The sequence below is a fragment of the Ovis aries genome, chromosome 24 (assembly GCF_016772045.2).
Source record: "Ovis aries strain OAR_USU_Benz2616 breed Rambouillet chromosome 24, ARS-UI_Ramb_v3.0, whole genome shotgun sequence".
NCBI classification, from domain to species: domain Eukaryota; kingdom Metazoa; phylum Chordata; class Mammalia; order Artiodactyla; family Bovidae; genus Ovis; species Ovis aries.
In genome coordinates this window covers 3,229,253-3,371,548 of record NC_056077.1, presented here as the reverse complement: position 1 = coordinate 3,371,548, position 142,296 = coordinate 3,229,253, and the positions used below count along the sequence as shown (strand labels likewise).

Sequence of the window (142,296 nt, the reverse complement as noted above, 5' to 3'; positions counted from 1 at the left end):
AATCAACCCTGAATATTTATTGGAAGGGCGGATGATAAAGCTGAAGCTCCAATATTTGGCCACAGGACTTGAAGAACCAACTCATTGGAAAAGACTCTGATGCCAGGAAAGACTGAGGGCAGGAGAAGACAGGGGTGGCCGAGGATGAGATGGTTGTATTGCATCTCCAAATCAATGGACAAGTTTGAGCAAACTTCACCAGATAGTGAAGGACAGGGAAGCCTGGCGTTCTGCAGTCCGTGGGGCCACAAAGAATGGGAACCGACTTAGCAACTGAACAATAACAACACAGTAACTTATCCTGACATCGATCCTATAAAGCCAATTCTGTTACCATCCTCTAGATGAGAAAATTGCAACACTGTTTAAGTGACTGTGTAATCACAGAAGTAGGACTAGAACTTGCTTCTAACCAAATGCTTTTCCCCTACGTTTTAATTCTTCATATACCAAGAGTACTGCAGAACATTCTCACTTAAAAAATGAATTCTCTCATCTCTTATCTCCAAAATTACACTCTCTTTCAAGAGGAAATAACTGTTCAGTGTGTATCTTGCTGGACCAAAATCTGCAATTTTGCCTGCTTAGTATATCTTCAAGCTTTTCTGTTTCAATATATCAATTTCATTTTTTTTAACTCCTGTTTTTGGCATTCCCCATTATGAATTCACTCTTAAATAATTTTCCTTTTGATGAACATTCAGATACTTTCCTAATTTTCACGTGTGTGTGTGATTCTGGATTGGGATATTCTGGATATATTGTGAAGAGGGAGCTGATGGGTTGGGATGACAGTGTGAGGAAAAGAATAGCGGCAGCTTCTCCCTGCCTTTATTCTGACCCCACTTCATCCATCTATCAGTTACAAACAACCTGGTTGCACTGTGAGAGTAGCTCTCCATCAGCATATAAATGGAGAGAACTGGGATGTGAAACAGACTGATAAACCTCCTCAGGGTGAATATTCCATCTTTTGATTAAGTATAACTCATCTTTGATAGAGCATGTCTATCTTTTTTGATCCTTACATTGTTCCTGCCATCTACTATATTCATTTTTCAGATGATGAAAAAGAGTGCCAGAGAGGGTTAATAAAACATAAACCTGGGACATCTTGATGTGGAAGCAAGCAAGGAAATGCTCAAGGCATATGGGGACAAGTCAAAATAACAAAAGTCAGCTTGAATGGACTCCCAGTGATTAAACAAGGAAGAACAATATAATGATATTAACAAGTTATAAACCATAGAATAAAACAGAAAACATTGATTCTGTAAGATATACATAAATAACAGAATAAACTGAGTTTAATTAGTATCAGGATATTTAAGTAGTTTCAAAGTGCGTGTGCGCATGTTAAGTTTCTTCAATCATTTCCAATTTTTTGTGCCCCCATGGACAGTAGTTCTCCAGGCTCCTCTGTTCATGGGATTCTCCAGGCAAGAATATTGGAGTGGGTTTTCAGCCTTCCTCCAGGGTATCTTCCCAACCCAGGGATTGAATCCACATCTCTTATGTTTCCTGCATTGATAAGTGGGTTCTTTACCACTAGTGACACCTGGGAAGCCTCGGTTTCAAAGTACCTCCCCATAAAGTACTTAATTACGAAGTAGGAAATAATGGACCAGTCTAACAGATACCACCCTCACTTAGTGATCCAAGTAACATCATTAGTAATGAGAGACACTGAAATTTACACCACTTAGCTTGCTTAGGCTGCCACAACTGACTACCATAGACTGAGTGACTTGAACAACAGGAATTAATTTTCTCACATTTATGAACCCTGGAAACCCAAGGTTAAGGTTCTGGAAGAATTGTTTCTGGTGAGGGCTTGTTCCTGGCTTACAGAAGCTTGCTTTGTCCACACTTGGCCTTTCCTTTGAGTGTGTGGAGAAGACCTTCCTCTCCTTGTAAGGTCACCAATCCCATCAGACCAGGGGGCGGGCACACCCTTATGATATCACTTAACCCTACTTACCTCCTAAAGGTCTTATGACCAAATGCTATTAATTGTATTGGGGTTTAGGGCTTCAATGTATGAGCTTTGGGTACGGTAGATAATTCAGTCCATAGTATCACCTGATAGCATGCAATGAGAAGAAGGCAACATCACGTCTGAGGAGTTCCTGACAAAGATAACCTGAATCTAACTATAAGGAGCCATAAACTCAAATAGAGATATGTCCCACTAAATAACTGGATGATCTTTTAAAGTGTCAGGGTCCCAAAAGTGAAGAAAAGATGGAGGAACCATTTCAGACTGACAGAGACTAAGGAGACATGACAGTTACATGCAATATATGATTTGGAACAGAATCCTTTTGCTATGAAAGACACAACAGGGACAACTGATAAAAGCGGAATGGAGTCTCAGGATTAAATAGTATAATGTATTGATGCTCAGTTAATAATTTTGATGTCTACATGGAGGTCCTATAGGAGAATGTCCTTGTTTTTTATAGATATACCATAAAATATTTGAGGGAAGACAGAGTATCATATTGTCAACTTACTCTCAAATGATCTGGGGAGGGGAAAGCCCTTCATATCATGCTTCCAACTTTTCTGTAGGTTTATGATTATTTCAAAAAGAAAAAAAAAATTGGAAGAGGCACAAGTTTTAGAGTCAAATGCATTTGGGTCTGAGTCCCAGACCTACTACTGTGTGCTGTGAGCATGTTTCACCTTGGGCTACAATGTGCTCATCTTAAAATGGGGATGGTATAGGTTATCATGAGGATTAGAGGAGTTGATTCATGCAAAGAGTTTAGATTGTTACCTAGCCCAGGGTAAGTACCCAGTAAAATCAATGTGTTCAAATCATCTATAGTCAAATAAACGACATTTTCACTCAATCATTAGCCTATAATTTCACACTCACATAATAGAGCATAAATTTACCAAGCCAAGTCACTTTTCAGTTCTATTTCTCATCATCTCCTTTATTCCAACATCTAACCACAGCTATGGGATTGAGCTTGAAGGCTGTGAAGACAGGGGAAGGACTGACTATTTTCAATGGAAGGTTCAAAACTTAGTCACCGAACTCATTTTGCTAGTTTACAGTGCAGGTTAGGATCTGAACAGATTCTGAAGGGCTCTATGAGATGGGATATTAAACTTACTTAAATTCACTGGCCAGACCAGCATCTTCAAATGCTGTACATTTCTGTTTTACTAAAGTTGATGAACCTTTTATACTTCTTGGTATTTCATTTTTTTTCTTTTTTTGAATTTCCAACGGAATAAGACACCAAACATATTTTTTTCATCTGAAACCTAGAAATGGAACATAAAAGTCCTCAAAACAAGGAGCTTCCCTCACATTTAATTGTTTTTCCCAATTTTTTAAAAATTAATGTTTAATTGGAGGATAATTGCTTTGCAATGTTGTGTTGGCTTCTGCTTTTCTTGTTTTTGACTTTGTTTCATGCCCACCACTGAGAATGGAGGAAGAACACATGTGCACTCTGATGATGGTGTACGTTGTCCCCAGGATGCATACACGTCTCAAGCTTTTTCTCCTCCCTCTAATGCTGTCTTACCATGCCCCTACCTGCAAGTTAGATCTAAACTGTCCCATACTTTCCATAGGGAGACTCTGCAGAACTCTCAAGTGTTTGAACAGAATGCCTATTTATTTTCTTTATATTTTCCCCCAAGTAAGTTTGCAGTGGCTGAGCGGGTAAAGAATCTGCCCTCCAGTGCAGGAGGCTCCGCAGACACCAGTTTGATCCCTGGGTCAGGAAGATCCCCTGGAGGAGGAAATGGCAACCCACTCCACTCCAGTATTCTTGCCTGAAAAATCTCATGGACAGTGGAGGCTGGCGGACTACAGTCCAAAGGGTCGCAATGAGTCAGACAAAACTGAACATACACATACCTCCTTGGAAAGTACTGTTCTCATAAATTAACCATCTGGCATTCTGGTTTATATATCCGCTTTAGGAGCTTGGTTGTTGTGATTCTGCCTCCTGAGAAGGGCATCTTATCTGAGTGTGCTGATGAATAGAAATTTTGAGTCTGCAAGACTCTGGACTTTAATGAATTGACCAAGGTAATGCTGCTAAGTGGTGAGCCCTGGAGACATACTTCAGTATTACTGTGTAAGAAACTGAGAAAATAGGTCCTGGCTCTGATCTGAAACTGGAAAAACAGATTCAGGTTGGGACAATATAATTAGATGTCTTTGGGAGGCATTATGGAAATGTGGAAAGAGGGGAAATTTGTCATTGTTCGTTCAGCATTGTCCAATTGACCGGATCACCCCAAAGTGGCAAATGTGAAAATGGTTCACGTGATGTATTTAGCTCCTATTGTGAAAAAGGAAGACTCATGAGCCTTGTTAATTAACTCACAAAAGTATTTAGAGCATCTACTATGTATAGAGCGTGTGTTTAGGTGCTGTGGGAGAAACAAGACTCTAGAAAATAGCCCTAAAACCAATTGATCTCCTTTTCTCTGGTAATGTTTTGTCAAGCAACTTTCTCACATCCACCCAGCTTTCCTCCCTGGGGAAAGAACACGTGGACTGTGGTGGCAGGAGTGGATTTCCTCGGCAATTCTAGGGATGTGAAGAATCACAAACTGGCATTCTAATTCCACTACCTGAGCTCTTTGCTGAGTTACGGTGTGCAGGACTGATTACTGAATTCCAGAAATTTAAGGGGTGAAGGACTAGATCATGAGACAGAGGAGATGCTTTACAGATGGACAATCTTTCCTGGGCTCTTAAAGTTGCTTAAGGAATCTCAGAGCATTCCATAACCACTGACCACACTAGCATATCCAAATGCTGGTAGCAAACTTGATGGCTAGGACTTTGGTGAAGAAATTATTTATTTTTATTTATTCATTTTTGGCCACAGAGGATGTAGGATCTTAGTTCTATGACCAGGGACTGAACCCCTGTCCCCTACAGTGGAAGTACATAGTCTTAACCACTGGACCCAGGGAAGGCCCAGTGAGAAAATTATTTAGATGAAACTATTTAATTGAAAGAAAAATGGTCTTGGGAATTCCCTGGTGGTCCAGTGGTTAGGACTCCATGCTTCCCCTGCAGGGGGCACGGGTTCCATCCCTGGTAGGGGAATTAAGTTTCCGCAAGTCTCAGGGCCCAGCCAAAAAAAGAAAAATGGTCTTCTTTCAGGATTGGATGAGGTAAAAGGGAAAGTGGGATGTAGACATAAAGGAGAGGGTAAACAATGACAGAGGCATATGGGTGGGGAGTGAGGGCAGACAGGCTGAAATACTAAGAAGAGACAAAGAGATGGAAAAAGATGATGGATGGATCAGGTGCAAAGATGAAGTTCTTGGGTTCTGGCCTGATTTCATGGAACTATATAAGATACTGCAAGTGGAGAATTAGGAAAAGTACAGAGTTTAGAAATGTACAAAATTCTCTAAAATACAATACTACACATGTAATATTTATTACACATAATGAATATGTAAAAATAACGTGGACAGAAGTAACCGTGAGCTGAGTCAACAACCTCTGAGCCTCGATGGCAGCCTCTGCTCTGTTATCTGTGGTCCACAGGAGGATATTTGGTAAATAAGTGTAGAACCTAAGAAATAACACTAGCCATGGGCCAACAGCTTAGTGCTGTGGAGAATAAGCTTGTGCTGGGGTTAGTACTCCTCGTGTTCCCCTGGCCAGAGAGAGAATGAGAAAAAGCATGTAGAGATGAAAAGGTGGTAAATGATGAAGGCATTTTCCCTTCTTTCAGCTGACTTCTCTTCCCTTCCCCAGCAGCCTCCTCAGCGCCCCCTTCACCTCCTTGTTCCTCAGAGTGTAAATGAGAGGGTTCACCATGGGTGTGACCACAGAGTAGAAGAGGGAGATGAATTTGCCCTGGTCCTGCTTGCTGGTCTTGGCTGGAAGCAGATACCCATAGATAGCTGAGCCGTAGAAGAGGAGCACCACCACCAAATGGGAGAGGCACGTGTTAAAGGCCTTCCTGCGACCCTCAGCGGAGCGGATCTTCAGCACTGCCTGAGCTATGTAGCAGTAGGAGATCAGGATGACGCTCAGCGGGACAGCAGTGAAGAACGTGCAGACGCTGTTGAGCACAGCCTCATTGAGACGCGTGTCAACACATGCCAGTTTGATCATAGCAGGCACCTCACACAGGAAGCTGTCCACCCTCCGGTGCCCACACAAAGGAAGCTGCAGAGTGAATGTTGACTGGACCACAGAGTTGCCCAAGCCACCCAACCAGGCAATGGCAGCCAGCAGCCAGCAGAGCCGAGGATTCATAATGCTGGTGTAGTGCAGGGGTCGGCACACCGAAACAAAGCGGTCAAATGCCATCACCACCAACAGGATGCACTCGGTGGCCCCTAGCCAGAGGAAAACATAGAGCTGGGTCACACAGCCACCATAGCTGATGGTCTTGTCTGCTCCCCACAAGTTGGTCAGCATTTGGGGGACTGAGCTAGTAGTAAAGGCAAGGTCCAGGGAGGAGAGGTTGCTGAGGAAGAAGTACATGGGTGTGTGGAGCCGGGCATCCAGGATGGAAAGCAGGATGATGGCTGAGTTCCCAAATAAGGTCAGCAAGTAGGAGAAGAGGATGCCTACAAAAAAGATCATCTCCAGCTGGGGATGGTCAGACACACCCACCAGAATGAAGCCCTCCAAGGAGCTGCTGTTGGCCCTTTCCATCTTTGGTTGCCTTCAGTCACTTGTGGAATCTGTCCAGGGAAAACCAGGAGTAAAGCGAGTGAAGAGGAAGCTGCTGGATTAGGTGGATCTGCATTAGTGTGATTCTGATGTCATTGAGCTTCGTAGCTAAGTACCAGTTTAAACTTTATGATTGCAAGCGTTCATGCAGTCCTCAAATACTGCCAGTCCTACAATGAATGGAAACTTTATTCCATGTGAATATCAAACCTTATTACAGGAATGAAGGAAGTGCCTTATAAAGAACAAAAAGATTGGATCTTCAGTTCAACACAGTAATGACAACAGGATAGAAGGAGTTGACCATTGGAGCTAAATGTGGAAATTCTCAAAATACAGATTTACCCAGTCAAAGTTTTGGTGTACTCATGGAAAGGTCGCGCAGACTTGCTGTATTTGGAAAAGCTCCCCAGAAGGTTCTAATAATTTTTTTCCCTGTCTTTTCTATATCCTTAACCAGCCCTGAAAACTCCTGGTCTAGAAAGATGAAGCTTGAGGGAGAAGGTGATAAGTTTACAAAATCATGCAAAGAATGGGCAGCATGGGCAGACTTACTCACCAAATATAGGAGATACAAATATGTGAGTTTAAAAGAGGTAAATGTACAATGGAACAAAATAGAAAGCCCAGAGATAAATCCACACACATATGGACACCTTATCTTTGACAAAGGAGGCAAGAATATACAATGGAGTAAAGACAATCTCTTTAACAAGTGGTGCTGGGAAAACTGGTTAACCACTTGTAAAAGAATGAAACTAGATCACTTTCTAACACCGCACACAAAAATAAAATCAAAATGGATTAAAGATCTAAATGTAAGACCAGAAACTATAAAACTCCTAGAGGAGAACATAGGCAAAACACTCTTTGACATAAATCACAGCAGGATCCTCTATGATCCACCTCCCAGAATTCTGGAAATAAAAGCAAAAATAAACAAATGGGATCTAATTAAAATTAAAAGCTTCTGCACAACAAAGGAAAATATAAGCAAGGTGAAAAGACAGCCTTCTGAATGGGAGAAAATAATAGCAAATGAAGCAACTGACAAACAACTAACCTCAAAAATATACAAGCAACTTATGCAGCTCAATTCCAGAAAAATAAATGACCCAATCAAAAAATGGGCCAAAGAACTAAATAGACATTTCTCCAAAGAAGACATACGGATGGCTAACAAACACATGAAAAGATGCTCAACATCACTCATTATTAGAGAAATGCAAATCAAAACCACAATGAGGTACCACTTCACAACAGTCAGAATGGCTGCGATCCAAAAATCTGCAAGCAATAAATGCTGGAGAGGGTGTGGAGAAAAGGGAACCCTCCTACACTGTTTGTGGGAGTGCAAACTAGTACAGCCACTATGGAGAACAGTGTGGAGATTCCTTAAAAAATTGCAAATAGAACTACTTTATGACCCAGCAATCCCACTGCTGGGCATACACACTGAGGAAACCAGAATTGAAAGAGACACATGTACCCCAATGTTCATCACAGTGCTGTTTATAATAGCCAGGACATGGAAACAACCTAGATGTCCATCAGCAGATGAATGGATAAGAAAGCTGTGGTACATATACACAATGGAGTATTACTCAGCCGTTAAAAAGAATTCATTTGAATCAGTTCTGATGAGATGGATGAAACTGGAGCCGATTATACAGAGTGAAGTAAGCCAGAAAGAAAAACACCAATACAATATACTAACACATATATATGGAATTTAGAAAGATGGCAAAGACGACCCTGTATGCAAGACAGCAAAAAAGACACAGATGTGTATAATGGACTTTTGGACTCAGAGGGAGAGGGAGAGGGTGGGATGATTTGGGAGAATGGCATTCTAACATGTATACTATCATGTAAGAATCGAATCGCCAGTCTATGTCTGACGCAGGATACAGCATGCTTGGGGCTGGTGCATGGGGATGACCCAGAGAGATGTTATGGGGAAGGAGGTGGGAGGGGGGTTCATGTTTGGGAATGCATGTAAGAATTAAAGATTTTAAAATAAAAAAAATAAAAATAAAAAAATAAAGACTTGAGAATGTCAAAAAAAAAAAAAAAAAAAAAAGAGGTAAATGTAGCACAAAACTTCACTTGAGCCCAAGCACGTGCAGGTGGAACAGGCTAAAGATAGAAACAAGGTTTACTCCAAAGCCAGTTAAATCAGTTATCGGGTGTCCATAATTAGTAAAGGATAACAAAAGATTTCAGAGGCGATCTCTGAAAGTTTGAGGTATATGACCACTGTACCCACCTTAAATGATGGAGTAATTCTTAATATCTCATAAACAAAAATTACATATTGTTAATAAAGGACCAGTTGCCATCACTTTCATTGGGCAAGACCTAGGCTTTTCTGAAAATCATGAACCAACGCCCTTCCCCCTTCTTTGACTAATAAATAAAAGGATCTGAGAAGAAAACAAAAACAGTATTGGGTGAGCTGTCCTCATCTGGACACTGAAGACTGGCAATAAATGCTCTGCCTCTTCCTCTGGACCAGAACTTGTCCACAGGAACTTGGCTGCCACACCCAAAGAGTAGCTTTACGGGAGATGTTCCTCACGGGATATATGCAAGTGTGCCATCTGGTCCTGGTGCTCCAGGCAGTGATCACTTGGCCACATCTCTTGGCCAAAACCCGAAGAACTGTCCTTTCCATCAGTGAGCAGCAGAAACACTGGAGATTTTGATGCTAGATTCCACCCAGAAGTGAGGCAGGAAATCTCTTCTAATTGTCTGTTTCTTTAGATGAGCAATGTAGTCCTTCTCCTGAGACAGGGATGATATAGATTTCAGAACACTTTTCAACCCTCCTTCCTTTCTCTACCTAATACCTTAAGAAGAAGTGACTGCCTATTCTATTCATTTGGGTCTTAAGGGAGCTGAGTTACTAATCTGATAGCTCATATTTCTGTTCTTCCTAACACCCATCTCCCTACTTCCTCCTAGAAGTTCCTGTCCCCTTGTGTCCCTTGAGGAGAAAGACACAGAGACAGACATGGCCCATCTTCTTCCATAAGCTACCTGGTCTCCAGGTGGCTGATGCTGTGTGGCTGCTCAGTGATCCCACAATTTCTTTTGGTCCCCACTCTGTGCATAACAAGGAATAAACCAGTCAGCACGGGGAAAGGACAGGGCATACCTGGAGTGGGAGGTTACTGACTCCTGCCACTCAGCAAATTCAGGAGGGAGCACCATATCAGATGGATTCTTGGCCTGATCTGCACAAACTCCCCAAGCAAACATGACTGTAATAACTTCAAGTTTGAATTCAGCAACTTGATGCTCTTCAGGATGTTTCCCTCCCTTAAAGGGTCTCTCAACTTGTAATTGAGAGTTCTTGTTCTCAGTCACAATAGTTCTCTTGTAAACTGGAATGTTAAGCTGATCTGGCGCTATTCGCATTTTAAGAGGAGCTCAGAGAGGACCATACTGAACTCAGAGCAGGTGCCATTTATGGTGTAATTTAGGAGCACCTAGATGGAGTTTGTTCGGGTACAGAAGGATTCTTAGGGATCACTCATGTGTGCGTAGATGGTTCCCATCTTGGCCTGTCTGTAAGTTTGTTTTGAACTTTCAAGATGTTGAGAAGAGCAGCCAAGACTTGCTTCTTGGTTAATCCGGGATGCTGTCGTGGCCCACCTTCACCCAGTCTTCTGCCCATTCTTCTGCCCATTCTTCCCAAAATCTCACAATTCTCAGTTGGCCACTTGCAGATTAGCCTCAACAAATATGGAATTTGGAGTTGGCTTTCTCCTATTACAGAAATTGCTCCTGGGCTGTCAGCACTCCCCATATGTGGGTACAGGTTCTCAGAATTCAAGCCTTCCTTTAACATCAGCTTCAGCAATAAACAGAAAGGGAATCATAAAAAATACAAACAAATAAGGAAACCTAATCCTGAATTCCTTATCCTTCCAGAGAAGTTTTTATATATGATTTATTTTTAAATATTTAATTTATTTGGAGACACTTGACAGTGACACTCCTGAGAGCTCAGTTTGTGCCTATCTTGCATCTAAGTTCTAAGTTCATCTTTTCATGGTGACCTGGTCAAGACTGGAGATAAGGTTTTCAATGTAGGATAACACTGTGGCAGTATGGCACGCAAGGGCCACACAGCAGAATAAACTTTGCCTAGAAGGATGAAGATGGCATGTATGGATGTGAGAGTTGGACTGTGAAGAAAGCTGAGCCCCAAAGAATTGATGCTTTTGAACTGTGGTGTTGGAGAAGACTCTTGAGAGCCCCTTGGACTGCAAGGAGATCAGGGGTTCATTGGAAGGACTGATGCTGAGGCTGAAACTCCAATACTTTGACCACCTCATGCAAAGAGTTGACTCATTGGAAAAGACTCTGATGCTGGGAGGGATTGGGGGCAGGAGGAGAAGGGGACGACCCAGGATGAGATGGCTGGATGGCATCACCGACTCGATGGACACGAGTTTGGGTGAACTCCGGGAGTTGGTGATGGACAGGGAGGCCTGGCGTGCTGCGATTCATGGGGTGGCAGAGTCGGACACGACTGAGCAACTGAACTGAACTTAACTGAACTGAGGAGGATGAAGTCTAAGGTAGATTTGAAGTGTTTGATGGAGTGAACAGGAATCCCACCCCAAATCTCAGAATTCAAAAATTAGAAAAGAGGAGTTTGAATCTTTTTTTTTTTTTTTTTAGGAGTTTGAATCTTAAAGGAGGTAAGTATAGGATCAATAAAAGAAAAAATGACATAGTTCATAGTAAAACTATGGAACCTATTACTCTTTAGAGGTATCACAGTATATATTAAAATTTAAGGAACATAAAGGGAGAAGAAGGGAATCAATGATGTCTAGAGCGGACTCCACATCTGATGTTTGCATCAGGGAATACAACCAAGCTCACTTAAATCGATTTCTGATGCTACTGTCGGAAAAAAATGCTGGATGCAGGATGGCTCAGAAGGCAATTCTAATGAGCATAGGATCTTACAAAATTAAAAGAGAGTTAAATGGCAGTACGTCAAATATGTATGAAAACTCCCCACCACAAACTCAGATTGGAAAAAGCTGGATAAGCTTGGTGTTCCAGGAATAGCTCTCCAGGGTACAATCCTCTGCAAACTGAGGGCAGTTTCAAAAGGAAAACTGGACAGAGGAGTGCTTGATGTGAGGGCCAGGAAGTAAGCTTTCTGCCCTGTCTTGCATAGGCAGTTCCTTACTGGAGGGTCTTACCTGATTTGCCTGACATTTTAAAAAGGACACGGAGCACGTGCAGATTTTTAGGGAAGAAAAGGCAAAAGAAAATAGGTATTATGGAAAGTGTCCAAGACATTAACTTGTTTAAGAAGAAGTGATTAAAGAGAGGTGTTTTTTTTTTTTCTTCCAGTTAATGTTTTTGCTATATGGTGGGATTTCAAAGACAGCTGCTCATACAGCAGGTGCTCTCCTTATCTATGAAAAGCAAAAACAGGCTTAAATTAAAAGCAAGAGAAATTGTGCTTTGACATTCTGAGATTTTGGCATGAAAACAACATTGGCAAATTCTTTGGCAAGAGAAAAAGGAATTAAATATTTTGCTTAGAAATTTATCTAAGTTTAGAGATTTGTCTGACCAGGGGCACTGGGTTATCCCAAAGTCTGCCATGACCCTTTTCTGCTGGAGGATTCTGTTCCTAGGACACATATGTGCACACAAAAGCGTCTTTATTTGGGGGTGGTGTGATCAGGATAAGAATTTTCCAGTTTCTCTCCTAGACATCCTAGAAATGAATTTTATTCCATATAAGTTCTTAATCTGTAGTTTTATAATTCCCCTGTGAAGTTTAAATATCTTCCTTTCTTATCTCTTTTCTTAGCTGGTATGTGTGTGTCTAACTCTTTTGTGACCCCATGGACTGTAGCCCGCCAGCCTTCTCTGTCCATGGAATTTTCCAGGCAAGAATAATAAAGAGAGTCGCCATTTCCTACTCAAGGGGATCTTCCTGACCCAGGGATGGAACCTGCGTCTCAGGCATTGAACCCACAATGTCTCCAGCATTGGCGGGCAGGTTCTTTACCCCTATGCCACCAAGGAAGGGCTCTCAGCTGACAGAGGAGGTCACAAATGCACTTGGGGCCCCCATACCATGTCCTCCAAACTTTCTCCAGGAAGTAAGAATACAAAGCCAGCGCTTGTAGAAGGTCATTTCATCTGCTCCCTCTCCTCTCTCCAATTCCCCTGACTGCTCTTTCCTTTTCCATCTTCTCCTCTTATACCCCGGATTCTCATTAGTAGAAATCTATGAATCGTCTACAGAAACATACCTTTGGCTTCAAGAGCCCATGCAACTCTGTCACACTGTCACTGGTGCTTGCTGGATGGAGCAGCGGGGAGAGTGTGAAATAAGGAAGGAAGCTGTGCTGCGTGGCTACTCTCCTACCCTCGAGGAGAGGGCTTTTAACCATGGGGTTGGCCCTGGCCCTCTGAGGAGCGGTGGCTCTGACACCCGGAAGCCCAGCTCACTCTTGCTCATTCTGCAGAGCCCAAGGGGGGACCTCTGTCCCCCACAGGCAATTAGCACAAAGCACTTGCATGGCCAGGACGCAGGAACAAGGCAGTCCCTGAAGAACCGACTGGTTCTTTCACCTGAACTCCATCCCCAAACACAGATTACTAATTGAAAGAGCAGTGAGAATAACTGCATTCCTTAAATTATTAATAATTACATAATTTTATCCTTTTCCAGGTACTTTCACAAGATCTAGCTTAGTTCTTACAATGCTTTCTACGGCAGGTGGTCTTACTTGGTAGACAAGTAAACCAAGCATAAAATGAGAATAAAATGACTCGTTTAGTGTTAAACAGTGTTTTCTCATTAGGCATAAACATACCATTTTATGCAGAAGCTAGTATTTTTTAAGTATGATTGATTTACAATATTATGTTTGTTGTTCCTTCGCTATGTCATGTCTAACTCTTTGTGACCCCGTGGACCATAGCAAGCCAGGCTCCTCTGTCCTCCACTGTCTCCCAGGGTTTGCTCACATTCATGTCCATTGAGTCAGTAATGCTATCTAACCATCTCATCTCATCCTCTGCTGCCCACTTCTCCTCCTGCTCTCAATCATTCCCAGCATCAGAGTCCTTTCCAATGAGTCAGCCCTTGGCATAAGGTGGACAAAATACTGGAGCTGCAGCTTCAGCAACAGTCCTCCCAATGAACACTGAGAGTTAATTTCCTTTAGGACTGACTGGTTTGATCTCCTTGTAGTCCAAGGGACTCTCATAGCATAGTGACTGAATATTTTTTACAGATTATGCTCCATTTAAAGGTATTAAAAAATAATGGCTGTATTTCCCTGTGCTGTACAATATATGCTTATTGTTTATTTTACATATAGCCATTTGTTACTTCTTAATTTGTTACCTCTATCCTTCAGTTCCCCTTTCCTTCTCCCACTGGTAACCACTAGTTTCTTCTCTATGTCTATGAGTCTATTTCTGTTTTGATATATTCATTCATTTTATTTTTTAGATCCAACATCTAAGTAATAACATAGAGCATTTGTCTTTGTCTGACATTTCACTAAACGTAATGCTCTTTAGATCACCCACGTTGTTGCAAATGGAAGAATTTCATTATATTTTATGACTGAGTTACATAGGCATTATAAAAATATACCATACCTTCATCCATTCATCTGTTGATGGACAGTTAGGTTGTTTCTATATCTTAGCTATTATAAAGAATGCTACTGTGAACATTGAAGTGCATATATCTTTTCAAATTAATGTTTTCATTTTGTTTTGAAATGTACCTGGGAGCAGAATTGCTGATCATATGATAGTTCTGTTTTTAGTTTTTTGAGGAACCTCCATAGTGTTTTCCATAATTGCTGCACCAATTTACATTTCTAACAACACTGTACTAGGGGTCCCTTTTCTCCACACCCTCATCAACATTTGTTATTTGTAGACTTTTTTATATTAATAGCCATTCTGACAGGTATGAGGTGGTTACCTTGTGCTTTGGATTTGCATTTCTCTAACTATTAGTGATGTTGAGCATTTTTTCATGTTTGCTGGCTATGTGTATATCTACTTTTAAAAATGTTTGTTTGGGGCTTCCCTGATGTTGCAGTGGTTCAAAATCCACCTGGCAATGCAAGGGACATGGGTTTGATCCCTGGTCCAAGAAGATCCCACATGCTGTGAGGCAACTAAGCCCATGTGCCAAAAGTACTGAAGCCTGTGCTCTAGAGCCTGTCTTCTGCAACAGAAGCCCATGCACCAACTAGAGAAAGACCACGTGCAACAACAACAACAAAAAACCCCAGTGCAGCCAAAAATAACAAATACATTTTTTTAAATTAAAAAGAATATGTCAGTGATAAAAATGGTCGTCCCTGAAAAAAAAATGTCTATTCATGGCTTCTGCCCATTTTTAAATTGGGTTGTTTGTTTTTTTTAATTGAGTTGTTTGAGTTGTTTATATATGATGGATATAAACCCCACCAGTCATGTATTTTGCAACTATTTTCCCAAATAGATTGTCTTTTCATTTTGTCAATGGTTTCCTTTGCTCCACAAAACTTCTAAGTTTAATTAGATCCCATTTATTTATTTTTGCTTTTTTTTACCTTTGTTTTAGAAGAAAAATAAAAAAAAATATTGCTATGATTTATATAAAGGACTATTCTGCTACACTCTTCTAGGAATTTTATGGCTTTAGGTTTTAAGTCATTAATCTTTTGAGTTCATTTTTGTATATAGTGTCAGAAAATGTTCTAATTTCATTTTTTATACATGTAGCTGCCCAGTTTTCCCAGCACCACTTATTAAAGAAACAGTCTTTTCTCCATTGTATAGTCTTCCCTCCTTTGTCATATATTAATTGATCATAAGTGCATGGATTTCTTTCTGAACTATTTTGTTCCATTGATCTATACGGCTGTTTTTGTGCCAGAACTCTGCTGTTTACATTACTGTAGCTTTTGAGTATAGTCTGAACTCAAGAAGTGTGATACCTCCAGCTTTGTTCTTTTATCTCAAGATTGCTTTAGTAATTCAGGGTCTTTGTGGTTCCATATAAATCTCAGGATTATTTGTTTCAGTTCTATGAAAAATATCATGGGTATTTTGATAGGGATTGCATTAAATCTGTAGATTGCCTTGGGTAGTACAGACATTTTAACAATATTATTTCTTCCAATCCATGAACACAAGATATCTTTCCATTTCTTTGTAGCATCTTCATTTTCCTTCATCTATATTTTATAGTTCTGAGAGTACGTATCTTTCACCTCCTTGGTTAAGTTTATTACTAGATCTTTTATTCTTTTTGATGAGGAAGTTAGTATTTTTAACTCATCATCAGGAAGTTGTTGGTTTTGAGTGTTTATTTGTGGGGGAATAGAGTAAAAGGGATTGCCACTATCTCTGGACTTAAGAGGATCATAAGTCTTAGCCTTAGACATTCACCTCATTCTGTATGAAGAGGCATAATCTACAAATGATGCTAAATAAACTCTTAAAGGCTAACTGGCAACCTGATTAGGCCATTAAATGTCACTGAAGATAAACTATCCCCAAAACTGCTGACTTAGAAACCATGTCATTCAACTGAGGGTAGACAGTGTCCCAGGTGCTGCTGGGGTATGGAGGCAAGCAAGGTGGGCATGGTCCCTGCCCAGTGTGGCTCCCTGCCCTGTGGGCCTGTCTCCAACATGACTGCGGTAACCACAAGCACTGCAGGTTTGTTGTGTGCCAGATGCTCCGCTCAGTGGTCTACACTACCATGATTGCCACACTACTTCCTGTTTTACAAGAGAGGAACTAAGGCTCAGAAGTAGTAGATAATTGTCCAGGGCACATGGACTAGTTGGTACATGGCAGAGCCCCTTAAACTTTATCTCTATTTTGACTATAAAGTCCACACTCATGAAAAACTGGAGAAGGCAATGGCACCCCACTCCAGTACTCTTGCCTGGAAAATCCCATGGACAAAAGAGCCTGGTAGGCTGCAGTCCATGGGGTCGCTAAGAGTCCGACATGACTGAGCAACTTCACTTTCACTTTTCACTTTCATGGGTTGGAGAAGGAAATGGCAACCCACTCCAGTGTTCTTGCCTGGAGAATCCCAGGGACGGGAGCCTGGTGGGCTGCCATCTATGGGGTTGCACAGAGTTGGACACGACTGAAGTGACTTAGCAGCAGCAGCATGAATAACTAGAGAATGTCAATGTCCATCAGTGGGGAATTCAGTAAATTATCTACCTCTATGGAATACTGTATAAAATGTGATTACAGGTCTCTGTAAGACCTCTCTTTTGCTAATTCTTATTTTATTTACTTTTCCATTTTATTGCCAATCCCACTCTCATTCCCCTTCACTCTCTCATAGGCACTTCCTCTGTCTCATGTGTTTGACAAGTAAGTGTTTTGGTATGCATTGTTATCCTTGTAAAACATGTAATGTTGTTTTGTGTATGCGATGTTTTAAATTTGCTTGATGTTATTATGGTATACCTCCCATTCTGCTTATCTTTTAACTCCTTTTCCCCACAATGTTATTACTTATGTTTCAAAAGATATATCCATGTTGTTATGTGGACATTTAGTTTAGTGAGTTTTCAAAATAATAGGTATTTATTTTTATTTATTTTTTTGCCTGTGCCAGGTCTTAGTTGCAGCATGTGGGATCTAGTTCCCCTGACCAAGGATTAACCCTGGACCTCCTGCATTGGGAGCATGGAGTTTCCAGCCACTGGACCACAAGGGAAGTCCTTAGTTTAGTGTTTCTAATGCTTAATATGCGTTTATTCGTCCATTCCATTAGGGATGAACATAGAGATTGCTTTAATTTCCTGCAACCACAGACAATGCTACAGTGAATGTTCATATACAGGTCCCTTTATGGACATGAGCCTCTATCACAGAGGCTCCATATATCCACAAAAGCTGCCAAACTCTTCCAAAGGATGTAACTGCATACAACTCCCAAAGCTTTAAATTAAGGGCCCTGATTCCCACAACCCCATCCTAGCTAACACCTACTGCTGCCAAATCTTCTAATTTATGCTAATTTGATGGGTATAAAATGCTACCTCAGATTAGTTTGCATTTCTCTGATTATTAGTGAGATTGACCATTTTTTAAAATAAACATTTTGGCAGTTTTTATTTCTCCTTCTATAAACTGCCTTTTCACATCCTCTGCCCACTTTAATTTTAATTCTTATATGTTTTTCTGGTTTATTTGCAGTAGATCTTAGAATGGTCTAGATAAACTTTGCCAGATAGATATATTGTAAATACTTCCCCCTAGGTTAGTCTATGCTGACCTCTGAAGATAAATCCTTAATTTTGATATAATCTGATTAATACATCATATGACATCACATCACATCAGATATCCCCAACAACATAGGTGTTTTTTGTATTCAGTTCAGTTCATTTCAGTCACTCAGTCATGTCTGACTCTTTGTGACCCCATGGACTGCAGCATGCCAGGCTTCCCTGGCCATCACCAACTCCTGGAGCCTACTAAAACGCATGTCCATTGAGTCGGTGATGCCATTCAACCATTTCATCCTCTGTCATCCCCTTCTCCTCCAGCCCTCAATCTTTCCAAGCAGCAGGGTCTTTTCAAATGAGTCAGTTCTTCCCATCAGGTGGTCAAAGTATTGGCGTTTCAGCTTCAACATTGGTCCTTCCAATGAATATTCGGGACTGATTTCCTTAGGATTGACCAGTGGATCTCCTTGCAGTCCAGGGGACTCTCAAGAGTCTTCTCCAACACCACAGTTCAAAAGCATCAATTCTTAGGCGCTCAGCTTTCTTTATAGTCCAACTCTCACATCTATGCATGACTACTGGAAAAACCATAGCTTTGGCTAGATGGACCTTTGCTGGTAAATAATGTCTCTGCTTTTTAATATGCTTTCTAGGTTGGTTGTAGCTTTTCTTCTAAGGAGCAAGCATCTTTTAATTTTATGACTGCAGTCACCATCTGCAGTGATTTTGGAGCCCCCAAAATAAAGTCTCTCACTATTTCCATTGTTTTCTCATCTATTTACCATGAAGTGATGGGACCAGATGCCATGATCTTTGTTTTCTGATAGTTGAGTTTTAAGCCAACTTTTTCACTCTTCTCTTTCACTTTCATCAAGAGGATCTTTAGTTCCTCTTCACTTTCTGCCATAAGAGTGGTGTCCTCTGCAGATCGGAGATTATTGATATTTCTCCCGGCAATTTTGATTCCAGATTATACTTCATCCAGCCCAGCGTTTCTCATGATGTACTCTGAATATAAGTTAAATAAGCAGGGTGACAATATACAGCCTTGATGTACTCCTTTCCCAATTTGGAACCAGTCAGTTGTTCCATGTCTGGTACTAACTGTTGCTTCCTGACCTGCATACAGATTTCTCAGGAGGCAGGTAAGGTGGTCTGGGATTCCCATCTCTTGAAGAATTTTCCAGTTTTTGTAATCCACACAGTCAAAGGCTTTGGCATAGCCAATAAAACATAAGTAAATGTTTTTCTGGAATTCTCTTGCATTTTTAATGATTCAATGGCTGTTGGCAATTTGATCTCTGGTTCCTCTGCCTTTCTAAAACCGGCTTGAACATCTGGAAGTTCATGGTTCATGTACTGTTGAAACATGGCTTGGAGAATGTTGAGCATTACTTTGTTAGCATGTGAGATGAATGCAATTGTACGGTAGTTTGAACATTCTTTGGCATTGCCTTTCTTTGGGACTGGAATGAAAACTGATCTTTTCCAGTCCTGTGGCCACTGCCGAGTTTTCCAGATTTGCTGGCATATTGAGTGCAGCACTTTCACAGCATCATCTTTTGGGATTTGAAATGGCTCAACTGGAATTCCATCACCTCCACTAGTTTTGTTTTTAGTGATGCATCCTAAGGCCCACTTGACTTTACATTCCAGGATGTCTGGCTCTAGTTGAGTGATCACACCATTGTGGTTATCTGGGTCATGAAGATCTTTTCTGTATAGTTCTGTGTATTCTTGCCACCTCTTCTTAATATATTCTGCTTCTGTTAGGTCCATACCATTTCTGTCCTTTATTGTGCTCATCTTTGCATGAAATGTTCCCTTGGTATCTCCAATTTTCTCGAAGAGATCTCTAGTCTTTCCCATTCTACTGTTTTCCTCTATTTCTTTGCATTGATAGCTGAGGAAGGCTTTCTTATCTCTCCTTGCGATTCTTTGGAACTTTGCATTCAAATCGGTATATCTTTCCTTTTCTCCTTTGCCTTTAGCTTCTCTTCTTTTCTCAGCTATTTGTAAGGCCTCCTCAGACAGCCATTTTACTTTTTTGCATTTCTTTTCCTTGGGGATAGTCTTTGTCACTGCCTCCCTGTACAATGTCACAAATCTCAGTCCATAGTTCATCAGGCATTCTGTCTATCAGATCAAATCCCTTGAATCTATTTCTCACTTCCACTGTACAATTGTAAGGGATTTGATTTAGGTCATACCTGAATGGTCTAGCGGTTTTCCCTACTTTCTTCAATTTAAGTCTGAATTTGGTAATAAGGAGTTCATGATCTGAGCCGCAGTCAGCTCCTGGTCTTGTTTTTGCTGACTGTATAGAGCTTCTCCATCTTTGACTGCAAAGAATATAATCAATCTGATTTTGGTGTTGACCATCTGGTGATGTCCATGTGTAGAGTCTTGTGTTGTTGGAAGAGGGTGTTTGCTATGACCAGTGCATTTTCTTGGAAAAACTCTATTAGTCTTTGCCCTGCTTCATTCCGCATTCCAAGGCCAAATTTGCCTGTTACTCCACCTGTTTCTTGACTTCCTACTTTTGCATTCCAGTCCCCTATATTGAAAAGGACTTCCTTTTTGGGTGTTAGTTCTAAAAGATCTTGTAGGTCTTCATAAAACCGTTCAACTTCAGTTTCTTCAGCGTTACTGGTTGGGGCATAGACTTGGATAACTGTGATATTGAATGGTTTGCCTTGGAGACGAACAGAGATCATTCTGTCGTTTTGAGATTGCATCCAAGTACTGCATTTCGGACTCTTTTGTTGACCATGATGGCTACTCCATTTCTTCTGAGGGATTCCTGCCCGCAGTAGTAGATATAATGGTCATCTGAGCTAAATTCACCCATTCCAGTCCATTTTAGTTTGCTGATTCCTAGAATATTGATGTTCACCCTTGCCATCTCTTGTTTGACCACTTCCAATTTGCCTTGATTCATGGACCTGACATTCCAGGTTCCTATGCAATATTGCTCTTTACAGCATCAGATCTTGCTTCTATCACCAGTCACATCCACAACTGGGTATTGTTTTTGCTTTGGCTCCATCCCTTCATTCTTTCTGGAGTTATTTCTCCACCAATCTCCAGTAGCATATTGGGCACCTAATGACCTGGGGAGTTCCTCTTTTGGTATCTTATCATTTTGCCTTTTCATACTGTTCATGCGGTTCTCAAGGCAAGAATATTGAAGTGGCTTGCCATTCCCTTCTCCAGTGGACCACATTCTGTCAGGCCTCTCCACCATGACCCGCCCGTCTTGGGTGGCCCTGAAGGCATGGCTTGGTTTCATTGAGTTAGACAAGGCTGTGGTCCTAGTGTGATTAGATTGACTAGTTTTCTGTGAGTATGGTTTCAGTGTGTCTGCCCTCTGATGCCCTCTTGCAACACCTACCATCTTACTTGAGTTTCTCTTACCTTGGGCGTGGGGTATCTCTTCACAGCTGCTGCAGCAAAGCACAGCCACTGCTCCTTACCTTGGATGAGGGGTATCTCCTTACCACCGACGTTCCTGACCTTCAACTTGGGATAGCTCCTCTAGGCCCTCCTGTGCCTACGCAGCCACTGCTCCTCGGGTTGCTCCTCCCAGCAAGAATACTGAAATGGCTCGCCATTTCCTTCTCCAGTGGACCATGTTTTGTCAGAACTCTCCACTTTTTATATTACTAAGAAAGAAATAGAAAGGAGGCACTGAACAGCCAAACAAAAGTCCCTGCTCCCCAAGAAGTGTGACTGACTTCTTCTGAAATAGACTTCTGTATTTTTTGGCAAAATATAATAAGAATGTATTCCTTTACAATTAGAAAAATCCAATTAGGAAAAGTTTTTAGTGTCTTTTAAATTTTTTATTAAATTAAAAAATTTTTTGATTTGGGAGAATGGCATTGAAACATGTATAATATCATATAAGAAACAAATCACCAGTCTAGGTTTGGTGCAGGATATAGGATGCTTGGGGCTGGTGCACTGGGATGACCCAGAGGGATGGTATGGGGAGGGAGGTGGGAGGGGGGTTCAGTATTGGGAACACGTGTACACCTGTGGCAGATTCATGTTGATGTATGGCAAAACCAATACAATATTGTAAAGTAAATCAATAAAAATAAAAAAAATTTATTTACTTTTGGCTGTGCCAGGTCCTCATTGCTGCATGCGCTTTTTTCTAGCTGCAGTGAGCTACTCTTTAGTTATGGCGAGCAGGCTTCTCATAGAGGTGGGTTTTCATTGAGGTGGCTTCTCTTGTGGGCATGGACTCTAGAGTACAGGCTCAGTAGTTGTGGCATACACACAGGCTTAAGTTGCCCTGTGGCATGTGGGATTTTCCCAGACCAGGGATGGAACCCATGTCTCCTGCATTGGCAGGCAGGTTCTTTACCACTGAATCATCAGGGAAGTCCCTGGTGTCTTTTAAATTTTTATTAAGATAAAAGTCACATAACAAAATGCACATTTTTAACCATTTCAAATGTTCATTCCAGTGACTTTTAGTATATTAAGAAGATTGTTCAATAATTACCCCTGTTTACTTCCACAATATTTTCATTATCACAAAAGAAAACTCTCCATCCATTAAGTAGTTACTCCTCATTCTCTCGTTCCATCCTCTGGCAACCACTAGTCTCCCTTCTGTCTCTATGGATTTGCCACTTCCAGGTATTTCATATATATGGAATCATATAATCTGTGGCCTTTGGGGACCTCCATTTTTTCACTTAGCACAATGTTTTCAAGTTTCATCCATGTTGTCGTATGTATGTATCAGTACTAAATTCACTCTGTTCATTCAATCATCAGTTGATGAACATTTTGGCAATTTAACCTTTAGATTATTGTGAATTGTGTTCCTGTAAGCATTGATTTGCAATTTATGTTTGAAAATATGTCTTCAGTTCTTTCTAGTATATACTTAGGAGTGGAATTATGGGTTCATATAGTAATTCTGTGTTTATCTTTTTGAGAAACTTTATAAGAAACAGCCGCACTAAGCGCAGGTGGCAGCGAGCCGGCACACTAGGCGCAGGCGCGGCTGAGAGGAGCTACCCTGCGTCCGAGGTCAGGGGCGGCTGGGAGAAGCTACCTCACGCCTGAGGCCAGGGGCGGTGACCCTGAGAAGCCACCCCGAGCCAGGGGCAGCAGCTGGGAGGAGCCACCTACGCCCGAGGCCAGGGCCGGCGGCGCAACCCAAGGAGCTGTGGCTGCGCAGCACAGGAGGGCCTAGAGGAGCTATCCCAAGTTGAAGGTCAGGAACGGTGGTGGTAAGGAGATACCCCTCTTCCAAGATAAGGAGCAGCGGCTGTGCTTTGCTGGAGCAGCTGTGAAGAGATACCCCACGCCAAAGGTAAGAGAAACCCAAGTAAGATGGTAGGTGTTGCAAGAGGGCATCAGAGGGCAGACACACTGAAACCATACTCACAGAAAACTAGTCAATCTAATCACACTAGGACTGTTACAACCTCACCAGAGCCATGACAGGCTCAGAGAAGTGCACTAGGCCAAAAATAATCCCTGAGTCATGCTTCCGGGGGCTTCCGGGAATGGTAACTGTGGCCAATCAGAGAGATGGTAACTCTGGCCAATCAGAGAGATGATAACTCTGGCCAATCAGAGGGATGATGACTGGCCAATCAGTAAATACCAGGAAACCCCTGCAGCCAATCAACCCTTGCCAACTCCCTGTCTTTGTTCTAAACTTATAAATACTGCTGTAAATCTGGGCTTGGGGCTCTCGTCAAGACTCCACTGCGCTGGATGAGACGGGAGCCCTGGCTCGAGCTGGCAATAAAACCCCTTTATGCTTTTGCATTGCTGTGGACGTCTTATTCTCTCAGTTTTGGGGACTCGGACTCTGGGCATAACATTTGGGGGCTCGTCCGGGATCCATTTAACTGGGAAGAATAACATTCTCCCGGTAGAAGGGGTTTCCTCACTAGGAGGAGAGAGATCTGAACACCGGTGTTAGTTTTGGATTAAGTCCAGCGTAAGGCCGAGGCCCGGTATCGTGCCGGGGAGGCAGCTGGCTCTGTGAACATCCTGCAGGTAAGATTGAGTGCATTGTCGGTAGCCACCTTGCATTTGTTATCTGTTTGTCTATTTGTGGTGTCTGTGTTGCTCTTTGTGTGCTCCGTTGGCTCCCAGTGTACTTTTCTGTGATCATGGGACAAACAACTTCTACTCTTTTATCTCTTATGATTAACCACTTCTCTGAGTTTAAGTCTAGAGCACAGAATCTATCATTGCTGGTGAAGAAGAGCAAGTTAGTAACTTTTTGTTTTGCTGAGTGGCCTGCTTTTGATGTCAGCTGGCCACAAGAAGGCACCTTCAGCCTGCCTACTATTTGAGCGGTCAGAGAGAAGGTGCTCGCCCCCTACCCTTCGGGACACCCAGACCAAACTCCATACATTTTGGTCTGGCAGGACCTGGTGGAAAACCCCCCAGCCTGGCTAAAACCTTTTGTTTTTCAGCCTCTCACTTCCCTTCCCTCTTCCCCATCCTCAGCTTCATTACCTCCACAGGTACTAGTCGTGAAAGCATCCAAAGAGAAAGAAGACAAAAAGCGCAGCAACCGAGTGAAACCGGTATTCCAGGAATCCTCACTATGCCCCAATTTACTTGACCTGGAGACTGAACTCTCCCTGCCCCCCATGCGGATCCACTTCTGCCCCCGCAGGTTCCTCAGGTCTCTTCTGGAGGGATACAAAGGGACACCGAGCCTTCGGCCCCAGCCCGGGAAGGAGGCCCCGCCCAAGGGACTCGGGAAAAAACTAGGGGCATCACCAATATGGCGGAAGAAAACAAACTGGAAGCCCCCTCCTCCACAGTCCAGGCATTTCCAGTTCGGGTGGGGCCTGCCTGAGCAGAAGGAGAACGGACATACCAGTACTGACCCTTTTCCACCAGTGATCTTTACAACTGGAAAACTCAGACCCCTTCATTCTCTGAAAAACCTCAGGGCCTCATTGACCTTTTAGAATCTATCCTTTTCGCCCATAACCCCACTTGGGATGACTGTCAACAGTTGTTACAAGTGCTTTTTACTACAGAGGAACGTAAACGGGTCTTGTCAGAAGCACGGGAAAAAAAATGTGCCGGGGTAGATGGGAGACCCACTACGCAGCCTAACCTGATTGATGAGGGATTTCCCCTGACGCAGCCCTGCTGGGACTTCGAGCGAGCTAAAGGTAGGGAGCGTCTCCGAGTGTACCGCCAGACTCTCATGGCCGGCCTCCGAGCAGCCGCCAGGAGGCCAACAAATTTGGCTAAAGTAAATCTGGTTAAACAAGAGCCAAATGAGAGCCTGGCAGCTTTCCTTGAGCGATTAATGGAAGCTTTTAGACAGTACACCCCTATGGACCCACAAGCCGATGAGTCGCACGCAGCCGTCATGCTAGCATTCGTGAATCAGGCAGCCCCAGATATTAGGAAAAAACTACAAAAAATAGAGAGGTTGGGAGAGCAATCCCTGCAAGACCTGGTGAGGGCAACAGAGAGGGGTTTTAATCATAAAGAGACTCCAGAGGAAAGGGAGGAACGTGTTAGGCGAGAAGAAAAAAAATTCAGGGCCTGGCACCCCTCCCCGAGTCCTGGAAAACTATACATGTGGAGGGGAAACCAGTTGGCTTCATGGTGGACATGAGAGCTCAATACTCGGTCCTTAATCAAAAAGACAGGCCGATGTCTAAGAAGACCACCTGGGTACAAGGGGCCACCGGGATTAAACGATATAGATGGACTACTAAACGTCAGGTGAACTTGGGGGCCCAGCAGGTGACCCACTCTTTTCTTGTGACACCAGAATGCCCAGCACCCTTGTTGGAAAGAGACTTACTATTTAAAGTCAATGCCCAAATTCACCCTTTGAGCCTAGAAGCCTGGCGAGGAATCGCACCACATATATAACGGCTTCTGGAGGCAAAAAATTCTTAAACGGTGCCGATCTCCATGGAATACTCCTTTGTTACCTCTAAAAAAAAAAGCCAGGGCGAACGGACTGTAGGCCTGTGCAAGATCTTCATGAAGTCAACAAACGGGTAAATGATATACATCCAACCATCCCTAACCCGTACACCCTTTTGAGTGGCCTCCCGCCAGACTATGTTTGGTATACTGTCCTGGACTTAAAAGATGCCTTTTTCAGTTTACCCTTGGCCCCCTTGAGCCAAGAGATCTTCACATTCAAATGGATAACAGAAGGCAGCCGGACCTCAGGACAGCTAACTTGGACTCGACTTCCGCAAGGCTTCAAAAATTCACCAACGCTATTCAATGAGGCTCTGGGTGAAGACCTCCATGAGTACCGGGTTGATCACCCCAACATTGTCCTATTGCAGTATGTTGATGATCCTATGCTAGCCGCAACCACTGAGAAAGCATGCCTAGAAAAAACAGGCAACTCCTTCAAACTTTGGGGACCTTGGGGTACCAGGCTAATGCAAAGAAGGCCCAAATTGCTAAGCAAAAAGTCATATACCTAGGGTATAAAATAAAACAAGGATGGAGATGGCTGACGAAGGCCATAAAAGAGGCCATATTGCAGATCCCTGAGCCGGCAACTCCTCAACAAGTGAAAAAATTTCTTGGGACTATTGGGTATTGCCGGCTATGGATCTTGAGATTTGCTGAAAACGCCCAGCCACTATATGAAAAAAGTAGAAAAAAATAAAAACTGGACTTGGATGAGCCAATGAAACGGGCTTTTCAAGAACTCAGACAGGCTCTGCTAGAAGCCCCAGCCCTTGCTCTCCCTGACCCGTCCAAGCCCTTCCAATTGTTCGTAGATGAAAAACAAGGAATGGGAAAAGGAGTCTTGATGCAGCAATGGGGGCCTTGGAGGCAACCAGTGGCCTACCTATCCAAACGACTGGACCCAGTGGCTGCGGGGTGGCCACCTTGCCTCCGAATCATTGCCATTACTGCCCTCCTGGTCCATGATGCTGACAAGCTGACTTATGGACAGCGACTCCTGGTCTACACTCCCCATGCCATTGAAGGGATTCTGAAGCAGCCACCAAATAAATGGATCTCTAACGCCCGTTTGACCCATTATCAGGCTTTGCTGCTGGACACCCCACGGATACACTTCCAGATGCCCTGCTTCCTGAACCTGGCCACTCTCTTACCCAACCCGGAAGAAGACAGCCCCCTCCACGATTGTAGTGAGATATTGGCTGAGACGACGGCAATACGAAAAGACCTAACAGACGTGCCTTTAAATAACAGTGAGCTGATATGGTTTACAGATGGAAGCAGTTTTATAAAAGATGGACAGAAAAAGGCTGGAGCTGCAATAGTTGATGACTCTGGAAAGATAATATGGGCTGAAGCCCTTCCCCCAGGTACCTCTGCCCAAAAAGCGGAACTAATAGCCTTAATACAGGCTCTGGGGAGGGCAAAAGGAAAAGAGTCACTATTTATACCGACAGTCGGTATGCATTCGGCACCATACACATCCAGGGCCCAATATATAAAGAGCGGGGATTTTTGATAGCCGAGGAAAAAGAAGTTAAAAACCTGCCTGAAATCCGCAGACTCTTAATAGCCGTCCAACAGCCTCGAACGATGTCAATAGTACATGTCCCTGGACATCAAAAGGGAAGAGACATTAAGGCTCAAGGCAACCGAGCCGCTGATATGGCGGCTCATGAGGCGGCTAACAGGGACTGCACAGCCCCTATACTAACTGTGGGGCTGCCACCCCCGGGTATGGGAACCTTGCCCCCAACCCCCAAGTATTCCTCTTCTGATCTCAATTGGATTCAAAAAAATGCCAGCCCTCAGGAGGGCGAAGACGGATGGTATTGGGACCAAGATGACAACTTGATACTTCCCACCAACTTGGGTCAACACCTCTGTACGCACCTACATCTGACCACCCATCTAGGAAAAAAAAAGACTCTAACCCTCTTACAGACAGCACGTTTGCAGTTTCCCCGACAACAGGCTACTGTACGAGACATAGTCCAGGCCTGCAAAGCGTGCCAGATGATGAAGCTGGGAAAAGGCCAGCATACGGGAATGAGGTACCGGGGAGAAAGGCCAGGGCAACACTGGGAGATAGATTTTACAGAGGTAAGACCAGGCAAGTATGGGTACCGTTATCTGTTAGTTTTGGTGGATACTTTTTCTGGGTGGGTGAAAGCATTCCCTACTAAGAGAGAAACAGCAATGATAGTAGCTAAAAAGATCCTAAAAGAAATAGTACCTAGGTTTGAGCTGCCAGTGATTATTGGCTCTGATAACGGGCCTGCCTTTGTGAATCAGATTGTACAGGGACTGGCCCTAGCTCTGGGGACCAAATAGAAGCTACATTGTAAATACAATCCCCAGAGCTCAGGACAGGTTGAGAGGATAAATCGGACTCTAAAAAAACTTTGGCAAAATTGGCAGTAGAGACTGGCGGGGACTGGGTGACTCCTTCCCTTCGCCCTCTTCCATGCGCGTAATACCCCCTACAAGCTGGACTTAACCCCTTTCAAAGTTATGTATGAGAGGCCCCCTCCCGTATGCCCTATCTTTAAAAGTAAAAAGCCCCACTATGTGCCCAGGTGGCCAATATCACAAGACTAAATAAGACAACTTAGATTGTGTCTGAGACAAAAGATGGTGGGTTTGTTCACACATCGGGCTAACTCCATGTTTACATGCATCAGTTTTTAATCAAAACAGAGAGTTCTGTATAACAGTGACTGTAATGCCCCAAATCCTGTACCACCCTGAAAATATAATGTACAACTACTGGGCCCAAAAACAAACACCCAGCTCATTACATTTATAAAAGAGCATATTAATACAGTTCAACTATTTGTGCTTAGACAGCAATATCAAACTGTACCCCAAAACAAAGAGGAAGATTCCTCTATATGATCTAAAGACAGGGGGAATGTTACAACCTCACAAGAGCCGTGACAGGTGACAGGCTCAGAGAGGTGCACTAGGCCAAAAATAACCCCAGAGTCATGCTTCCGGGGGCTTCCGGGAATGGTAACTCTGGCCAATCAGAGAGATGATAACTCTGGCCAATCAGAGGGATGATGACTGGCCAATCAGTAAATACCAGGAAACCCCTGCAGCCAATCAACCCTTGCCAACTCCCTGTCTTTGTTCTAAACTTATAAATACTGCTGTAAATCTGGGCTTGGGGCTCTCGTCAAGACTCCACTGCGCTGGATGAGACGGGAGCCCTGGCTCGAGCTGGCAATAAAACCCCTTTATGCTTTTGCATTGCTGTGGACGCCTTATTCTCTCAGTTTTGGGGACTCGGACTCTGGGCATAACAAGGACCACAGCCTTGTCTAACTCAATGAAACCAAGCCATGCCTGCGGGGCAACCCAAGACGGGCGGGTCATGGTGGAGAGGCCTGACAGAATGTGGTCCACTGGAGAAGGGAATAGCAAACCACTTCAGTATTCTTGCCTTGAGAACCCCATGAACAGTATGAAAAGGCAAAATGATAGGATACCAAAAGAGAAACTTCCCAGGTCATTCAGTTCAGTTCAGTTCAGTCACTCAGTCGTGTCTGACTCTTTGCGACCCCATGAATCGCAGCACACCAGGTCTCCCTGTCCAACACCATCTCCCGGAGTTCACTCAGACTCACGTCCATCGAGTCCATGATGCCATCCAGCCATCTCATCCTCAGTCGTCCCCTTCTTCTCCTGCCCCCAGTCCCTCCCAGCGTCATTAGGTGCCCAATATGCTAGCGGAGAAATAACTCCAGAAAGAATGAAGGGATGGAGCCAAAGCAAAAACAATACCCAGTTGTGGATGTGACTGGTGATAGAAGCAAGATCTGATGCTGTAAAGAGCAATATTGCATAGGAACCTGGAATGTCAGGTCCATGAATCAAGGCAAATTGGAAGTGCTCAAACAAGAGATGGCAAGGGTGAACATCAATATTCTAGGAATCAGCAAACTAAAATGGACTGGAATGGGTGAATTTAGCTCAGATGACCATTATATCTACTACTGCGGGCAGGAATCCCTCAGAAGAAATGGAGTAGCCATCGTGGTCATCAAAAGAGTCCGAAATGCAGTACTTGGATGCAATCTCAAAACGACAGAATGATCTCTGTTCGTCTCCAAGGCAAACCATTCAATATCACAGTTATCCAAGTCTATGCCCCAACCAGTAATGCTGAAGAAACTGAAGTTGAACGGTTTTATGAAGACCTACAAGATCTTTTAGAACTAACACCCAAAAAAGAAGTCCTTTTCAATATAGGGGACTGGAATGCAAAAGTAGGAAGTCAAGAAACAGGTGGAGTAACAGGCAAATTTGGCCTTGGAATGCGGAATGAAGCAGGGCAAAGACTAATAGAGTTTTGCCAAGAAAATGCACTGGTCATAGCAAACACCCTCTTCCAACAACACAAGAGAAGACTCTACACATGGACATCACCAGATGGTCAACACCAAAATCAGATTGATTATATTCTTTGCAGTCAAAGATGGAGAAGCTCTATACAGTCAGCAAAAACAAGACCAGGAGCTGACTGTGGCTCAGATCATGAACTCCTTATTACCAAATTCAGACTTAAATTGAAGAAAGTAGGGAAAACCGCTAGACCATTCAGGTATGACCTAAATCAAATCCCTTACATTTATACTGTGGACATGAGAAATAGATTTAAGGGTCTAGATCTGATAGATAGAGTGCCTGATGAACTATGGAATGAGGTTTGTGACATTGTACAGGAGACAGGGATCAAGACCATCCCCAAGGAAAAGAAATGCAAAAAAGCAAAATGGCTGTCTGGGGAGGCCTTACAAATAGCTGTGAAAAGAAGCGAGGCGAAAAGCAAAGGAGAAAAGCAAAGATATAAGCATCTGAATGCAGTGTTCCAAAGAATAGCAAGAAGAGATAAGAAAGCCTTCTTCAGCGAGCAATGCAAAGAAATAGAGGAAAACAACAGAATGGGAAAGACTAGAGATCTTTTCAAGAAAATTAGAGATACCAAGGGAACATTTCATGCAAAGATGGGCTCAATAAAGGACCGAAATGGTCTGGACCTAATAGAAGCACAAGATATTAAGAAGAGGTGGCAAGAATACACGGAAGAACTGTACAAAAAAGATCTTCACGACCCAGATAATGATGATGATGTGATCGCTAATCTAGAGCCAGATATCTTGGAATGTGAAGTCAAGTGGGCCTTAGAAAGCATCACTACGAACAAAACTAGAGGAGGTGATGGAATTCCTATTGAGCTGTTTCAAATCCTGAAAGATGATGCTGTGAAAGTGCTGCACTCAATATGCCAGCAAATTTGGAAAACTCAGCAGTGGCCACAGGACTGGAAAAGGTCAGTTTTCATTCCAATCCCAAAGAAAGGCAATGCCAAAGAATGCTCAAACTACTGCACAATTGTACTCATCTCACATGCTTGTGAAGTAATGCTCAAAATTCTCCAAGCCAGGCTTCAGCAATACTTGAACCATGAACTTCCTGATGTTCAAGCTGGTTTTAGAAAAGGCAGAGGAACCAGAGATCAAATTGCCAACATCTGCTATATCATGGAAAAAGCAAGAGAGTTCCAGAAAAACATTTATTTCTGCTTTATTGACTATGCCAAAGCCTTTGACTGTGTGGATCACAATAAACTGTGGAAAATTCTGAAGGAGATGGGAATGCCAGACCACCTAACCTGCCTCTTGAGAAATCTTTATGCAGGTCAGGAAGCAACAGTTAGAACTGGACATGGAACAACAGACTGGTTCCAAATAGGAAAAGGAGTACGTCAAGGCTGTTTATTGTCACCCTGCTTATTTAACTTATATGCAGAGTACATCATGAGAAACGCTGGACTGGAAGAAACACAAGCTGGAATCAAGAACAGGCAGAAATATCAGTAACCTCAGATATGCAGATGACACCACCCTTATGGCAGAAAGTGAAGAGGAACTAAAGAACCTCTTGATGAAAGTGAAAAGGGAGAGTGAAAAAGTTGGCTTAAAGCTCAACATTCAGAAAACGAAGATCATGGCATCCGGTCCCATCACTTCATGGGAAATAGATGGGGAAACAGTGGAAACAGTGTCAGACTTTATTTTGGGGGGCTCCAAAATCACTGCAGATGGTGACTGCAGCCATGAAATTAAAAGACGCTTACTCCTTGGAAGAAAAGTTATGACTAACCTAGATAGTATATTCAAAAGCAGAGACATTACTTTGCCGACTAAGGTCCGTCTATTCAAGGCTATGGTTTTTCCAATGGTCATGTATGGATGTGAGAGTTGGACTGTGAAGAAGGCTGAGTGCTGAAGAATTGATGCTTTTGAAGTGTGGTGTTGGAGAAGACTCTTGAGAGTCCCTTGGACTACAAGGAGATCCAACCAGTCCATTCTGAAGAAGATCAGCCCTGGGATTTCTTTGGAAGGAATGATGCTAAAGCTGAAGCTCCAGTACTTTGGCCACCTCATGAGAAGAGTTGACTCATTGGAAAAGACTCGGATGCTGGGAGGGATTGGGGGCAGGAGGAGAAGAGGACGACTGAGGATGAGATGGCTGGATGGCATCATGGACTCGATGGACGTGAGTCTGAGTGAACTCCGGGAGATGGTGATGGACAGGGAGACCTGGTGTGCTGCGATTCATGGGGTCGCAAAGAGGCGGACACGACTGAATGACTGAACTGAACTGAACTGATAAGAAACTACCAAACTGTCTTCCAGAATAGTTGTATCATTTTATTACCTCCACCAATGCATGAGTTGATCTAGTTTTTCCACATTCTTGTCAGCAATTGATGTTGTCAATATTTTCTTTTTTGCTCAATTTGTATGTGTATCATGATATTTCACTGTGGTTTTAATTTCATTTCTCTGATAGCTATGATACTGATAACTACCATTTGCTAATTTTCCATCTGTATATCCTTTTTGTTGAAATGTCTGTTTACAGTTTTTGCCCACTTTAAAACTGGGTTTTGAGATGCTTCTATATTCTGGATACAAGTCTTTTGTCAGATAGGTGATATTCAAATGTATTTTCGCTGTCAACAGCTTGTCTTTTTATTATTTTTTATAACAGATTTAGTGATATAATTCACATACTATACAATTCACCTATTTATACAATGGATAGATTTGTGGATATTTATAGAGTTGTGCAAACCATCTGCATAATAAATTTTAGAACATTTTCATCATTCTTCAATGAAACTTCATGTCTATTACCTTTCTTGCTCAATATTCCTCCCTCTCCCTCAGCTCAAGATAACCACCAGTCTATTTTCTGCCCACAGAAATTTATCCACTCTGGACGTTTCATGTAAAAAGATTCATATTGTATGTGATCCTGTGTGACTGGCTTCTTTGCATTATCATAATGTTTTCAAGGCTTGTTCATTTAAAGGCATAACTTAGTATTCTACTCCTTTATTTCTGAATGAGTATTATAAAAAATGCTGCTAATGAACATTTGTCAGTGGCTTTTTGTGTAGATACATTTTCTTTCCTTTGTATACATACATAGTTATGGAACTTCTAGGTCATATAGATGTTTAGTCTTTCGAGGAACTACCAGGCTCTTTTCAAAGCAGGCTTCTCATTATTCTAAGTGTCTTTCATATGAAATTTTAAAAATTTTAACAAAGTTTTTTCTTTTATGTATTTTGCTTTGGTGTCATGTCAAGGAACTCTTGGCTTAATGGCAGAGTCACAAAGATTTTTTTCATGTGTACATCTAGAAGTTGTATTATTTTAGATTTTATATTTGGGACTATGAGCCATTATGGGTTACTTTTGTATAAGGTGTGGGGTTTATTTATTTTTATATGTATATTTATTTATTTGGCCACACCAGGTCTTTAGTTGCAGCATATGAACTCTTACTTGTGGCATATGGGATCTAGCTCCCTGACCAGGGATCCAACCCAGGGCCCTGCATTGGGAGCTCAGAGTCTTAGCCATTGAATCACCAGGGAAGTCCCTGTTTTATTTTTTAACATTCATTCATTTATTTGTGGCAAGAGGGACCTTTGTTGCAGCATGCAGATCTTTCATTGTAATGTGTGGGCTTCTCTAGTTACCACCTGTGGCTTCTCTCTAGCTGTGGCACACAAACTCAGTAGTTGTGGCTCGTTGGCACAGCTGCCCCATGCATGTCACTGGAAGGTGGATAGATTCTTAAGCACTGGACCACCAGAGAAGTTTCTAATGTGTGAGGTTTAGACAGAGATTCATTTTTTGCATATGGATGTCCAACCATAATTTACTGAAGTCTAACCTTTCTCTACTGACTTGCTTTTGCATCTTTGTCAAAAATACACTGGCTACAAAGATACCACCAGGAAAGAAAACTACCAGCCGATATCTCTTCGGCATACAGATACAAGAATTCTCAACAAAATACTAACAAACCAGATCCAAAAGCTCATTAAGAAGATGATTAGGGGACCTGGCAGTCCAGTGGTTAAAACTCTGAGCCCACAATTCAGAGGGCACAGAATCAATCCCTGGTCAGAGAACTAAAATTTCTGCTATCATAATGACATGGTACTGACCTAAGGGGAGACATACAGACATCTAGAATAGAATTCAGTTCAGTGGCTCAGTCGTGTCTGATTCTTTGCAATCCATGGAAGGCAGCATGCCAGGCTTCCCTGTCCATCACCAGCTCCTGGAGCTTGTTCAAACTCATGTCCATCGAGTCGGTATTGCCATCCAACCATCTCATCCTCTGTCATCCGCTTTGCCTCCTGCTTTCATCCTTTCCCAGCATCAGGGTCCTTTCAAATGAGTCAGTTTTCAAATCAGGTGGCCAAAGTATTGGGAGTTTCAGCTTCAACATCAGTCCTTCCAGTGAATATTCAGGACTGATTTCCTTTAGGATTGACTGGTTTGATTTCCTTGCAATCCAAGGGACTCTCAAGAGTCTTCTCCAACACCACAGTTCAAAAGCATCAATTCTTTGGCGCTCAGCTTTCTTTATAGTCCAACTCTCACATCCATACATGACTACTGGAAAAACCATAGCTTAGACTATATGGACTTCTGTCGGCAAAGTAATCTCTCTGGTTTTTAATATGCTATCTAGGTTGGTCATAACTGTTCTTTAAAGGAGCAAGCATCTTTTAATTTCATGACTACAGTCACCATCTGCAGTGATTTTGGAGCCCCCAAAATAAAGTCTCTCACTGTTTCCATTGTTTTCTCATCTATTTGCCATGAAGTGATGGGACCAGATGTCATGATCTTAGCTTTTTGAATGTTGAGTTTTAATCCAGCTTTTTCACATTCCTCTTTCACTTTCATCAAGAGGGTCTTTAGTTCCTCTTTGCTTTCTGCAAGCAAAAGGGGTCATGTCATCTGCATATCTGAAGTTATTGATATTTCTCCTGGCAATCTTGATTCCAGCTGTGCTTCATCCCTCCCAGCTTATATGCATATCCCTCTGGATATAAGTTAAATAAGCAGTGTGACAATACACAGCCTTTATGTATTCCTTTCCCAGTTTGGAACCAGTCTGTTGTTCCATGTCCTGTACTAACTGTTACTTCCTGACCTGCATACAGATTTCTCAGGAGGCAGGTAAGGTGGTCTGGGATTCCCATCTCTTGAAGAATTTTCCAGTTTGTTGTGATCCACACAGTCAAAGGTTTTGGCACAGTCAATAAAACAGAAGTAAATGTTTTTCTGGAACTCCCTTGCTTTTTTGATGATCCAACGGCTGTTGGCAATTTGATCTCTGGTTCCTCTGCCTTTTCTAAAAACCAGCTTGAACATGTGGAAATTCATGGTTCATGTACTATTGAAACCTGGCTTGGAGAATGCTGAGCATTACTTTGCTAGCATGTGAGATGAGTGCAATTGTGTGGTTTGAACATTCTTTGGCATTGCCTTTCTCTGGGATTGGAGTGAAAACTGATTTTTTCCAGTCCTGTGGCCACTGCTGAGTTTTCCAGATTTGCTGGCATATTGTTCCATGTCCAGTTTCTCAGGAGGCAGGTAAGGAGATATGGTATTCCCATCTCTTTAAGAATTTCCCACAGTTTGTTGTGATCCACATAGTCAAAGGATTTGGCATAGTTAATCAATCAGAAGTAGGTGTTTTTCCGGAACTCTCTTGCTTTTACTATGATCCAACAGATGTTGGCATGACCCCAGAAATAAACCCATATACCATAGCCAACTGATTTTCAATAAGAGTTACAAGATTATTCAATGAGGGAAAGAAGAGGCTCTTCAGCTAATGATGTTGGGTCAACTGCATGCTGCTGCTGCTGCTAAGTTGCTTCAGTCGTGTCCGACTCTGTGCGACCCCATAGACGGCAGCCCACTAGGCTCCCCTGTCCCTGGGATTCTCCAGGCAAGAACACTGGAGTGGGTTGCCATTTTCTTCTCCAATGCCTGAAAGTGAAAAGTGAAAGTGAAGTTGCTCAGTAGTGCTGAACTCTTAGCGACCCCATGGACTGCAGCCTAACAGGCTCCTCCATCCATGGGATTTTCCAGGCAAGAGTACTGGAGTGGGTTGCCATTGCCTTCTCTGGGGTCAACTGCATAGCCATATGCAAAAGAAGCAAGTTGGACCAGTACCTCATACTATACACAAAAATTAACAAAGATGGATCCATGACCTAAATATAAGAGTTAAAACTGTAAAACTTTAAGAAAAAAACATACAGGTATATCATCATCAACTTGGATTTGAGAATGGATTTTTAGACACAACACCAAAGCTACAGCAACAAAATAAAAAAAAGATAAACTGGACCTCATCAACATTTTGAAATTTTGTGTACAACAGGGCATTGTCAAGAAAATGAAAAGAAAATCTACAGAAAAGGAAAAAATACTTAAAAATCATACATTGTATAAGGGTTAATATTCATAAAATATAATGAATTTCTGGAGAAGGCAATGGCACCCCACTGCAGTACTCTTGCCTGGAAAATCCCATGGATGGAGGAGCCTGGTTGGCTGCAGTCCCTGGGGTCGCTAAGAGTTGGACACGACTGAGCGACTTCACTTTCACTTTTCACTTTTCACTTTTCACTTACATGCATTGGAGAAGGAAATGGCAACCCACTCCAGTGTTCTTGCCTGGAGAATCCCTGGGACGGGGGAGCCTGATGGGCTTCCGTCTATCGGGTCGCACAGAGTCAGACACGACTGAAGCGACTTAGCAGCAGTAGCAATGAATTTCTACAACTCAAAAAGACAAACAACTCAATTTTAAAATGGCCAAAGAGGACTTCTCTGATGGTTCAGTGATTGAGAGTCTGCCTCCAAGGCAGAGGACACAAGCTGGATCCCTTGTCCGGGAAGATGCCACAGGCGGTGAAGCAACTGAGCCTGCGCACCGCAACTACTGAGCCCGTGCTCTAGTCTGTGCTCAGAAACAAGAAAAGCCATTGCAATGAGAAGCCCAAGCACCATACCTAGAGAGGAGCCCTGCTCACTGCAACTAGAGAAAGCCCACAAGTAGCAACAAAGACCCAGTGCAGCCAGTAAATCAATCAATAAATAAATATAAAACTATATAAAATAAAATGGCCAAAGGACTCAAAGAGACATTTCTTCAAAGAAGAGAACAAACATATAAAAAGCAGCTCACATCATTAGTCACTGGGGGAATGAAGATCAAAAACTTAATGAAAAAGCACTTTATACTCATTTAAATAGCTACAATAATAATGCAAAATAGAAAAATAGCTAGTGTTGGCAAGAAGAAAGGAAAAAAAGGAACCCCTGATGAGAACATATAGGCATACCCTGGAGATACTGAGGGTTCAGTTCCAGATGCTGCAACAAAGCAAACATCACAACAGAGAAAGTGACAGAATTTTCTTGTTTTCCCAGTGCATATAAAAGTTATATTTAGAGAATACTGCAATCTTTTTTTTTTTCTTTTTTTGGATCTTAGTTCCCTGACCAGAAATTGAACCCGTGCTCCCTGCGTTGGAATTGTGAGGTCTTAACCACTGGGCCACCAGGGAAGTCCCATTAGGTATGCAATAGCATTATGCCTAAAAAAATGCTGAAACAATGACAACAGTACCAGTTGTAACAGATCACTGATCATAGATCACCATAACAAATATAATAATGTAACAGCTTAAAATGCTGTGAGAATTGTCGAAATGTGACACAGAAACAAAAAGTGAGAAAATGTTGTTGGGATAACGGTGCTGTTAGATTTGCTGTCACAGGGTTGTGAGAAACAAAAATAGTTCAGACCCAATAGAAAAGTTTGTTGTTCAAAAATTAAACATAAAACTGGGAATTTCCTAACCTTTTCTCCAGTGGTTCAGCAGTAAAAAAAAATCTGCCTGCAGTGTAGGAGATGCAGGAGACATGGGTTTGATCCCTGGATCAGGAAAATCCCCTGGAGGAGGGCATGGCAACCCACTCCAATATTCTTGCCTAGAGAATCCCATGGATAGAGACTGGCAGGCTACAGTCCATAGAGTTGCACAGAGTGGGACGTGACTAAAGTGACTGAGCATGCGTGGGAATTCCCTGGAGGGCTAGTGATTAGGACTGGATGCTTTCACTGCCGTGGCCCAGGTTCAAGACCTGGTCGGAGAACTGGGATCCTGCAAGCCACTTGGTGGTACAGCAAAAAAAAAAAAAAAGTTAAACATAAAACTAAAATACGTCCCCACAGTACCCCTTCTGGATATATACCCAAGAGAACTGAAACAAATACTCAAAGAAATACTTGTATATGTACATTTACAGCAGGACTATCACAATAGCCAAAAAGCAGAAACAAATGTCTATCAACAGATGAGTGGATAAACACATTGTGTTATTCAGCCAAAAAGGAATGAATTGCTGATTGATACATGCTACAATGTGGATCAACTTCAAAAGCATTATTCTAGTGAAAGAAAATCAGGCCCAATGTGTCACATATAAGATTATGTTTAAATTAAATGTTCAGATGAGAGAAATCCAGAGGGACAACATGCAGGTTTATGATTTGCCAGGCACTATGGGGAAACAAGAATGAAGTTTTCTTTGGGTGTGATGAAAATATTCTTAAACTAGACAGAAGTGGCAGTTGCACAAAATTATGTATGTACTAAATGCCACTTGACTGTTCACTTTAAAATGGTCAATTTTGCTTTATGTGACTGTCACCTCATTAAATATTTGCCTATAAAAATCAACTTGCATCAAAACCACAATGAGGTACCATCTCACACTGGTCAGAATGGCTGCTATCAAAAAGTCTACAAACAATAAGTGCTGGAGAGGGTGTGGAGAAAAGGGAACCCTCTTACACTGTTGGTGGGAATGCAAACTAGTACAGCCACTATGGAGAAGAGTGTGGAGATTTCCTTAAAAAACTGGAAATAGAACCGCCAATATGGCCCAGCAATCCCACTACTGGGCATACACACTGAGGAAACCAGAACTGAAAGAGACACATGTACTCCAATGTTCATCGCAGCACTGTTTACAATAGCCAGGACATGGAAGCAACCCAGATGTCCATAGGCAGACAAATGGATAAGAAAGTTGTGGTACATATACACAATGGAATATTACTCAGCTATTAAAAAGAACACATTTGAGTCAGTTCTAATGAGGTGGATGAAACTGAAGCCTATTTTACAGAATGAAGTAAGTCAGAAAGAAAAACACCAATACAGTATATTAACACATATATACGGAATTTAGAAAGATGGTAACGATGACCCTATATGCTAGACAGCAAAAGAGACACAGATATAAAGAACAGACTTTTGGACTCCATGGGAGAAGGCGAGGGTGGGATGATTTGAGAAAATAGCATTGAAACTTGTATATTACCATATGTGAAATAGATGACCAGTCCAAGTTTGATGCATGAAGCAGGGCACTCAAAGCCAGTGCACTGGGACAACCCTGAGGGATGGGATGGGGAGGGAGGCGGGAGGGGGTTCAGGACAAGGGGACACGTGAACACCCGTGGCTGATTCATGCTAATGTATGGCAAAAACCACCACAATATTATAAAGTAATTAGCCATTAAGTATAATAAATAAATTTAAAAAATCAACTTGCCATATTTATGTGGGTCTACTTCTGGACTCTTTATTCTATGCCATTGATCTGTGTGTCTTCCCCTTTACCAAGACCATACTTTTCATTAGCATAGCTTTAGAGAAAGTCTTATAATCAAGTGATGTAATTTCTTCAGTTTTTTCTTATTTTTCAAACTATGTAGGCTGTTCTAGTTCTTTTATCTTTCCACATTGTATTAAATCTATTGACTGGTTTGGGGAGAACTGACATCTTTGCTATGTTGAGTTTTTTCAGTTTATGAATGTGATTTGTTTTCCTATTTATTTAGGACTCCTTTGATTTATATATTTCACCAGTGGTTTATGGTTCTCAGTATATATAACCTGTACATATTTTGTTAGATTTATGCCTAACATTTATTTTTTGAAGCTATTGTAAATTACATTGTTTCCAGTGTACAGAAATAGAATGTTTTGTTTACTGACCTTGCATTCTGTGATCTTACTAAATTTACTTATTCTACTCCAGAAATTTTCACAGGGTTAGGATTTTCCACATTTAGTCATGTCATCTGTGAATAAAGACAGCTTTGTTTTTCCTTTTCAACCTGGCTGTTTTTTAATTTCCTTTTCTTTCATTATTGTACTGGCCATGTCTTCCAGTACAATGCTAAATAGGGGTGGCAGGAGTGGGTATTCTTCTCTTGTTCCTTATCTCAAAAGGGAAAGCATTTGATCTTTGATAATTAAGTGTGATATGAGCTATAGGCAGAGAAGGCAATGGCACCCCACTCCAGTACTCTTGCCTGGAAAATCCCATGGACGGAGGAGCCTGGAAGGCTGCAGTCCATGGGGTTGCTGAGAATTCGACACGATTGAGTGACTTCACTTTCACGCATTGGAGAAGGAAATGGCAACCCACTCCAGTGTTCTTGCCTGGAGAATCCCAGGGACGGGGGAGCCTGGTGGGCTGCCGTTTATGGGGTCTCACAGAGTCAGACACGACTGAAGTGACTTAGCAGCAGCAGCATGAGCTATAGGGATTTTGGTCTTTCTTGTTGGGGGCGGGGGCCATGTGGCATGCAGAGTATTAGTTCTGTGAACAAAAACTGAACCTGTGCCTCCTACACAGAACCAGAGTTCTAACCACTGGACTGCCAGGGAAGTCCTATGTGTTTTCTAGCAGATGATCTTTTACAGGTTGAAATAGTTCCATTTTATTCCTAGTTTCCTGGGAATTTTGGTCATAAATGTATTTTGTCTCCATTTTCACTAAAGTGCTCACTTTCAGTTTCTAGTTGTGCTGCGCTGAAGTAAAAGGGTATCAGAGAACATAAACAGTAGACTCATCATCAATTCAGTAGTAGTTTGAATTCTGGTATTCTTCTACAAATCACCTACTGCTATTAACGGCTTGAAGTTCTCAAACAGTTGCTCCATGCATTATACGCAGGTTTTAGAGTTTGTGTCTAGGTGAGAGAAAAAGTGAAGCATGCTTACTTCTTACCTAGAAATGGAACCCGAATAATATTCATAATGCTTTTTCTCATGCCTTTCCAATCTCTATTCATTTTATTTCTTTTACTATATTACAGGTTCTCTACTCTGATACCTGATCCCTGACTCCACAGAAGCCTTCCCAAATCAGTTTACTTCTTTTCAAAGCCTTCCCTTAGTCTTTCTTTCTTCTTGTCCACAATCTTCTTCCCTGTCCTACCTGTTACTATTTGTTACCTGGAAGCTGATTTGTCACCCTCTGCTTTAGTCCCTTCTTAGTTTTTTAATTGAGATATGTCACATATCATAAAATTCACCATTTTGAAGTATTTAACTCGGTGGTGTTATTAGCATACTTACATTTCATCATCACTTTTAAAACCTGAACAACAACAATATAATTAGCAGAGGAATTGCTGGGTAAAACAGTAAGTCTATGTTTAACTTTTGAAGTTACTGCCAAAATGTTTTCTACAGTGGCTGTACAATTTAAATTTCCACCAGCAGTGTATGAGGGTTCTAATTTCTTCACATCCTTGAAAACACATCTTATTATCTTAAAATTATAACCATGTTAGTGGATATAAGTGGTATCTCATTGTGGATTTGATATGCATTTTCATGGTGGCTAATGATGTTGAGTCCCTTTTTATATGCTGATTGGCCATTTGTGTATCTTATTGTGAGAAATGTCTATTTAAAGCTTTGCCCTTTTCAAGATTTCCCTGGTGGTCCAGGGAATGTAGATTTGATCCCTGAGCCCATGTGCCTCAACTAGAGACCCTGTGCTCTGGATGCTGTGCCATTGCTAGAGAGAAGCCTGTACAACAAAGAGCCCACGTGCCCTCAACTAAAACTTGATGCAGCCATAAATAAATAAATATTATAAAAAACACCTATTCAATATTAAATTCAATATTCTCAATATTAAATTCTCTACCACTGCATTCCTTTCATATAGGATTAAATAATGCTGCTTAAGATGAAGCTTCTGACCACTTGGTGTTGATGGCTGTGAAAATTTAAGACACAGACCCAAACAAAAGCCAAACAAGCAAAAAACCCCTTATAGCAAGTAGAATTGCTTGAATATTAAAGTGCCTAAATTTTTGTAGCTTTCTCTGCATTTACTGAAAATGCATCTAGAACTTCTTGTCTCTGCCTTTAATTTTTAGTCATGTTATCCGTAAGAAGTTAAAAACTTAAAAATATCAAAGATACTCTCCAAATGTGACTGCTAAAGTCCACTCTCAAAAAAGTAGAGTGCCTAAGCCAATTTAATTACATCTTTTTAAAATTAATATTAAGTTTTGTAAGACAGTAGAGTGTTTCCTATTCTAGTTTGGGGAAGCTGCGACTGGTCTTGAAAATAAGGCAGAGTGGTAAACTGACCTTGGAAAGCCAATCTGTCAAACAAATGAATGATGTAAATATTATACATATTGTTTTAACCATATAAACAAACCTAGAAAATGCCCACTTTACCCCCAACCTAGCATTCTTTAGAGACAAAAATGCAAAACCCGAAATGTTTGTGAACATAAAATCCCACCACCAAAAACAATGCCCAGCACACAGAAAGTGCCCAATAAACATTTGCCTGATGTGGAATGAATAAATGAACATTCACAGTGCATATCTCTCCAAAAGTTTTCAGGAGCAAACATTTATAGGCAGAGATAAAAGAAGAACCCATTTTTGGCAGCAGATTTACGTAAGTGTTAATTTGGGAACTGCAGGTGGCAAACACTACTAGTTCAGGGAAAACTCTGAGGGACAGTGAAGGACAAGGAAGCCTGGCGTGCCGCAGTTCATGGGGTTGCAAAGAGTGAGACACAACTTAACAACTGAACAACAAGGGCACCAAGAATGCTGGTTACAAATAACACTTGGTTTGTTGATTTTTATAAATGTTAAATTACAGCAAGTATTATTTGGCCATGGAATGATCTTTCAAAGCATTTTCCACACACAATTCTTGACCATCAGAGCACTGGGTATTGAAACACACTATAACTACTTTAACTCCTGAAAGAGAATCAAGGGAAGGAATGGACACCAACCAAGAAAAAGAAGAGAAAATTTCTCATTTTGAGGAAGTGTGGTGCCAAATAGGGACAAAAATAGAATAGGAATATTTAATTTCCATTTCACTTTTCATCTTAGACGTTACCAACATGTTATGGTTAAATGCTAATAAAAATACAATCAAGCAGGAATGGTTAGAGGGAATTATAATAAATTCTAATGCTTTTAGTATTCATTTACACATTATTTCAATTAGAAAAGAGAAAACCAATTAAAGTAGGTAAGTGAGGGTACTTTGCGCTCCAGGGGAAATGTCCCATGTGAATATGTTAGAGAGTTATTGCTATTATTATTTTCTGCCACTTAACTCAATGAATCACTCTGGGGCTTGTTAAAAGTTAGCAGCTGATCATGAAGTTTCACCTTATTAATAAGTTGCTCTGGTGATCACTACAGGCATCTAGTATTCCTTGTGGACCACCCTCATTAAGAGGCATATGGGTTGTCTGTTGTTCTCATAAATGAATATCCTCGGGAGGGGGAGTGTATCAGGAGGGGCCTCTTACAAAGTCATCTTGATAACTTGTTGGTCTAGCTCTGGTTGCCCTCTGAGGGAGGGAAATGCAGCTCCCTTGTTTTTAATTAAGCTTGCCTCTTGTGGAGACAGGGCTTCTGTTGAGTGGGAATACTTTCTCATTGACGGATTAGGGTATGGTTGTCAAGATTTATTGATCTCTTTTAAAAGGAACTATTTATTCATTGAATGTCATAATGTCTGAGGTTTGCTTTAACATATTCCAAAATAAAATAAAAACAAAAACTGAATAAGTGAAACAAAATAGACAAAATGTTGATAACTGGTGAAGTCTACATAGGGGTTCATCATATAATTACTATATGTTTGATAATTTTCATAATGAATTTTTTAAAATATATATATATATAAGGATTATTAATCTCCAATATTTATTATCTTAAATCAGCTACTGCTCTATGTATTAGAACTCTTTTCAGTTACAGTTCACGCTGGCTTAAACAATAAAATGAAGTTATAGATTTATTATTAGTAACTCAAAAGTCCAGGGCAATTCTAGGTGTCAGGTGATGCTTGATCTGACAGCTCAGCGGTGTCACCAAAACCTGCATCATATATATCACTGCTCTGCCTTCTGTGGTATTGTTTTCATCCTAAGGCTCACATCTCTTGTTTCAAGCAGACTGAACATCTGCCGGGTTACATGTATCATCCTGCAAGTGTTGGATCTGTTCTAGTGTTTCCAACAAGTTGTGATGGGATCGGCTTAAGGTCATAGGCCTAATCCTGAGCCATCTTTCTAACCAAGGACGGAGAAACTCCTGGGGAGTAAATGAGTTCTGAAGTTGAAAGATCTTACACTGGACTTTAACCCACTGTCCCGATTGACTTGGGTGCATAACACATCCTTCACGGAATAGTTCTGCACATCTCAGTGTTCTCTGCCTACCAGCTCGGGACCCACTGACAAGAGGTTTCCAAGGCCCTTCCAGGTCCTTTTACACACCTCAGTGTTGAGAGTCCTTGGGAAGCCGTGCCAAGGGTCTGAAGGACCCCCTAGGGCTGTGTGTGCACTCAGGCCCTTGATGAACTGCAAGCATTCGGGTCCAATGCAAGCACTGAAGAGCAGACGTGGTGGGGGAGCGTGCTGGGAGGAGAGGCAACCCGAGTGGAGGTGCTTTCCCTGGGGTGCACATGGAATCCAGTCTTCCTACCCCAGGGTGAAGCTCCCTGAGCTCCAAGCTAGAGCATTCAGGCAGCTGGAATGACAGCCTTAGACATTCCAAGGCACCCAATGTAGGACACCTCTGTGCGTTCCTTGACAAGACCTACAAGCTCTTTGCTTCCGTCTTTTCTGATGAAGAACAAGATGAGAACTCACAGCCATCACACATCTGTCAACCAGTCAATACCTAAAGAAGAGAGAACCCTGGGACAGGGGTGCTCTGAGTGACCAAAGCTAATGTTTGGTGCCTATGGTAGCTTTTTTCTGTTTGATGTAAGTTGATCCTTGAAGGACATGGGTTTGAACAGTGAGGCCCCACTCACATGTGGAGCCTACTGAATAACTCGGTATGAAAGTACATGATCCATGCCAGGTTGAAGCTGCAGAACCACGATCCAGAGGGCCAATAGTAAAGTCATACGCACATTTTGAACTGTCCAGCAACTGGCACCCCCAACCTACTCCATGTGTTGCTCAAGAATCAACTGTATTTTCATTCTTATATTTATTATGTCAGTTTTGTGCCCAACACTTAAGAGTCAAGGCTACACAGGACAAAGCCACTGCCCTCTTGATGCTTATATTCTAATGGATGCAGATAGACAAAAACAACCAAGTAACTCTACTTTGTGATACATGCTGTGAAGCACAGCACTCAGAGTAGTGAGGGCAGATATGACTGATTGAACAAGAGTGAAGGTCAAGAGAAGATAAAGCCCTTGTGCAAGCTTGGGTTTCAAAATGTGGGAGCTGTGGAGAGAGCCAAGAGGAGAATATTGTACAAGTGCCTCTTAACTCAGAGTAAGACTTGGGAACTCTCTGGCAGTCCAGTGGTTAGAACTCCAGGCTTTCACTGCCAAGGGCGAAGGCTCAATCCCTGGTTGGGGAAGTAAGATACCACAAGCCACATGGTGCAGCCAGACAGATAAAAGACCAGAAATATGAGCCTCTCCTTTAAGGAGGATAAATAGCTTTGATGTTGGGTAATGCTTATCATAGTTACAGGATGAAGGAAACATTTAAAACATTTCCCAAACTCCACGTAAGAAACTAAATTTTAAAAAACCAGAAAAGGAAAAAAAAAGGGGTGGTGGGGTACTTCCCTGGGAGTCCATGGGTTAAGAGTCCTTGCTTCTACTGCAGGGGGTGGGGAGGCAAGTTTGATCCTGGGTTGGGGAACCAAGATCCTGCAAGCTGCCCAATGCAGTCAAAAAGGAAACTATTGTTCCTTACCCTACTAACATTAAAAATACTCATATTTATTTATTTGACTGCACCAACTCTTAGTTGAAGCATGTAGGATCTTTCAGTTGCACCATGTGAACTCAGTTTTGGTATGTGTGATCAAGTTCCCTGATCAGAGATTGAACTCAGGCCCCCCGCCTTGGGAGTGCAGAGTCCTAGCCACTGAATTACCAGGGAAGTCCCAATCTACTAACATTTTTAAAAAGATTGCTTTAAAGCTTAAAATACCGAACTCTTCTCTTCATGAACATTAGATTTACATTTTTTTCAGATGCTCTGAAACTGTTTGGTGTACAAGTCATTGTTGTTGTTCAGTCACTCAGTCGTGTCCAACTCTTTGCAACCCCATGAACTGCAGCACACCAGGCTTCCCTGTCCAAGTCACAGACACATACTTAAGTGTGAAGATCACAATGTTGGAAATGTTACATTTATTGGCTTAAAAATTCAACAGAAAGACTTCTTACTAAGTTCCTCCTTGAAGATGCAGTATATTCTAATACAATAAACCTTTACATTTTTGTACTAGTGCTTAGACCTGAGCAGTTTGAGATTCATCACCCTACAGTGGTGGAAATGAAAAGTGATTCTGATAGCTTTCCTACATCTGAAACTGAGTGAAAGACAAGAGCTGGCTTGCATAATTCCTCTCACAAGAGCCAGATGGGAAAACAGCTTTAAGTGAAGTGCAGGCACTATCATCATGGATGAATTATACAGGAGGAAAGCCTGACAAGATGCCTGACTGTGGAAAGAAATTCAGTGCAGCCCAGTACCCTTGTCCACTGGAGAATTCATACACAAAGAAACCCTACGTGTACACTGGGTTTGGGTGATATTTTGAACAGTGCTCCAGCCTTGCTCCCCACTGAACCCACACAGGGAAGAAACTATAAAAGTTCCAAGTGTGAGATTCAGCAACAATATGCTTTTGTAACTTGTTTAAAAAGAAACCTAGAAATAGAGTGTGGCTAAAGCTTCAACACTTTCTACTGAGGGCACTTTAGAGACTATACAGGAGAGAACCCACAATGTTGAGGAGGCCTTCAGCAAATAATCTCTGTGAGCCCTGGAGGGAACACTCCTGAGATAATAACAATGGGTAGCCTTGATCCATTACATGTGAGTGGGAATGAGTCAGAGAATGCACAAGGTGCTCAGTAAACACTGGTCTGTGGTGAAATGGTTCAGTGAATGTCTGGAAAACCCTTTACAGTGTTCAAATCTTCTGCATTGGGAAACTGTCCAGATGGATAGAAAAGAAAGAAAAGTCAAGTCCCTCAGTCGTGTCCAACTCTTTGTGACCCCATGGACTGTAGCCTACCATGCTCCTCTGCCCATGGGATCTTCCAGGTAAGAATACTGGAGTGCAGTGCCATTTCCTTCTCTAGATCTTCCCGACCCAGGGATTGAACCCGGGTCTCCTGCATCATAGGCAACACTTTACTGTCTGAGCCACCAGGGGAGTCCATTGGCAGGTTGGTATGAACCCCTGACAGGGTTTCTGCCATAAGAGGTCACTGCAGAACCAAAGAGCAGGGCTTCTCACTTGCCTCGTGCAGGGCGTGTCATTCATTCACATAAGCACACTGCAGAGTTAAGTACAGCAGAAAACATGGTCGCTAGGACAAAGAACTAGAGCTCCAAGCATCCTTACCTTATCCTGAAGAATCGAAAAGGCTACTTAGGATTCTTTGTCTCAAGTTCTCCAGCAGAATTAAACACTATTCTCATAGTTTCAAAAGCTGATCAAAACACCAGCGTTTTAGTTTCCAAGCTCTCCTCCTGTACTTCCCCTCCAGTCAAGAGAGTGAAAGTTCTCAAGATCAGCTTGAGGTTACAGTCAGCTTAATGGCCAGAACTCTGGGCATGAAATGGTCCCGAGAGTGTGACCACTGGGATGGATCAGTGCAGAGAGGGTGTCGGAGATCTAGAGGCTAGACTAGCTCAGTGATCTACTTCTCAGAAGCAACCCTGGAGCCACTTGTAAGACTCTTAACTGAACACACAAAAAATAAAGCACCTTCTGGTTTGTCCTAGAAATCATCTGGTTACAAAGGTCACATTAGCGAGACTGAACCCAAGATCAAGCCTGAATTCATTTTTGAACCAAGGTTCAATAGTTTTAGTTTTATATTGTTGTTTTAGTAATCAGCTCTCATTCCTGTGATGAGGTATAGAAATGCCTTCTAACTTGCACACATCCAACCCAAATTCCAAACATAAGGAATAAGACACCGTGCTGCTAACTAGTGGCTAAGACTTTCCCACTGGAGGTTTCTCATTCCCCAACTGGATTGTACTGCTGTGTTCCTGTCCAAGTTTCTTCCCAACTGTCACCTTTCAGTCCAGGGAAAGAAGCCACATTCCTCTTGATACTGTGGGAAAATTTGGTGACTTGTGTCCTGTGTTCTCTGAGGCACAACTCACAAAAGACACAAGAGGTATTTAACAAACGATTACTTGAAGTCTGCTACATTCACATGAGGAATGGAAGGAAATCCCTACCCCTCTCAAGCCCACTGATGGACAGAAACCCTTCCAGTGCATGAGGGGCCAATGGAGCAGTGGTGCAGTGGAGGACAAAGACAAAGTGGAATCAGGTCAGAGAGAGGGAGAGATGGTTGCCTCATCCACTTCAACAACTGACCTGTTTGTTTTGGGTAAGCAATCCAGTCTTTCTTTCCCATCACCTACAATCTTGTAAGCTCCCAAGTGTTTCCACTGGTGTTACAGTTACATCATCTCAGTGGAGCATCCACTGAGAGGAAACTAGATCTCTTCCGAGGACCAAAGACCAGGCAGAATGACAAAGGTTTCTGAGCTCTACCAGAAGAGCCAGCCCAATTAAGACAGGTCAGGTTATGCTGTAGAAACACAGAGCACCAACATCCCAGTAATTTAACATAACAAAAGTTTATTTCTTGTTCCTACAAAGTTCATTACAGGTCTGGTGGGCCATCTAGAACAGATACCTCTCCCCAGTGTGGGAGGCCAGCTTTCCAGACTGTTCTGATCTCGTGGCTCCTTTGTGCTTACATGACTGAGGCAGGAGACAGCAAAAGAGTCCTGTACCAACAAATAAGTGCTTCAACCCACTGCTCAAAACTATCTCAGGACCCTAACCAAAAGGAGCAAAAAAGGATAACCACCCTCCCATCGCCTGTTTTTCTGGCTGTCCCACATTAGCTTACAGGATTCCAGGTCCCCAACCAGGGACTGGACCCAGGCCCTCAGCAGTGAAAGTGAGGAGTCCTACTGGACCGCCAGGAGTCCCAACCACCCCATTCTTACTGTTCACTGGGATACAAGCTCCACAACAATGAGCATTTTGTCTCCTTGTCCAATATCATATCCTTAGCTGTGAAGAGTACGTGGGAACTTCCCTGGTGGTCTAGTGGTTAAGAATCTGCCTTCAAATGCAGGGGAAGTGGGTTCAATCCCTGGTTGGGGAACCAAGATCCCACATGCTTTGGGGTAACTAAGCCCGCTCGCCACCAGAGAAGCCTGCACACTGCAACAAAGACCCACCACAGAGGAAGAAAAAGAAAAGCTTGTTGAAAGTCTGCTCTTCAAAAAAAAACAAGTACCTGGACACATAATAGGACCTCATTAAAACAAATACATGAATGCAGTGCCAGCAACTAATCCATAGGTGTATCCTGGGAGAAGAGATAAGAGTTCCAGGGGTGTTAAGACTGAGGGTGTTGGGTAAGATCTAGGCAGAGCTGGCTGTGCTTAGCAAATAATTCTTGACTGAGTTCATCTTGGGGAAGGAAATGAAATCTTGCCGACAGAGACACACCAACAGATCAGGTGACTTACACCATAAAGCACTGAAGCCAAGGGACAAATCAACTGAGCAAACCACCACAATGAGTGCTCAGGAGCTCCAACAGCCACAGATGCACTGGCTCCTTCAGTGTGGTCAGTCCACCCAACACACCACTGCGGATCAGAGAAAAGGAAAGGACGTGGACACTGTCTGAGACCCCACTACCAGCATGGCCGTTAGATGCTTTTCCTTCATCAATCCCTCTAATCCTCAGAAAACCCTGAGTTGAGCTTTATCTCTATTTCATAGAGAAAATGAAGACTTAAGTGTGTTTCAGTAACCAAGAAATTACAGTTTTACAAACTTGAAACAGATCCAATGTCATCCAGGCTGACTGGCCAGGGACAACATACAGATCAGTCCAACTGATTCTGTCTTCAGGCCTGACTAGTTACAGCTAAGTGACAGCCAACGGATCCACTAGTTATGGGGTCTTAACAAGTCCCTAAATCTCTCTGAGCCTTAACTTCCTTGTTTCTAAGAGATATGTTAAAGACATTATTTAACTCCTTTCCTAACATTACCCGAAAGCTCTAGAAGGAACACATCTGAATCAGGGCTGTAGATAAAAAGGTATTATAAGAAAACCCAGAATCCAGAGAGATTCTCAGCAGTCTATGCTGTGCTGGAGTAAACAGAAACAGAAGATCTCATCTGTTTAACAGTTTATTTATTATCAGCCAAGGGAGGTATGGGTCCACCCACCTTCATCTACCACTTAGCATCAGCTCCCAAACCTTTGAACTTGGTCTCCTGCTCCCTGGATTCACAGAGCACCATGCCCAGTGACCCAGTGGATCCTCCCTACTGCACACACTCCAGTTCCCAGACAAGCATAACCCTCTCCTTGTTCTTAATAACGAACAAAAGCCAAATTAAAATGCAAACAGATAAAAAACTGAGAAATTGTTCCTGAATTCCCATTAATATCCATTTAGGCCTCAGAAAAGTACTCATGTTCATGGCTCTTTTATCCTATTGGCATTGTGAGGTAAGGAGTCTAGTTTATTACAGAAAATTCTTTACATCTATTATGTTGTTGTTGTTTAGTTGCTAAGTCGTGTTCAACTCTTTGCGACCCCATGCACTGTAGCCTGCCGTCTAATATAGACTGAATGGTAAAAATTCCAATTCATGTCCACATGACCTCATTAGAGATACTTTTTTCAAACATCACCAATGAGAGGTATGATGGTGCATCAGTTCACCTGGCAGATTCTCCACCAGTAAATTATTTCATCACAGTAAAAACTGTGTTAAAAGGATCTCAGAGGTATAGAAATAAAGATTCATAAAGGAAGTCAAAACCACGTCAATTTTGCAAACACTGTCCAATGACAAAAGTAAGAAAATTCAACTTGGTTTCTGGAAAACTTTACATTACAATTCATTTCTGCCCCAAAAGACTACTGAAACTGCTAAGTCGGCTACCTGAAAGACAATGTATGTAATGAAACACGTATATTACTGCTTTTTATTTTGAAAAACTATGCTACAAATGTTTCTATCATAAGAGCTTAACAGTGGCTGGAAGAGCAATGAAAAACAATATTTACCTCTGTGACCACAGGAGACTGGTGACTCATGACTGCATCTGCTATTTGAAGCTGGTGTTGCTATTCTGTCAGCTACAATCCCAAAAGCTTTTCCCTTACTCGGGTTCTTAGAACACCTATTTTCCTAAGGAATTCAGTGATAGTTTTAAGTAAAAACAGTAAGTAGTACAACTAACTACTACTGTTTCCTCTCACAGTCAACCCTAATTTCTTTCTCTGAAACATGATGTTTATATCACCAAATTTTCCACTGGTAAAAAATTCTTTATGCTTCTTAATTTTGAAAATTTTCATAAACTTTAGGGTTAAACTCTGGTTGGTAAATTTTTTAGACTAAGAACACTGGATAAGCTTTTCTTCATTGGTGTCAATTCTGGTGTCAAAGTCTTGAGCATTCACTGATGCTTGCATGTGTTATAGATGGGTTCTCCGGTGTTTAATAAGGTGGGAATTTTGACTGAATTTTTTTCCACATTCATGACATGTAAAGGGCTTCTCTCCTGTGTGAGTTCTTTGATGTGTGTGGAGATGTGAATTTTGACTGAAGCTTTTCCCACACCAGGAGCATTTATATGGTTTTACTCCTTGGTGTGTGGTTAAGTGCTTATTAAGATCTGACCTCCATCTAAACCTCTTATCACACTGTTGACATTTATATGGTTTCTCCTCAGTGTGAATTCTTTGGTGCTTAATAAGGTCAGAACTAACTCTGAAGCTTTTCCCACATTCCTGACATTTAAAAGGCTTCTCTGTTGCACGTTCTTTCTTATGAAGCTCCATAAGTTTCAGCAGCTCTTCCTCCCACCAGTTGGAAAGTTTATTTCTTTCCTTCCCTGGAAAATCTTGGTGCCATTTCCCCAGCCTATGCACATCACCATGAGTTTCTTTGCCCGTTGTTTTCTGATGAACATTCACACTGGCTTTTTTTGATACTATGTCTCCTGGTGCTTGTATTTCTAAGTCAGAAAGACACATGAGTTGATGATTTTCCATGTCATTTTTCAGCTTTATCTCTGTTGGAATAAACATAAGAATCAGTCTACTGTATGGCACAGCAAGATAACTATGGGGATAGAAAAAAAGCACAACATTCACTGATTTTAAAATATATATATAGGGAGGTAGACTCTTAAAATGTTAAGCCCTTGGAAGGTTCCTAATCTAGGCACATTTCTCCTCTTCCCATGGTATTATTTACCTGAAAGCAGCTCTTCAGGATTGTCTTTGAACACTGGAGATCCTTGAATATATGGGTCTTTCCCTTGCTCTAAATAGGAGATCACTTTAGGTTTGGGGAGCACAAATAATGCTGTGAAATAAAAAACTGAGGTCAACAACTAGAACTAATAATGGTTCACTAATTTCAGACTACTTCAGGAAAAGCAAAAGATACTTTAACCGTTTGTTACCCTGAATGGTTAAATGGATACTCTCATATTCAATATTAAGTTTACACTATACTGCATTTGTGAGTGGGCATGAAAAGCAAAGACTGAGAAATGAACCTAAGCTAGATCGACGGGAATCCAGTGCAAGTTCCAAATCTTCTGACACCAATTCTCCATATTCAACTACAGAGTAACCAAACTCCAGAGCCTGCAGGAAACACAGACTGGTGCTATTATGTCTTCAGGAAGACTTATACTGGATAAGACCAGGTTTAGGTGAGTCGATGTGAAGGTCAATGGGCATGTATCATGCACAAATGATACATGCCATCATTATACTAACTTTTTATTTAGTTCTCAAGCACCAAACACCGGACTAGAAAAGATTTCTCCCATAGCTCACTGGTTCACATCCAGTGGAGGAAACAGGCAAGAATTACTTAATGAACTTACTCCAAATTGTACTGCCAAGTATGGAAAGTATTCTTCACTCAGTCATTCCATAAATATGTACTGAGTGGTTATGGTGCACCAGGCACCCTCTATGTACCAGGGACATAGTGGAGAATAAGCCAAATCCCCTGCTACCACAGAGATTATCATCTCATGCAGAGTCAGACAATCTAACATCAACAGACAAACAAATGTCAGGAAGTGATAAATGTTTTAAAGAAAACTAAGGAAGCGTAAGAGAACATTTAAGATTCTGTTTCTGCGATGCTATTTTAGATAAGACTGTGAAAAAAGCTTCTTTTAGAAAATGATATCTGAGCAGAACCCTAAGGTGAGTTTTGTCATGTGACAGAAAAGTGTACCAGGCAGAGGGTAAGAGAAAGAAATGAGCATTTGAAGTCCATGAAACAGCAAGATGACAAGAGTGAAGAATGAGGCAAGAGCACAAGTCGCAAGAGAGGACAGCAGGAAGATGAGAAGCCAGACCTTGGAGGATCCTGGGGGCTGTGGTAAGGAATTTGGTTCTAAAACTGAATATATTGAGAAGTTATCATAGGTTGTTCTTTTTTTTCTTTAAAGTTCTACCAGCTTATTGCTACCAACCCATCTCCCTCCACCCTCATGCACATGTGCTCAGTCATATAACCCCATGGACTGCAGCCCGCCAGGCTCCTCTGTCCATGGACTTTTCCAGGCAAGAATACTGGAGTGGGTTGCCATTTCCTTCTCCTATGACAGGTTTTTAAGCAGAAAATGTCATGATCTGATCAGGCTTTTTTTTTCGGCCGGGTCATGCAGTTTCGGGATATTAGTTCCGCAACCAGGGATTGAATCCACACTCTTGGGATTGAAAAGGAGAAGCCCTAACCAATGGACTGCCAGGAAATACCCCATGATTAGGTTTTTAAAAGACTGGCTGCTGTGTGGAAAACTGAGGGTGGGAGAGCAGAAGCGGTGGCAATGGGTGCCAGTAAGAAAGTACTGAGGTGAATCTTGTGGCTGAGATGAGGATGTGAACAGCGCAAGAGGCTGAGACATGATCCAATTCAAACTACACTGTGATTGTGGAGCCAAGATGATCAGCGATGTGTTAGTAGTAGGGTATGATGGCCACATCACAGTAAAAAATGATCCAGGGGTTTTCTGGCCTCAACTTTATGTTAATGGTTGTGTCTTTCAGGGAGACAGGATAGAGGAGAGTAAAGCAGAATTGAGAGGAACAAAAATTTTGGATAAGGAATGAACATGTGAACTTGGCAGAAACTCCAGGGAATCCGGATACACCTTTCCCGTGGTGAACCACTATCTGAGAATCAACGAGCTACTGAAACAGAGACTCTCACGGGGGTAAAAGTAAACCAAGAATGTGACAGGTTAGTCCATTCCTATGCAAAGGGAAGAGGAGAATCTTTACCTAGAGAGATGACAGTCTCATAGTTCTCGTGCATTACGTCATTGTAGAGGGCCTTTTGAGTGGGATTCAGTAGTTCCCATTCTTCCTGGGAAAAGTATATGGCCACTTCCTCAAATGTCAACAAACCCTAAAGAAGAGAATGGCTTTAACTCAGAACTTGCCACTTGAAAGACAGCCCAACCATTTGGCCCATGATTTGTATGTTAGCCAGATACTAAAGGAACAACACATGATATTTTTTAAAGTGAGGAGGCAGAAAAGAAAGAGGGAAGGGATCAGTAAGCCCAGGAAGTAAACAGTTCCCCTGGGAGATCATCTGAGTTAACATGCTTTTGAACACCTGCTGGGCAAGATGGGTCACAGACAGCAGGGAGCAGCAGCCCCAAGAAGCTGGAAAGCACAGCTCACCTGGGACTCAGGCAAGATGAACTCAGGTGCCACTGTCCAGTCTTTGGTGTTTGTTTCCTCAGGAAGGGCTAGGATCTGGTAAGTAGGTACCACTGTGGGTGAAAAAGCACCACAGAAATTTCTCTTGTTTCTAAACATACTAGGCTCATTTCTAAAACGTAAAAGATTCCCATGTTTTCAGGATTGATACCTGAGATACCTTTACAAGCGTGTATGGTGTCTAGAAATGGCTCTCTCCTTGTAAATAAAAACCATTGAATCTACCAGCCCCTAAAACAGGTTCCCTAATCTTCCTGAGAAAATTTATGAAAGGAAAAAACCTGTTATCCAGTCATGACATGAATTGAGAATAAAATACTCAGGGAATCTAGTGTACAGTAAGAAAAGTTGCTTTAGCTTTTTAAAATTTTTTATTGTTACTTTTTGCCTGTATACAATTTTATTCACATTTTGTCACTGATAATCCCTTAATTCCTTCTGTTTTTACAAGGACAGGTGGACCCAATCCTCTCTACTTTTCTCAAGAACTGAGTTCCCAGTATCATAACCAGGGTTCTGCAGTTGGGAGATTTCTGTATCTTAGGCCAACCTCCATCCTCAACCCCACCTGACCTATTCTCCCGCCACCTGAGGGCATCCTAATTGCTAATGTAGCTGCATTAGTAGATCCACAGGGCTGGGTAACCAGAAAGTACTCACACATTCTGGCTTAAATTATATCCCACCTCCCAGGAGAAAAGTAACATGAAGATCCTTACCCCTCTCACATACGGGCTCAGGTTCTTTGTGGGTATTCCTGCTCAGTGGCTCTTGTAGACCCTGCTGTATATTCCAAACTTCTTCCTCCAGGGACATGCCCACTGGCTGGGACTCTGCTGGCTTCAGCTGAAAGCCTGGGGCCTCTGCTGCTTCTCCCAAGAGCACTGCCTCCTTTCCCAGCTCCTGGACTGCAACCTAGAAATAACCCCCATACTTGTTACCACAGAACTGACTTTTGGTCTGGGCTTGACGGGAGAGGGAGGAAAAAGCAGAGTGCAGACTGTGGGGAAAGAGGGAGACGCTGAAGGAAATGACACAAAGACCTAGAGATACCAGCCACCAATTTTCCACAAGAACGATCCATAAACTCGGGAAAATTGGGAGAAACCAGTAAAGGGTGTGGTTACTGCCAGCTCTCCAAGACAGCAGTCCCACCCTCTGAACTCAGCCCAGTTCGGCCCACTAACAGGCCTGCACAGGCCACCTCTTCTCGTGCTGCCTTGACAGGCTTTCTCTCCCAACTTAGATCCTTGCCTTAGTGGTCTCCTGTCTTCTAATTCTCTCAAAAGATTAAGGAATTGAATTTAAAAGTTGTCCTGTCAACCAGATTTTCCACATAGTCTGGGAAGATTCTCACAGACAATGGGGATGAAATGGAGAAAAAAGCGGCTAAGAGTAATGGCTCTGTCCTATCCCCAAATGATTTTGATTAAAAAATGTGCCCTCCCGGTATTCACAGTGGGCCTGAGGCCAGCTGGTGAGCTGTCACCTGCCCAAGGGCATGTCCTGGATCCCCACTCAGAGCAGAGCCAGGGCAACCACTGAGAGAGGGCAGTGGAGGCTCTCGCCTATGGTACAGAGGACACTATCCCTCAGAGTCTTTCTTCTCTCAGCTTCTCTGCTGGGATTTCAAATCTTTCTTTCCCTATGTTCTTTCTACTTTTTCCCCTTCCTGGGCAGTCGTCCCCTAGTTGTTTGTGATTTTCTTCCTTCTCTGTCATATCTTCGCTCTCTTTTGGTCTCTCAGAGTCCTTTCTTTTCTGATCTGCCCTGAACTCTCCAGCTCCTTAGTGCTTTTTGTATGTTTCTAAGAATTTGAGGTCCATCTCCTTGGCCAAGCCAGACAAGGCTCATTACCCTCAACACACCCTGGCTCCAAAAAGAGCAAAACTCAACTCTGTCCCTAAGGCCAGGGAAGTCTCTGCCAGGATCTCTGAATCCTATGGGCTGACTAAGGCTGTAGGTCTGTGCTTTCAGGTCCTGCTTCACAAGTGCTAGAGGAGCAATACAATAGTGGCCTAATCCATTTTTTTCTCCCAATTAACTGCCCCAATATATCCACCTTCACTCTTATTTCACTGCACATCAAGAATCTTTCTCCTCACCCCATTCCTTGTTTGGCCAGTTTCCCTTTGCAAGTGTTCTACGAAGACCACAGCCTCCTCGATGCTCTGTGGATGGTGCTTCTTTATGAGAGTCTGGGTGTCCCCGGGCAGAATGGTCAGGAACTGCTCTAGCACCACAAGTTCCAAGATCTGCTCTTTTGAATGAATATCTGGCCTCAGCCACCGACGGCATAATTCCCGGAGCTGGTCACCAGCCTCCCGGGGTCCAGCTGCTTCATGACAGAGGAAGTTCCAGAAGTGCTGGTGAGACCTCTCGCGAGTGAGACTATCCATCTGTGGGGCATGTTTCTTATGCTGGCTGGAGTTCTCTGTCACAGGTCCCTTGGTCTCCCACAGAGCCCTGAAATGAGCATTCAAGTACTTACACACCTTCAGATCTACTGTCATCATTTTGATCTAGGAACAATTCTGCTCCTGTGCCGGATACACCACCAGCTCCAGATCTGACAACTGAGGCCCAGTCTGGTCCAGAACGAAATCAATAAAATAATCTTCTTCCTAAGGCATTCAGGGCAGAAAAAAGTGCATGTCAGTAAGATCCTGTCACATGAACTTTACTATCTGCTAGTTATAATGAGAAAGATGAACTTTAAAAATCAACTGCCAGGGCTATGTTTTTCTACTTTCTATTATTCAACTTAATACAGCATAGCTTACTGAAGACAAATTCCAACAAATCACTTTGCCTTTAAAAAAAAATCAGAAAAAATATATGGATGAGAAAATTAATACCCACTGGCTGCAAGGAGTTCAGGGATTATCCAAAGATTTAACTGAAAAACTTCCTATGTCATTCTCTATTGTTAAGGAAAGATCAGGAGAATATTCTGAGTTTGTCTTAAATTTTAACATATTGTCCTAGTCTGTCTTTAATAAGCGGATACAACTTCTATAACCTTTGTCCTTCTGGGAAGATGAAAGCCTTCACTTCCTGGACCTTTTGAGGTGCTTCTTTCCATTGTATCAAAACTTGTAGGAGAGCTGCAACAATGAGACCAGAGCGGAAAGAAAGTAATTAGGAAAATAGAGCCTTATTCTTCTGAAAAAGCATCCCTCAATAACTAGTTGTTCCAACATTTATTTTGGCATTTCTTTGCAAGACATATAAAAAAAATACTATGTAGAAGATTTATATCCGTATTTTAAGTTTCTCTTGACCTAGGAAAAAACTACAGCTGAGCCTTGTTCACAAACTGTTTATTCAAATGTCAAGTGGTGAGACTTCCCTGTGGTCCAGGGGTTAAGAATCCGCCTTCCACTGCAGGGGACCTGGATTTGATCCCTCGTCAGGGAACAAAGATACCACACGCCCCAGGGCAAGTGAGTCTAACAGGTAACTAGGGAAAGCCCACCGGCTACAAAGAGCCCGCACGCTTCAAAGACCCAGTACAGTCAAGAGATTAATTACATTCTACTGCTACTGATTCCTTTCGATTCTGCAAGGGTCTTTTAGACCTCTAAGCGATGCTGGTGGGGGTGGGGGAAAGAGCTGTCTGTCCCACTTTCCCTGAGATAACCAGAAGGACGGACACAGAAATTCTGCCCAGGAAGCCGCGGTATCCACAAACGGCCGGCTCCCGATGGCCAGCCGGCTCAGAGGGCGCATGGGACACTAAACAGGTTTTCGCAACACAGAAGCTGATCTCTGAACCTGGGCCTCTCGTTTCTCCCGCGGTCACTGCTGCTGCTGCTGCGTCGCTTCAGTCGTGTCCGACTCTGTGCGACCCCATAGACGGCAGCCCACCAGGCTCTCCAGTCCCTGGGATTCTCCAGGCAAGAACACTGGAGTGGGTTGCCATTTCCTTCTCCAGTGCATGAATGTCACATCAGCCAGTAAAGGAAACACCGGTAGAGGCAGCAAAGTGGACAAGACGCGGGGTGCGCCCGCGAGCACTGGGCCTATGGGCAGTATCCGAGAGGCCTCCAGCTGCGCGGCACGGGGCGCCACCCGCGCAAAGAGTGCAGAAAGCAGCCTCAGGAGCCTGACGGCGGGCCTAGCCCAGGTCAGTCGGCTGCCCAGCAGCGGCGGGGGCTCTCGGCGCCTTCGGAACCGGTGCCGAACTGGAAGCCGCCTCTAAGTTACCTCAGACGGCCTGGCTTCGCAGAAGCCGCTCCCTCTTCCCAGGGCTCAACTGCAAGTCGCCTCCAGTCTAACGGCGGCTCTGAGGAGGACTGCCCTCGCCTCGCCGCCTAGCGCGCCACTCAGAGGCTAGAGGCGGGGGGAAGAGGGGAATGCCGGGTTTCACTTCGATTCCCCTGGGCCGGAAAACCCGGCCAACCGGAAGGGGAAGTGACGTGTTTCCGGAGAGGGCTCTGCACCGCCCATTGCTTTATCACGGCTGCAACTGAGGGAGCAGCCTGTCAGCGGGAAAGAGTTGACGCCACGTAATCTCAAGCCCTTGGAGCCTGGGGTCCCTGCATGGGCGCCTCCCTCTCGCGGCCATTTCTTCCTCCATCGCTGCGGGTGGCGGGCGGTAACCCATCGTCCCGCCGGGTGCGGCCACCATCCCTGCCGGTACCCGAGCTGGGCTCCCGCCGCTTCTCACAGCCTCCTCCAGTACCTGGTGTTTACCTAAAACAATAAAATAGCCTGTTATTTTTGTCAGAAAAATTAATTTGGGGACAATTTAGGGTTGGAATATGTAAACTCGCAACCGTTAGCAAGTCTGGCGAACGTGACTCAAGAATCAGAGGAGAAAAATGGGAGTTAGGAGTGTAGTGGGTTTTCATTGGCTGAATTTTGACAATCTCCCATTGGCAGGTCTTTTGCTGGGCCAGGAGAAATTCTTCTGGTGGGTAGAAAAGTAAACCTTCTTCCTGTTGCTGATGCAATTGATGTCTAGAGGTGGGGCATGATATCTGCTCCTTTGAGCTCTAATTCCATTTAAAATAAGATAGTAATTTTCACAAAGGCAGTTTTGTCTTATTAATCTGCTTTGTGAGAGGTGCAAGCTAGCCACTGAGATGCAATCAAAGTTCCCACAGCTGACTGAGCACTGCAATCCCTCTGTCTTACAAGACACATCAAGAACCAGAAGATTCACACTTACAGAGATGGCTTGGATCATTATAATGTGTGGGGAGAAAGCTTGAGTTCTACAGGGACAGATACCTCCCTTCCTTTGTTCTCTGCAACCAAGATCTATTAAGAACTCTCCCTCCTTCCTTCAAAGGGAAAAAGGAAATCTGTTCTCCTAAAATCGGGAATGAAAATTTCCCTGGCAATCCAGTGGTTAGGACTGTGTGCTTCCACTGCAGGGGGCACAAGTTTGCTCCCTGGTTGGGGAACCAAGATCCCACATACTGCACAGCGTGGAGAAACAAAAATAAAAAACTGGCATGGACACCGATGAGGAAGACAAGTGCTTAAGCAGAAGCTAAATTAAGCTTCTCCACCTTTTTTCAACTGCCTGTCCCCTCACTGAGGCCATCTCCAATCTGATTTCCATTCTCTTTCCATGCTCCCTTTCTCACCATGCCTTCCTCTGCTGGGTTCTCACTCCAGATGCTGCACCAAGCTCACTGCCTTCTCAGTGCTTCACTTCTCACCCAGGTTTGGATCTCCCTGTGCAGAACCATCATGAATTACTTTCAGCTCCAGGATCCTATACCTGAATGCAGCTTGGGGTCCAACCATCATGACCAAGGTTCCCAGAGCTGGCTGAAAGCTTGTGAGGCCCAGCAGTTGCTGATAACGGGAGAGTCTGAAAGAGCTGGTGGGAGGTCTCCAAGTTGCCAAATTCAGTCCCCACAACGTGGGTATAATCAGGCTGACAGATGAGTTACCTAATGGAAATCAAACAGGCCTTGACCATCAACTAGTTTCCAGTCCCAGCTCAACCCATACTAATGATGTTGGGGAAAATACTGAAATTCTCTATGCCTCTATTTCTCATCTGAGCATAACAATACCATGCAGCACAGAGAAAAAGATTAGAAATGCTATTTGTATAGCATCTGGCCCAGTGCTTGGCACTTAGAAGGTGCAGAGTAAATGGTCTGGGTTGGTGTGAGAGAAGTACCACCTTATAGGAATTTTAAGCATATCTCACTATTTGACCTTTATTAATAGGTTTAACGTCTGTCATCCCCACAGAATGTAAGGTTCTTGAAGAGTGGGTAATTTGTTTCATTGGTGAATCACAGCACCTCAAGAAGTGTCTAGTCCTAAAATAAACATTGGGCAAATGAATAAATGGGTGAAAAAAGACAAAGACGGCTAGGGTCTTCACACCTGGTTTACTGACTGGGTGTCCAATACTTAAGCATTATTAAGAGTACAAACGAAGATGAAAATTGGTTTCGGCTGAGATGTCCCTGAGATCGGTCTCCCTTTTGTTTTCACTCCTATGGCTCTAAGGTGGGATTTCTGAACTTCAGCATTATTAATATTGGGGGCCGGACAGGTGTTTGTTGTCTTGCGCACTCCGCCTCTATTATGCAACACCTGCGGTCAGTTTGGCTTTCTGCGCCACAGGTACAAAGCCCTTGCTCAGTTACATTACCCACCCAAACACCAGAATTTGTTTCTGCGGGGTAATCTACTGCATAGTCTGGGCGCTCTCTGAAGACAAGGAGTTTTGAGCTGTCTTTATGTCCCCCCTGCCCAGCACATGAGTGCCATAGGGCCTTGGTGAACCAGTGCTTTATTCGCGTAAATCACAAGAACAAGAGGCTCAGGGCCTTTCAAAGGCGACTTCACGGGGAAAGTGAGGGACAGGGCGAAGGGCGAAAGGGCCCACACACCAGGTTTCCGCGTTCCCAGGCCTCTCCAAACAGAGGAGGTTGTAGCTCATGGCCACTGAGTGTCTTTCCGTTCAAGGATCCGAGACACGACTACAGCCTCAGAGAGGACGGAGCCGCAGAGTCTGCCCACCGGGAAAACTGCCCTCAACCCAGTCAGTCAAGCACCAGGCTGTTTTTCCCAGAGCGCGGCCGGAAGCTGCCACCGTGCAAGCCGTGACTTTTTACAGAAGGTCTGGCGCATGCGCAAAGGCTAAGCCGGAAAACTGCCATGGAACACCCAGCGCCCTCCCCGTCTGGTTCCGCCCCTTCGCTAATCGACAGCAGTTTTACCCAATGAGAAGACGGGATCCTCGTCGCGTCATAACCTATTTAAACCGCTTATTTGTTACTCCCTCCTATTGGTTACTACCTTTCAGTTTGACTGGGCGCTTCCCCTCCTCTGATTTTGAAGGGTCCTTGTAGCACATGTTCTCCCTCCGTTTACAGACGACAGTCACCGTAGTACTACTACTACCGAGAATCACTGCTCTTCCTTCACTTCTTCCCATAATCAAACACAATTCTGTCCCTTTCTCCCCCACCCACCTCTTTCCTGTCAATATAGCCATCCAGTTACCCTGCTGTCTAAATAGGGAGGCAGGGAATTCCCTGGTGGTCCAGTGGCTAAAGACTCTGCGCTCCCAATGCAGGGAGTGTGGGGTTCGACCCTTGGCAGGAGAGCTAGATCCCACACGCCGCAACTAAAAGATCCCACGTGCTGAAACTTAGAGTTCACGTGCAGCAACTAAGACCCTGCTCAGCTAGTTAAATAAATAAATGCAGGAAGATATCCTAGAACGTCAGAAACCTAGAGACTTGGGAACCTTGTTGTTGTCTGCAAATAATTAGCTGTGGTAGCCAGTGGATCTCTCTCGCGCTTTGTTTCATCATCTATAAAATGAATACACTAAACAGGAACACTGTAAAGATCAAAACAGATGAACATGGTTAATTCCCCCCATTTATTTAGGACTTGTTTGACTTCATGTTTCACTAGGTTTATAACTATTTAATTTTTTGAAGCTATTGTAAACTATATTAATTCCAGTGTATAGAAAGAGAATTTGTTGACTTTGCATCATGTGATCTTACGAAATGTACTTACTCCAGAAACTCTGGTAAGGTCTTAGGATTTTCTACATTGACAATCATGTCACCTGTGAATAAGAGCGTTTTGTTTTTCCTTTCCAATCTGGCTGTTTTATATTTCCTTTTCTTTCTTGATTGGACTGGCCAAGCCTTCCAGTACAATGCTAAACAGGAGTGACAGGAGTGGGTATTCTTGTTTTGTTCCTTATCTCAGAGGGAAAGCATTCAGTCTCTGCCAATTAAGTGTGATATGTACAATAGGTTTTGTTTGTTTGTTTTAGGCAGCAATCAGGTTGAATTTAATGACGGGGAGCTGGGCCAGACCATACACAGACCTCTGCCCATCCCCTTGGCTCATGGCCCCTAGAAGCCAGAAGCAGCCTGGAGGGAACTGTAGTTCCTCCCCAGGCAGGTAGCCATGGTCCCGTGGACTTTGTGCAAAATACTACATGCTAATTTGGCATTGAGGGCCAGCCCTAGGATGGAGGAGAGAGGGGGGAAAAGAGGTGGGTTAGGAGGCCCCTGGCCGAGCAAAGGGGACAAGACAAAGGAAAATACTCCCTGTTTGGGAGGCAGGGTGGGATACAGGCACAGGGCTAGTTTCTGAACATTCCCCCAGGGCAAAGGGCAGACATCCGAGCGCTGGAGATCACAAGTACTCATCTCCAATGCCCTTGAAGGCGAAACTGCCGTGGACAGCACTGGCACTGGCATCTGTACCGGGAGTGCCATCACCTGCAGGCTCACAGCACTCAGCTTGTTTGAGAGTTTGACCATGGACTCCCGGGTGGCATCTGGTGACTCAAGCAGCGGTGGTGACTTCACGGCTTGCTGGCTGTCTGAGCATCTCAGGGTGCCCCCCACCAGCCGGTGCAGCATCTTCCTAATACTGTCGCCAGATTGCTTCACCATCAGTTCATCTACCATGGACTGCAAGCAGATACTCATCATGATAGCCTGGGGGCTGGTGATGGTGACCCACTGTAGCTGGTCGTTGCTTATGAGGTTTTCAAAAGCCAATTCCAGGTGCACCTCACCCTGGCCGAGGCTGCTTGTGCCTCAGTTGGGCAGTGGCACAGAGGAGGTGACCCACCAGCATCGCATGCGGGTGACCGGGAAGGAGACTTCACGAAGTTGCTGGCCAGGCAGGCGAAGCCTCACTGTTGCCTGCGCTCACCACCACCAGACGGACAGTCCTTCTCTGGTAAGTCAGCCATACAGGCATTGAAGCACAAGTAGCCATAGTGCCGCAGTGTCTGGGCCAGCAGCAGGAACTCCTTCTTGGAGACCTCCTGCAGTGATTTGAGCTACTACTGTTCCTTGGCGACCAGGATCCACACACGCTTAATGTCTGCTACCATCTGAGCATAAAGCAGGCTCAGGCCAGCCCGGTTCTCCATGACACTGTCATCATAGGTGGAGTCCAAATAACTCTTCCTTAGCACAGTCTTATACTCTTGACTCTGAAGACTGGTAACAGACACATAAGGCAACTCAAACTCTTGCAACTTCCGTACAAACAAAAAGTCTCCATCCTATTTTTCTCGAACTAGAAAGAGACTGAAGTAGCCAATCAAGTCATCTGGAATATCCAGCTTTGCAGCCACACCCTCCAGGACATATTCAGTCTGATCTTAAGTTAGCATGTTGACCAGAACTTTCTGCCCGTTGCCGAGCAGCATTTCCAAAGAGATCTCTTCTGTTAGGACGTGTTGTATCTCCTGCTGTGCCTGACGCAGTAAACTACTGAAGGTCTCACTGCTCCCAAGCAACGGGTCTTCCCGAACAGCTTGCATATACTTCTCTAACTGCTCTCTCCTGTTTCACCTCAGCCGGTGTCAAAGCCAAAAGCTTCTTTGGGGAAAATGCAGGAAGCACACTGGCCCCATATTCCTTCCGAAGCTGCTCGAGCAGCCCCAGGAGCTGGGTGTTGCGCACCCAACAGTGCAGGATTCCATTCACGTGAATGTTCTAAACCACGTTGGCTGAGCCGCCCCTCTCCCCGCTGCGTGACTCGGTTTCAGGAATGGAAAAGTACATATTCCCTGCAGCAGGGCCTGGCCGGGCTCCGGACTATGAGGGGCGAAGCGGCTTTGCACGCTCACCTCCGCTCCTCAGCGCATCTCCGCAGTCTCAGCGTACAGGGGCGGGGTGCTTACAATGGGTTTTTTAAAAGTAGATGCTCTTTAGGAGTTCCCTGGTGACCTAGTGATTAGGATTTGGTGCTTTCAGTGCCATGGGTCTAATCCCTGACCAGGAAACTAGGATCCCACAAGCTGTGGGAAAATTAATTATAAAAATAGATGCTCTTTTATAGGTTGAAGAAGTTCCATTCTTTTCCTAGTTCCCTGAGTTTGTCATAAATAAATGTTGTATTTTTGTCTCCATGTTACTAGTGTTCATTTCCAGGTTGCTAGTTGTGTTAATCTGAGGTAAAGGAATATCAGAGAACATAAATTGTAAATTCACTATCAGTTCTGTGATGCTTTGAATTCTACTGTTGTTCTCCAATTCACCTGCGATTAATAAAGTTCTCAAATAGCTGCTCCATGCAGTTTACCCAGATTTTAGGGTTGTTGTCTATGTGAGAAAAAAGGTGAAGCATGCTTATTTCAACTTACCCGGAGCTGGAACCCTAATACTATTAGTTTTTCTACTGCTTTTCCAATCTTTATACAATATTCTTTCTTTCCTATTTTACTGGTTCTCCACTCTGACACCTAACCCCTGCCTCTGCAAATCTTCATAAAATTAGTTTACTTCTTTTCAAAGCCTATATTTTATTTTCCTTTTTTTGTTGTCCACAATCTTCTTCCCTGTCCCACCTGCTAGTATTAATACTGGAAGTATACTTGTCATTAAGGAAATGCAGATCAAAACAGCATTATGATACATACTTACATCCCTTGTCACTTTTTAAATTGTGATATAAGATACATAATAAAATTCACAATTTGAAGTATTTAATTCATCAGTTTATTAGTATATTTACATTTCATCATCACTAATTTCAGAACATTTTCATCATCCCCTGAAAAAGCCCCGTATCTTTAGCAAACTCGACCCCCTGCAGCTTCCAGTTCCTGGAAAATACTAATTCACGTTTGCTCTCTAAAGATTTGTCTATTCTTGATATGTAGTACATGTGAACTTTTATGTCTAACTACTTTCACTTAGCATGTTTTCAACATTCATCCATGTTATAGCATGTATCATATTTCCATTATTCTTATATTGCTAATAATATCCCATTGTACAACTATAACATTTTTAATCCATTTATCAGTTGGTAGATTTAGGGGCCCTTTCTACTTCAGGGCTACTGTGAATAATGCTGCTATGTATATTCATATATAAGGATTTTGTGGACATAAGATTTCATTTCTCTTGGGTATATACAATGCTTAACAGCTGAATTGCTGGGACAAATGGAAATTGTATGTTTAACTTTTGAAGTTACTGGTCAAATGTTTTCTTCAATGGCTGTACAATTTAAATTTCCACAAGCAGTGTATGAGGGTTCTAATTTCTTCACATCCTTGATAACATGTATTAATCTTGATTATAGCCATATTAGGGGAGGTTAAGTGGTATCTCAATGTTTTTCTGTTTCTTTGGTGAACTGTGAGATTTTATTTTCCCAATTAGGGATCAAACCTGGGCCCTTGGTAGTGACAGCACAGAGCCTTAACCACTGAACTACCAGGGAACTCACTCAGTGTGATTTTGATTTGAATTTCCCTGAAGGCTAATGATTTTGAATGCCTGTTTAGATGCTGACTGGCCAGTTGTATATCTTATTGTGAGAAATGTCTACTCAAATTCTTCAATAATAATCTCTCTACGACTGAGTTTCTTTAGTGTCAAGTAATGCTTCCTGAGATGATGTTTCTCATCATTTGGGGGTTTGTAGATACAAAAACTTGACACAAGCTTTAAAAATACTCTTTTGGCAAGTAGGATATAATTGGTGATATACTAAAGTGCCCAACTTTTCATAGGAGTTGGCTTTCTGTCTTCATGACTTACTGAGAATGTATCTAGATTTCTTATTTCTGCTCTAATGCTCTAATTATATCTCTACTTATAATATTTTCTTAAAAATTATTGGAGATGCTCTCCAAATTGTGCAAATTCACTCTCAAAATGTAAAGAGCTTAAATCAACCCAACCACATTTTAAAAAAAAACAACAAAACATTAAGGTATGTAAGACAGTAGAGTTTTTCCTATTCTGTTTTCGGGAAGCTGTGGTTGGTCTTGAAGGTAAGGGAGAGTGGGAAACTGACCATGGAAAGCCAAAGTGCCAAACAAATGAATACAACAAATATTATACAAATTGTTTAAACCATGGAGAAGGAGCCTAAAGAATGCCCACTTTATCCCCAATCCAGCATTCTTTAGAAGCAAAAATGCAAAACCAAAAATGTTCATAAACATAAAATCTCAGCACCTAAAACAGTGCTCCTGGCACATAAGTGCTCTATATCAATATCTGATGTTGAATGAATAAACGAACATTCACAGTACATATCTCTCCAACAGTTTTAGGGAGCAAACATCCACAGGCAGAGATAAAGACAGAACTAGTTTTTGGCAGCACGGTTAATACATCAATTTGGGAATTAAAGGTGATAAATCCTAGCTTATGGCACCAGGACTGGTTGCAAAAAACACTTTGTTGATTAAGTCAATAGTTATAAAGTAAGGTAAGCTGAACTGGCCATGAAGGCATCTGTCAAAGTAGTTTGCACCACACTTCTTGACTATTAGAACACTGACTGCTGAAGCACAGAATAATAACCTTAGAACAACAGAAAGGGGATCAAGGGAACAAGTGGACACCAACCACAAAAAAAGGAGAGAAACTTCATTAAGAGAATGTATGGTACCAAATAAGGAGGAAAACTAGAATAGGAATATTAAATATCCACTTCATTTTTCATCTTAGCAGTTACTGAAATGTTATGGTTAAATGCTAATTGTAAAAAATACAATCAAACAGGAATGCTTAGAAGGAAGTGGATTACAAATTATAGTAAAAAGTATTTTTACTATAGTATTTTTAGCATTCATTTACACATTATTTCAAGAAAAAAAGAAAGACCACCAATGAAAAGTAGGCAAATGAGGGCACTTTTTGAGCTTCAGGGTAAATGTCCCATATGAAAATGTTAAAGAGTAATTACAATTATTTTGTTCTTTGATGGCTTCTAGGAAACCAACAATTAACTATTACTACTGAACTCTTAATGAGTAAATCACACTGGGGCTTGTTAAAAGTTAGCAGTTGATCATGAAGTTTCAATTTTTAATAAGCTGCTCAAGTGATCACTACAGGAATCTAGGATTCCTTGTGGACCACCCTTATAATTATGAGGTTTTAGGGCTGCCTGTTGGTTCTCATAAATGAATACCATGGGGTGTGGAGGAGACCAAGAGGGTCCTCTTACAGAGTCATATTGAGAAGCTGTTGGTCAAGTTCTGGTAGCCCTCTGAGGGAGGAAAAGACAGCTCCCATGTTCTCAGTTAAGCTTGTGCCATGTGGAGACAGCCTCTGTTGACTGGGAATTCTTTCTCATAGACGGATTAGGGCAGAGACTATCAAGGATTCTTTATCTCTAACAAAGAAACTGTTTATGCATGAAATGTCATAATGTCTGAGATTGGCTTCAAATATTCCAAAACAAAATATTCCAAATATTCAAATATTCCAAAACACACCCACCCCAAACAAAATAAAAACAAAACACTGGAGTAGGTAAATGTAAAAACTGGCAAAATTGTTAAAGCCTATATAAGGGTCATATTATTTTCTCTACTTTAGATATTTTGATAAATTTCATAATGAAAGAATTAAATAAGTATATATATAAGAACACTGTTCCTCTCCTACATATATTATCTTAAATCAGTTATTGCTCTCTATATTAGAATTATTTCAGTTACAATGAACAGAAATGCCAATCACACTGGCTTAAATAATAAGAAATGTATAGATTTATGTAGCTGAAAAGTCCAGTGCAATTCTAGGTATCAGGTGATGCTTGATCCTACAGCTCAATGGTGTCTCTAAAACCTGAGTATTTATCACTCTGCTCTGTCTGCTGTGGTGTTGGCTTCATTCTAAGGCTCACATTTCTCCTGTTTCAAGAAGACTGTCAAACCTACTGGGTTACATGTGCCATCCAGCAAGTGCTGGATCTGTTCTAATGTTTCCAACAAGACAGGCCAGGTTATGCTGCAGAAGCACACAGCACCAACATCCCAGTGTTTTAACACAACAAAAGTTTATTAATCCTTCCTACAAAGTCCATTACAGGTCTAGTGAACTCTCCAGAACAGGTACTGCTCCCCAATGTTGGGTGCTCGGCATTCCAGACTGTTCTGAACTTTGTCTCCTCTCTCTATAAGCTTACATGGCTGAGGCAGGAAAAGACAGCATTAGGGTCCTGCACCAACAAATAAATGTTTCAGCCAAGAAGTGAGACCTCTGCACACAACCCACTGCTCAAAACTCTCTGGACCCTAACTGCAAGAAACAAAAACAGCTAACCATTCCCTTCTTTTCGTTCACTAGGATACAAGGTCCATGAGGATATGCATTTTGTATCCTTGTCCACTACTGTATCCTTACTTTAGAAGAGTACCTGGGCACATAACAGGATTTCATTAACTTGAGTGAATGAATGTAGCACCAGCAAGAAATCCAAACCTGTATATACTGGGAGAAGAGACAAGAGTCCCAGGGGTTTAAGACCAAGGATGTTCAGTAAGATCCATACAGACCAGAGCTGCAAAGCTACCTGCACTTAGGAAATAATACTTGCTAGAGTTCATCTTACGGAAGATAATGAAATTCTGCTGAGAAAGACACATCAACAGGTCAGGTGGCTGACACCATAAAGCACTGAAGCCAAGGAACAAATCAACTGAGCAAACCACCACCACAAGTGCTCAGCTCCTGGAAGAAGCTGCAACAGCCACAAATGGATCTGCTCCTTCAATGTGGTCAGTCTACCCAACACACCACTGTGGATCAGAGGAAAGAGAAGGATGTGTACAGTGTCTGAGACCCCACTATCAGTCAGATTATCAGGTGCTTTTCCTTCATCAATCCCTCTAATCCCCAGAGAACCCTGAGTTAAGCATTATCTCTATTTCACAGAGAAAATGGAGATTTAAGAATGTGTCAGTAACCAATCAAGAAACAGGCATGTTTTACTAGCTAGGAACAATATCATCCAGGCTGGCTGGACCAGAACAACATATAGATCAGTCCTGCTGATCCTGCCTTCAGGCCTGACTGATGCAGCTAAGTGACAGCCCACAGATCCACTAACTATGTGGTTGTAACAAGCCTCTGGATCTCTTTAAGCCTAATTTCCTTACTTTATAAAGTCAGAGATTTGGGAGAGATAATTTAACTCCTTCCTGATTACACCTAAATGCTCTGCCAGGAACATACCTGCATCATTGAGCAGATAAAAGGGGGAGTCACAAGAAAACTCACAACCTCAGGAGATTTCTAGCAGTCTATCAAATTCCTAACCTAAGGCTGTTACCTGAAAGGATGGAGAAAACAGAAGTAGGATGCCCTTGCCTGCTTAACAGTCACAGTGTAAGTTAACCAATGTAGAGGTGCATTTGCTCATCCTTGCCTGCCACCCAGCATTAGTTCCCCTTTTGGGAACTTGGTCTCCAGCTTACTGGATTCCCAGAATAACATGCCCAGGGAGCCACAAGATCCTGGTGCAGAAAACACTCTAGTTCCCACACAAATGTAACTTTCTCCTTGTTCTTAACAAGAAACAAAAACCAAATTCAAATGCAAACAGATAAAAACCTGAGAAGATGATCCTGAATTCCCATTAATTTCCATTTAGACCTTGAAAAAAAGTGCTCATTTTCATGGCTGTTTTATCCTATTGATATTGTGATATAAAGAGTCTAGTTTCTTTTACTGCAAAAAGTTCTTCTTTACATGGCTAAAGATTACAACCGGTTTCCATTTTATCTCCTTCTTAGAGGTGCTCTCCCTTTTTAAGAGGCATACTAGTGATTAATTCACAGGCAGAGAGGCATAAAATAGTGATCACTTCATCTAGACAGAATCGATATTGCTGAAGAAAATATTTCATCTGAGTAAAAACTGTACTAATAGGATTCAAGAGCTGAATTTGCTAAAAAGTTAAACAAGGTGCTCAATGTCCAAATTTGTGAATAACACCCAATGATGGGACAGTTAAGAAAATACAATTTGGTTCTTCAAAAGTTTTACATTAGAATTCATTTCTGCCCATGAGATTATGGAAACTGGCAAACCTGGAAGACAATGGTATGCAACTTAACATGCATATTATTGCTTTTTGTTTCGGAAGATATAATACAAATTATATCTATAATACAAATGTTTCCATCATATTAAGTTTGAGTGCCTTGGAAAATCAATGCAAACCAACAATATTTACCTCTGTGGCCAAAGAAGATTATTTCATAGCTGTATCTGCTATGCAAAGCTGAATTTGCTGTTTTGCTATATACAAGCCCCAAACAGCTTTTTGCTTTACTCAGAATGTTCTTAGAACACCTCTCCTGCTAAGGAATTCCCTGGAAGCTTTTAGTAAAAACAGCAAGTAGTGCAACTACTAACAAATCTTTTGAAGAGTGAACCTTGATTCCTTCTATGAAACGTGTTTATATCTCAAAGTTTCCTGATGAAAAATTCTTCATGCTTCATAATTTTGTATTTTTCTTAACTTTAAAGTCAAGCTCCACTTGATAAATTTCTTTAGACTGAGGACACTGAACAAACTTCCCTTTACTGGTGGAGTTTCTGGTGTCTAAGAAGGCTTGAGCGTCTGCTGAAGTTTCTCCTGCACGTGCTACAAGTGTAAGGCTGCTCACCTGTGTGAGTTCTCCGATGTTTAATAAGGTGGCAATTTTGATTGAATTTTTTCCCACATTCATGACAAGTAAAGGGCTTCTCTCCAGTGTGAGTTCTTTGGTGTGTGTGGAGATTTGTCTTTTGACTGAAGCCTTTCCCACACCATGAGCATTTATATGGTTTTATTCCTTGGTGTGTTGTTAAGTGCTTATTAAGATCTGAGCTCCACCTAAACCTCTTATCACACTGTTGACATTTATATGGTTTCTCTTCTGTGTGAACTCTCTGGTGCTTAATGAGGTCAGAGCTAACTCTGAAGCTTTTCCCACATTCCTGGCATTTAAAAGGCCTCTCTGCTGCACGTTCTTTCTTCTGAAGATCCATAAGTTTCAGCAGCTCTTGTTTCCAGGTTGAAAGTTTCTTTTTTTTCTTCACCGGAAAATCTCGGTGCAATTTCCCCACCCTATGCACATCACCATGATTTTCTTTGCCAATTGTTTTCTGGGGAACTTTCAATCTGGCCTTTCTTGATGCTATAGCTACTGGTGCTTGTATTTCTAAGTCAGAAAGACATAGAGACTGAATATTTTCAGTGTCATTTTTAAGCTTCAGCCCTGCTGGAATAAATGTGAGAAATAGCTTACTATATGTCAGAGCAAGTAAGCCACAGTAAATGAAGAGAAAAACTGGACAAACACTAGTTTTTAAAAAAATAGATAAGCAGAACTGTAAAATTTGAAATCCTTACAAAGATTCCTATCATGGCACATTTCCCTTCTTCCCATGGTCTACTTACCTGTAGGCAGCTCTTGAGAACTGTCCTTGAACTCCAGGGGTCTTTGAACCCATGGCTCTTCTCCTTGCTCTAGACAGGAGATGACTTTAGGTTTGGGGAGCACAAATAATGCTGTGAAACAGAAAAACTGAGGTCAAAGACTGGTAACTTAACAACAGTTCACTAATTTCAAACTATTTCAGGAACAGCAAAGGATGCTTGAATAGTTCACAACACCAAATCTCATATCAGGTTTATAACATACTTCATTGGTGGATGGATATGCAAAGCGGAGACTGAGAAATAAACCTGAGCTGGACCAGTGAAAAAGATATAAGGCATGTGAATACAGTGCATGATCCCCATCTTCTGCTACCAAGAATATCCCACATTCTACTAAGGTAGAATCAAACTGCAAAGGCTGCAAGAAATACACACACTAGTCCTATTAACTATTCAGTTCAGTTCAGTTCAGTTCAGTCACTGTCGTGTCCAACTCTTTGCGACCCCATGAATCGCAGCACACCAGGCCTCCCTGTCCATCACCAACTCCTGGAGTTCACCCAAACTCATGTCCATCGAGTTGGTGATGCCATCCAGCCATCTCATCCTCTGTCGTCCCCTTCTCCTCCTGCCCCCAATCCCTCCCAGCATCAGAGTCTTTTCCAATGAGTCAACTCTTTGCATGAGGTGGCCAAAGTATTGGAGTTTCAGCCTCAGCATCAGTCCTTCCAATGAATACCAGGACTGATCTCCTTTAGGATGGACTGGTTGGATCTCCTTGCAGTCCAAGGGACTCTCAAGTCTTCTCCAACACCACAGTTCAAAAACAGGAAGACTTATAAACTGGATAAGTCCAGGTTCAGGGGAGTCAATGCAAAGGTCCATGGGTGGGCTTATCAGGCATAAATGATACATGCCATCATTACTTTTATTTAGTAAAAGTGAAACAAAATAACTAAATAAAACTAACTTTTTATTTAGTTCTCAAGCACCAAACACTGGACTAGAAAAGATTTCTACCACTCCCATAGCTCACTGGTTCACATCCAGGTGGAGGAAACAGACAAGAATTACTTAGTGGACTTTCTCAAAATCTTACTGCCAAGTATGGAAGGTATTCATCACTCAGTCATCTCATAAATACGTAGTGAGTGGCTATGGTGCACCAGGCACCCTCTATGTGCCAGGGACATACTGCTAAATAAACCAAGTCCCCTGATCTCATGAAGCTTATATTCTCATGCAGAGAGAAACAATCTAACATCAACAGACAAGCGAATAAAATGTCAGGAAGTGATACACATTTTGAAGAAAACTAAGAGAGGGTAAGAGAACATTTTAAGATTCTGCTTCTGTGAAGCTACTTGAGATATAAAGTTGTATAAAAAATCTCCTTAAGAAAGTAACATCTGAGCAGAACCCTAAAATGAGGATTTTGTCATGAGGCAGAAAGGTGGGCCAGGCAGAGGGAAGGAGGAAGAAATGAGCACATTAAGTCCATGAAACAAGATGAGCTAATGTGACTAGAGTCCAGAGCAAGGGCACAAGCAGCAGGAGACGACAGCAGATTGATGAGGAAGGGCCAGAACTTGGAGGGTCCTGGGTCTTGGTAAGGAACCTGGATTTACTCTGAACGTTATGAGAAGTTTTTGTAAGGTTTGAAGCAGAAAATGTCATGATTTGGGCAGGTTTTTAAAAGACTCTGGCTGCCATGTAGGAAACAGACTGTGAGAGGGCAGGCAGTGGGTGCCAGGAAGAAAGTACTGAGGAGAACCTCGATAGAGATGCTGCTACCAGAGACCAGGATGCTACGAGCACAAGAAGCTGAGATGTGACACTCAGGCTACATTGTGAGGCAGAAGCAAGAGTGCTAGACGTAGTGGGGCATTATGGCAAGATCAAGGTAAAGGATGACCGGACATTGCTTGCTCTGAGCAAGTCGATGAATGGGGATGCCTTTTACAGAGATGAGAAAGATGTAAGGGCAAGTTTAGATGGAAAAACAGATCAAGAATTCCAACAGTGTAAGGAATGTGTACTGGGGAAAAGCTCCCTGTTGATCTGGTGATCCCTGCCCACACCATCTTATTGAGAACCAGTCAGCTACTAGACAGAGACTCTCACAAGGGTGCATTTGCAGTACGCCAACAACAGGACAGTTTAGTCCACTCCTATGCAAAGTGAAGGGGAGAAACTTTACCTAGAGAGATGACAGCCTCATAGTTTTCTTGCATTACGTCATTGTAGAGGGCCTTCTGAGTGGGATCCAGTAACTCCCATTCTTCCTGGGAAAAATACATGGCCACTTCTTCAAATGTCAACAAGCTCTAAAGAAGAGAACGGGCTTCAGCTCAGTACTTGCCACTACAGAAGCAGCCCAATCTTCTAAGCCATGAACTACAAGGTAAGCCAGTCACTAAAGGAACTAATAGCACATGAATTATTTTAAAGCGAGATGGTAGAGAGTAGGCAAGGGATCAGCAAACAGCCCAGGAAATACTCAGTTCCCCAGGGGGAACATCTGGGTTAACACACCTCTGAGCACCTGCTGGGCAGGGCAGGTCATGGGCAGCAGGGAGACGCAGCCCCAAGAAGCTGGAAAGCACAGCTCACCTGGGACTCAGGCAGAATGAGCTCAGGTGCCATTGTCCACTCACTGGTATCTGTCTGCTCAGGAAAGGCTAGGAGCTGGTGAGCAGGCACAGCTGTGGAAGAACAAGAAAATTTCTCTCCCTCCCATCTTTGAACATCCTAGGCTTAATTCAAAAGTATAGAAGATCCTGATTCTTTCAGTTGAGATAGAACTTTACAAGTGTTACATGGTACTGAGAAATAGCTATCTCATTTTAAACAAGCATCTGCTAGCCCCTAAGACAGGTTTCCCAGTTGACTCTTCAATTTTCACGAGTGAAGTTAAGAAAAGGAAATCTTGTTTTTTTCTTTACATGACATGAATTCTTCAGAGGTGGACAAAAATTAGAGGTGTTGTACAATGCAGTACTGAGTCCAGTGTGCCAGGTACAGAAAATCCAAAGGTCAGAATGAGTTTGGTGAGTTCAAGAAACACCAAGAAGACCAGTGTGGCTAAAAAGGACTGAGCAGGGCAGGAGTGGCAGATGGGAGGAAAGTGAAGAGGGGCCAGAACTTGGGGGTTCTTGGGTGCCTCTATAAGAAGTTTGGATTTATTTTGAATGTGTGAAAAATCATGGTAAGGCTTTGATGTCGAGCCATGTTCTGATATGAACTGGTTTTTTAAAGGATTCTGGCTGCTGTGTGGAGAACAGACTGCAGACAGGGAGGAATGCTGGCAGGGGGTGCCAAGTATGGAGGTGGACCTTATTAGAGATTGCCACTGCTTACACCACAATGCTAAAGCACAGGAAGCTAAGACTTGGTTGGACTCAGGCCACATGGTAAAGTGGAGCCAAGAGAACTAGTGATGCATTAGTACTATGAAGGTTAAAATAGATTGGTGCAAAGGATGACCACAAGTTTCTAGCCTAAAATAATGGGTAAAGGAAAGATAAGAGAAGAGCGATTTTGAGGGAAAAAGAGAAGAATCAAGATTTAGGATAAGGAATGAGAATGTACACGTGTTAAAAGCTTGCTGGTGATCTGGTGTAACTTTTCCCTGCCCACACTATCTAGTTGAGAACCAGTCAGCTACTAGAACAGTCTCTCACAAGGGTGCATTCTCAGTACCCCCAAAACAGGACAGATTAGTCCACTGTTGTGCAGAGGGAAGGGGAAAAAGAAACTTTACCTAGAGAGATGACAGTCTCATAGTTTTCTTGCATTACGTCATTGTAGAGGGCCTTCTGAGTGGGATCCAGTAACTCCCATTCTTCCTGGGAAAAATACATGGCCACTTCTTCAAATGTCAATAAGCTCTAAAGAAGAGAATGGACTTTAGCCAGGTACTCACCACTTCAAAAGCGGCCCAACCTTCTGAGCCATGAACTGCATGGTAAGCCAGTCACTAAAGGAACTAACAGCACATGAATTAATTTTAAGTGAGATGGTAGAAAGGAAGTAGACAAGGAATCAGCAAACAGGTGCCCAAAGTCCTGAGAAAATCTGGGTTAAGTCCTCTGAGCATCTGCTGGGCAGGGTGGGTCATGGGCAGCAGGGAGAGGTAGCCCAAGAATCTGGAAAGCACAGCTCACCTGGGACTCAGGCAAGACAAGCTCAGGTGCCACTGTCCAGTCTTTGGTGTCTGTCTGCTCAGGAAAGGCTAGGATCCGGTGAGCAGGCACCACTGTGGGTGAAATGGAGCCATAGTAAATATTTCTTGCTTATGTTTCTAATACACTATATTCAGTTCTAAAAGACAGAAGACCCCGATTTTTTCAGGACTGATGAGACGCCTTATAAGCATGTGGTGCCCAGAAATGGCTTTCTCCTTGTTAATGAGAACCAAGTATCTACCAGCCTCTACAAGGCTGTGCCGCAGTTTCCACAAGCAAAATTAACAAAAGAAAACTTTTTATTATTTTCCTCTGATGACATAAATTGTTCACCTTGGGAGAGTTTAAACATATTTGCAAATGAAGTATTCAAGGACTCCAGTGTACAGTAGGAGATCGTTTTTAAATCATTTATTACTTTTTCCTTGGTACACAGTAGTATACACATTCTGTTATTAACATTCTGTCACTAACCACCCATTCTGATTCAGATTTCTTCTGTATTTTCAGGATGAGGTGGGCCAGACCATCTTTACTTTTCTAAAAACAATTGCTGGTGTTACTACCAGGGTTCTGCAGTTGGGAGATTTCTGTATCTTAGGCCAACCTCCATCCTCAACCCCACCTGACCTATTCTCCCGCCACCTGGGGGCATCCAAATTGCTAATGTAGCTGCATTAGTAGATCCACAGGGCTGGGTAACCAGAAAGTACTCACACATTCTGGCTTAAATTATATCCCACCTCCCAGGAGAAAAGTAACATGAAGATCCTTACCCCTCTCACATACGGGCTCAGGTTCTTTGTGGGTATTCCTGCTCAGTGGCTCTTGTAGACCCTGCTGTATATTCCAAACTTCTTCCTCCAGGGACATGCCCACTGGCTGGGACTCTGCTGGCTTCAGCTGAAAGCCTGGGGCCTCTGCTGCCTCCTTTCCCAGCTCCTGGACTGCAACCTAGAAATAACCCCCATACTTGTTACCACAGAACTGACTTTTGGTTTGGGCTTGATGGGAGAGGGAGGAAAAAGCAGAGTGCAGACTGCAGGGAAACAGGGAGACGCTGAAGGAAATGACACAAAGACCTAGAGATACCAGCCACCAATTTTCCACAAGAACGATCCATAAACTCGGGAAAATTGGGAGAAACCAGTAAAGGGTGTGGTTACTGCCAGCTCTCCAAGACAGCAGTCCCACCCTCTGAACTCAGCCCAGTTCGGCCCACTAACAGGCCTGCACAGGCCACCTCTTCTCGTGCTGCCTTGACAGGCTTTCTCTCCCAACTTAGATCCTTGCCTTAGTGGTCTCCTGTCTTCTAATCCTCTCAAAAGATTAAGGAATTGAATTTAACAGTTGTCCTGTCAACCAGATTTTCCACATAGTCTGGGAAGATTCTCACAGACAATGGGGATGAAATGGAGAAAAAAGCGGCTAAGAGTAATGGCTCTGTCCTATCCCCAAATGATTTTGATAAAAAAAATGTGCCCTCCAGGTATTCACAGTGGGCCTGAGGCCAGCTGGTGAGCTGTCACCTGCCCAAGGGCATGTCCTGGATCCCCACTCAGAGCAGAGCCAGGGCAACCACTGAGAGAGGGCAGTGGAGGCTCTCGCCTATGGTACAGAGGACACTATCCCTCAGAGTCTTTCTTCTCTCAGCTTCTCTGCTGGGATTTCAAATCTTTCCTTCCCTATGTTCTTTCTACTTTTTCCCCTTCCTGGGCAGTCGTCCCCTAGTTGTTTGTGATTTTTTTCCTTCTCTGTCATATCTTCGCTCTCTTTTGGTCTCTCAGAGTCCTTTCTTTTCTGATCGGCCCTGAACTCTCCAGCTCCTTAGTGCTTTTTGTATGTTTCTAAGAATTTGAGGTCCATCTCCTTGGCCAAGCCAGACGAGGCTCATTACCCTCAACACACCCTGGCTCCAAAAAGAGCAAAACTCAACTCTGTCCCTAAGGCCAGGGAAGTCTCTGCCAGGATCTCTGAATCCTATGGGCTGACTAAGGCTGTAGGTCTGTGCTTTCAGGTCCTGCTTCACAAGTGCTAAAGGAGCAATATAATAGTGGCCTAATCCATTTTTTCTCCCAATTAACTGCCCCAATATATCCACCTTCACTCTATCTTACTGCACATCAAGAATCTTTCTCCTCACCCCATTCCTTGTTTGGCCAGTTTCCCTTTGCAAGTGTTCTACGAGGACCACAGCCTCCTCGATGCTCTGTGGATGGTGCTTCTTTATGAGAGTCTGGGTGTCCCCAGGCAGAATGGTCAGGAACTGCTCTAGCACCACAAGTTCCAAGATCTGCTCTTTTGAATGAATATCTGGCCTCAGCCACCGACGACATAATTCTTGAAGCTGGTCAACTACCTCCCGGGGTCCAGCTGCTTCATGATAGAGGAAGTTCCGGAAGTGCTGGTGAGACCTCTCAGGACTGAGACTGTCCGTCTGTGGGGCATGTTTCTTATGCTGACTGGCGTTCTCTGCCACAGGTCCCTTGGTCTCCCAAAGAGCTCTGATCTGAGGGTTCAAGAAGTCAGCCACCTTCAGATCTACTGTCATCATTCTTCTCCAGGAACAATTCTGCTCCTGTATTAGACACCCCACCAGTGGCTACCTCTGACAACTGAGGCCCGATCTGGTTTTGAATAAAATCAATAAAAGGATCTTCTTCCTAAGGCACTGAGAGCAGAAACAAGCTCATGTCAGTAAGATATTGTCACATGAACTTTATTACTTGCTACTTATTATAAGAAAAATGAACTTTAAAAATCAACTGCCAGGACTGTGTTTTGCTCCTTTTCTATTAACCAACTGAACACAGACAGCTTATTAAAGACAAATTCCAATAAGTCACTTCTCCTTCTCAAAAAAAAAAAAAAATCAGGAAAGGTTAGCAGGTGAAAAACCCAGTACCCACTGGCTCCCACGAGTTTTGGGATTATCCAAATATTTAACTCATGCACTTCTTATGCCATCCTCTCCAAGTCAAGGAAAGATTAGGAGAATATTCTTGAGTTTCTCTTAAAATGTCAACATATCATCCTAGTCTTCTGTCTTTGGTAAGTGGGTACACTTGTATTACCCTTCATCCTTTTGAGATTGAAACCTTCACTTCCTGGACCATTTGAGGTGCTACTTTCCATTGTGATTACTGCCAGGAGAGCTGAAACTATGAGACCAGAGTACAAGGAAAGTAATTAGGAAAATTGGAGCCTTATTTTCTTGAAAAAAGCATCTCCCAAGGGAGTCTCTTGCGGGTCCAGTGATTAAGAAACCGCACTTCCAGTGCAGGGGCCAAGGGTTTGATCCCTGTTCAGAGAATTCAGATCTCATATTCCCCAAAGTAAAGCAAAAAAAAAAAAAAGGCTCCCCACAAGAAATCAACTAACTGAAAACATTCATCTTGGCATTTCTTCCCAAGATGTGTAAAGAAAACTATACAGAAGATTTATACGTGTATTTTGATCTAGGAAAAATTACAGGTGACCCTTGTTCACAAAATGTTTATCCAAATGTCAAGCAGATAAAAAAGGAGAGCATGTGAGTTGGTGATTACTTTCAGCTTTTCCAAGGGTCATTTAGACCTCTGAGCGAGGCCTCGTGAATCTCAATTTCCCTGAGGTGACCCAGCAGAAATGGCACAGAAATTCTGCCCATGAAGCCGGAAGCCTACAAAAGGCCGGCTCTCAATGCCCACTCGGCTCAGGGGGTACGAGGGACACTTAACGAACTTTTGCATCACAGAGGCTGATCTCTGAGGCGAGGACTCTCGTTTCTCCCGCGGTCGCATCAACCAGTAAAAGAAACGCCGGCGGAGGCGGGCAAGTGGACACGACTCGGGGCGCGTCCGCGAGCACTGGGCCTGCAGGCAGTGTCCGAGCGGGTTTCAGCCGCGCGGGCCTGGGCGCCACCCGCGCAAAGGGTGCAGAGCGGCCTCAGGAGCCTGACGTCGGGCCTCGCCCGGGGTGGTCTGGCCGACCGGCTCTGAAACGGCCCCAGCTGCCTTGCAGCGGCCGCGAGCAGTGACAGGCGTCTCTCGGCGGCTCCGGAGCCGGCGCCGAAGGGGAAGTCGCTTCCAGGTTACCTCAGACAGCTTGGCTTCGTGGAAGCCGTTCCCTCTTCCCGGGGTGCAACCGCAAGCCGCCAAGCGTCTAACCGCCGCTCTGTGGAGCACAACCCCCGGCTCCACGCCACTCAGAGGCGGGTCCTGGGGCGCAGGCCTGGAACCACTTAGGCCCACCCAACCACTCTACCTCTTCTGCTGTCCTCCTGGCGCCAAGATCAGCACTCCAACCGGAAGTAGAAGTGACGCCCTTCCGGGGAGGGGCCCTCGTAGCCCCGCTTGGGGCGCTAACGCTGCGGTTCCAGGCGCTGCTGGGCTATCTCCTTCGGCTCAGACTTCAGCCTTGGCAGCAAGAAAGGGTTACTGACCGCCGAGTCTCCAAGTCCGTCCAGCCTAGAAGGCCCAGCGCGCGACTTGACGCTCGGGTGTCGCTGTCTCTCGTCCCGGCTCTGTGAGGCCCGTGCGTCCAGGTCGTCCCTGTGTCGCGTTCGGGCTGCCGGCGGAGCCTAGTGACCCGGGTCCGTCTTTGAGGGTCCCCTTCCGCGCGTGGGGCCCGCGACCTTCCCGCGGCTTAGCGCGCCGTGTCGGAGCTGCGGTCCAGGGGCTCGTGGCGTCTCCGCCAGTACAAGCCCGTTTTGTCCCGGTCAGGATCAACGGCCCCTGGGGGATGTGTACCCGTTTCAGGGCCTGCGTGCTCACACAATTCTGTTTTTTCTTGTGAGGTAGGTTTATCCTTGTGCAGTAGTGTTCCTTTCGTAGAGCTCCTTGACAGAGAATTGAGAGCTAAAGAGTGACTTGTTCAAGGTCAGGTAATTCACCAATGGGGGTGTTCCAATGGAATTTAGGGTCCTTTTTCCTGTCTTATGTTTTTTTTCCACCACAGCGCACTCCCCGGAGGATGGCAACCTTCTTTATTTATGTCTTATAGAGTTTCCTGGGTAATGTAGGCATTCCATAAATATTTACTGAGTCATATTTATAGGAATCTGAGTATCTCAGGTTGTCCGCTTTCAACTGTCAGTGTTTTCATAGTATCAGCCTAGTCTAGTCAAGTTTACCCCGTGTAGCCAGTGTTACAGAATCGGTAGGACGGTGCCTTTGATTCAAGAAATCTGGGAAAAGGACTGAGGCAATTTCACAAATATCGGTAACACAGGTTGGAAAGAGTAACACATAAGCTGAACGCTGTGGGAGTTCCAAGGAAGGTTGATTTGGGGGTAGGAAAAAGTTACAGAAGTCCTTGAGGGATTTGCCCTGCAGCAGAGAGTGGGGCCATATTCCAGGCAGGGGGAAAGGTAAGAGCAGTCTTGAAAGCTGCAGAGATGAGCATGTGAGAAAATCTTTAGTTGTTTCTTTTCTTTTTTTTTACTCAGTGTAATTGGGGTATATTTAGAGTAAAAGCCTGGAATGGAAGTGAAGAGATTGCATTTAATAAAATAAAGTAATAAAGAGTATCATTTGAGGGTTTTTGAGGGAGGTCCTTTCCAGGGCAGCTCATCTGGAGCTAAGTTTAAGGTGGGAACAAAAATAAGAGACCATTACCAGGTCATTATGCTCCTTTTGCTTTTAGGTACACTGGTGTTACACTTCAAGGCATAGATCTTGATTCTTTTTGAGTGAGAGAAAAGGATTAAACAGAGGTGATAATAGTATCTGCTGGCAATTTCCTGGTGGTCCAGTGGTTAGGGCTCCTTGTGTCCACTGTTGAGGGCATGGGTTCAGTCCCTGGTTGGGGAACTAAGATCCCACAAACTATGCAACATGGCCAAAAAAAAAGTATCTGTCTAAGTCACTTGAATATGTTTCAAAGCTGGTTCATTTCCTTAGAACTTCAAGTTGTGACTTAGTCTCTTCAAAGTAGTTGCTGTTTCCAGTTTCTCAGAACCACTGGGCAATAAGTCTGCCACATGTAACTCAGAGCATTGAGATCCTCATCATCTGGACCAAGCAGAACGTAAAATTGGAATTTGTTAAACTGAATAAATGGAATTCTGCCAGCTGTGCCCCTGAGTGTCACTGGCAGGCCTGAGTCATAACATGGGTAGGGAGCTGGTTACTGAATACAGGGAGAAGAAAGTGGAAAAAGAGACCCTCTGAAAAGAAGAAAAGGAAAGAAAGCACAAAATACTGAATTGTGAATGAGGGCCCCTGATGACTGTTGTTTGAATGTTAAGGATAAGGGCCACAGTTCCTTATTCTTGCTGAGGAACCCACTAAAGTCCCCTGAAAATCTTCCCTTTTGATTTCACCTTTCTCTGCCTGGGCACAGTTTGAGAAACGATGAATGTACAGCTGGAAAGCAATGAAAGCATGCAGTTTATTCTGAGACATCATACAACTGCCATACCAGGCTGAATGTTTTGGCTGAGTTTAATGGTGGTGTTGTTGGCTAACAAACACTCTCCTTTTTTGGTTAATAGTAATCGCCTTAGTTAGAGCTGCCTTTTTTTAGAAGGTTGCTTGAGCTTAGCCTGTCATTGGCTTCACACCCTATTCATTTTTTATTCTTTCTTGAGCCTCTTAGTACTCTGTAAAGCAGTTGACATTTCTTGCAACAAATGTTAGAGGAAAACTAGTGGTCTGGGTTCTTCTAGGTGAGAGGCTTTTGAGAATCCTGTGTAGTCAAGAAATGAATGAAGGTCAGTCAGGCTTTGCCCTAAAAGAGAAGAAAAATAACTGAAATACCAATCATTTTTCTCATTTCTCTGACATACTTTTCTTTCTTCATAGCACCTGGAATGGATAAAAGTGGCAGTTTTGTTACTTCCCATGAGGTTGTGTATCTGGAAGGAGAACCATGAAATTAACCTAGAGTAGGACATTTCTAAAGACATGGAATGAATGGCTTTGGGCAACACCAGGAGGACTTGAATATTTGAGGGTGCAGAGCTATAGAAGAGTTTGCCAACAGAAAGGATTTATGGGAAACAGAGATACGAATCATCAGTAGAAAAACCGTTTAAATTTCTTCAAGCTGTGGAAAAACTGAGTCTTGGGTCAAATTAAGTAAAATCTATGCTGAAGAGAAATCAAATAAAATCTCAAATGGAGAAAATTTGTGACTGAACACTCAATGTAAATTTAGGAAAACAATCTCAAGGACAAATCTTTTAAATTTTTTACTATTGTAAAATTTTTATAAAACTTTTGGGCTCATCTCTAAGAACTGCCATGATGCTGAAACTTGACAATATCCCAAATATGGAAGAATTTTAGTTATAAATAACACTTGAAAATACACAAAATGTATACAAGGAAGAATATCTGAGAGTGGAAAAGTGCCAATAGCACACATTATTTATAAACTTAACAGATTACTTTGGTAAACATAAGAAACACTCAAGTTAAAGCTTAGTCTTTGGGAATGCTGTATTGAATGCAGTAAATGTTGGATTTCATTCATATGGACAACAGAACCTATTAACTTTCTTCTTCGCCTAAAGATTCTATACTACCATTCCTGAATTCCAACTCTCCAGACATCTCAGTGTCAGGGTGGCTTAGTCTTTATCCAGGTGGACGGACTGCTGCCCAGTGAACACTACAGGTAGAGCAATATGATTACTGCTTTCCTTTCTGGCAGTGAGGAAAATCAGCTTGTTTCAGGAGAGAAGCCACACTGCATCTGTTACACAATATTATTCTGTCCTTGCCTTTCAGGCTTTCATACTCCCTTCTGAAGCACTACTTTTTATTGAGATTTATCTTACTTATTTATCAAGTCTGTTCTTGTGAGCACACCTCACCTTTTTTCTTCCTTTTGTGTCTTTTCCTATATTCAGTTAGGAAGAGTATGCAGGTATTCCTGTTAATCGTGACGGGTGCTACTGTAAAGAGAGAGGAAGAGAAGCAGCAGCATTCAGAAGCAGGGTTCTGAAGATTGATCATCCATGTCTTGCAGTAGCAACAGCTAGACAGGACGTTAGCAGTGATAACTCCGAGTTCAGACCTTTACCTCTAGACCAGCACTACATGAGCCTTTATCCCTTTTAGGGATATGTGTACCCTTAAGCATAAATGCCTGTGCCTTCTGGGAGTTTGTGCTAGTTTTTGGAAGGGATGGGTTTTTTTTTTTTCATTTTTTTTCTAATTAAGTAAGGTGTCTTTCTTTTTACCCCTATTGATTGTTTGAAACCAAATTCAGTATGAATAAGAGAGGGAAATATACAACACTGAATTTGGAGGAGAAAATGAAGGTTCTAAGTAGGATTGAAGCTGGAAGATCTCTTAAAACTGTAATGGATGAATTTGGAATCAGTAAGTCAACATTTTATGACATTAAAAAGAACAAGAAATTGATTTTGGACTTTGTACTGAAGCAGGATGTGCCATTAGTAGGGGCTGAGAAGAGAAAGAGAACAACTGGAGCCAAATATGGCGACGTGGACAACGCTGTCTACATGTGGTACCAACAGAAATGCTCTGCTGGTGTCCCTGTGAGAGGTGTGGAGCTTCAGGCTGCTGCCGAGAGATTCGCACAGTGTTTTGGGCGAACAGACTTCAAAGCTAGCACTGGTTGGCTTTTTAGGTTTCGAAATAGGCATGCAATTGGGAACCGAAAAGTATGTGCGGAACAAGTCCTAAGTTCAGCTTCGGAAAATGTTGAGTCATTTCGACAAAAACTGTCCATGCTTATCAAAGAAGAGAAGTTGTGTCTTGCTCAGCTGTACAGTGGGGATGAGACTGACCTCTTTTGGAAGTCAATGCCAGAAAATACTCAGGCAAGCAGAAAAGATATTTGCCTGCCAGGGAGGAAAATAAACAAAGAACAATTGTCTGCTCTTTTATGTGCAAACGCAGATGGTACTCATAAGTTGAAGTCAATCATTATTGGAAAATCAAAGCTGCCCAAAAGTGTAAAAGAGGACACATATACATTACCTGTGATATACAAACCTAGTAAAGATGTTTGGTTCACCAGAGAATTGTTTTCAGAATGGTTTTTTCAAAACTTTGTTCCTGAGGTCAGGCACTTCCAACTTAATGTTCTAAGATTCCAAGAGGAGGATGTCAGGGCCTTGTTACTTCTGGATAGTTCTTCAGTTCACCCTTCTACTGAATTACTAACCAGTGAGGATGGTCGAATAAAATGCATGTTCTTTCCCCATAACACTTCAACCTTAATTCAACCAATGAATCAAGGCGTGATCTTGAGCTGCAAACGACTTTACAGGTGGAAGCAACTTGAGGAAAGTCTTGTAATTTTTGAAGAAAGTGATGATGAACAAGAAAAAAGAGAAAAAGTAGTTTCCAAGATTAAAGTCTACAACCTAAAAAGAGCAGTTTTTAACTGGGCAAAGAGTTGGGATGAAGTAAAGCAAATAACGATAGCAAATGCATGGGAAAATCTTCTTTACAAAAAGGAACATGAATATGATCTTCAAGGCTTAGAAGATGGGGATTATAGAGAAATTCTTGAGAAATGGAGGGAGTTGGAAACCAAGCTGGATGACAATAGGGTATGGTTCAATGTGGGTGAAGAAGAAAAGGATAGCCCCCCAGAAGCAAAAGGTGGAATTACAAAGAAAGTTGTTCAAAAAGGAGCTGAAGAGGAGGCGATGAATTTAAGTTATCTGCTGTAGGAAAGAGTTTGGACTACCTACTTGACTTTGTCGATGTCACACCTGAGTTTCAAAGGTTCCATTTTACACTGAAAGAGATGCAACAAGAAATAATCAAGAAACAGTTCCAGAATAGAATCCATTCTAGAACTGGTAGCTTTTTGAAACCGAGGCCTCATAATATTAAGTATTCCTTCAGTATTCCTTCAACTTCTGGTTGTAATAATTAGATGTTGTGTTTAAAGATTTCTGCAGTTTTGTGATGATACATGAACTAGACCTGTTGTGGATTGTCATTGTTTTTATCAACTGACCTCACTTTGCATAGCAATGCCCATTTATATTGTTTATAAAATAAACAATTTGAAAGGAATAAATTTGGGGTTTTTTATGTATAAATACATTATTTAATCCATTTCTACTTAAAGCAGACGCTTTAATAAGGAATTACTGTCCCAGATTATGGGTGGAATGGATGTGGGGAAAGCATTAAAATCTAAATCTATTCATAGCATATAACAAAGCAGCTATATTTATGCTGACTAGTTATTTAAGAAGGTAAGGACAGACCCTTCAATTTGATGGTATGACGCACTGCTCCTGTAAATGGGTTACCACCTACTTAGTGTTTGTTTTTCTCTTATTGTGGAAGTAACATGCCAATTCTAAAAGATAACATAAAAAAGATAAAAGCACTCAAATATTATTGACTAATGATGGACTCTCATTGGTATATTACACTTTGGTATATTACATGTATCTTTAAAATAGGTAAGTTACATTGTAAATACAGTTTTATATTTTATTAACATTTTTGTTATTTACAAATTAGCATTTGTTGAGATATCTTTCAATCCCTAGGGTAGAATGGATGGTGGAAGAAGTTGAGGGGGAATGTCAGATGAGCATACTGGATAGCTCTCAAGTTCATTGCATTAACATCCATTTTCACCCCAGTGTTCATAAAGTCTCAGAATATATGACCTGCAGTCATACCCTTTTCAAAAGTATTCATTGAGGGAGTTCCGTGGTGGCCTAGTGGTTAGCATTCCAGACTTTCACTGCTACAACCAAGGTTCAATCCCTGGTCGGCATTTGAGACCCCACAAATCCTGCGAATAGCAACCCCCACTCCCCCCGCGAAAAAACAATATTCATTGATTGTGCAAATTTCATGTTGTTGTGCTGGGTATTTAGGAATAGGAACAAACCACAGTTGGGTATGTGAGAGCCAAAATGAGTTCACAGAGGGCTTTATGAGTGCTTGGACAATAGGGAATGGGCAAGTGTGACTTCTGAGCTGGCCTTTAAAGTGTGGGGGAAGCAGGGGAAAAGGCAGTCTAGGCAAAGGGGAAGTGAGCACAGGCTCTGTGGTGTCAGAATGTATGTCCCTGGGAAGCATCGAGGTCCCTGGATGGTTGCGGTAGGGGCGACTAGTGGAGACAGGAGCAAAGACAAACCAGGGACAGATTTTCAATGCCCTGGAGGTCATCCGAAGAGTTGAAGAGTTCGGCCGGGACCCACGTGAAGTCCTGTAGGCTCTGCATCCTGAAGGTCTGACCTCGTCTCCACTTCTCCCTCCTTACTGCCCCTTTCCTAGTCCAGGTTGCATCACACTCTGCAGCTGTCTTCTTGGTCTCCTCTCCTATCAGTTCCCCATCCTGTGGCCAGAGACAGCGAACTAAAACAAAATTGAAGAGGTGCTCCCAGTGAGCCGTGGGCCCCTAGGCCCACCCTTCCCCGCCCGAGACCTGCCCACCGGTACCAGCTCGCCTCCTGCTGGCCCACGAGAGAGGGTCGGACTGCGGGTTAGCGCGCGTACCTGCGGACGAGGAAGCTTCGGAGAGTGTAGTCGCTCCGCCAGTAACTGCTCGCGGTGGAAGAAGAGGAAAACTGTGCTGCTCGGCCTTCCCGGCCTTGGGCCAGGAGTCAGAGCCGAAGACTGGGCGAGGTCCGCGGCGGCCGGGCCTGAGAAGGGGCGCGGCCCGGCAAGGACCTGGGGGGCCCGCGCGCGGAGTGTGGCAGGTGCGGGCTGGCTGCGCAAGGCGGCCCCAGGCCCTCGAGGAGGGGGAAAGGTTTGCTGGGACGCGGCCGTCTAGCACCTCCCCCCAACACACACCCCGCTGTTCTTGCTCCTCTGCGGCCGGCTTGGGAGCCATCCTCGAAGGGACCATGCTGGTGAGGCTCAGGTGGTCCTAGGCGCGCTGCGCCCGCTCCCAGATGCCGCCAGAAGCTAAGCTGTGGGACCTGCAGCCTCGTTTTTTTGCCTAAACCTGAGAAAGGACTGACGTTTTGGCTTCTAGGAATCTTGAAGACGCGAGGTCCTCAGAGAAACCCAGGCTCCTCGCTCTTGTTCCAGTGGCTGTGGCACGGTTCCCAGACTTAACCTGGACCCCCTCCCAAGAGACTGGGAAACAGCCTCAAGAGAAGCTTCACCCTCTGATGGGGAACCACACCCAGGATTTAGAACGTTTTCCTACCTAGAGGGGAAGTTGGGATGGAGAGGCAAAGACAGTTTCCTCTTTAGGTCCTAAACACACCCTGGCGTGCATGCGTACGGTGTGTGCAGCGTGCACAGTCGCGTCGACTCTGTGAGACTCCATGGATGTAACCCGCCAGGCTCAACACCTTCTGTCCCTGGAACTTTCCAGGCATAAATACTGGAGTGGGTTACCATTGCCCACATTTCAGAAACTTAGAATTTTCTCTTCTCATCCTTTCCACCTGGGGAAATCTCACCATCTCCCTGAAGCAGGTTTGGATCCTGGTGAGCCACCAGTTTTGGTTTCTTAACACAGAAGTTTCTGGGATGCTCAAAGTGTTTTAGTGATGAATTAAGGGCATTCACTTGTTTGTCAGAGATGTTGTGGACGGGTGGGGGTAGGCCTGAGTCATTTTTCATTAACCATTTTGTCGTTGAATTTCCCTGGACCATTCTGTCTCCTAACTGCACTGAAACGTGTTCTTTCATAAAGTGAAAGTGAAGTAGCTCAGTCGAGTTCGACTCTTTGCGACCCCATGGACAGTAGCCTACCAGGCTCTTCCATCCATGGGATTTTCCAGGCAAGAATACTGGAGTGGGTTGCCATTTACTGCTCCAGGAGATCTTCCTGACCCAGGGATTGAACCTAGATCTCCTGCATTGTAGGCAGACGATTTACCGTCTGAGCCACCAGGGAAGATAGGTTCTTTCATAAATGGAGTAAAAACTCAGTGATTGCTGATGGCTCTTCCTGGAAATAAAAACTAAACAACTTAGTGCTGTTTTATCACTCTGTCCGGTCTCTGGTGTTATGGGGCTTTATCCCCATTGTCACACCTGATGCTTCTAGATGGCCTGTGCCAGGCTTTTTCACATTGCTTATGCATGGTACCAGGAGCCTTTCTGCTGACTTCAGGCACTACTTTTGCTACAAGGGTATGAGGCTGTTGCTCAGGGTTAGTCCACATCTCCCAGGCCTCCTTTGTACCCATCTGGACTGTGAGGGCAGGGGTCTTTATTACCCCCAGTGTTAGTTTCTTTTTGAGAAAAAAGCCAGCTGGGATCTCTTCTGGTTTCTTTCCCAAGAAGACTAGTGGGGTAAAAGTAGGAGTAACGTAAAAGTATATATACTTAACCTTCCCTTGCAACGCCTTCATGGAACCCTACTGTAAGGACCTCTGACCTGCTTTTTCAAATATGACTTCAAGAAAAAACAAAATACGACTACAAAGTCATCAATCCTGCCTGTAACAGTAGACTACCACCTGAATATTCCTGCCAGCGTGGTCTTTTTTTCCCACAAGCTGCACCCGAGTGGCTTGCAGGATCTTAGTTCCCCAATCAAGGTTTGAACCTGGGCCACTGCAGTGAAAGCACTGAGTCCTAACCACTGGACCGTCAGGGAATTCTCCAGCTTGGTCTTACATTGATCTCAGTTCCAGGTACTTAGAAGAAAAGCAATTTCCCAGTTTTATATGTCCACAAGTAGCACAAATAGATGAGTATTTTATATACCAGGCTCTGTGCTAAGTGTCTTACATGCAATACTTTGTGACACCATCTCATGCTCTGCATGCTAAGTTTGTTAGAAGGGGAGCTGGACTGCGGACTCGGTGAAGTCTCCTCTTGGAAAGCCTTCTTGTGCCAGGAGTGAACACATGAGGGGCCTCTTGCTCTGACTGTAGTACTCCCAAGTAGGAGCAATGCCAGTTAGAGCACATCATGAGATCTATATGGGTGATATTATGGGGCTTCAGGGGTAAGTGGGGTTTTAAAGGAGTGCTTTCCATTTTTATGAGGTTCACAACCCACGTAAGTTACCATCTTAACCAGAGTGCTTAGTAACATCAACTTTATACCAGCCACCCATTTCATGGCATTGACAGCCACAGCAGCCTGACCTGCTCCCACAACCTTCCATCCCATATGAATCTCTTTCAAATCCTCACCTCCCTCCCCCGGCGCCCAAGCCCCACACTACCACTGCTCTCAAGGGGAAAGAAATGAAAGACAGATATAAGAAAGGGTGAGGAGCATGCAGGGGTACCTCCCTCACTTAATAGTGCTATATTTAATAGTCTGTTGCCAATGGAATATTTCATCTTTTCCTCCTGAAGAACAGCTAATTTGGTATCTTCCTCCAGGGTCAAAACCTGCAATGTTTTCCTGGCATCGGCATTTCCCACTCTTAGAATTTTTCTGGTATCCTCTTTTCCACAGAAACACACTCCTGAATTCCTATTCCTGATTCCCCATTGTAAAATGTAATGCTTTTCCCTAATAATTTTGCCCTCTCCCTCAAGTCTCTCTCCTGCTGCTGCTGCAGCTGCTAAGTCACTTCAGTCGTGTCTGACTCTGTGCAGCCCCACAGACGGCAGCCCACCAGGCTCTGCCGTTCCTGGGATTCTCCAGGCAAGAACACTGGAGTGGGTTGCCATTTCCTTCTCCAATGCATGAAAGTGAAGAGCGGAAGTGAAGTTGCTCAGTCGTGTCCAAATCTTAGCGACCACATGGACTGTGCCCATGGGATTTTCCAGGCAAGAGTACTGGAGTGGGTTGCCATTGCCTTCTCCAAAGTCTGTCTCCACTCATGGGCAATAACTCAGTCATACCAGGACCATTTTTTCCTGGCAACCATTTCCTAGACCAAAATAACTTGTTTTTGAAGAGCCAGATCTTTACTTTGCCAAGAAAGCAGACATTCTAAACAATCAAAAGGCATGTTCACTGCTGTACACTAGAGAAGGAAAACACACACACAAATTTAAAGGACACCTTTATGACATCACCCGAAGCAGCCACTGGGCTTGACCCTTGTTTCCATATAGCCACCTCAGCCTGGAGCCAGCCAGGGCCACACCCACCCTCCCTCCCTCCGCCTGTCGTCACCTTTTTCAGAACCTTCCTTAGCAACAAGTTAAGACCACAAAGAGAAAGCAGGTCCTCCTCCCAAAGTGGACAAAGATAGATCAACATGGCAGACAAGACAAAGGCCCTCAATGATGAGTCACACGTTCATGTTTCCTGAAGATATTTATTAACATCCAACCACATTTTCAACAAGGGTGGGCATGATTCCTAATTCCCCAGGATCCATGTTTTCAAAGTCTCCCAGGGAACCCATCTTCCGTGAACCTTCTGAAGACTTGATCTCTGCAAAGGGTAAACTAATTCAGACTTATATAGTTTCCTCTGCCTATTTCCGGGCAGACCTGCAAATTCTGTCTTACTATTTCCCTTAGGTCTCTTGTTCCTTTTTGTTTGAGGTGAGGACCTGCCAATGACCAATATGGTCAGGCCATTGACCATGGGTGCCAGGGACTGCCTATGAGCTTCCCAGCCAGGCTTTCAGAAGAGCTGCAACTCACCACCAGTATCTTGGTGTCTCCTGCTTTCCCAGGAGACCTGATCACTCTTCTTTGCTCTCAAGGGCCTCAGGAGCCCAAATATTCCTGATGAATGTTCCAAGTGAGGAAGCAGTAAGTCCGTGGATTCCCAAAGTTGTTGGGATGGACACAGGACAGAATAAGGCACCCATGTCACAAGCTGGCTAAATATGCCGAGGGGGATAATGTCCTGGGACAGGAAGTACTTCACAGAGAATTCCACCCTGAGTGGGTAGCCTCAAAGACTTGCTATTCTCACTAATTCCAACAGAATTCCTTTTCAGTTTTATGCTAATCCTTTGCTGCTTCTGTACTTCCCTCAGAAGGACCCTGCCCTGCGGGGGCAGGGTAATTACTCGATGGGTAAGGAATATGAACTCTGAATAACACGTCCCTCTGAACAGGCCACCTTATCTGGGCCCAAAAGAAATCCCATCGTTTCTATCCAGTGTGAGTTCTCTGATGACTCATAAGGCGTGAACTCCGGGAAAAGCTTTCTCCACATTCAGAACATTTATAAGGTTTCTCTCCCGTGTGGGTTCTCAGATGACGAATCCGATTGGAGCTGTGAGAGAAACTGTCCCCACATTCGTGACAGGTATAGGGTTTCTCTCCCGTGTGAATTCTCTGGTGCCTGATTAAGTTGGATCTATGAGAAAAGTTTTCCCCACACAGGTTACATTTATATGGTTTCTCTCCTGTGTGTGTTCTCTGGTGTCTGGTGAGGTGCATGCCCTGCCGGAAGCTTTTCCCACAAGTCAAACACTGGAAGAGTTTCTTCTCTGCTTTGGGGTGGGTCCCAGGATTTGTAAGACAGAACGTGCTGTCCCTCACTGCTTCCCCACACTCAGAGAAGGGGTACAGCCTCTCTTTCTCATGAGTTCTTTCGTGAATAACAAGGTGTGAACTGCGAGAGAAACTTTTCCCACACTCGGCACACTTATAAGGTCTCTCTCCCGTGTGAATTCTCTGGTGCCTGAGGAGGTTGGAACTGTGAGCGAAGATCTCCCCGCACTCAGGGCACTTGTAGGGCTTTTCGCCTGTGTGCGTTCTCTGGTGCCTGTGGAGGTTGGAGTTGCAAGAGAAGCTCTTTCCACACACATTACACTGATAGGGCTTCTCACCTGTGTGGGTTCGCTGGTGGCGAGTCAGGTGGGTATTCTGACTGAAGCTTTTTCCACACTCGAGGCACTTATGGGCTTCCTCTCCCAGGTGTGCTCTGTGTAGTGATAAAAAGTGTGGATTCCCACCAAAGATTTCAGCACACTCCACACCCATGCACAGTCTTTCTGCTGCATGTATTCTCTGATGCCTAATCAGGTTCGAGTTGTTAGAGAAATTTTTGCCACACAAAGGACATAAGTGGAGCTTCTTCGGCTGCAGTTCTGTCGGTCGTCCCAGTTTTTTGCAACTTGTGGCCCCCACTAAGGACTGCTCCATTCGATCCTCTGTGGGAGGCTCCCAAAGCTTTTCTGCCCTGTCCCGAGGCCTTCCCTGCTCAGGACTCCAGGGTACCTCCCCTCTGGCCTGGCCAGGCAGCAGCGCCTGACGGTGGATGCTCTCAGGGGAAACAGACTGAGCACACTCTTCCTGGTTCTCAAATTTCTCTTCCCCTGGAAGAGCAAGAGAAATCAAACCCCCATGTTATGTCTATGCAGGAGAAAAGGAAATCCCATGCATGATATTGCCTGTAGGTCAAAAGTCCAGAAGGCCTCGCCCTTCCTCAGTTTCCCATCTTCCCCATTTTGGTAACTCACTCTAGACAGGCAGCCATATGAGGCGTGGGGACATCACTCAGGAATGAAAGCTCAAACCTGCCTTGAACTCCCTTGTGGGGGCCCTGACCTGCCTCTCCAACTGAGCCCCTGGCTTCTGTCCTTTGGGAAAAGTGTGGGATGGAGCAAGACTGGGACAAAAGTGGCCAAGTGAACCCAGGAATGAATGCCTTTTTACACTCTGCACCCTGGGAACCTCGCCTGCTATCACTGGGATGAAGTGGGCAGTGGGGACAGGCTAGCCTTACACCAAGACCCTCAAATACCTTATTCCCAACAGCTGGAGACTAGCTGGGCAGGCTGCTCAGCTGCTTTTCTTACCTGGAGCCGGAGTCCTGGAGCTCAGACCCTCCTTGCAAGTCTGGACACTGGGGTGCCAGGGCTTTCCTCCATGTTCCACCTGGGTGCTCAGGGCCTCCTGACTGGGAACCTGAGACTCTGACCACAATGAAAGAAAAGGATTTCTATGTCACCACTTTCCTCAACCAGACAAGAGAAACAAAGATAGTCTTGCTCCCTGCCTTCAGTGGATGGATACAGAAGGTGCAGTAAGTCTGACAGCAATTACTTAGAACATACACTAAACTATTCCCACTGTTACCTCCAGAGAAAGAAATTAGATGAGGGAGACTATGGCTTTTTTCTTTGTACACTTGTGTGGTAGTTGGGACTTTTTGCAATGACAATGTAAAACTTTTGTATTTAAAACAACACTCAAATGCACATGGTCAGAGTGGTCAGTTTCTTGAGGAATCAAAGTTTAATACTGTGAAACAGCCTTGACCCTTATGAAACTAAGTTGGGACAATTCCAGAAGGAAAAAACGTAATATGATGGACAATCAGAAAAGGACTTGGGACTCTGAGATTAAAACCCAAAAGAGCCATCCTGTGTTATGCTCACTCCAACTCCATCAAACATGGACTTTTAAAAAGGTTAGTCCCAAGAACTCGTGATCTGAACTCTTCTTATTTAGCACTCACTGAAAGAACTGTGCTCAACTTAGGATGCCAAGCCACAGCACAATGACAGAGACCCTGGAGAAGGCCCCTGTGCAGGCAACCAAACTTCTTTTCTACCAGGTATGCATCAAGATAGCTACAATGGTAACATACACAGTCCTGTTTTTTTTTTTTTTTTTTTTCAAGATTTCTTCAAGTTTTTATCATGAGAATTTCTACACATGCAGAAAAGATGAAGGAATTATTCAGTGCCCACACACTCTCCACTTAATCCAACAATCAGTTTTGGGCCCTGTTTTACAGACCTCATTTTTTATCTCTGCATAATAGTTCAACATGAAGACGCACCTTAATTTATGTTTAAATTAGTTACACTCATTTTGAATATATATCATTTCCAAATTTCTACAAAGCTTTCCCCCTTCCTCAATGTTCAAGGACTGGGACAGTCACTAAGCTAGAATGTTGATGCCAGTGCCCCGAAACCTGTGTTTCTGGGGAAGAGCCCAGAAATACTAATGGAGCACAGAAAACATAAGTGAGGTTGGAAGAATAGGCATTTTAAAATTTCAAGGCATCAGGAACTTGGAGCCCCACAGTATTCTATGGGTGATGCATGGGAAGTGGGGATGGGGGTGGTGGTGAGCATCACTGGATTTGACTTGTTCTGCCCTGGTAAGTTCATCATAGCTCAGACTCCCTGCCCTCATCTCTGACAGCTGGGGCCCTTAAGTGTGCCAACTGTGGCACTTGACAAATATTTAACTGATCTTAGTCCAAGGGACTTTAGGCAAAAGCAGGTCTCCTGGCCAAACTCAGAACTTAACACACAGGAGACAAGTGGCTAAGGGACAGGACCCTGGTCAGAAATGGCTCAGTCTTCATCCTTGGAAAAGAAGTCCTTACCCAGTGAGTCCACATTCTCATAACTCTCCTGCACCGTGTCCCGGGAGAGGGCCCTCTTACTAGGATGCTGACGCCCCCACTCCTCCTGGGAGATGTACATAGCCACGTCCTCTAAGCTCTCAGGCAACTGAAATAGCACAAGATCACCTTTAGGCCCTAAGGCACCAAGAACAATTCAAGCAGAGTCACAGGTTAAAGGGCAAAACCCAGGGGTGCCAAGGAGTCATTTCATGGGGAAGAAGGGTGTTAGGCCTACAAGTGAAGTGTGGAGGAGACAAACAAAGAAGGAGGGGAGGTACATGTGGTGAGGTGGTAAGGATCCTCTCTAAGTGGCAAAAGGACCCCACTCCCACAAGAACAACTGAGGGGAGACAATGAGAACTTCCACATCACCTGGGGCCCAGTCAGCTCCTTGTCTTCCATGTTTCCTTCGGGAGGAAAGAGAGAAAGCCAGGGAGCAGATAATGCTGAAGGTGACAGAAATGATGATGAGAATGGCATTCTTAAATCTTGGCAACCCAAGGATTATCACAACACAGTGTCCACTGTGCCCTGACACCCAGACTCTGCTAGGAGAACCCAACACTGAACAGAAGGCAACGGAGGGATAATACAGCGGCATCCAAAACAACAGAGTACCAGCAGTCTTTCCTGCTGGCCCAAGCATTCAAGCCTCATTCACTGAGCTCTGAAAGTCTCTCTTCTGCATACAAAAAGACTTCCTAAGAGATCCCCCTCCCTTTACCCACCCCTAGTGGAATCCAAATCACTTCTAGCTCTGTTACTCTTATCTGGGGACCCTCAGGTTAGAAACACTCCCTCCCTGGCAGTGAGGCTGCATCCTGCCAGTGTCAGGGGCAACCCCAAAGCCCCTCCTCCCTCCCACTTGCCCAGATAACTGTTCCTCACCCCTCTCCTTTACAGTCTGAGGGTCCCTTTTGGGGCCAGGGCCTAGCAGCTCCTGCAGCCTGCGGCCAGGGCTTCGCTCAGTCTCCATGGGCTCCAGCTTGAAGCTCGGTGACTCTTGTGCTGTTTCCAGAGGCAAAGGCTCCTCCAAAAGCACTTCTGTTCCCCGCCCACGGTTTGTGACCTGGGAACCAACCCACATCACTCATCATCACAACAGGGCCCAAAAGGAAGGGACATTAATACAGAATTCTGAGGGCAAGCCTTCAACAGAGAACCACTGGCAAACCCTTTAGACCCAGCGAGAGAAGAATAAGTTACACTAAAACCAAACTTTTCTGATCCTGAGAAAATGTGTGTGAGGGGTGGGGTTCGGGGGCATTTCACTCCCAGGGCACACCTTCCCCACTCAGCTCCTGACCCACCTCACTCTCACTTTCACCCACCTCTTCCAGATGCATCCACTCCTCACTACTGGATAAGGTAAATCTGGGTGGCCCTGGGGCATATGGCCTCAGAGCTTCAGTTGCAAACTTTTAAAATTCCACTATTAACTGCCACTCAGCTTTGTAAAGATTAGACTGCAGACTGTAATGTAACAATAGCTAACAGCTATTAAGCACTAACTCTTTAGCCAAAAGCATGATCAAACTACATGCTGCTCTCTCTCTCTCATCCTCAAAACCTTAGAGAAGTATTTTAACATTCTCATTTTACCAGCGGCAAATCTGAGGCCAGAAGAAATTAAGTAACTTGCCCAAAGTCCCAAAGCTAGTGTGAAGCAGAGGGAGTATCTGAACCTGGCAAGCTAACTCCTGGTCTTACTCTAACTCAAAGACACTGCTCCAGGTGGAAACAGGGCACTCTTCACTGTCTGTCAACTTGGGGCAAATCTGGAGAATGAGGGTTCCTCACTAATCTACAAAAAGTCTTCTTGCCCATCTAAGATTACTCAGGGCAACCAAGTAAACTCGTATGGGCAACTGGGGCCAAACAAACCGCATATAAAACAGGTCTTTATCTTACCTTCTGTCTCAGTCTTCCAAGTTCTTTCTGCATATCCTCAACGAGAGTCACCGCTTCCTCGCCGCTCTCCGGGTGCAGCTCCTGCACCCTGCTCTGGATCTCCTGGGGCAGGATGGTCAGGAACTGCTCCAGCACCAACAGCTCCAAGATCTGCTCCTTGGTGCGCATCTCCGGCTGGAGCCACCCGTGGCAAAGCTCCTGGAGCCGGCTGAGGGCTTCCCGGGGCCCAGCGGCCTCTTGAAAGCGGAACCGTCTGAAGCGCAGGTGAGAGGCCTCCGGGCTGGGACCTGGGTCTGGCTGGGGCAGCTCCTGGCTCCAGGCACTGTCCTCCTCCAGTTTCACTATCAGGAGCCCTTCCCGGTCCTGGAAACCCGGACCCGACGCCATCTTCAGGCCCCCAGACCGCCTTGGCGGCGAAACCAGCTGCGCACGCCAAAGAAGACGCCTCGGGCCCAGCGCAAGGATGGCTGGAGTCCGCAACAGCCAGGTGGCCCGGGGCTCCAAACCCTGGCCGAGAAAGCTGGCTCCAACCCGGGCGCAAACGGTTCCTGCGCCTGAGCCTCAGTTGCTCGCGGGCGCCGCCGCACCGCCCCTTGGCCCGCCCCCGCCAAGACCGCCCTAGAACAGGACCTGAGCTCCACGCCTTTCACCTCACTGGACTCCGCGCTCGGCACACACGCCGGAAGTCTCAACGCGCGTTAGGCGTCAACAACCAATCGGAACTGCTCAGGACCAACTGCCGGATTACGTTCTGAGAACTCTAGCGCCCATTGGGTCAGGTTTCGCCACACACTTACCGCTGACCAGTCAGAAGGAAATATTTGCCTGTGAGGGCGGGACGAAGGAGGGGCCAATTGGGGTAGGGAGACGGGACCGTCGCGCGAGCCCGAGATCCCAGAAACCTTAGGGGCGAGATCGTTAGGTCGGTTAGTGGAAATCAAGCTTTTATCGGGTGCGACGGGTAGACTGGCGGGCTACCGGGTCAAAATTCCTCGGGAAGTTTAAGTGCAGACCTCCGAGTCACGCGAGACCCCTTGCTTTTGAGTGTCGGGGTGGGCCCGAAAACCTAACTGGAGAAATTCTTCCTCCACAGACAAGTTTTGAGAATCACTGCCCTGGTCAAAACGGATTTCAAGGCGGCCCTCACCCGCTAACTTAAGGGAGCTGCAGGAGAGGGCTCACCTGCCCAGGCAGCCTCGGGGGCCAATTGAGCCACGGTTCACTCGACCGCCCGCTCGGCGCTTGGGAGAGCCGGGGAAGAGTGGCCCCGGCCAGATCAGCGCCGCCGCAGAGCTCTCGGGGAGACGCCGTCGATGGGGCGGCGGGGCCCGCGCCTGCGCCCTGGAGGTGCTGGCGCTATGGAGCCCGTCGCGGGCGCAGTCGTGAGGAGTGTTCCTGTGTCCCGTGGCGCTCTCCTGTCAGCCCAGGGTCCCACCGCTGGCGGCTGGATGTTCCTCAGGGCCGGTCGGGACCCAGCCCGCACTGGCTTCTCATTTTAAACTTGTCGGGGGCGTGCCTTTTTCTTGTTCACCTCTCTTGTAGGTCCACCGTGAATTTTCACAGTGAGAGGTGAAAGGAAGGTTGATTTCTTGGCCGGTGCAGTCCAGGCTTTGTGCTGCTGAGGGGAGGGCTGCCCAGCAGTGAGGCAGGTGTCCACGGCCCAGACCGGCTCAGCTAGTCCATTGCCTCCAGCGAGGGTTAGGCTTGTGGTCTCAGCCGTGGGGTTGAATCGTGAAAAACAGTAATCGTTTGTTGAGCCCCTGCTGACATGCATCTGGATGCTCATGGCACAGAAAATTGTAGGAACTAGACACTATTATTATCATCCCCATGTACAGTGTCAGTTAAGTCACTTGCCCAGATTCACACTTTAGTCTGTCGTTAAAAGTTCAGGCTGCCATGACCGGAAAGGGGGTGTGGGGACGGAGAGGGTCAACTTTCAACGACAGGATGGAAAAAGCCCAGAGAATTTGCTTTTTTGTTGTTCCACTCCAGAGAATAGGTCCACAAGCGGCTGTGGTAGATGCAGACCCAGAGGCCTCCTGGCACACAGGCTGGTATAGGTCCCTTTCAGAATCAGAGTCTGCTAAGTCTTCTTCCTCCCATGTTTTAGACATTCACATTTCAGGAGACAATAGATTCTAACCTAAAAACCACTTCTCTGGCATTTACTCTGTCATCTCAGACACGTTATTCAATCTCGTTGGGGGTGTGTGCTCAGTCCCTAAGTGGTGTCTGACTCTGCAGCCTCATGGACTGTAGTCTGCCAGGCTCCTCTGTCCATGGGATTCTCCAAAGCAAGAATACTGGAGTGGGCTGCCATTTCTTATTTAATTTCATTAAGCCTCAAATCTCAGTTCCTTCATCTGTTTTGAGGGAATAATACTATACTCACCTTATAATATTGGGTGAAGATTAAATGGGCTAAAACATGTGGGATGCTTAGAATCATACCTGGCATTTACTATGAACTCAATATTCGGTTCAGTTCAGTCACTCAGTCGTGTCCGACTCTTTGCGACCCCATGAATCACAGCACGCCAGGCCTCCCTGTCCATCACCAACTCCCGGAGTTCACTCAGACTCAAGTCCATCGAGTTGGTGATGCCATCCAGCCATCTCATCCTCTGTCATCCCCTTCTTCTCCTGCCCCCAATCCCTCCCAGCATCAAAGTCTTTTCCAATGAGTCAACTTTTCACATGAGGTGGCCAAAGTACTGGAGTTTCAGCTTTAGCATCATTCCTTCCAAAGAAATCCCAGGGTTGGAACTCAATATTAGCTGTGACTAATGCATAGCTTCCCAGGTGGCACAGTGGTAAAGAATCCACCTGCCAATGCAGAAGAGAAAAGAAACGCCGGTTCAATCCCTTGGCCAGAACGGTCCCCTAGAGTAGGAAATGGCAACCCTACAGTATTTTTTGCCTGGAAAATTCCATGGACAGAGGAACCTAGAGGGCTACAGTCCATGGAGTTGCAAAGACTTGCACATGACTGAACACATGCAATGCACAGCAAATTCCTGAAGGCTTACCCTACGTTATAGAAAAGCTACTAGGATTATTATTACAGATGTGGGGCATAGTAATGTTTGCAAACTACACATACCTTGAGATGGTAAGAATGAAGGATGAGGGGCTTCTCTGGTGACCCACTGTTAAGACTCCTTACAGGTTTGATCCCTGATCAGGGAAATAAGATCCTGCAACCCTCATGGTGCAGCCAAAAAAAAAAAAAAACAACAACCCAAAACAAAAGAATGATAATCATTTGCTAAGTTCCCTTTGATTTTAGGTTATTAACAGGTACTTAAAGCTAGAGAGATCTTCAGTTATTCACAATTACTAATAGTATTCCTCCATTTCTTTGAGGTCTATCTATAGTCCAAAAGAAAAATAGCTTTTATAGATGGTATTTTATAGTCAAATAGCAATTTGATGGGGAATGGGATTACAGGCCAACAGGATTATACAGGTTCATTTGGGGCAGGAGTTCTCAACCTAGGGTCCATGAAATTCTATAGCAGCAGTTCTAACTACAAGAGAACTTCCTGTGATGGTGGCTACTGAGCACTTAAAATGCAGCTCGTGTTCCTAAGACCCACTAGGTAGTGGCTCTCATCAACAGTTCTAGAGGGTCACGTGGATGGATTTGGAGATTTTATAAAACTTTTGATATTGTACAGAAAACTACATGTGTGTGTGTATTTTCTAGGAAGTGGATCCATGGATTTCATCAAGTTCTCTAAATGATGAAAAAGATTAGAAAACACTATTTTAAGGCTTGGTGAAAAGTACGAGAAGTAAGTATGCCCTTGAGTAACCACTGTTGATTTTACTTTCTTAAACAATTGGTACTTGAACAATGCAGTGCGGGTTTGGGGCTCTAACTCTGCACAGTGGAAAATTCATGTAAACTTTACAGTTGGCCTTCCATATCTGCATCCATGGATTCAGCCAACCATGACACATGGATTGTATAGTACTGTAACACATATTTAGTGAAAAATTCCCATGTGTAAGTGGATTCTGTAAGGCCGGCCCCCGGGGGCCATGATGAGCCGCCTCTCTCCTGCCGGCAGGAAAGTCCCTAACGGAAGGATCCTCCCAGATCCCCAGGACCAATGATAGTACACTTCACCAGCTAAAACAATCCCCACCCCAGCTGCATAAAAGACCTATCAGCCTGCAACACCTCGACCTAACAACCTATCCGAACCCCCATCTACTAACCGTACCTTTTTTGGCGATCTTGCCAGACCATCCCTCACAAGGAACCTAGATAAACCACCCCCCAACATGGTCCGGGCACGGACTTCCTCAACCTGCCTCGTTCGGGTCCGGGAACCCCGCCTGGTAGCGCTTCGCCATTAAAGCCTGTTAGACACTCTTTTTGGTGTCCTGGTCATCTTTTACGTAACAGATTCATGCAGTTCAAACCCATGTTGGACAAGTTAACTATATTTTCTTGTCCTTAGCTATCAGTGGCTCCCTATTTTGTAGAAGAAAACATAATTTTTGAATTTCAGATTTAAAAAAGCCCTACCACTCCTGGTCTTAGTTCTCATGGGTACTGAATTCTGCCTCTGGAGCTGCTTTCAGTCCTTGCCTGGGTCTCATGGATTCCTTTGTACTCAACGGGGTGGGGGTGGTAGTTGTCTGCCTGGTTTTCAAACTGACAGCTGATGAAATCATGAAATCATGTTAAGAGACCCTGATACTGGGAAAGACTAAAGGCAGGAGGAGAGGGGATGACAAAGGACGAGATGGTTGGATGGCATCACTGATTCAATGGACATGAGTTTGAGCAAACTCCAGGAGATGGTGAGGGACAGGGAAGCCTGGTGTGCTGGAGTCCATGGGGTCACGAAGAGCTGGACACAACTGAGCAACTGAACAACAACAACGTTAAGATGTTCAAGTCTGTGCTCTTTGGCGCAGGAGCACATAAGCAGCTCCTGTCATTCTGAAATGCTTTTCCTGACCCTCACCTTAGGATATCCTGGCCTGCAGGTTTCTGCCACCTAAGCCTTTGCTATTTGCCACTCTCCCCAGTTTTGATTTTTTCCCATTTAAGTACAGCTTTCCTATGATCTATGACTCTAGGCTTGTCTTGACCTGTAACACATTACTCTTTTTTTTTTTTTTTCTTGTTCCTAATTTAAAAGCAAATTCTTTCTTTTTTTTTTTTTAATTGGTTTTGCCATACATTGACATGAATCCACCACGGGTGTACATGCGTTCCCAAACATGAACCCCCCTCCCACCTCCCTCCCCATAACATCTCTCTTGGTCATCACCATGCACCAGCCCCAAGCATGCTGTATCCTGCGTCAGGCATAGACTGGCGATTTGATTCTTACATGATAGTATACATGTTACAATGCCATTCTCCCAAATCATCCCACCCTCTCCCTCTCCCTCTGAGTCCAAAATCTGTTATACACATCTGTGTCTCCTTTGCTGTCTCGCATACAGGGTCGTCATTGCCATCTTTCTAAATTCCATATATATGTGTTAGTATACTGTATTGGTGTTTTTCTTTCTGGCTTACTTCACTCTGTATAATCGGCTCCAGTTTCATCCATCTCATCAGAACTGATTCAAATGTATTCTTTTAACGGCTGAGTAATACTCCATTGTATATATGTACCACAGCTTTCTTATCCATTCATCTGCTGATGGACATCTAGGTTCACATTACTCCTTGATTCCATGCTTAGCTTTGAAATCCAAACAGAAAAATAGTGACTTTAAATGGCATTTCATTTGAAACACACTTTATTTTTATTAATCTTATCATATTTCCCTTCTCCATGAAAATATAAAATAAGGCATTTTGATAAAATGTTCTGAAATTTAAATTTTCTTTCGAGTTAACATTAACCAAACTAACTTGCTAATATTGTTTGGTAATGTTAATATTGAATATTTTCCTCTATTTAGATCTTAAATCACTACTTATCAACCTACATTTTATTCCAGAACAGTAAAGACTGTAAGATGTGAGGAGGGAGAAGAAGGGACACAGAAAGAGTGAGCAAACTGTAACTGCTCCAGTGACAAAAGGAAAGGTCGGCATGGCAGGAAACTGAGCTGGAGAAAATTTTCCTTAGATTGCCAGAAACACTGTTAAGATAGTTGTTTTGGTTAATTTCTAGATAATCCACTTGTAGACTTATTGAGCCAAAACATGTAAAGATTATTTTTTGCTGGTCACCAACCAGCCCAGTTCAGATACCAATTTTTATTTGAAAATCACTTAACTGACATTAGTCTAGGACACAGTTCCAAAACTCCCACTTTCACCTCTCTCTCTTTTCTTGGGATTCAATAAGACAATGCTTCTCAGCCTTAAAAGACTCGGAATTTTAGCAAAATTTACATTTTAGTCCTAACTTAGATAATTCTATTATCAAAATATTCAGAAGATAATATATAAAGCTAATTTAGTTTATTGATTTTAACACAGAATTAACTGCTCTTCCATAGACTGGAGGACAATGGCCTTAAGCCCAAAAGAAGCCTTCCACTTGTTTTAGTTTTGTCCTAATGTTGAAAAACTGCCTGACAGAAGTTCCAGATGAAATAATCCAAACTGAAAACAGAAATTGATATAGAGGTCATCCCCAGAATTCAGTCTGAATTCAGAAACACCAGTGGGGACCTATACTAACCTGCTTCCTGTCTTTATCATGGCCAGGATGTCCAGTACCAAAACTGGCCTGAGCTTCCCCAGGGAGCAGAGAAAAGTTACAGGTTAAGAAATTGCAGGATTCCAAAGAAATGCAACAGTGATTTGACTTCAAGACAGTTGGGTGTTCAAGGAAAGAAAAAAAGAAACAAAATTTCTGTCTTAATTGGAAGAAAAAGTTTTGGGATCTACTTAGGAGTTTTTATCATCCCATGACTGGTTTAACACAACTCTTTCTCCTTGGATCAGGGTGATATATTCAATTTCTATTTCTTCTCTCAGATTTTGAGATCAGGAGAGAAAATGAAGAAGCTTCTTCAAACTAGAAAAAGAAAAAAAACCCCTGCGAACTCTGCATCCATTCATTGTTAAAGGGGGATATGTCCCATGGTTCTATTTTACACAAAGAAAAAGACTAAAAACATTTAGAAAGTTAGCATGGAAATCCCCAAAGCTTATAGATCATCATAACCACTCTACAGAGAGAGAAAACCCTAAGAGCTCCAAACTGGAAGAACCTCTCGACATCAGAAGAGCTACTGAGCACCAGAGGATTCATTCAGGAAAGGAGCCTCACAAGTGCCCTGGCTGTTAAGAGAAGCTTCTTTCATTCAGACATTGGTAGACACCAACATCTCCACATAGGAAAGAGAACCCATGAATGCACTATAGTTTATGAAAAGTGATTTGACAGTGTGTTTTAAGAATATTTAAAATATTTCATTTTTTTAGAATATATTTTTTTAAGAAAAAAAAATTTTTTTTTTAGAAAATATTTCTTCCACACAGCACGTGGGATCTTAGTACCCCAACCAGGGATCAAACCCAAGTGCCCTGTAACCACTGGACCACCAGGGAAGTCCCTATTTCACCTCTTTTATCAAGCAGTTCCACATCTGAGAAACAATTCTGAGGGGAGAAAGCAAAAACAGAATTGCAACAATAAAAATATAGTCATTACACAAACCTTCACCCCCACACACAGACCCACCAGCGGTTCCCCACTGCCCTGACAATAAAGCACAGATTACTCAACAAAGCTGTAAAGACCTTCAAGGTGCAGGCACTGAACTGTGGCAACCAGCCACTGCAGCTGACCCTTCCCCTACCCCAAGTCAGAATTAATTTTTGGGGGGCTCCCTGTTTCGTTTGGCTTCCCAGGTGGCGCCAGTGGTGAAGAATCCACCTGCCAATGCAGGAGACGCAAGAGATGAGGGTTCCATCCCTGGGTCGGGAAGATCCCCTGGAGAAGGAAATGGTAACCCACTCCAGTATTCTTGCCTGGAAAATTACAAGGACAGAGGAGCCTGGTGGGCTATATAGTCCATGGTGGTCACAAAGAGTTAGACACGATTGAGCCCACACCTGAAGCCTCCCTGATCCTGCACCCACTCAGCCTGGTAGTTAGACCGACTGACGCCCCTCCTTGCCTGAATAAAGGTAACCTGTCTCCGTTGAGGTTGTCTTCCTTTCTTCATTGCCTTGTCTCAAACTATACATTTTTGGTGCGGAACCCCAGGAGAGGGCAAAGCACTTGCCTCTCTCTCTCTCTCTGTTGTTTTCCCCCATCCTGGAGCCTGGAACTGTGAGCGGTGCAAGCCTTGTCCTAAGATTTTATCTGTAACTTAAGTACCCCCAGGCCTCTGGCTCTATCCCCCTCCTCTCTCTCTGACGACCTCCGGAACAGGGAATTCTTGCCATTCGACCGCTCCGCATCCAACATTCCACTCACTCCAGCCCCTAGATTAAGGTAAGATCCGGATAGTGTTCTAGAGGTCCTCTCTGGGTCCTGGGGACTCCAAGCCTAAGGCCACTTTTAAGCGATGGTGGGGGATGCTCTGTCTCGATACAGAGCTCTCTTCTGATAACTCCTATTGTGACTACGGGTGATGACCCAAACTCACAATAGGAGCTTCTGCTTGCCTCCCAATCATGGGGTCCAGTCAATTTATCCTAAAAGATTCCCCTCTGGCCTGGGTCCTCAAAAATCTCAAACCACTCTTACTCACTGAACTCAAAGCTAGCCACTTAGAATGGCTCTGTATACAGATCTAGCCTCAGTACCAACTGGACAATCAAAATTGCTGGCCTCACGTACTGACTCTGAAACCTCTCCTGAGTCTCCATCAACCCCGTTACCCCATTCCTCCAATTCCCCCTCCCCTCTTCCCTTCCCCCCTGCCATGTGATCACATACCAAACACATTTCCCTAAGAGAGGTGGCGGGACCAGAGGGCCCCACCCAAGTCCATGTGCCATTTTCATTGTCAAACATGAGCCAGATAGAAGAAAAGTTAGGATCATTTTCTGAAAACCCTACCAGATACAGAAAAATAATTCCTGAGGCTCACCCAGGCCTATAATCTCACACAGAGTGACATATATTATATCCTAAATGTCACTCACTCCAGTTGAAAAAGATTGTATCTGGCAAGCGGCAAAAGCCCACACTGATAACTTAAATAACCAAGACCTGGCTAACCCAGTTGCTGATGAGACATACCAACCCGGTGACCCAGGCATTAGGAGACTGAATCACATGATCACCTGCCTCCTAGAGGGCATGCAGAAAAATGCTCATACCCATGTCAATTATGATTAAGTCAGGGAAGTCCCCCAAGGGGCGGACGAAAATCCAGCCTTGTTCTTGGCACGCTTCACCGAGGCGGTCCAGAAATATACCAACCAGATATCACCACCTCTGCTGGGTTACCCTACCTTCATGTTCAATTCATCAGCCAGTCCGCCCCTGACATTAGACGCAAGCTTCTACAACTAGAGAAGGGCCCCGAGAGACCCAAAGAGACTTTCTAGAAGTAGCCTTCAAGGTGTTCAATAATAGAGAGGAGGAGGCTAGGAGAGAAAAAGACCGTGAGAGAAAAGCTAAATATGCCTTTTCGGCAGCAGCAATTAAGGGAAGAGATCAACCCAGCCTAAGTCATCCCAGACCAGGGCTTAAGATCCACCCCCAGACCCTACTTCCAATGCAATCAATCGGGACACTGAGCAAAGGCATGCCCAAACCCACAGCCCCACACAAAGGCATGCCCGACCTGTGGCCAATGGGGACACTGGAAGATGGATTGTCCCCAGGGATACCCTGGTGCCAGGTCTCTACCCCCCAGACTTGGAGGATAGAACATCCACAGGAACACTCTGGTGCCCCTGGGGAGGTCCCCACTTCTCCCCCAAACCCCAGCCGAACCCTACAAGAGTTGTTCCAGTGACGGGACCCAGGTTCCAGCCCCCAAGCCCATGCCTCGGACATGGGCTCAGAACTTAGGGTAGATGGGATAGTGGCCAGGAAAAAGATCTCCTTCATAGTAGACACTGGAGCCGCCTTCTCTCTCTTAACCTCCTACACTGGCCCAACCCAAAACTCAGAGCTCACAATCAAGGGGGTCCCTGGAGTCCCCTTAAACCCAAAAACCAGCCCTCCATTACTCTGTCAGTTTGGAAAATCCACCCTCATACACTCATTCCTCATAATGCCTCAGCGCCCAGGGGCACTCCTAGGGAGAGATTTGTTATCCAAATTAGGGGTCTCTATTACCATACTCCCTCTAGAGGCAGTCTCTATCTTCTATATGCAGACTGCACCCAGACCATCCCCATCCCCTACTCCTGACCTTCCCTTGGCTCTACCCACCGTAAACCCCCGAGTGTGGGATACTGATCACCCATCCATAGCCAAACATCATCCCCCAGTCCACATTACCCTAAAGGACCCCTCGGCCATAATCATCCAACAACAGTACTCTCACCCTGGAGGCCGACAAGGGACTTAAGCCTATCATTGACCATCTTCTTTAAGCCTCCATCTTAATTCCTACCCATTCACCACAAAACACGTCCATTCTGGCAGTAAAGAAGGGAACAAACTCTTGGACATTGGTCCAGTATCTACGAAAAATCAATGAGACCATCATACCAACATTCGCAGTAGTCCCCAGTCCTTACAACTTTCTGTCCACCATTCCCCTGACTACAACCTTCTTCACAGTATTATACCTTAAAGATGCCTTCTTCACCATCCCCCTCCATCTCCTCTCCCAACCCCTCTCTGCCTTCACCTGGCAGGACCCCAAGACTCATGTCTCCCAGCAACTAACATGGACAGTTCTTCCCCAAGAGTTCAGAGACAGCCTCCACTTTTTTGGACAGGCTTTATAAAAGGACCTACAGACACTCGACCTGGCCCCTAGTTACCTTCTCCAATACGTAGATGACCTCCTTTATAGCCCAACCCAAAAACTTTGCCTCCAACATACTGCCAAACTCCTTGAGGCCCTAGGGTCCTGGGCTTATTGGGTATCCTGATCCAAGGCCCAAATAGCCCAGACAGAAGTCACCTACCTGGGATTCTCAGCCCACCAACAAAGAACCATTCCTCCAGGCAGAATCCAGGCCTGAATTGACTGTCTGCCTCCAAAAATCAAACGGGAATTCCTGTCTCTCCTCGGTCTCCTAAACTTTCTCCATATCTGGATCCCCAATTTCTCCCACATTGCAAAGCCACTTTATGAGGCAAGCAAAGGGTCCTTAGAGGAACCCCTCCTCGCTAGCCTATCCTATTTGCCAGCTCACCCAGAGCCTCCTCTGAGTGCCAACTCTCCACCTGCCAGGTTACACCAGACCATTTTTCCTCTGTGCACATTCCAAGCAAGGACAGGCCCTGGGGCTTCTATGCCAGAGGGCCGGAGACACCTGGGGTCCCATAGCCTATTTATCGAAACACCTTGACACTGTGACCAAGGGGTGGCCTCCCGCATACCAGCCATGGCTGCCATCGCAGCCTTGGTGCCTGAAGCAAACAAGCTCTCTAGGCATGCCCCCTTAACAGTCTGCTCTCCACACACCCTCCGAGACCAGCTATCTCACTGGGCTTTTCTCTCCCTTCCCTCTTCCAGGGTACAAATTCTACACGTCTTTTTCGTTGACCCCCAACTCTCATTCTCCCCCTGCCAGTTTATCACCCACGCCTTCTATAACAGGCCCTCCCCTACATAGCTGCAGTCTAACAGTGGATCTTACCCAAAATCCCTTCCAACACTTAACAGATCAGCCCATCTTAGACCCTGACACCCCACACTGGTTCACTGATGGCAGCTCTCAAAAATCCCCACCCTTCGCGACAGGATATACCATCATTCAAGCAGATCTTCATCACGACCACGGGACACAGATAATTGAAGCCTCACCTCTGCCACCTCACACCACCTCCCAACAGGCAGGACTAATAGCTCTCACCTGAGCTTTGACCCTGGCTAAAAATCGAAGAGTTAACATCTAAATGGACTCCAAATATGCCTATAATATACTCCACTCAAACATCCTGATATGGAGAGAAAGAGGGTTCCTCACCCAAAGGGGATCCCCCATCATCAATTCAGATCTTAACCACAAGCCTCTAGAGGCTGCACTCTCACCAAACAAAGCCACCATCCTCCACTGTAGGGGACATCAAAAAGGAAGTCTCATACCAACCTACAACAAAACCGCAGATCAGAAGGCAAAAGAGGCAGCTCTGTCCCATCTCACTCTCCAGTCCCCTGCCATCTTAGCCCTGACCCCATCCGATCCTTCCACCACTAGAGAAATCCTCTCCTATCTACACTCTTTCTTTCATCCTTCGTCCAAGGTACTCCAACAGTTCAGCTGTAACCACTTCCCCATATCGACTGCTGACCAACATTATTTATATAACCTTACCCGCTCCTGTCAGGCATGTCAACATACTAATCCCAATTCCAACCTCAAACCTACATCCTTCCCAACCCATCAAATGCGAGGCAGCCTCTCAGCACAAGACTGGCAGATAGACTTAACTCACTTGCCCCCAGTTCGGAGAGTGCGATACCTCCTGGTCCTCGTGGACACCTTTTCGGGATGGGTAAAAGCATTTCCCACAACAAACAAAAGAGCCCACACTGTGGCCCAGGTCCTCCTCACAGAAATTATCCCCAGGTTTGGCCTACTTTCATGCCTACAGACTGATAATGGCCCAGAATTCACGTCCAGGGTCACCCAATAAATTGTCCAATTCTTACAGATACCCTGGAAATTTCACATTCCATACCATCCCCAGTCCTCAGAGAAGGTAAAAAGGATGAAGAGGATAATCAAAGAAACTCTCACCAAATTATCCCTCGAGGTACATCTAGACTGAACCAAACTGTTGCCGATTGCGCTCCTCAAAATACGGGCTTTGCCCAGAAAACCCCCTGGGTTAAGCCCCTTTGAAGTGATCTATGGAAGGCCCATGACTCCCCTGGACTTCCCCCTGAACCTCCTCCCCTATCAAGCTCCCTTCACTCCCCTCTGATGGCAGAACTCTGTGACGCCCTCTGGAAATACATCAACCACAACTTGCCCACCCCTGACCCCCAAGCTCCCTCGCCCTCTCTACAGATTGGGGACATTGTCTATCTGTCTGACAATCCCCAGGATGACCTCACCCCAAAGTGGCAGGGACCATTCAAAATCATCCTTCTTACCTCGACAGCAGCTAAACTCAAAAAGGTCACCACTTCGGTACACCTCTCTCACCTAAAAAGGGTTATTTCCAATCACACTAATGCCTATCAGGTCTCCCTCACAGGGCCCACCTCCATAAAAATCACCTGAGGACAACCTCTGTCGACCATCCAAGAAGACACTGAATGACCTGGACACTCCTCAACCTGCAGCTGTTCCTGACCCAACTACTACAAGACCTCTGGATCAGCACCCCAACAGGAACCTCCTTTGAAGGCCTGACCATGCTGGTGTCTCAAGTGTGGCGTCAGGGAACCTTCTACAACCTAAGTCCAGATGAGATTGATTTATTTACTCTCATTCTCTACAACATTCTATATCCTTATGAACATTCTTCCTTTTCAGATTCAAGCTATCACAAACTCGAGGCCTTCTGCCTCTCGCCTCTCCCCGTCTTTCTGGCCGTAACCACATTCTTAATCTTTGCTATAGGCCTAACAACTGTCTCCCCTGGGGACTGGTCACCCACCCTACGCCTCCTTGTCGGTATCGCCTACTGCGTTCTACTCCAAGGGTGCTATGTCCTCCGTGCTGCCTAACTAACAGACCCATAACTCCCCTGTTCCTTACCCTTGTTACACTCCCTGCCTTTTGGCTAGCCCCTACCCCTGCTTAGACGTTTATTCCTATGTTCATTCCTCATGCTATAATGAGGCCCCTAAACCATGCACCGGGGGGAAGTCCAGATCCCTACTCACTGTTAAAATAGAAAAGACAGGGAGCTCCCTGAGCAACTGCTATATGCCAAATGGAAAAGACACATGCTTCTATCCCACTACCCACTGCGGGTACTCAGACAGGGGAGGGGCACAAGACCAATAACTTAAAAGGAACCAAAAGCAGGTCATAGAAGACCTAATTTCCCAGATGCAGGTGACCCCCGAGCCCTATGGACACCTGGACCTCCTTTCCCAACTACAGCCTCTCCTAATCCTCTGACAAGCGACACCTGACCCGCCTTCTTAACTCCTCCTTCCAATTCTTCCAGGACACACAACACACATCCCGGTGCCGGATAGGCCTGTCACTGTCTCCATCACCACACACAGCAATCCCTTTACCCTCCACATGGTTGCCACAGGGCAGCTATACCTCCCCTCCCTAACAGAACGCCACACAACTCATTGGGCCAGTTTCTGACAATATCCTTCTTTCAGCCCCTTCAAACCTAACCTGTATCAATTACTCTAGCTCCAACTACACTGGTCTCACAAACCACTCCCTCCTGTTCCACTTGGGTTCTCTGGAACAGCACAAATAATTGCACCAACCCAGGAATCTTCCTTCTCTGTGGGACCTACGCATATTCATGTCTCCCCCCGACCCCCCTGGACCTTGCATCTTGGTCTTCCTGACCCTGGGTCTAGCAATCCTCAAAGAAGAAGAGATACAACAGATAGTCGACCCCCAAGTGGAACATTCCCACAGGAAAAAACAAGCTATCGTGGCCCCCCTCCTGACTGGGACTGGCATAGCGGCAGCCCTGGGCACAGGGATTGGGGGCATCTCAACCTCCGCCCATTTCTACTACAAGCTGTCCCAAGAACTCAATGAGGATGTGGAGCAGGTGGTGGGATCTTTTGTTTCAGTCCAAAGACAAATTAACTCATTAGCTTATGTGGCCCTACAAAACAGACGAGCCCTGGACCTTCTCACCATGGAAAAGGGAGGAACCTGCCTTTTCCTAAGAGATGACTGCTGCTATTTTCTTAATGAAACAGGCATAGTCCAAGGAAGCGTCAGAGAACTTAGAGACAGAATCAAACGCAGCATAAAAGAGTTACAAAATCTTTCCATTCCCAAAGCCTATTCCGAATTGGCCCTCCTTTGGTTGCTCCCTTTCTTGGGACCATTGGTACTTATCATTTTATTCCTCTTATTTGGACCCTGTTTCTTCAATCTCTTTCAAAGCTTTCTCCAAGACCGGATTTGGGCCATCTCTCAAGTCCAAGTGAAGACCATTCTTCTTAAGAGCCTCACCTCAGCCTCGGGAAAAGGAGACCCTGGGCCCTAGGACAGGCCTCTATTCCAGACCCAGAGCCGTCGCCTCTACCCAGCAGGAAGTAGCCAGAGAGATACGGTGCCCTTTCCCCCCGTCTTTTTATGATTTCAGGGTCTGGAATGAAGGAGTCTTCGGGCCTGGAAGAAGGAGATAACCACTTCAAAGGCCCACGCTGGACCAGCTGACTTCAGGGAAAACAAAACTGAACTGAAAAGTCCCACCCTGATACTCTGGCAGATTGCATCAGCCAGAGACTTTCAACCCCCGGCATGGAGGCCCCCCGCCCACCCCTGTTCAACCGCAAACTGCCATCTCAGCTAAAGACTACCCAGAACGCCCCGCGTGACCAAATTTTCCCATAGCGCTTTCGCAAACCTCCCCTTAAATATGAAGCCTCCCTGATCCCGTGCACGCTCAGCCTGGTCATTAGACCGACCGTCACCCCTCCTTGCCTGAATAAAGGTAACCTGTCTCCGTCGAGGTCGTCTTCCTTTCTTCATTGCCTCGTCTCGAACTATTAGTGCTTTGTTTGCTGTTGTTGTTCAGTCACCTAGTCGTGTCCCAACTCTTTGCGACCCTATGGACTGAAGCATGCAGGCCTCTCTGTCCCTCACCATTTCCCAAAGTTTGCCTAAGTTCATGTCTGTTGCACTGGTGATGCCATCCAGCTAACTCATCCTCTGACGCCTCTTCTTCTGCCATCAATCTTTCCCAGCATCAGTGACTTTTCCAATGAGTCAGCTATTCGCATGAGATGAGCAGAATACTGGAGTTTCAGCTTCAGCATCAGTCCTTCCAACCAGTATTCAGGGTTGATTTCCCTTAAGATTGACTGGTTTGATTGCCTTGCGATCCAAGGGACTCTCAGGAGTCTTCTCCAGCATCACAGTTCGAAGGCATCAATTCTTTGGTGCTCCACCTTCTTTATCGTCCAGCTCTCACAACTGTATGTGACCACTGGGAAGACCATGGCCTTGACTATATGAGCCTTTGTCAGCAATGTCTCTGCTTTTCAACACACTGTCTAGGTTTCTCATAGCTTTCCTGCCAAGAAGCAAATGTCTTCATATTTCATTGCTGCAGTCACTGTCCGCAGTGATTTTAGAACCCAAGAAGAAGAATTCTGTCACGACTTCTATCTTTTCCCTCTCTATTTGCCAGTGCTTTGTTTCAGTTCAATTCAGTTCAGTCGCTCAGTCATGTCCGACTCCTTGCAACCCCATGAATCGCAACACGCCAGGCCTCCCTGTCCATCATCAACACCCAGAGTTCACTCAAACTCATGTCCATCGAGTTGGTGATGCCATCCAGCCATCTCATCCTCTGTCGTCCCCTTCTCCTCCTGCCCCCAATCCCTCCCAGCATCAGAGTCTTTTCCAATGAGTCAACTCTTCGCATGAGGTGGCCAAAGTACTGGAGCTTCAGCTTTAGCATCATTCCTTCCAAAGAACACCCAGCACTGATCTCCTTCAGAATGGACTGGTTGGATATCCTTGCAGTCCAAAGGACTCTCAAGAGTCTTCTCCAACACCACAGTTTAAAAGCATCAATTCTTCAGTGCTCAGCTTTCTTCACAGTCCAACTCTCACATCCATACATGACCACAGGAAAAACCATAGCCTTGACTAGACGGACCTTTGTTGGCAAGGTAATATCTCTGCTTTTCAATGTTATCTAGGTTGGTCATAACTTTCCTTCCAAGGAGTAAACGTCTTTTAATTTCATGGCTGCAGTCACCATCTGCAGTGATTTTGGAGCCCCCAAAAATAAAGTCTGACACTGTTTCCACTGTTTCCCCATCTATTTCCCATGAAGTGATGGGACCAGATGCCATGGTCTTCGTTTTCTGAATGTTGAGCTTTAAGCCAGCTTTTTCACTCTCCTCTTTCACTTTCATCAAGAGGCCCTTTAGTTCCTCTTCACTTTCTGCCATAAGGCTGGTGTCATCTGCATATCTGAGGTTACTGATATTTCTCCCGGCAATCTTGATTCCAGCTTGTGCTTCTTCCAGCCCAGCATTTCTCATGATGTACTCTGCATATAAGTTAAATAAGCAGGGTAACAATATACAGCCTTGACATACTCCTTTTCCTATTTGGAACCAGTCTGTTGTTCCATGTCCAGTTCTAACTGTTGCTTCCTGACCTGCATACAGGTTTCTCAAGAGGCAGGTAAGGGGTCTGGTATTCCCATCTCTTTCAGAATTTTCCACAGTTTATTGTGACCCACACAGTCAAAGGCTTTGGCGTAGTCAATAAAGCAGAAATAGATGTTTTTCTGGAACTCTCTTGCTTTTTCCATGATCCAGCGGATGTTGCCAATTTGATCTCTGGTTCCTCTGCCTTTTCTAAAACCAGCTTGAACATCTCAAAGTTCATGGTTCACATATGCTGAAGCCTGGCTTGGAGAATTTTGAGCATTACTTTACTAGCGTGTGAGATGAGTGCAATTGTGCGGTAGTTTGAGCATTCTTTGGCATTGCCTTTCTTTGGGATTGGAATGAAAACTGACCTTTTCCAGTCTTGTGGCCACTGCTGAGTTTTCCAGATTTGCTAGCATACTGAGTGCAGCACTTTCACAGCATCATCTTTCAGGATTTGAAATGGCTCAACTGGAATTCCATCACCTCCACTAGCTTTGTTCGTAGTGATGCTTTCTAAGGCCCACTTGACTTCACATTCCAGGATGTTTGGCTCTAGGTGAATGATCAAACCATCGTGATTATCTGGGTCATGAAGATCTTTTTGTACAGTTTTTCTGTGTATTCTTGCCACCTCTTCTTAATATCTTCTGCTTCTGTTAGGTCCATACCATTTCTGTCCTTTATCGAGCCCATCTTTGCATGAAATGTTCCCTTGGTATCTCTAATTTTCTTGAAGAGATCTCTAGTCTTTCCCATTCTGTTGTTTTCCTCTATTTCTTTGCATTGATCGCTGAGGAAGGCTTTCTTATCTCTCCTTGATGTTCTTTGGAACTCTGCATTCAGATGCTTATATCTTTCCTTTTCTCTTTTGCTTTTTGCTTCTCTTCCTTTCACAGCTATTTGTAAGGCCTCCCCAGACAGCCATTTTGCTTTTTTGCATTTCTTTTCCATGGGGATGGTCTTGATCCCTGTCTCCTATACAATGTCACAAACCTCCGTCCATAGTTCATCTGGCACTCTATCTATCAGATCTAGTCTCTTAAATCTATTTCTCACGTCCACTGTATAATCATAAGGGATTTGATTTAGGTCATACCTGAATGGTCTAGTGGTTTTCCCTACTTTCTTCAATTTAAGTCTGCGTTTGGCAATAAGCAGTTCATGATCTGAGCCACAGTCAGCTCCCAGTCTTGTTTTTGCTGACTGTATAGAGCTTCTCCATCTTTGGCTGCAAAGAATAGAATCAATCTGATTTTGGTGTTGACCATCTGGTGATGTCCATGTGTAGAGTCTTCTCTTGTGTTGTTGGAAGAGGGTGTTTGCTATGACCAGTGCATTCTCTTGGCAAAACTCTATTAGCCTTTGCCCTGCTTCATTCCGTACTTCAAGGCCAAATTTTCCTGTTACTCCAGATGTTTCTTGACTTCCTACTTTTGCATTCCAGACCCCTATAATGAAAAGGACATCTTTTTTGGGTGTTAGTGCTTTGTTTAGAGATCATTTTTAGCACTTAACACAGTTCTTCTTAACTAGGAGGATTAACTGCAATCTTCCCCTGCCCTTCCAATATACATATATCAGTATCACACATATGACTAGAGTTTTACAAGATAGAGAACAGCAGTAACTCATTTCTTTATCCCATAATGTACCCATACATACTAAACTTTAAATGTTTGTAGCTTTGAACAAAGAGAGATGTTGAATAATACCTCTTGGAAACTAAGAACATAGAACACTGCATGGATATATCTTATTGCTTCTAAGCATTCTGAAAAGGGCAAAAAAAACAGTGCCCACCTCATAAGTACCAAAAAGGTTAATGAAATATATTTACACGCAGGCTCTATACAAAATAAACTTTCAATAAATATCAGTGTATTTTATTGCTTTTGTTATTTGATGAGAAAAGCATTTGAGGCTGTAAATATTTTTCTAACAGAATGGGGCCAGCAGAGGATGAGATGGTTTGATGGCATCACCAACATGAATTTGAGCCAACTCTGGGAGACAGTGAAGGACAGGGGTGCCTGGACAGGGAAGCCTGGTGTGCTACAGTCCATGGGGTCACAAAGAGTTGGACATGACTTAAGGATCCAAGAACAACAATTTCTTCTATGTGCAGCTCTGGTTATATTTCATAATTTCTATATAAAGTAATGTCTTTATTGATGATTTCAAAATAGTCATTGCAGTTTTCATATTCTATTTATGACTGTGCAGTGTGTGGAATCTCAGTTCCCCAACCATTAGACCACCAAGGAATTCCCATCACTGCCATTTTTATTATTTCCTCTTTGAGCCAAGAGTTGGCCAACTGCTCAAACTGTTCCAGAAAATTTCTCTATATAAAAAAAAATTTTTTTACTTCATTCATTAGAAAATGAGATTCATTCTATTTCTGCTTTGAAAATTCATTTCAGTTTTCTTCAGACTTATATTTAATAAAACTTGTTAATTATACTCAAAGCCCTAGAAAACAAGGGATCCATCTCTAGGAGCAAATCTAGAGTAGTCTTGGACTGCTCAAGTGTTCTTGTGTCTTTAGAAGCATCCTTGGTGGTGAGTGAAGGGGAAGTGAGATAGAGTTTAATTGCTTCCCAATTCTGCCTCCTGGGTGTTTGCTTTTGTTTTTTACTTCCTCTTCCCTTACTGCTAAGTCGCTTCAGTCGTGTCTGACTCTGTGTGACCCCATAGATGGCAGCCTACCGGGCTCCCCCATCCCTGGGATTCTCTAGGCAAGAATACTGGAGTGGGTTGCCATTTCCTTCTCCAATGCATGAAAGTGAAGTCGCTCAGTCATGTCCGACTCTTAGCGACCCCATGGACTGCAGCCTCCTCCGTCCATGGGATTTTCCAGGCAAGAGTACTGGAGTGGGGTGCCATTGCCTTCTCCAATTGGTCTTCCCTTACTAAGAGGTTTTAAAAGCAAAACAAAACAAAACAAAACAAAAAAATTATCATATGGATTTTATTTTAGGCCAGGCCAGGAGGCTTGTAGAATCTTAGTTGCCTAGCCAAGCCCTCGTCAAAGTGTGGAGTTCTAACCACTGGACTGTGTGGATTTCGTATAGCAACTGTTAACAGCAGCCTACCTAATTAAAGCTGATAATAAAGATAGGCGACAAATGGACCTAGAAGAGGCTCATCCCTTTCTCTAGCTGAGACAGGCCTCCTTAAGATGCCGTGTTGTTTGTTTTCTGAGCAGAGAAATCTGGCGGAAGCCATTTTAAGATTTTTTCGTTTGTGACTTTTCAGAATCTGCAGCAATTCTCTCAGTGTGATGAGAATGTTATCTAGGCTAAAATCAAGGAACTCAAGGAAGAGACTGCTGAATCCACCCTCAAGGGGCTCACAGTATGGTAAGGAGTGAAGCATGGTACACTCTGCTTACAGGCAATTTCACAGTTTCCCAAAAATACATCCTAAGGGCCCTCCAGGAAACGTCATGATCTTTAATTCTGAAATGAGTACCCATCCTGAAATCATCTCTCAGCAACATTAGGAACTGCTTCCAGGGACCTCCATGGTGGTCCAGAGGTTAAGAATACTCCTACCAACGCAGGGTACATGGGCTCAATCTCTGGTTCAGGAACTAAGATCCCACATGCCACAGAGCAGCTAAGTCACAACTACTGAGGCCTGTGTGTTGCAATAACTGAAGCAGACACAAAGAGCCCCTGTGCTGCAAAGAAAGAAAGCTGCTGGAGGACTGTTCTTGGGGGTGGGATGGGAGTGGGGTGGTGTCCACTGTGCTTCCAGCTGCAGCCGCAGAATTCACATGTGAGGGTGCTCTCTACAGGACAGGTGAAATGCCACCTGAATTTTGATATTGATCTGTGGGTGAAGAAACTTGTCCTAAGGCTTTCCTGAGCAAACAGCCTTTCAGTCTTTTCTTATTTCAACTATATTTTTAAAATTTTAGCTTCAGTTCTCTATCTTCAGGGGAGTTAAGGTATGAGACTTTATAGATTCTCGTTAAAAAGTCTGTGTTAATTTGATACCTGCAGCGTGCGTATGTTTCTGCGTGTGTGCCTACTTTGCAGCTAGGTCTGTGCAGTGCTCCCTTCCCTGGTAGCTCAGCAGTAAAGAAGCCGCTTGCCAAGGCAGGAGACTTCAGTTGGGAAGATCCCTTGGAGAAGGAAATGGCAACCCACTCCAGTATTCCTGCCTGGAGAATCCCATGGACAGAGGAGCCTGGCAGGCTACAGTCCATAGGATCGCAGAGAGTTAAATACGACTTAGCCACTAAGCAACAACAACAACGTGTTTCCTTCATTACTGGCAAACTTCACATATTACTTGAAAACTTCACACATTAGTTTCTCTATGGGCACAATCTGCTTTTTAAAAACCACTTTTCTAATCGTCTGCATTCCAGTTAAAAATATTTCAGTTATGAGATTTTTTTTTACAGTTTTTACTATAAAAATAATGAGCAAAGTATGAAAGTCTGCCTCTAAGATTAAGCATGCTGTATTTTCTGTTTTGCCTTTTAAGTTTTACATTGGAAATACATTCACGGAGTATGTTCCATGTGTCATAAAATGTTTACATACTCACTGAAAACCACAAAAATGCATAGAGAACATTTTAAAACTGTAAAAAGCACAACCTCCTAATCCCAATTCTATTCTCTAGAGGTTGTCATATTATTTCTTGAATCTATCTTCAGATTTTCAAATTTTAAAAATTATTTTTCCTAGGACTTCCCTGGCGATCGATCCAGTGGTTAATACTCCACACTTCCCCTGCAGGGGGCAAGGATTGATCCCTGGTCAGGGAACTAAGACCCTGCATGCCACACGGGCAAGAACAAAAATTTTTCCCCTGTTATTTAATAACATGGGATTATATTATCACATCTCATGGTAAACCTGCTCTTCTCATTTAATAATATATTAATATATTGACCATCATTGCACATTAGCACATGGAAAGGGAGGCATGCTTGGTGGCTAAGTCATATTCAACTCTTTGCAACCCCATGGACTGTAGCCCTCCAGGCTCCTCTCTCCAGGCAACAATACTGGAGTCAGTTGCCATTTCCTCCTCAACGGTATTTTCCCGACTCAGGGACTGAAACTGCATCTCCTGCATTGGCAGGCGAGTTCTTTACCACTGCACCACCTGGGAAGTGCTCACTGTAACACATCAGCAAACTAAAAGACACACCCACAGGCACCATGACAGTTCCAAGGCTCACCAGAAAGGTCAAAAAGTGGGCGGCGGCCCAATTCCTGCAAATCTACACTCCCTTTTAAGGGATGCAGTACAGCGCATAGAAGGATTTTCCAAAATTACTAAGCCATCCCCCAAGTGATGGTCATCTAAATTGTTTACAATTTCTAACTGGCAAGTGTAGCAGGCAGGGGAATGTTCCATAAGATTGAGAATGATCTGAATAAGAAGATGCCCCCCACACCGCCATGTTAGTCTAGTTAACTAGAATTCAGTCTAGTTATGTTTATCTGAGACTAGAAAGTAGTCTTGATGGCAAGGACTTCAAAAAAGAATGTTGGATCTACAATTACAGCTAGACCATCAACCTGAGTGTTCCCTCTTTTTTACTTTTCTCCTGCAGTAGATCTTTCTTGAAGGTAAAACAGTTAAAACGTAGGGGCTGCTCTAGCTGACATAGGGGAGGGGGTGTCTGTATCTAGAGCCGCCTGCAGATTTCTGCAGGTGGGCTTCAGAAAGCCCATGAAGCCCCTGAAGTGATATACATAACTGTAGTTGCAAGTGCCTTTTTTTTTTCTTTCCTGAAAAACACACAAACAAGAAAAACGAAAGGGAATTCCCGGGCAGTCCACTGGTTGGGACTCAGGGCTTTCACTACCAGACCGGGGTTCAATTCCCAGTCAGGGAACTAAGATGCTGCAAGCCGCGCGGGGCGGCCAAAAAACCACTGCCCTAACGGTCCATAGCCATATCACTAGACTTTTCCAAAGGAATCACGATACAGACAAGTTTAAGAATCGGTACTAATCAGGATTAGTAGGAGCAGCATTTGAAAACCGAGAAGACGGCAGTGCTGGTGCTGGGCTGAACAATCTATTTCACACTTCTTCCTAGGATTGGAAATTACCGTTTACACACCTCTCTCCTCCTCAGGTGATAAGCTCCTCGAGGCAGGGACCCTGCCTGCCCGTGACCACCTCGCCCCTGCCACTGGAAGAGGTACACAGCAGGCACTCGGTAAATACTTGCCATAACTGGGGACCTACAGACCCAGCGCAGCCCCGTGGCGCCGAAGCCCGGGAATCGCCGGCCGCCGCGGGCCCAGCGAATTCCACTTGCCCGCGTAGCTCCCGGGATACCAGCGACTACGACCGCGCCTCTCAGCACGGCGAGCGGCCGCTCGGGCGGGAAGCAACTACAGGCCACCGCAGCCGCCAATCTTCACCACGGCGGCCCAGCACCGCTAAGAGACGCGGCGCCGGAGGGCCCGCCCACCCGCCTTCCTATTGACTCCGCACACTCCCGGGGCCTCCTGGGGGATGTACTTCCGAGCGTCTTGCGCACAAATGCGGGCGCTGCAAGGGCAGACCCAGCGGTGAGTCGCGCCTGTCGGGCCTTTCTCTGCCTCCAGCAGGCCCTGCGGGCTCCTGGCAGAGATGGTGTGCCCAGCCGATTTCCACCTCAGCGCCTGCCCGCCTGCTGTTGCCCTGCGCTGACACTTCCCCTTTTTATCCTCGGGCCATTCTTCGTGCAGACTAACCGCTCTTGCCGCAAGCGCGGAGTTTGGACCGAAGGGGTCCTGAAGGTGATGACAGTGCTGGAGCAGGAATCTCCTGTCCTCATCTGTGGACACCTCCCACGACGTGCCAGGCGTTGGAACACCAAAGAATGAAGCTAGGATTTCTTCCACGATGCCGGCGGCGCTTGCAAACATTATCTGGTTGACTTCCATTATCAACCCATTTGACAGATAGGAAAACAATTTCGGAGAAGTGGAATAATTTGCCCAGGTCACACAGGTCCTAGATATTAGAGTCGCATATTTCCTCATCACTCCATGCAGCTTCCAAACTCGTCAACAGTTTCAGTGCAAGGTGATGAGCAAGAATGAAATGACCAGAGCACCAGGAAGGAGGGGTCAGCTCTGCCAGTGATGAGAAGTGGGTGGTGGAAGGAGACAGAATTAGGTAAACCTAACCTCAAAGGATGCATGGAAGGGAAAGCAGTTGCCTTTGGCGGTTAGGGACTGTGTGCTCAAGGCCAGCCTCCTAATAGGGGCCATATAAATACTGGTAGAACAAACAATAAATTGTTTTCCAATTTTTTAAATTGTAAAATGTTTGGACTTCCCTGGTGGTCCAGTGGTTAAGACTCCACACTTCCACTGCTTGGTTCACGAGTTCCATTCCTAGTGGGGGAACTAAGATCCTCCATTCCACATGCCTCCCACGGTTGGGCGCATGTAAAATGTTTAAATACTTAAAGAGTAAAATGAATTCCCACTTACTCTCCATCTAGATTTAACAATCAGAATAAATAATGTGTAGAGCACTTTATGGGGCTTCCCTGTGGCTCAGATGGTAAAGCTTCTCCCTGCAGTGTAGGAGACCCAGGTTTGATCCTGTGGTCTGGAAGATCCTCTGGAGAAGGGAATGGCTACCTACTCCAGTATTCTTGCCTGGAGAATCCCATGGACAGACGAGCCTGCAAGGCTACAGTTCATGGGGTCACAAAAGAGTCAGACACGACTTAGCAACTAAACAGCAAACACAGCACTTTATAATGTATAAAGCCTCTGGTTTAAGGTTCAGTTCAGTTGTCGCTCAGTCGTGTCCAACTCTTTGCGACCCCATGAATCCCAGCACGCCAGGCTTCCCTGTCCATCACCAACTCCTGGAGTTCACTCAAACACGTCCATCGGGTCGGTGATGCCATCCAGCCATCTCATCCTCTGTCGTCCCCTTCTCCTCCTGCCCCCAATCCCTCCCAGCATCAGAGTCTTTTCCAATGAGTCAACTCTTTGCATGAGGTGGCCAAAGTACTGGAGTTTCAGCTTTAGCATCATTCCTTCCAAAGAAATCCCAGAGTTGATCTCCTTCAGAATGGACTGCTTGGCTCTCCTTGCAGTCCAAGGGACTCTCAAGAGTCTACTCCAACACCATAGTTCAAAAGCATCAGTTCCTCAGCACTCAGCCTTCTTCATAGTCCAACTCTCACATCCATACCATAATGCAAATGAAGCTCTCATTTGGTAACCTATTCTGACACTGTTAATGCATTACCTGGGACAGGTCAAAGCCACCCATCACACCCCACTTTGGAGAGTTGGCGTCCTCTCCCACTTTTTCCACCCACTGAGGGAGTCAGAGGTTGTCCTAGAAGTTGGTTCACCCTCAGAGACAACACCCACTCCAGTGTTCTTGCCTGGAGAATCCCAGGGATGGGGGAGCCTGGTGGGCTGCCGTCTATGGGGTTGCACAGAGTCGGACATGACTGAAGTGACTTAGCAGCAGCAGCAGAGACAACAGCTACAATATGTTTCTCAGAGGGAAGTTCATTACCTGGAAACTCACTTTGAACTTGAATGGTTAGCCTCTCAAAGTGTCAGATTTCTCCCTTAAAATTCAATATACTGGTGGATGAGGGAGAATTTGAGTTACAGTGGGATCCATTATTTTCAATTTAAGATTAACACAGGAACTCTTCCACGATCTTCCCAACAGGGCTTTCCATTCTCTTAATAATAGATATGTATTATGTTCAGGATCCCCTGGAAAAGGGAATGGCTACCCACTCCAGTATTCTTGAATGGAGAATTCCATGGACAGAAGAGCCTGGTGGGCCACAGTCCATAGTGTCACAAAGAGTCAGACATGCCTGAGTGACTAACACTTTCACTTAATTATATTCAACACCATAAACCTCTTTTATCATGAGGGCTGGGAAGACAGGATTGATATGTGCTTTGAAGCTAAACTAATTATGAAAAGACTTTTTTTAACTTATCTTTTTTCTTATTATAAAGTTAATACATATTGATTTTAAAGGCCCCAAATGATCCAAATTTGAACATTGTCGAATGTGATACCTCTGATGACCCGGAATGGAGAAAAGGTCAGGGGTCAGGGCTGACCGCACAGGTTGGACCCTTGGCAGCAGTTCCACTGGATCTAGATTTGTCATGTCCCTTTATTTGGGGGATGTGCACACACGTATAGTCACAGATGTACAGAAAGAAGAGCTCATCAACACTCCATTTGTTAATCAAACATCTAAAATGCATCCTGAAGACTATAATGCTATTTTCAAATTTCTTCATTAAAAAAAAAAAAATCACTGGGGACTTCCCTGGTGGCTCAGTGGTAAAGAATCTCCCTGACGATGCTGGAGACACGAGTTCAATTCCTGATCCAGGAAGATTCCCACATACCGCAGAGCAACTAAGCCCATGTGCCACAACTACTGAGCCTGTGCTCTAGAGCCTGGGAGCCGCAAATACTGAGTCCATGTGTTGCAGCTACTGACGCCTGGGCGCCCTTGAGCCCATGCTCCCTGACAAGAGAAGCCACCGTGTTGACAAGTCGGCGCATCACAACTAGTGAGCAAGCCCCCGTTCTTTGCAACTAGAGAAAAGCCTGAGCAGCACAAAGACCGAGCACAGGCAAAAGTAAATAAATAAATAAGTAAAATTTTAAAAATATATCACTGGATGGGACTTCCCTGGTGGTCCAGTGGCTGGGACTCTGAGCTCTCAATTCAGGGTGCCTGAGTTCAATCCCTGGTCAGGGAACTACGCCCTACATGCCGCAACTGGGGATCCCACACTTGGCAACAAAGATCCTGAGTGCCTCAACTAGGACCTGGGGTGGTCAAATAAATAAATATTAAAAAGGAAAACAATCACTGGAACCACAAAAAATGAAAGCATTATGAGCCTCTCTTGACCTAGAAAAGCCTCAGCGGCAGCAAAGCACTATCTTTCAATACCTCTCTGCCTCAGAATTGCTCCTGTTGCAAAAAGCGTCACTGAAATTGCAAAACATCCTGCTGTAGAGTGGAAAGTCCCACTTCCTATGCGATTTGGTCATAGGTGCCTTAGTCTTAGCTTAGAGGAGTTTCCTGGCCAGTCAGATCAACGTCAGAACTCCCAGGAACCGGAAGGATGCTTTGTGGCATTGCACAATTTCATCACTTCTGTGGAAGCAGTGGGAGACTGCCTTCCGGAATCTTGTGCAGGTCTTGGTCCCAGAAAAATCCCAGTTAAAACCCTTCTGGCCCAAACTGTGAATTTCACACATCTGATATTTGCACCATAAAGGTGCATTTGAGTTCATCCATTTTTTTTTTTTAAGGGAAGATGTTGGGTTTGGGTCTTATTTTCTCACCAGGATCCAGAAAACTGGGTGTTATCAGTTGTTAAATCCCAAACACTGGGAATACAAATCACATGGACCATCCAGACAACAAAATAAATTCAACCAATCGGAACTCAAGGAAGCCTTGAACCCAGGTTGGTCATACTCAGGGCTGTTTGTTCAGCCAGGCATCAGAATGCTGTCACTGACCTGCTGGAATGGTCAGCATGGCCCATTTTGAGCCTCACTGGTCAGCTGAAAAGGTGACGTTCAGGGTTAGTGATGAATAGTAAAATAAAGTATCATTATTGGAGGGAGACAGTATTACAAAGTGGTTAATAGAGTGAGTTTGAACCCTGACTCTGGGGCAGGTCTCTAACCCACTAATCCCAGCTGTAAATGTAGGTGATAAATCCTGCTCTGAAGGGATGCTGCACAGATTTTAGAGAACAATGGGTATAAAGCACAGAATTAAAAAAAAAAAAGCACAGAGTAAGCATCATTCAGGGGTAACTGTATCACCAACAAAACATTTGGGAAAAATATCTGTAAGCCAAACATTTCATGACGAAGACAGCAAGTTTCAATCAGGATATGGCATCATTTGCCAACTCAGTGATAGAAATGTCACCATTTTGCAACCACCACTCTAGCAACTGATTTCGGAAGGGATCATCAATGAAGGCTAACACCGTGGGGTGAAAGACTGAGAGCACAAGACCCTTCCACACGCCAGGTACATGTTAATAACAAAGAAAGAAAACGACCTTTTACAATGGAGAGATTCCCAAGGATAAATAGGATATATCCCCAATCTAATAATGAGGAAACAATCACACAAATCTACACTGAGGAACGTTGTACTTGAAACAGACTTTTTTAAAAACATTAATGTCTTGAAACGAAGAATTTCAAAAGGTGAGGGGTGCGTTTCCCTAGTAGCTCAGTGGATGAGAATCCACCTGCCAATTCAGGAGTCACAGATTCAATCCCTGGCCTGGGAAGATCCTACGTACTTCGGAGCAATTGATCCCATGTGCTGCAACTACTGAAGCCTGAGCACCCTAGAGCCCATGCTCTGCAACAAGAGAAGCCACTGCAATGAGAAACCTGTGCCATAACCAGAGAGTAGCCCCTGCTCTCCGCAGCTAGAGAGAAGCCCACATTCAGCAATAAGGACACAGTGCAGCCAAAAATAAACAACAAATCAATTAATTTAAAAGGTGAGGGGAGAAAACCCCTGGTAGTTCAGTGATTAAGACTCTGTTCCCAGTGCAAGAGGCACAGGTCTGATCCCTGGTTGGTGAACTAAGATCCCACATGCTGCACAGCAAGGCCAAAAAAAATATTAATAGTAAAAATGTTTTAAGTAAAAGGTGGGGGAATGTGAAAGTGTTCTAGATAAAAGGAGACTACAATGATATGACAACTAAAAGTAATGCATGATCTCTGACTGGATTCTAGATTGGAAAAAATTTTTTTCAAAATGAGCTATCAAAGACATTATCAGGATAACCAGGGCATTTGATTACAGACTGATTGTAGTATTGTTAACAATATTAGATTCCTTGAGTGTGATAACAGTATTCTAATTATTTAAAATAATATCCTTGGGGAAAAAAAAAAAAACAATATCCTTGGGAATTCCCTGGTGGCCCAGTGGTTGGGACTTCATGCTTTCTCTGCTGTGGCCCAGGATCAATCTCCAGTCGGGGAATTAAGATTCCATTCCACAAGCCTTGAGGCATGGCCATAAATAAATACATAAGTAATTATCCTCATATTCTTGTTCTTAGTATTTAGGATGGTTAGGGTATTTGGAATGATACCTGATATGTTTTCAACTTATTACTAAATGCTTCAAAATAGAAAAAACAGAAGTGTGCACATGTGCATGAGGGGAGAGAATCACCAAAAATAATACATAAACAACTGATGAACAAGGGTTGAGAGCATATACGTGTTCATTGTACTATGCCCTTAACTTTTTTGTGAACTTGAAATTTTTCAAAAACAAAACTGAGGATAAAAATCATTGTAGCAGACAGAGAGCAATTCAAAGAGGAAGAAGTCACTCCGCCCATACCACCTCCATTAGCTTCGGAGCCATGGCTGAGGCCCCACACTGGGCTGTGAGCCCTAAGGACACCTTTTTCACCCTTGTTTCTCCAGCATCCTGGTCCAGAACATGTGTTCAGTAACCGTACATGTATGACACTTTCCCTCCGGGGTCTGCTCCTAGGAAGTCATGGCAGAGTCAACGCTGGGACAAACGAATCACGATGGTGATCCCAGGCGTGGCATTCCTAGGCCTTTCTGTTGCTGGAAGAACCAGACAACTGTAACTACGTCCAAAGGAGTTATCCCAGGGCTTTTCTCCTGCCGTGCCTCCAGACCTCACCTGTCTCCTCCGGCAGGGAAGAGCAGAGCTTGCAGGGCTGTATCTGCTGCTCCTCATCCTCCTGCCATTGGCTACAGAGGGTCAATAAAACCCCAAGTCTGGAGGAGAGAAGCTGACCAGAGGGACTGACCCTATCATGATTCTCTCCAGCATGGGACCAGGGACTCTGTTCCCCCTCACTCTCACTCCCACCTTCCTGGGAGGGAGGAGGGAAGCATCTGAGAGGCTTCCAAAGAGCAAGAATCTGAAATCCAATCCCAGACCCTCCCTCAAAGACTAACCCACCACTCCGAAGTCCAGCCTGGGTCAGCGAGAGCTGGCGTGCAGGACCACCACGTGTCTGACAAGGCATTGAGCCCTCCCACCTGGAAAAGCCTCTGATTCTTTGAGGAAGAGGACGCAAGCCAGCAATGACACACTAACAGCCTGAGTCTCAGTTCCCACCAAAACACAGAGCATTTCCTGTGCCTTTTCCGTTATTTCACAAGCTGCATCTTCTCACTCTCAGGGCACCAGGACAGACAGTAGTTTCTTCCCTCAGAAGCAGGACGACTGCCTCCAGTCTCTCCTGGTCAACACCATGGTCAGGACCCGGAGTGACCATCTACTCTATTCCCTGGAGGAGCTTTTGCCCTATGACTTCGAGAAGTTCAAGTTCAAGCTGCAGAACACCAGCCTGGAGAAGGAGCACACCCGGATCCCCCGGGGCCAACTGCAGACAGCCGAGCCGGTGAAGCTGGCCTCTCTGCTGGTCAACCACTACGGGGAGGAGTATGCTGTGCAGCTGACCCTGCAGGTCCTGAGGGCCATCAACCAGCACCTCCTGGCAGAGGAGCTTCACCAGCTGATCAGCCCAGGTAAGCGGCCCCAAGTGCCCTCCTCTCTCAGTGCAACTGCTGGCTGTTCGTGGAGTCGGGTGGAAGGTACAAGAGGGAACTTGTGTTCAGACCAGTGCATCATACTGACTTGGGGGTCAGGAGTCCCAGGTCTGCGACAACTCCTGTGACTTCTTCAGCCAATCAAGTTCTGTCCCCTTCTCTGGTCTTTGCAGCTGGAGCAAAGCTAAGGCTCCCAGTGGCTTTAAAAAAATAAACCCAGGAGGTTGAGGTTCTGATTATGGGGCCAGATCAGGAGAGGCAGGAGCTGGATGCCTGCTGGTAGAGTTCTTCACTTCGTCATTAACACCTACAGATGAGTCTTTGGTTGAGCAAGAAACTAACCACTCCTATCGACTGGGTTGATGGGTAATATTGTTAACTCTTTTCAGTTTTGAGTTCTCCTCTAACACATGTCACAAAAGTATTCTAAAATTCTCAAAAGGGCTTTCTCCTTCCTTCCTTTTCTTTCCCTCATTTCTTTTTCATCTTTTCTTTCTTTCCTCTTTTCCTTCCTTCTTCTTCTACCCCTTTGTTGTCACTTTCTGATTTTATTACACTGTGATCAAAGAATGTGGTCTGTTGGATTTCTACTTTTCAAGAGTTTTGTTTTATTTTTTTTTTTTTTGAGATTTGGTGGGGGCAGGGGTGCTACTCTGGGACCAGTTTAAAAAAACTATTCTTTCATGTCTTAAATTTTCTTCTATTTCTAGATTTTAAGAATATACCAGGAATGCTTTTCATGTCCTCCTATGAGGTAGAAGAGTTTACATAACAAAATTTCTCTGCTCTTTGAAAGAGTGATAAAGCTAATCTATAACCTGAACCTGGTATAATTTAATGAGGATAATTTTAAAATTAATTTTTTTGTATTTTAAAACTTGTTTATGAGCCTCTTCAGGGTTTTTCACCAGTTCCTGAGGCAGCTTTTGTAAAATATGTTTTCCTGGAAAGCCAACAACAAAGTGTTTTAAGCAATCTTAATTTTACTATGGGGTTTTTCAAACCAAAATTAAGGTGCTAATTATAGGTTATTTTATTTAGTAGCGGTTTTCAAATTGTATCCCAGGAAGACATTTCAGGGATTGTTTAGAAAGTTGGCAAATACTTGATTCAAAATTTATGAATTAACTTACAAAACTAACTAATTCATATTAAAATGTGCCATTAACCAAATTTTAAAATATTGGAGGCCATCGGTGTGATAGTTCATATTGTACTTGAACTTTTTCTGGAACCTTGAATTTCAGCCCTGTCATTTCTCTTTAATTAAATATTGCCCTGAAATTTCCAGGCAAACTTGTTTTTTAAACTGTTTACACCAAACTGGATGAGGTAGGATTTTCTTCATTTCATGAAACCAAAGTTACAGCAAAAAATTCGCTTCTAAAGTTTTTTAAATATAAATTTATTTATATTAATTGGAGGCTAATTACTTTACAATATTGTGTTGGTTTTGCCATACATCAACATGAATCTGCCACGGGTGTACACGTGTTCCCCATCCTGTCCCTCATGACCCTTGATTTCAAACTTCTGTGCCTATCTTTATTGACTGATAACTGAGTTTTGTAGATCTGTAATTCACACACAAATGTATTCCAATAAACTATTCTATGTAAGAATAGTTCTGCCTAAAAAAGTTTTGAAAAGTACTACTTCAGAAATAAGACAGCAGATAATGAATATGATCTTATTAAATGCTAATTGACTGCCATTGTCTAGAACTTCCCGAACTCCCCTAATTTCGGAGGGGGTTCTCTCCTCTTCCTTTCCCCAAATGTTGACTCTGAGTATCGGGCATTCCCATGCCTTTCCATCTCATTGTCTTTTCAGTGTGTCGGATACAAGAAGGTGACACAGACAGCTCAGCAACGTCGGGTTCCTCTGGGGAGATGAAGCCCAAGAGCCTAAAGACCCTAGATGGCCTGGAAGGTGACAAACAGCGACAAAGTGCTGATGGGGCTGGCTGCCCATCCTCCAGCCAGCCTGAGGCTGGCAGGGGGTCTCAGAAGAAGCCTCTGGGAAAACAGCGAGATCAGAAAGGCCCTGAGGGCCTGGAGGTGCAGAGCAAGCTGGGGGCCAGGAACACGACTCTGTCTTCCAAGAGAAGCCCCTTCCTCGGCAAGGTGCTGCGGGAGAAGGAGAAAGGGAGCTGTCCTAGCGTCAGGCTGCGGAGGAACGCCAGCTCTGCAGGAAGGCTCCAGGGACTCACCAGCGGGTCACTTGCTGGATCCCCAGGAAGGAGAGAAACAAAGATATCGGAAGTGTATTTACCTTCAGGAAAGAAGCGACCCAAAAGTCTTGAATTTACCATTTCTCCAGAAGAGACAGGACCCCTCAATCCAGAAATTCTTCTGCTTCAGGAGAAAATGAACACTGAGAATCCAAGCTCAGCAACCACTGCCAGCGAAGTGGCCACTCTGAAAACAGGGCCGACTGTGACTCTGGAGAAAGGCTCTAGGAATCCAGAGCATGCCACAACCCTGGAGGGGACAGCACTTAGGAATACACCTTTCAGTGTACCACTGGCTGGAAAGACGATGATTGGGGAGCATCTAGAACCCAAAGCTCCTGCAGAGAGGAGTGGAACTGGGGCTCCGAAGGCCTCCAGTGTGCCCCATGAGCCTTCAGATCCAGAAGTCTCTCCGTCTTCAGGTAAGAAAGGACCTCAGAGTCCAGAAGACCTGGTACCCTTAGGAATGATGACTGGTGCAGGTTTTCCCGTGTGTTGTGCACAGTCAACTCTTTGTGACCCTGTGGACTGTAGCTGGCCAGGCTCCTCTGTCCATGGAATTTCCCAAACAAGACTGGAGTGGGCTGCCATTTCCTACTCCAGGCCATCTTCCCAACCCAGGGATCAAACTTGTGTCTCTTTGTGTTTCCTGCACTGGCAGACAGATTCTTTGCCACTGCACCACCTGGGAAGATGCACAAGCCTGCTTTTATCTCTCTTCTATCCATTTCACTGGACCCTTGGGTCCACCTTGAGGGCCTCAATCCTTTGAAAATCTGATTGTAGGCCCTGAATCCTGAAAAAAGGCATATCTGCACATCTTCACAAAATGTTGCAATGTTGCCTACATTTCAGCTAGTTAGCTCTTAGACACTTCTTTAGAATCCCCAAGGGCTTCTGAACCTCAGGTTGATCATCTGGGAAAGACTAGGTAAATATCATCTTACAATATTCCATGGCAGTATGTCAAGGGGCTGAGATTCTGCCAGTCTGTCTCTCTGAGCAGAGGGGAAGCTGGTGGCCAAAATCATAGGTCTCTTTTACTAAAGAGGCAGAACTTGGGATTCTGATGGGTTGTGAATGACAGAAACACCAAAGTAACAGAACTGAAACAAGATAGACATTTGTTCCCCTTTCATAAAAATGACACACATAGTCTGGGATGAATGTGGTACCCTCTGGCTAGGAACCCCAGCTCCTGCTGCTTTTCTGCTCCACAGAGTTTGAAGCTCATGGTCTCAGATGGCAGCATCCTCATTCCAGGCAACAGGCTGGAGGGACAAAGGAGAATGGTATCACTTAGGGAAGGTTTTCGGAAGTTTCTAGATGCTGCCCATGATGCCTCTCTTTACATCCTCTTGGCCAGAATGTACGCGACATACCTCAGCGATAACGTGGGTTTTGTTCCAGACCACAGCAATAAAGCAAATATTGCAGTAAGCCAGTCACAGGAAAGTTTTGGTTTTCCAGTACATATGCTTACACTATATTGTAGTCTGTATTAAGTGTACAATTATGTCTAAAAAAAACCATGTATATACCTTTTATTTTTGTCCTCGCTGCATGGCGTGTGTGATATCTCCGTTCCTCCACCAGGGACTGAACCTGGGCCATGGCAGTGAAAGGGTTGAATCTAACCACGAGACCACCAGGGAACATCCACACCTTAATTTAAAAATACTTTATTGATAAAGAACGTTCATCCTCATCTGGTAGCACAGGGATGTCACAGACGTTTATTTTGTAAAAAATGAAGTGTCCCAATAAAGGGAAGTGCAATGAAACGAGGTGTGTCTGGAGTCACATGACCACACCTAACCGCTAGGGAGGCTGGGAAATGTAGTTTTGGGGGAGCAGGGGTGGGAAGCAGTCATATGGACCGCAAACAATGTCATCACAAGGGAAGTGGGAAACTGTCACTGGGGAGCTCGCAGTCTCTTACAGATGTGATATGAGCTCCTGGGACCCTGAGAGAGGAGGAGGTGGGAGGGGACTCGTGGATTGTGTTTCTATTTCCTCTTGTGTCTCCTATCATTTCTGCTTTATGAAGCTGTGCTGGTGTTGGAGCAGAGCTGGTCACAGCTGTAGGTCATCACGGTGGGTTACACCCTTCAGCCTTGTAAAGTTACTTCTCTACTTTCACATCATGTTTTCTGAATCTGGATGCGAGCAGTGGCTCATTCATTCCTTCATTCAACACACACTTCCCAAATGTTTACCAGGTGCCAGGGGTTCTGCTAGGGTCTGTGGGTTCAACCACAAGCGAGTAACCATCCTCTGGGAACTCAAGTTATGCACCCTCTCAGTGGTGATACGTGGTAAAGCCAACACCAGTAGAATGTCTTCCCATCTTTATATCACCTGTGTCAGTGTATGTGCAGGAGAAAGGCATAGAATTTATAGCAAAATGCCTTTCTTTAGGATAAATGCCCGAGAATTCCAAGTTTCAGGACTGGCCTGAGATCCAGGCCTTAGCCCTCAGTTCGAGTGTTCTCACTGGAGGGAAGTTGGGGGAGGACAAGCTAGGAAAAGGCCTCAGTCTAACAGAATATTCACGTCCCAGGCACAGATTCTCACCACGCTGATTGACAGCGTCTCCTGGTAGCATCTTGGGTTTGTCACTCAGGAGGCTTTTCCATTGCTGTGTCCTCAGGGAGGCTGCAGGACAAGGCTGTGTGTCCTCTTTGCCGTGCCCAGGAAGGAGACCCGGCTGGTGGCAGCTGTGTGCACATCTCCTGCAGCTGCTCTTCGGCTTCCGGGGACCCTGAGGCCTCACTCAGCCGCTCATCCAGCTGCCCCCGGTGCCAGGACTTGCTCCCGGGGAAGGGCCATGGAAGCCGTGAGTGGCAGGAGGGCCTGCAGATGGCCAGCCTGAACCCCAAGAGCCTGCCACAGTGTGAGCGTCACATGAAGCAAGCGCAGCTGCTCTTCTGCGAGGACCATGGGGAGCTCATCTGCCTTATCTGCCGGCTGAGCCAGGAGCACCGGGGCCACCGGGTGCGCCCCATTGAGGAGGCTGCCCTGGAATACAAGGTAGGGCTTCCTGCATTGGGACCCTTCTCTGCTGGGCATCTGAACACACCAGGGGGTTTCCCTGAAATGCTAGGAGCTGGTGCATTAGCCAGCATCCTTGGGCTGTAAATGGCAAACACATACAAATAGAGCCAGCGAAGAGGGATGCTGCATGCAGCTCAGAGGTCTATGGGAATCTAACTTCAGAAACGGCTGAATCCAGGTGCTCACAAGAAATCTTTCTCACCACCTCTTGGCCCTGCTTCTTTTGGTGTGATGGGGTCATTCTTCCTCTGGTTACCTCTTCCCATGCTCCTGGCTGCAGCACCCTCAGCTTTATTCCCTGAAGCAAATTTTCCCATCTAGGGTTGGCACCAACTAAAGATGCCAGGGGCCAAGTTTAAGCTTCAACAAGTGTTGTGTGTGTGTGTGTGTGTGTGTTTTTCCAGGAGCAAATTCAGAAGCAGTTGGACCATCTGAAGGAGTTGAGAAAATCTGGAGAGGAGCAGAGATCTCAGGAGGATAAGAAAACAGTAAACTCCCTGGTAAGGTTAGGGGTGGTCTGTGGCCTGTCATTGACTGGGTTCACCCCTGTAGAAGGAAGCAGGGAACCCAGAGTGAGCAGGGGTCCCTCAAGTCCTGTACTGGCTCACAGGGAAACAGAGCTGATCACATATTTAGAGTCACCTGCTCCTGGGGGGCAAGGAATAACAGGTGTCCAGAGATGAGCTTGTCCCTGGGGATGGAGTCCGCCTCTAGCAAGAAGGGGCATCTCCCAGGACCCGGTCACACTTTCTTAGACTCACCACAAAATGGTTTAGAGAAACGGATGCTGTAAGTGAGGAATGGGATTGAGGAAAGGGGAGGAGAGACTTTTTACTTTAAATACTGCTCCATGTTGTTTTTATAATTGCTGTTTTTTTTTTTTACAAAAGCCATATTTATTTTTAAAATTCAAATGGTTAAAGTGGACATTTTCTTTTAAAACTGTGGTTCTGTAACACCCCAGATTCCAACAAGTACCACTTAGTAGCCTTCCTGTTAAGCTGTTGTTCAGACTCTTGGATGCTTTAGTTGCTCCTGTTTTCCCTTCGTGCAAAGGTGCCTAACTAACCCACAGAGCCTTGATTTGTCTGATGCATTTCTGTTGGTTGGATTTCATCTCCCTGAGTTCCAAACTTGTCAGGACACACCATACGGCAGTAAGAGACAGGCAAAGAAAACAAAGGGCAGGATGAGAGGGAGGTGGGTGGCAGCTGTCCAGGTGTCTGACTTTTGGGAAACTGCTGAAAAAAAGAAAGTTAAGTCACTCAGTCATGTCCGACTCTTTGCGACCCTGTGGACTGTAGCCTACCAGGCTTCTCTGTCCATGGGATTCTCCAGGCAAGAATACTGGAGTGGGTTACCATTTCCTTCTCCAGGGGATATTCCCGACCCAGGGATCGAACCCAGGTCTCCCGCATTGGAGGCAGATGCTTTAACCTCTGAGCCAGCTGAATGGTAGTCAAATGAAAACCCTTTCCTATAACCCCAGGTGGCTTGAACCTGTGGGTGGAGCAGAGGTCAGGGGTGCTCCCAGTGGGGTGGAGGATGGTGAGGCAGGAACTGGGCTCCTGGGCTGCTCAGGGAAACCCAGGGAGAGAAAAGTGTCCAGCCTTCCCTTCAGGCACAGTGACAATGGGCCCTTATGAAAAGGAAATGCTGTTTTCAGGCCTTCACCTCCTCCTCTTCAAATAATGAAAAAAAATTTTTTTAATCATAGAAAAGAGGGTAGGGAAAGCGCCTTTTTACAGCAGAAAGCCAGCTAAAACAAGTACAGAAGAAGAATAATTAAATTAGAATATTTCCACTATACAGTTGACACTGACAGGGATCAGCAACAGCAGCTAAATTTTTTAGGAAAAAACCGGCAGAGAATAGCATACTTACACACTCTCAAAGTACCACTCCCCAAATTACTTAGTAATTATAAAGGAAATAATATATATTTACAGTAGTGACTGGCAGACCCCTCCTTAACCAATTACCAACCATAGAATCCCTATCCTGATGATGGCAAACTGGATAGTCTTTGCCTCCCAATGGGATGGGCTAGAAAGAGCGCGGCATTAGGTCTATGGCAATCTCACCCCCACCGCATGTTTCTCCTGAATTTAATCATGAGCAAAATTATCAGAGAATTTTAGAATATAGGCCATTGAACAGGATGGTTGACCTGTCCTCTTAAAAAAAAAAAGTCCACATTATTGCCATCAACAACAAAAGGTGTCCCAGATTCCATGTTTAGGAACATCACATTGGAAGCTTGAGACTGGCCACAAGTCTCAAGTTAGACACATGTGGGAGTATCTACCCCCACATGTTTAGTGCTTAGTTGCTCCGTCGTGTCTGACTCTTTGCAACCCCATGGACTGTAACCAGCCAGGCTCCTCTATCCATGGGGATTCTCCAGGCAAGAATACTGGAGTGGGTTGCCATGCCCTCCTCCAGGGGATCTTCCTAATCCAGGGAACAAACCCAGGTCTCCTGCACTGCAGATTCTTTACCGTCTGAGCCACCAGAGAAGCCCATCTACGCCACAGAAACAGCAAATGCCGCATCCCAGTCTTGGTTTTTTTGTTGATAGTCTAGACTCAGACAGTGAGTGATGGGGAAAGTGACTTGTGCAGACCAGAGGCACGGGTGTGTGTCTGCGGTGCTGTGCTGTGAAGACCGGGAGAACACTCTTCCACATGCGAAACCCAGCATGTGATTCAGCAAAGGCTGCTGATGTTACAGGGGAAGGTGTGAGGTTCCACATGCATCGAGTTCATAGTCTTACTCCTTAATTACAGAAAGATACCAGGCAGTGTCGGAACCACTATCGTATGTCAACTAGGGGACCACAGGTGGCAGGGGAACAGGGGCCAGGCAAACATCCATAAAGCATCCTGGGAGGCCCTGGGCTGTCTGGAATTTACACCAGAGTTCTACCCACTAGCAGTCTTTGTTGTGTCTAGCAGTTTTGCTAATAAAGGAATGTGCCCGTATTAAAATTAACAACAAAAGGTGCAGAGACATTTTTGGTTCTAAAGAACTTGAAATTTAGTCCTGTCCTTCTGAGCCAAAAATGAGATTTCTTCTGTACGGTCTATGTGAAGGGTCCTCTCCCTCCTTGGACGAAGGAAAGTTACCCTAGAGCAACTTCATGTGTCCACCACAACTTTCTAGTGATGAGAAAGTCAAGCGTGGCCAGTGTGCAAGAGTACTGGAAGTCAAGTTCACTTGCATCCAAATAGATGGACTGACTTGCCCCCAATCAGGGGGAGGAGAGAGGACTCTCCCTTTGGAAAGTGGGCTTCTGGGTATTCCCTGAGCAGACAGGCCCCTACATCTCCCTAACTTCTGTTCCCCAGAAACAAGCTGAAACCCAAAAGCAGAGAATCCAGTACCAGTTGGAGCAGCTGTGCCAGTTTTTAGAGCAGCAGGAGCGGCTCTTTGTGGCCTGGCTAGAGGAGTTGGGCCAGACCATCGGCCAGGTTAGGGAGACATATGGCACCCGAGGGACGAGGGACATCGCCCTTCTCGACGAGCTGATTGGGGAGCTGGAGGCCAAGCAGTGCCAGCCAGAGTGGGAGCTTATGAAGGTGAGCGCGGCTGGGCCTGGCCTTCCTCTGTCCACCATGCCCAGTAGGATGACAGGGGCTCCCAATACTGCCATCAGCTCTCCCCAACCCAGTGGTGAGGCCCTTGGGGCTGGGGTGGGACTTGTCCTTGGTGACCCATAATGCCTCTTGTGCTCAGGCCCCTGCAATGCACCCTCAGGAACCCATGGTGGCCTAGAATCTAGGGTATCCATTAGCATCTCCCAGATGTCAGCAGACTTTGGGTACGGTTGTGGTCAGGCCCCAGCTGAGTTGCCACCTTGGTGATTAGAACTGGGGAGAGGGGCCCTGTTTTTGCTGACACTCTGGGACAGGGAGGCCAGGAGTCAGCACAGCCCTTACAACACTGGTGATGGAGAACTTCTCTCTTTTCTCTCCTAGGACATTGGAGTCACCTTGCACAGGTACCAAGAGATCCCCTGATGATCCCTTGGTGGTCGGGGGGCGGGGGGGGGAGGGTCCTGCAGGTAGCATCTGGGGAGGCAGCCCTAGGAGGGAGATGCTCCCAACCCCGGGGATGTGCCTCCTCCCATCTCCTGCAGCTTCCGAAGGCCTTTCTGGATTTGTGTAGGAAGAATGGGAGCATGATCAGGAGGGGAGTGCAGGACTGAAGACGGAACCCAATGAACACACCTGTCGCATGGTGGTGGCTTTCTAGGAATAACAGCCTGTGTCCTGTGCAATTCACCTTGTGAAAACTGTTCTGCAGGACTGCCTGCTTGCAGGCACAGGGAGAGAGGCACTTTCCAGAAGTGGATCTGCTAAGCACAGCAGGCAGCGGTGGAGGGGGTGGGCAAGAGAAGGGGAAGAGATGGGGAAGGGAGGGGAGGAAGGGAAGGGGAAGGAGGCTGGAACCTACAATCACCCAGGGGAACTTTACGAGATCCTGACATTCAGGCCCTGGCTGACAAATTAAATCTGAATCTTCAGGAGTATGACCCAAGCATCAATTTTTTTAAGAATTTTTTTTTTTGGTGGTAAAATACATATAACACAAAATTTGCCATTTTAAGCATTTAAAAATGTACAATTCAGTGAGTACCTTCATATCATCGTACATCACAGTACTGAACATCACCATGATCCAGCCATAGAACTCTCTCATCTGCCCAAACAGAAACTCCATACTATTATACAACTTCCCAATCTCCCCTCCCCCGACCCTTGGCAACCACCATTTTACCATCTTTATGTATTCTGCTACCCTAGCTACATCATATAAGTGGAATTATGCAATATTTGTGTTTTTGTGTTTATCTCACTTAGCATATCTTCAAGGTTCATTCATGTTGTAGAATGTACCAGAATTCCATTCCTTTTATTTTTTACATTTATTTTATGGTTGGGCTGCATCTTGGATCTTAGTTTCCCAATCAGGAATTAAACTTGTGGCCCCTACAGTGGAGCCTTAACAAGTGAATCACCAGGGAAATCCCCTATTCCTTTTTTAAATTTTGGCTGCACTGGGCATTCCTTGTGTGAGTTTAATTGCTCTGTGGCATGCAGGGCCTTAGTTCCCCAACCAGGGATCAAGCCTCACCCTCTCCATTGGAAGCTCAGAGTGTTAAACCACTGGACCGCCAGGAAAGTCCTCTGGTGTCTGTGGTTTTTAAAACCCCCCCGGAGAGCCCACCCCATGGCCAGCGTTGAGGACCAGTGTTTAGAACTTGAAGCCCAGGAAGGAAGCTTTCTTTGTGAAGTGGGTCTGGGCTGGGTGTGCCTGGTGGAAGCTGCACCTCCCTTCTAGTTCATGAGACCTTGAGCCACCCCCATGCTCCATCCCTCTTTTGCCAATGGTCTTTTTGTCTCTAGGGCCAAGATGGTGACTGTCCCTGAGCTGTGGGCCACGCCACCAGAGGTGAAAGAGAAGATCCACCTGCTCTACCAGAAATCAGCGTTTGTGGAGAAGCGCGTGAAGCACTTCTTGGGTAGGTGGGCTTTCAGGACAGTGGGAGGCGCCCCCTCACCTGCCCTCAAGAGCCGTATAGCCTAGACCCCCTGGTATCCCTTTTCCGTCTTCCTTGTCCATCCTGACTCTGCCTTCAGCCTCTCCCAGATCTGTCCCCATCTGGAGAACCTAACTCGAACTCCTTTTCTCCTTTTAGAGACCCTGCGGTCAGAAGTGGAAACGTTCAATGGTGAGTATGGTGGTGGTAGTTTGTGCTGGCCAGGGGTCCCTTGTGCTGTTGATTTCTAGGTATTATTTAGAAGAGAAAAAAAAATACCTATAACAAAGGTGGGAGAAAAGTCATGACAAGTTCTCACAGTCTCTGAGCCGGGGTCACTGCCAGACCACAGAATATCCACGGCTGGCTTGGGTCCCAGGGAGGAACAGGGGCCTATAAAGTCAGAGGAAGCCGGGCAGGTCCTGAGCAGGGAGGAGGGGTCCTTGTCTTTCCTGTTGTGGGGACCGGGGTGGATGTAGTCCCTCTGACTGGGGATGCTCAGCATTGCCCCTATCTCCTTTTTCTCTGTAGTTGCAGAACTGATTGGTGGTCAGGCACTCTGAGGCGAGTAGCCTTGGCCTGCTGGGTCCCTGATCGGTCCCCCAGTGCGTTCCTGAAGAAGGACCCTGTCCACATTTCCTGGATGTGGGGAAAACCCTGTGGGGATGTTGTCCATGGACCTGAAGTCAGGAATTCTAATTCTCTCTGCAGTTAATGTGATTCTGGAAGCAGAAACTGTCCACTCCAACCTCATCTTTCATCTTCTCTAATGACATGAAGAGTGTGAGCCTTGGGGAAAATAAGTGGGACCATCTGCCTGCTAGTCCAGGAAAATTCAATAGCTGATTCGTGGTGCTGGGCTCTCTGAGCCTGCTCTCTAGCCACCATGACTGAGAAGTGAAGGTGGGAGACAAGCCAGGGTGGGTCCTGGGTGTCTGCAACGCAGCCACGAGCAGCAAGGAGAACATGACTGTGTCACCAGAGAATGGGCACTTGGTAGAAACAATGAGGCAGTAGAATGAATGCCAGGCATGCACCTTTCTCCAGATCCAGATGGGGAGGCCTGCTGGCATAGGGGCATCTCCGCGGACTACAAGATGGGGACGTCTCCTTTTACAATGGGACAGCCAAATCCCACATCCCTCACAGCCACTGGCTACCTTCCCCCTGAGCCCCTTCAACCTATCCTCAGCCCCAGGACACATGATGGAGAGAAGAACATGGATCCTCTGACCATCTGTCCAGTGGGGGTGGCCACGGCCTCCCTGAATACCTGATACTTTGCATCTCCCTTCAGGCTCCTGGCTTTGAATCTTGAATCCATACACTCGGCTGTCATTACTGGGTTCCAGTGCTGTGGGGAATATAATCAATAAAAAAACAGTCCCCGTGCCCAAGGAGTTTATGGAACAGAAGCAGAAGTAGGGTGGGTCACAAATACTGGTAAGGGTAAAGAGAACACACATACAGATGATACAAGGATTTCAGAGTACACAGTTATTACTTAATAAACCCTTGTTAAGAATTAGCACCTGAGATGCTCCTGAGACAGAGCCTATCCTCATTTTCCCTCAGGACCCTTGGCAAGGATGTGTTCCTTCATTCTACCTTCCCCTGTCTTGAGGACTTAGGAAGCCTGAAGACAAACAAGCAGACTAGATCACTACACATCACTTTTGTACCTGGATTAATGAACTGTGGCTGGACCTCATAAATAAATCACTTAAAAATATAGTTCTAATTGCATTTGTTGTCACTCAGTTGATTACTGCGAGATGCTGTTTGCATACAGAAGACCATGAAGGAGATGGGGCTGCTGTTACTATTCTTCCTGAGCTCTATCGGCGAATCTGTGGGTCTGTGGAATGTTAGGTTCTAGCTAATTCTCCATTTAAAGAGACATAGAGAGAGAGGGGGGGAAGGAGAGGGACAGACTTGGAGTTTGGGGATTGTAGATGCAAACTATTACGTTGAGAATGGAAAACAACAAGGTCCTACTGTATAGCACAGGGAACTATATCCAGTCTCCTGAGATAGACCAAAT

At 44.5% G+C, this 142,296-nt stretch overlaps 7 protein-coding genes and 1 pseudogene across 33 annotated transcripts; 3 read left to right on the top strand and 5 right to left on the bottom strand.

Annotated features, from left to right (window-relative positions):
- Window positions 1–5,731: 5,731 nt before the first annotated feature.
- On the bottom strand, window positions 5,732–6,995 carry LOC101119008 (olfactory receptor 2C1). 2 transcript variants are annotated; one of them, XM_042240151.1, is made up of 2 exons: window positions 6,972–6,995; window positions 5,732–6,640 (listed from the first exon to the last, which is right to left on the bottom strand). In XM_042240151.1, the coding sequence occupies exons 1-2, from the start codon at window positions 6,993–6,995 to the stop codon at window positions 5,732–5,734; spliced, it is 933 nt and encodes a 310-aa protein (XP_042096085.1). The 2 variants fall into 2 exon arrangements, with proteins under 2 accessions (XP_042096085.1, XP_004020777.2); XM_004020728.3 differs by lacking the exon at window positions 6,972–6,995 and having other exon boundaries at window positions 5,732–6,670.
- Window positions 6,996–49,346: 42,351 nt separating this feature from the next.
- On the bottom strand, window positions 49,347–58,146 carry LOC101122322 (zinc finger protein 75A). 2 transcript variants are annotated; one of them, XM_060405939.1, is made up of 6 exons: window positions 58,035–58,146; window positions 56,259–56,454; window positions 55,501–55,592; window positions 55,093–55,219; window positions 53,036–53,146; window positions 49,347–52,850 (listed from the first exon to the last, which is right to left on the bottom strand). In XM_060405939.1, exons 1-6 carry the CDS (start codon window positions 58,053–58,055, stop codon window positions 52,252–52,254), a joined length of 1,146 nt encoding a protein of 381 aa, XP_060261922.1. In that variant the 5' UTR covers window positions 58,056–58,146; the 3' UTR covers window positions 49,347–52,251. The 2 variants fall into 2 exon arrangements, with proteins under 2 accessions (XP_060261922.1, XP_060261923.1); XM_060405940.1 differs by having other exon boundaries at window positions 49,347–55,219; window positions 57,645–58,055.
- Window positions 58,052–81,665, bottom strand: LOC105604630 (zinc finger protein 75A). Of its 20 annotated transcripts, XM_042240146.2 has the most exons (10): window positions 79,534–81,665; window positions 78,167–78,344; window positions 77,370–77,461; window positions 76,967–77,093; window positions 75,817–75,908; window positions 75,404–75,530; window positions 73,222–73,332; window positions 61,277–61,451; window positions 58,562–58,646; window positions 58,052–58,163 (listed from the first exon to the last, which is right to left on the bottom strand). In XM_042240146.2, exons 1-10 carry the CDS (start codon window positions 79,942–79,944, stop codon window positions 58,062–58,064), a joined length of 1,500 nt encoding a protein of 499 aa, XP_042096080.1. In that variant the 5' UTR covers window positions 79,945–81,665; the 3' UTR covers window positions 58,052–58,061. The 20 variants fall into 20 exon arrangements, 19 of the variants coding, with proteins under 19 accessions (XP_042096080.1, XP_042096082.1, XP_042096083.1 ...); XM_042240148.2 differs by lacking the exon at window positions 61,277–61,451; XR_009598399.1 differs by lacking the exons at window positions 58,052–58,163; window positions 61,277–61,451 and adding an exon at window positions 59,749–60,237 and having other exon boundaries at window positions 58,561–58,646.
- On the bottom strand, window positions 61,886–65,915 carry LOC105604629 (sorting nexin-17-like; annotated as a pseudogene).
- Window positions 81,666–81,714: 49 nt separating the features above from the next.
- TIGD7 (tigger transposable element derived 7) lies at window positions 81,715–87,383 on the top strand. The gene is given in 3 exon segments (XM_042240144.2): window positions 81,715–82,167; window positions 84,176–87,001; window positions 87,004–87,383. Coding segments are annotated over 2 exon segments (1,644 nt in total). The 5' UTR covers window positions 81,715–82,167; window positions 84,176–85,590; the 3' UTR covers window positions 87,237–87,383.
- Window positions 87,384–92,502: 5,119 nt separating this feature from the next.
- On the bottom strand, window positions 92,503–122,150 carry ZNF263 (zinc finger protein 263). 5 transcript variants are annotated; one of them, XM_060405918.1, is made up of 7 exons: window positions 121,922–122,150; window positions 98,450–104,169; window positions 97,427–97,607; window positions 96,911–96,984; window positions 96,518–96,644; window positions 94,971–95,087; window positions 92,503–94,487 (listed from the first exon to the last, which is right to left on the bottom strand). In XM_060405918.1, exons 2-7 carry the CDS (start codon window positions 98,834–98,836, stop codon window positions 93,316–93,318), a joined length of 2,058 nt encoding a protein of 685 aa, XP_060261901.1. In that variant the 5' UTR covers window positions 98,837–104,169; window positions 121,922–122,150; the 3' UTR covers window positions 92,503–93,315. The 5 variants fall into 5 exon arrangements, with proteins under 5 accessions (XP_060261901.1, XP_060261902.1, XP_011959414.1 ...); XM_060405919.1 differs by having other exon boundaries at window positions 98,450–101,278; XM_012104024.4 differs by having other exon boundaries at window positions 98,450–121,970.
- Window positions 122,151–129,058: 6,908 nt separating this feature from the next.
- Window positions 129,059–141,986, top strand: MEFV (MEFV innate immunity regulator, pyrin). 2 transcript variants are annotated; one of them, XM_042239751.2, is made up of 9 exons: window positions 129,059–129,396; window positions 131,251–132,072; window positions 134,304–134,683; window positions 135,112–135,207; window positions 138,058–138,288; window positions 138,688–138,710; window positions 140,119–140,234; window positions 140,412–140,444; window positions 141,828–141,986. In XM_042239751.2, exons 1-9 carry the CDS (start codon window positions 129,120–129,122, stop codon window positions 141,881–141,883), a joined length of 2,034 nt encoding a protein of 677 aa, XP_042095685.1. In that variant the 5' UTR covers window positions 129,059–129,119; the 3' UTR covers window positions 141,884–141,986. The 2 variants fall into 2 exon arrangements, with proteins under 2 accessions (XP_042095685.1, XP_042095686.1); XM_042239752.2 differs by having other exon boundaries at window positions 140,784–141,986.
- On the top strand, window positions 140,918–141,986 carry LOC121817797 (MEFV innate immunity regulator, pyrin). Its single transcript, XM_042239753.1, is given in 4 exon segments — window positions 140,918–141,010; window positions 141,012–141,350; window positions 141,352–141,393; window positions 141,395–141,986. Coding segments are annotated over 4 exon segments (609 nt in total). The 3' UTR covers window positions 141,530–141,986.
- Window positions 141,987–142,296: the final 310 nt, after the last annotated feature.

Excerpts from the sequence above, each read along its gene's own strand:
- LOC101119008 (XM_004020728.3), bottom strand. The coding sequence starts at position 6,670 with ATGGAAAGGGCCAACAGCAGCTCCTTGGAGGGCTTCATTCTGGTGGGT.
- LOC101122322 (XM_060405939.1), bottom strand. The coding sequence starts at position 58,055 with ATGATGACAGTAGATCTGAAG. Across the intron at positions 56,455-58,034 it reads TGATGACAGTAGATCTGAAG|GTTGCAGTCCAGGAGCTGGG; the intron begins GTGTGTAAGTAC and ends GGTTATTTCTAG. Across the intron at positions 55,220-55,500 it reads TCATCTTGCCTGAGTCCCAG|GGTTTGTTGACATTTGAGGA; the intron begins GTGAGCTGTGCT and ends TCTCTTCTTTAG.
- LOC105604630 (XM_060405920.1), bottom strand. The coding sequence starts at position 79,944 with ATGATGACAGTAGATCTGAAGGTGGCTGACTTCTTGAACCCTCAGATC. Across the intron at positions 77,462-78,166 it reads TGAGCCCGTATGTGAGAGGG|TGGTGCCTGCTCACCGGATC; the intron begins GTAAGGATCTTC and ends TTTCACCCACAG. Across the intron at positions 77,094-77,369 it reads TTGTCTTGCCTGAGTCCCAG|AGCTTATTGACATTTGAAGA; the intron begins GTGAGCTGTGCT and ends TCTCTTCTTTAG.
- ZNF263 (XM_060405918.1), bottom strand. The coding sequence starts at position 98,836 with ATGGCGTCGGGTCCGGGTTTCCAGGACCGGGAAGGGCTCCTGATAGTG. Across the intron at positions 96,645-96,910 it reads AGGAGCTGACTGGGCCCCAG|TTGCCTGAGAGCTTAGAGGA; the intron begins GTGATGTGGAAG and ends GTGCTATTTCAG. Across the intron at positions 95,088-96,517 it reads TGAGAATGTGGACTCACTGG|AGTCTCAGGTTCCCAGTCAG; the intron begins GTAAGGACTTCT and ends CATTGTGGTCAG.
- MEFV (XM_042239751.2), top strand. The coding sequence starts at position 129,120 with ATGGTCAGGACCCGGAGTGACCATCTACTCTATTCCCTGGAGGAGCTT. Across the intron at positions 132,073-134,303 it reads AGAAGTCTCTCCGTCTTCAG|GGAGGCTGCAGGACAAGGCT; the intron begins GTAAGAAAGGAC and ends CTGTGTCCTCAG. Across the intron at positions 134,684-135,111 it reads AGGCTGCCCTGGAATACAAG|GAGCAAATTCAGAAGCAGTT; the intron begins GTAGGGCTTCCT and ends GTGTTTTTCCAG.